At 40.2% G+C, this 144,179-nt stretch overlaps 12 protein-coding genes, 1 non-coding gene and 1 pseudogene across 13 annotated transcripts; 1 reads left to right on the forward strand and 13 right to left on the reverse strand.

The window, feature by feature from the left end:
• Window positions 1–11,003: 11,003 nt before the first annotated feature.
• On the reverse strand, window positions 11,004–17,100 carry LOC132422041 (protocadherin beta-15-like). Its single transcript, XM_060006877.1, has 2 exons — window positions 14,617–17,100; window positions 11,004–13,711 (listed from the first exon to the last, which is right to left on the reverse strand). Exons 1-2 carry the CDS (start codon window positions 16,873–16,875, stop codon window positions 13,676–13,678), a joined length of 2,295 nt encoding a protein of 764 aa, XP_059862860.1. The 5' UTR covers window positions 16,876–17,100; the 3' UTR covers window positions 11,004–13,675.
• A 2,086-nt stretch (window positions 17,101–19,186) lies between these two features.
• On the reverse strand, window positions 19,187–21,932 carry LOC132422043 (protocadherin beta-18-like). The gene has a single exon (XM_060006878.1). It carries the CDS (start codon window positions 21,930–21,932, stop codon window positions 19,542–19,544), a length of 2,391 nt encoding a protein of 796 aa, XP_059862861.1. The 3' UTR covers window positions 19,187–19,541.
• Window positions 21,933–28,357: 6,425 nt separating this feature from the next.
• On the reverse strand, window positions 28,358–31,296 carry LOC132422044 (protocadherin beta-14). Its single transcript, XM_060006879.1, has one exon. The coding sequence runs from the start codon at window positions 31,294–31,296 to the stop codon at window positions 28,897–28,899; it is 2,400 nt and encodes a 799-aa protein (XP_059862862.1). The 3' UTR covers window positions 28,358–28,896.
• Window positions 31,297–40,512: 9,216 nt separating this feature from the next.
• On the reverse strand, window positions 40,513–43,315 carry LOC132422045 (protocadherin beta-16). Its single transcript, XM_060006880.1, has one exon. The coding sequence runs from the start codon at window positions 43,170–43,172 to the stop codon at window positions 40,773–40,775; it is 2,400 nt and encodes a 799-aa protein (XP_059862863.1). The 5' UTR covers window positions 43,173–43,315; the 3' UTR covers window positions 40,513–40,772.
• Window positions 43,316–44,052: 737 nt separating this feature from the next.
• Window positions 44,053–49,545, reverse strand: LOC132423206 (protocadherin beta-8-like). The gene has a single exon (XM_060008679.1). The coding sequence runs from the start codon at window positions 49,543–49,545 to the stop codon at window positions 47,146–47,148; it is 2,400 nt and encodes a 799-aa protein (XP_059864662.1). The 3' UTR covers window positions 44,053–47,145.
• Window positions 49,546–52,727: 3,182 nt separating this feature from the next.
• Window positions 52,728–54,467, reverse strand: LOC132422396 (protocadherin beta-7-like; annotated as a pseudogene).
• A 4,081-nt stretch (window positions 54,468–58,548) lies between these two features.
• Window positions 58,549–58,621, reverse strand: TRNAW-CCA (transfer RNA tryptophan (anticodon CCA)). Its single transcript has one exon. It is a non-coding gene; the product is annotated as a tRNA-Trp (tRNA).
• An 11,141-nt stretch (window positions 58,622–69,762) lies between these two features.
• On the reverse strand, window positions 69,763–73,019 carry LOC138413859 (protocadherin beta-17-like). The gene has a single exon (XM_069540517.1). It carries the CDS (start codon window positions 73,017–73,019, stop codon window positions 70,626–70,628), a length of 2,394 nt encoding a protein of 797 aa, XP_069396618.1. The 3' UTR covers window positions 69,763–70,625.
• Window positions 73,020–75,605: 2,586 nt separating this feature from the next.
• LOC132423207 (protocadherin beta-6-like) lies at window positions 75,606–78,014 on the reverse strand. The gene has a single exon (XM_060008682.1). The coding sequence runs from the start codon at window positions 78,007–78,009 to the stop codon at window positions 75,616–75,618; it is 2,394 nt and encodes a 797-aa protein (XP_059864665.1). The 5' UTR covers window positions 78,010–78,014; the 3' UTR covers window positions 75,606–75,615.
• Window positions 78,015–89,428: 11,414 nt separating this feature from the next.
• LOC132422046 (protocadherin beta-5) lies at window positions 89,429–92,084 on the reverse strand. The gene has a single exon (XM_060006882.1). It carries the CDS (start codon window positions 92,082–92,084, stop codon window positions 89,694–89,696), a length of 2,391 nt encoding a protein of 796 aa, XP_059862865.1. The 3' UTR covers window positions 89,429–89,693.
• A 12,587-nt stretch (window positions 92,085–104,671) lies between these two features.
• On the reverse strand, window positions 104,672–107,107 carry LOC132422047 (protocadherin beta-4). The gene has a single exon (XM_060006883.1). It carries the CDS (start codon window positions 107,105–107,107, stop codon window positions 104,756–104,758), a length of 2,352 nt encoding a protein of 783 aa, XP_059862866.1. The 3' UTR covers window positions 104,672–104,755.
• A 9,325-nt stretch (window positions 107,108–116,432) lies between these two features.
• On the reverse strand, window positions 116,433–118,924 carry LOC132422048 (protocadherin beta-3-like). Its single transcript, XM_060006884.1, has one exon. It carries the CDS (start codon window positions 118,867–118,869, stop codon window positions 116,503–116,505), a length of 2,367 nt encoding a protein of 788 aa, XP_059862867.1. The 5' UTR covers window positions 118,870–118,924; the 3' UTR covers window positions 116,433–116,502.
• A 2,209-nt stretch (window positions 118,925–121,133) lies between these two features.
• On the reverse strand, window positions 121,134–125,009 carry LOC132422049 (protocadherin beta-2). Its single transcript, XM_060006885.1, has one exon. It carries the CDS (start codon window positions 125,007–125,009, stop codon window positions 122,616–122,618), a length of 2,394 nt encoding a protein of 797 aa, XP_059862868.1. The 3' UTR covers window positions 121,134–122,615.
• A 16,209-nt stretch (window positions 125,010–141,218) lies between these two features.
• LOC132423208 (transcription initiation factor TFIID subunit 7-like) lies at window positions 141,219–143,501 on the forward strand. Its single transcript, XM_060008683.1, has one exon. It carries the CDS (start codon window positions 141,924–141,926, stop codon window positions 142,971–142,973), a length of 1,050 nt encoding a protein of 349 aa, XP_059864666.1. The 5' UTR covers window positions 141,219–141,923; the 3' UTR covers window positions 142,974–143,501.
• Window positions 143,502–144,179: the final 678 nt, after the last annotated feature.

Here is a 144,179-nt window from a genome sequence, read left to right on the forward strand (position 1 = left end):
AGACCATGTGAAGAGAAGGGAGAAGATGGCATCCACATCCAAGGAAACAGAAATGGAGCAGATTCTCCCTCTCAGCCTTCACAAAGAACCCACCCTACTAACACCTTGATTTCAGACCTCTAGCCTCAAAAACTGTGAGACAATGAATTTCTATTATTTAAGCCACCCAGTTTGTGGTACTCTGTTATGGCAACCCTAGAAAACTAACACAAATGCAAATACATACCTCGGGCCATCTTTCTTTCCAAGAAAAGTGAACAGTCAGATGTACCACTCAAGGTTCTTTCCTATCAATGGAAGAGAGGCAAGATAGGTGAAGGGGATTAAATAGTACAAAGTACTAAATATAAGATAAATAAGATACAAAGATATAATGTACAGTAGAGGTAATTTAGCCAATACTTTATAATAACTTTATATGGAATATAATCTATAAAAATATTGAATCACTATGTTGTACTTCTGAAAGTAAAATGATATTGTAAGTCAACTATACTTCAATTAAAAAACAAAAAGCAAAAAACAAACCCATAAAGGTCTTTCCTAGCATGAGGAGTTCCTTTCTCTTCTGCCCTTCCGAGCCAGTCCTGTGGGATGTAATACATTACTAGTCTCCTTATGGTTTGTGTCAGAGTTCTGTGAGGAAATATTTTAAAATTAGGGCTCAAATTTTCCCTCTTTAGTGATCTGATCACAGGGAATGAGCTGATCATTCCCTTCTCTACTATCTATTCTAGGTTTCTTTTCACCTTCACTAGCATGTCTGCTGGTTTTGGTGGCTTATCTGGTGGTATAATACAGACGCTCATCCCCAATAGATATGAGCCCTTGTCATCAAGCCCTTTCAATATGGGATTGTTGCATATATCCAATTACCAATAAGGCCATAGATATAGGTTGAAAGAGAGGTGGTAATGCAGGAGCAGTAGGTGTATTGCCAGTATAAACCGTCCACTTATGAAACATATTTATGCTCTCCAGACCTGCTCACGTATGATCTTGTATTACTACTTCCACTTGAAGATGGAGTGCTGCTACACATGCTACAATTTTATGGTTTGATAAATCAGGTAAATTATAGACACCTCAGATCACATGTTCACTTTATGTCCCACAGTCAGGGGTTCAGTCTCTACCGTGGTCCAATAGCAAGCCAGGAGCTGTGTTACTGAGTTGGGATCTCTAAGAAGCAGACTCTGAGACTGAGTTAAAGTAGGGTATTTTCTAGGGAGTTCTTTGAGATTAACATTCATGGGGAGAGCTGACAGAGGCAGGATTCAGCAAAGAGAGAAGTGGGGAACTCTGAAGCTAAAATGTCCCTTTAGAGTTGTGCTGAGCTAGCTGAAATGGCTAGGTCTTTATATTTCCACATTGATCAGTCATTGGATGTGGGCTGCCTGAAAAGGGTGTGACAGCTGAAGGGTGCCTACTGATAACACTCCTGGCATTCCCAGAATCAAGACTTCCATGGAAAGGGAATTTGAGTGGTGCATGTCCATGTCCTTATAGTCCACCTTCTGTGCCTCTCAGATCCTTTTCTTCACACATATTCAGGGAGCAGCTCCTTCATGGTTCTGCTGGTCTTCTCTTCCTGGGGGAAACTTAGAAGAGAAAGTTTAATGGGATGACCTATATAGTCTCTACCACTGAAACTGGTTTCAGGGTTAGAACTGATAATCATTGTCTCCCTTCTCTACTATCCATTCTAGGTTTCTTTTCACCTTCACTAGCATGTCTGCTGGTCTTGGTGGTTTATCTGGTGGTATAATCCAGACGTTCATCCCCAAGAGATATTAGTCCTTGTCATCAAGCCCTTTCAATATGGCATTGTTGCATATATCCAATTACCAAAATAACTGGGCTAGTGTGTACCAGGAGGCACTCAAGTGGGTCAACTATGTGCCAAACATACTTTTCCTTGAACCCTGTGTGTCATAGCAGCCCTACTTCCTCCTGATGATCAGGGTCAGTTTCCCCTGTCAAGCTGGTGGCTCCTCTCTTGTCTGCTGGACACTGGTCATATGGAACCGAAAGGATTGAGGGTATAGCTTTAGCTTATAGTATAGCGGGAATCATGCAATATCCCCTGGTGGAAATGTTTCCCTTTAAGGACAAGGACTTCTAACTCTGCAGAGCCCAGAGTTTCAGAAAAGGGAAGCACAAATTCCCCAAGCAGGTCATTGAGAGCAATGTTAACTGAAGCCATTCCTGCCATATAAAGTAAAGGGCTTAGTGTTTGTCTCTATTGCTGGCATATTGGAAATTTGGATGTGGAAGCACCTAAATCAACCTTGGTAAGTGAGGTGCTTGAATAGCTTTTATCTTTGCCACTGTGGCCTCTTTGTTCATCTGCTCATCATGCCAGCAGTGGTCTGGCTGATGAAAGAGTCTGTCTGATGTCAAAAGGATCAATAATTTTGTCTATTCCAATGTTTAGTGACTCTTTCTTGGTGGAATGCCCTCTGGTGGCCATTAACTTATTAACATATACTTATTACATTAACTTATTAACATATACTTATCACATATAGGTCTTCACACTTTGTGTTTACTCCCATATATTCATCATGCTTCTAATCCATTACTCCTTGTACCCAATCTTCCAGCTTTCCAGGATCCCAAGATTTTATTCTCTAATACCTTTATTCAATGGGAAAAAAAGCAAAGCTCTTTGTAAGAATAGTTGGATACATGTCTGGATCAGCAGAATATAGAATAATTTTGTGACCTCTTGTTATTTCCAGAAAGCAAGGACACTTTCAAAATCATAGGTTGGGTCAAAAGTCCACAGCAGCCAGTTTGAGGAGTCTCCTGCTGGCCAAGTTGTGATAAGTTACTTGCAAAAATGGACCAAAAATGTATACTTGATTAAAACAAGTTAAGTCCATAGATGCCATGAATATGTAATGATACTAAAAAGAAAAAACTTGATTATTTCTTTTATTTAGTTTATTTATTGATCCTTTTGCCAATACTTCACTGTCTTGATTATTGCAACTATACAAGATGTCTTGAAAAAATATATATATATATATTTGCTTGTCACTTGCCAATTTCCACAAAACAGCCTACTTGGATTTTGATTGGAGTTCCATTTCTCTAGAGATCATTTTGGTAATTGTGAACATCTTAAAAGTTTTGAGTCTTCAATCCATGAACATGGCATATTTCTTCACTTGTTTAAATCTTCTCAATTTCTGTTTGCAATGTTTTATAAGTTTCAGTGTGAAAGTCTTGCACATCTTTAGTTAAACCTATTCCTAATGTATCTTTTTGATGCTATTGTAAATGGTAGCGTTAAACTTTTATTTTCCATTTGTTACTTGCAATTATATATAAACATAATTTATTTTTATATATTAGTCTTATATTCTGCAACCTTGCTAAATCTACTCATTAGTCCTAGTAGTTTTCTTGTAGGTTCTTTAGGATTTTCAACATATACAATTAGGTCATCTGTAAATAAAGACAAATATTTTAAATATCTGTGCCTTTTATTTATTTTCCTGGCTTTTTACATTGACTAGATTTTCCATTATAATATTGAACAGAAGGAGTGAGAACTTTCTGGCTTTGTCTCTAATATTATGGGGAAGCATTCAATATTTTACCAGTAAGTATGATATTAGATTTAGGATTTTAGTAGGTTTTTTTTTATACCACAATGAGGATGTTCCCATCCTCTAGTGTGTTGAAAGTTTTCACAAAATGCATTTTGAATTTTTCAAAGATTTTCTATGCATTTATTGAGATGATCATATATATGTTCTTTATTTTGTTAATATGGTGAATTACATTGATAGTTTTAATTTAACAATACTATGTTTATCATTTAGGAATTTCATTCCATTTTGACTAACATAAAATTCCCACAAATCAGCAAGGGGCTTATTTCTCTCCTGGGAGAGTCTAAAAATAGGCAACACAAGGACAGTATGGCCACTCAACAATTGCAATAGGGGAGCAAACTTACTCATTTGTTTGTTTTCTTTTGCTGCAACATGTTATGACTCAGGAAAAACAGAGTCACTGGAAGTATTAGGAGAACTATGTGCTCACTATAGAAATTAGACCTTTCAAAAGTGTGGAGAAGAGGTAATCAGAGGATTGGAGAAAGTCTCTAAACACAATATTCTGAAACAGTGGTATGAAGGGACAGTTTTGAGTTTTCAAGGAAATTCAAACAGCTGTGCACATCTATCCACCAAAGTAGGACCATGAAGGTTGAGCTCATGGAGATGTTTGTGGAAACTGCTACCTCTGAGGTGACTAAAGTGCTTGTGATTGGCTCAGGGTTGATGTTATTCTGCAAAGACAGTAGTCAGGAAGATAAGCTTGAAGTTTGGAACTTCTGAACAGTTCTGGATCTGTCTGTCAATCTGCTACTTCCACATCATTTTGAGATTAATGGCTTCTTCATTTTTGCATTTCAAATCTCATGTACCTTCCTCTTTTGTCTAATTCTAACCATACAGCAAGAGGATTCTAGACAATGTAATTCTAAGCTTCATATAACATAATCCAGCACAACCATCATTACCCCTAACTTTCACCCTCATGGTTCCAAGTTCTCTCTTTTCAACTTGAATTGTTGTGTCCAACTTAAAGGAGGAGCAAAGTACAAAAGGTTAAATTACTGAGTCTGACGAAACCATCTTTTTCTTTTTTTGAAACCATCTTTTTTTGATAATTTTGAACATTTTTTATGTATATCAACTACTTATTAACCAAAACAATTGTTATATACTACACTAGCCACAAAAATGCTGAAGATACACCTCTCAACAGTTAAGGTCAATAACCTGAAAATTTCTAAGTTTTCATGGTAAGGAAGAAGGGTAGAATAGCTACCAGGTAGGCAAATCCCAGTGTCTGCCACAGTAGGCCAGAAAGAAAATCCCAACAAGTACCAAAGTCAATATCCCGAGGACCACATGCATTGCATATAGTGGAAATTAATTAGAAACAATAACAAAGCTAATTTCAAATACACTTACTTGCATATTAAAAAATACACTTTACTTCAGTCTGAGATTTCACAATGGAAATGAGACAATATACATAGGTGAACCACAATGAAAATAATACATTTTGAAAGTTGTGTGAAATAGCTGAAAGAGTACTGGGAGCAAGTTATTGCCATAGAGGTTTATATTAGAAAATGAAAACTATAAAATATGAGCTACGGGATCACTTCAAAGATGAGAGACACACTGATAAAGCAATTCCGTATTTATAACATTTGAAACATTTCTCCTCTGTTATTGCTTTCGTTATGCCTAACAAAGAAGAGATGCATCTGAAGGTTTTCCCACATTGATTACATTCATTGGGTTTCTCTCCAATGTGAGTTTTCATATGTTTTTGGAGTATTAGGGAAAACTAAAGGATTTTCCACATTCTTCAAATTCCTATCTCCCAGTATGAGTTCTCACAAAGAATGAGAAAGACCTGAAGGTTTTCCCACATTCTTTACATTTATATGGTCTCTCTTCAGTGTGTGTTCTCATATATGCCCTAAAGTGTTAGGAATTATACTTTCCCACACTTATTACACTTATATGGTTTCTCTCTAATGTGAATTTTCACACAGTTTTGAAAGAATTAGATACAAGTTAAGATTGTCCTACACTTCAAATACTAATAGGATTTCTTTTCAGTGTGAGTTCTTACAAGTTTCCTAAGTGATGAGGAACAGCCAAAGGCATTCCTGCATTTCATATATTCACAGTGTTTCTCTCCAATTTGTGTTATCACATGGACAGTAAAATGTGAAGAATAAAAGAAGGACTTGTCACATTGTTTACAATTATAGGGCCTCTCTCCAATATTTGTACTCATGTGGTTACTAAAAGAGGAAGGGAACTGTGCATTCCTTACATGTGTAGAGCTCATATCTGGTGTTTTCTCATTTGTAGAGTAATCTTTGAAGAATAAGTGAAGGTTTTCCCACATTCCTTACATTCATAAGGCTTCTCTCCAATTCGAGTTCTTATGGGTACTTTAAGGGATGTAGAAGAAATAAAAACTTTCTCACATTCTTTTACATTCATTGGGTATATTTTCAATATGAGTTCTCACATTTGCAACTAAAGGATGAGGGACAATCGAAGATTTTTCCACATTTTTTACCTTCATAGAATTTTTCTCTAATGAGAGTTTTCACATTTTCTTAGAGATGAAAGAAATGGAACGCTTTTTCACATTATATAAATATGAAGCCTATCTCCACTGTGAATTCTTACATGTACAGCAATGCATGAAGAATGAACAGAAGCATTCCTACATTTTATATATTCACAGTATTCTTCTCCAGTGTGAATTTTCACATGAGTCCTAAGATACAAAGAATAGCTGAAGAGTTCTCTACATTTCTTACATTGTTAGGGTTGTGTCCAGTGTAGCTTAACAAGTGAATGATTAATGAAGGCTGTCACATAGCTAGTGAATTCACAGGATTTCTCTTCAGTATGAGTTCTCTTGTGCACATTTAAGTGCAAATTAAGAAACAGGCTGAAGGCTTTTCCATATTGATTACTCTCATTATAGTTCTCTCCAGTATGAAATACCTTCCACATAGTAGATTTTAACGTCTTTCTGAAATATTTTCCAATTCGATTTTATTCACAGAGATTCTCCACCATAAGAATTCTTAAATATCTCTCCTGTGTCTGAAACTGATCTGTGCCATGGCAAAAAGGATGATAATTACATAATAGGAAGCTTTTCACATTGTAGATGAAGTAGTATAATACTAAGTTAAGGTAGACCATGATAAGTAAAGGCTGTATATTCTTATTCGTAGAGGAAATACCTCCCAAAATGTTACAGGTAAAAAGTCAATTTAGGACATAAAATGGAATACCGAAAAATACAGAATTAAGCCAAAAGAAAACAGAAAACAAACAAAAAAAAGGAGTGAAAACAGAGAGTGTGAATTAAAAAATTCAATAGACAATTATATAAATAATTATATTAAACATAAATAGAATGCACTCTCCCATTACAAGGCAGAAATGATAACACTGGAGAAAAAAAAAAAGATCCAACTCTATGTAGTTTACCAAAGATGAACTTAAAATATAAAGACAGGATGAAAGCAAAAGGATGAAAACAGATATATTATACAAACCCCAAGCATAAGAAATATGGATGACTCTATTAATATCGGATTTAAAGTATCACTAGAAACTAAAAGGGATGTTTCATAGTGCTTAATGTCAATTCAACAAGAAGATAAAATAATCCTACTGATGTGCACATCTAACAACAGAGCTTCACAATACATGAGGTTTAAAAAAATGCTAGAACTGAAAGAAGAAACAGACAAATACACAGTTATAGTTGAAAAATTAATATTTTTCTCTCAGTAATTGATAGAACATGTAGGAAAATGTGGTAAGGATAAAGAATATTTAAACAACATTATCAAAGCAATTTGGCTTAATTGATATTTACAGAACACTACACACCACAACTGTAGAATACGCATTTCCTTCAAGTACACATGCAAAACTTATCAAGGTAACCCATATGTTAGCTAACAACAACAAAACAGCAAAACTCAATACATTTCAAAGGATTGAAATTGTACAGAGTAAGTTCTCAGACCAAAACAGAATTATTTTGGATATCAAAAATAATATCCCTGGATATTTGGAAATTAAGCAATGCTTCTAGTTAAGCAATAGATCAAAGAAGAAATCAACAGGGAAACTGTAAATAAAGTCAAACTTAATGGTAATAAAATCACAATGTATCAAAATTCATGAAATGCAGCTCAATTAATGCATAGAAAGAAATTTATAACTTTAAATTATATATTTATATATTTTAATCTGTATTAGAAAAGAGTCAACGATCTAAGCTTTCAGAGAAACTAGAAAAAGAATAGAAAACTAAACCTGAAGTAGGTATAAGAAAAGAAATAAAAACGTATGAGTGGAAATCAATGAACCAGAAAACAGAAAGTAATAGGAAAATAACAAAGACAAGGTTGGTTTAAAAAAAGAAAGATTAATAAAATTGATATACTCACTGCAATACTGATAAAGGCAAAAGGAGAGAAAACATGTTTACCAATAACTAGAAGGAAAGAGGGGTACCACTACAGATCCTAAATATATTGAAAAGATAATAAAGGAATATTATAAATAACTTCATGCCAGTGTATTAACATCTTGGGTAAAATGGACAAATTGTTTAAAAACACAAGTTACCAACTGACACAAGAGGAAATAGAAAACTGGAATTGCAGCATATCTATTTAATAAGTTCAATTTGCAATTCAAAATTTCCCCACAAAGAGAACAGTAGCCACACATGGCTTCTGGTAAATTCTATCAAATACATAAAGAAGAAATAATAAATATCTTACACAACCTCTTTCATAAAAGAGAGGTGGAATAAACAATTGTCAACTCATTTTATGAGACCAGTATAATCCTGAAACTAAACCTGACAAGGGGATAACATGAAGAAATATAGAGAGACAAATATCCCTCATGAACGTAGATGCAAAAACTCTCAACAATGAAGTGGCAAATGTTATCCCCCAATAGATAACATTTTTCACACTGCTGCATGCCACCTGGAAGAAAAACATATGAACAGTTTGCCTGATGAATCACAGCCATACAGGTACTCTTCCGTTCCCAGTCTGCAGGACTCCAGTTTGTCAGATCTCCTTGGATCTTTGTATTCTTCTACTGTTGCTGCTGCTAGCTCATATTCAGAACGGAGATGGACTTGATTCAGATCTCACCACTCAGATTTCAGCTGTGAGTACCAAAACTACTGCTATGATGGCCATTTGAACTGGCAAGATGGAAACTACCAAAAGGACCAGGACTAGGGTAAGGCAAGCGTCTCAGAAGCAAAATTAATGGGTCACCCAAAAACTTAGTAGTAAAGATAGATACTACTTAATGCAATATTCTAAAAAGTCAAACTTAATGAAATAATTCATGATGAACAAAATATTAATATTTTAAATAAAGACAGGATCCAACCCTACACTTGCAGAACTTGGCCTCACCCTAATTCCAGCCCTGACACATCCTGACATCAACTTTATTGTTTCCTGAGCCCACTGGGGAAAAAAGGACCAAGTCTGGTCTACACTTCCCTCCCCTGGGCTGCTCCTTCAAGGCCAAGAGGGCTACTAAGCTTCTAGATCCAATAATTCTGGCATTGTTAAATTTACAAAGAGAAACATCCTTCACTTTGCAAATATAATCTATTTTAGGATATGTTAGTAATGGCAATTTTATTTATTTTCATTTTATTTATTTTTATTTATTTATTTTTTTTGCGGTACGTGGGCCTCTCACTGTTGTGGCCTCTCCCTTTGCGGAGCACAGGCTCTGGACGTGCAGGCTCAGCAGTCATGGCTCACGGGCCCAGCCGCTCCGCGGCACGTGGGATCTTCCCGGACCGGGGCACAAACCCGTGTCCCCTGCATCGGCAGGTGGACTCTCTACCACTGCACCACCAGGGAAGCCCAGCAATTTTATTTTTTAATTTTTTAAATCACATTTCCTTTTTCCATGCAAATTTTTATTTTTTTAAATTTTATTATTTTTTTTGGCTGCGCTGGGTCTTCGTTGCTGCGCGTGGGCTTTCTATAGTTGTGGCGAGTGGGGGCTACTCTTCGTTGCAGTGTGTGGGCTTCTGATCGCGGTGGCTTCTCTCTTGTTGTGGAGCATGGGCTCCAGGCATGCAGGCTTCAGTAGTTGCAGCATACGGGCCCTAGAGCACAAGCTCAGTAGTTGCGGCATGCGAGCCCTGGAGCGCAGGCTCAGTAGTTGTGGCACATGGGCTTAGTTGCTCTGTGGCATGTGGGATCTTCCCGGATGAGGGATCGAACCAGTGTCCCCTGCATTGGCAGGTGGATTCTTAACCACTGCGCCACCAGGGAAGTCCCAGTAATGGCAATTTTATGACATACACTTATGCACTAAAGGGAAAAATATCTTTACAGTGTGGAAAAGCTATGGAAAAGCATTGTTAATCTGGTATATATCTCTGCATATATACCAGAGATGCACCTCTACCATCTGCTAAAGCTACTCCCCTAGACACACACATACACACACACTCAAATGTACACATATACAAACATACACAAATACACAAACACTCTGGGTGAAGCTAAGGAGTTCTAAAACTTCTTGAGGCAATTCCATCATGTAACATGATAGATTTTTATTGATTTTTCATGATTATGCTGATAACCTGGAAGGAATGCTCTTTTCAAGGTATTCCAGATCAGTCCAAGAAAGACATAAGTAGGAAGACTTTGGAGATGCCTTTAAATTCTACACTTTACCAATATTTGTAAAGTAAGACAGGAAAGGAGTAATGGCTCCTGACACACTGAGGCCTCAAAACACACATCTCTGTGTACTGAAAATGTTGTTAGGAATTTCTGATCCTTCCATCAGGCATATTCTACAAAACATGTAGACTGCTGATCTTCTTATGAAGATTTTCAGGACTCATATTTAGTCAATTTATTTTACTAAGTAAAATTTTTGGCTGTGCCACTTCCCTGCCAGAGAGGGAAACAAGTGTTCTAAACTTCCAGTCGTCTTGTAAGGACACCACTGATGCAGGTTAATAGTATAGCTGGCATTTATCAGGTCACTTTCTCATTCTATTTTCCAAAACTCAACTTTTTGGGTTGCTACCAACTAGGAAGATTCCTTTGAAAGTTCAATTATCTGTGTGTGTTTATATTAGTCAAATTGAGAAATGACTGAATAAAGATATAAAGTCAGCCATAGTAACTCAGAGTACTGTCCCTTGATAACACCTAAGGGAAGGTAAAACTATTTTTCTGACAAACATCTCATACATCTTAAACAGACAACATAGGACCTAGTCAGACAACTGTGTAAATCAACCTTACTCACGAGGAGGAGAGATGTGTCAGCTTGGAATGCATTTGTCTGTAATCAACAGAAAACCTGACTACAGTTGTTTAATCACATAGGGGTTTATTTATAAAGTGCAACATAAAGCCTGGGAGAAGGTAGCACAGAGGTGTTGCAGCAGCTTGACAATGTTGTAAGAAATTCAAGGGCTTTCCATCTTATCATACTTAGTATATAACCTTTGTTCTATGGTATTCATCTCATGGTTGCAAGTTGGCTGCTTCAACTCAAGGCTTACCCATGCCAGTTAAGAAAAAGGAAAATGGGCAAAGTCCTAAGGAACATGCCACCTCAGATTACCCCTTTCAAAAATATTTCCCTTAATCCCAATTCCCAATTATACTTTTACATCAGTAGCAATAACAAAGTTATATGACACTCCTACCTGCAAGAGATTATGGGAATATGAATATTTTGGACTAGAGTAGGGGAAGGAAAAGAAAAATGGGCTTAGAAATGGCTTTGTTGGTAGCCATTTGTATTCATGTCTTATAGCTGCTGTAACAAATTACCATAAACTTAGTGGCTTAACAACACAAAATTATCTTACCGTTCTGGAGGTCAGAAGTTAAACTGGGCTAAAGTTAAGGTAGAACTATATTCCTTTCTGGAGTCTTTAAGGGAGAATACATTTTCTTGCCTTTTCTAGCTTCTAGAGGCTGTCTGCATTCCCTCATTTTTGGCTCCCTTCTATCTTCAAACTCAGTAATGGCTGGTTCAGTCTTTTTCACAGAACATCACTCTGATACTGACTTTTCTGTTTCCCACTTCCACTTCTTATTAAAGGCTCTTGTGACTACACTGGACCCATTTGGATAACCTAGGGTAATCTCCTATAAGGTTAGCTGATTATCAACCTTAATTCTATCTGCAACTTTAATTCCCCTTTGCCACATAACATAAGATATTCACAGGTTCCAGAGATTAGGACATAGATACTTTGTGGGGCCATTATTCTCCCTACCACAGTCCACCCTCTTGTCCCCAAAGATTCACATCCATCCCACATAAAAAATATATTTAAGGTCCTCAAAGATCACATCTCATTATAGTATCATCTCAATGTGTATGCCTAGTACAAATATTGTACACCTGTGACATCACTGGCTTTCTCTCCAGAACACACTTTCCTAATTTTAGCATCTTTTACAATCTGAATAGGCTGAGAATTTCTCAAATCATCATATTCTGGTTCCTTTTTGCTTAACAGTCCTTCCCTCAATCTATTTCATTCTTCTCACATTTTACTATAAGCAGCAAGAAGAAACCACATTGTACTGTCAACCCATGCCTCCTCAGCCCAAATCTCCTCAGCTAAATATCCAATTTCATTGCTTACAAGTCCTTTTCCTCCCACATTTCCACTGCAGGACACAATTCAGCTAAGTTTTCAGCCACTATGTAGCAAGGATTCTATTTCCTCCAGTTTCCAATAACATTTTCCTCATTTCTTTCTGAGCCCTCATCAGCAGTGACTTTAAACTTTTTTTTTTAAATTATTTATTTATTTATTTTTGGCTGTGTTGGGTCTTTGTTGCTGTGCATGGGCTTTCTCTAGTTACGGCGAGCAGGGACTACACTTCGTTGCGGTGCACAGAGTGCGTGGGCTTCTTGCTGCGGTGGCTTCTCTTGTTGCAGAGCACGGGCTCTAGGCACCCAGGCTTCAGTAGTTGTGGCTCGAGGGCTCTAGAGCGCAGGCTCAGTAGTTGTGGCACACGGGCTTAGTTGCCCCGCGGCATGTGGGATCTTTCTGGACCAGGGCTCGAACCCCTGTCCGCTGCATTGGCAGGCTGAGTCTTAACCACTGTGCACCAGGGAACATCCATATTACTACCAAGTCTCCTAAGGTTTTGATTTAGGTAATCTATAAGGCAATATATGTTTTCTCCACCATACTCCTTACTTCCCTCTGAGTCTTCGCTAGCAGAGTTATTAACATCTGTATTTCAACTAACAGTCTGTCCAAAGCAATCTAGGCTTTTTCCAACACGTGCTTCAAAATTCTTCCAGCCTATGCCTGCCGCTCAATTCCAAAGCAATTTCCATATTTTTAGTTATTTGTTACAGCAGCACTCCACTTCCAGGTACCAACATCTGTATCAGTCAGGGTTCAACCAGAGAAACAGAACCAGCAGGAGATATATATTAAGAGATTTATTGCAAGGAAGTGACTTACTTGGTTGGGTGAGCTGGCTAGGCAAGTCCAAAATCTGTAGAGCAGGCAATTAGAAAGAGCAGGCTGGAAGTCTGGGGCATGAGAAGCTGCTGCCCACAGTCAGCCTTTCTTCATCTCAGGGAAGACTCAGCTCTGCTCTAAGGCCTTTCAACTGACTGAATCAGGCCCATCCAGATCATCTAGGATATTCTCCCTATTTTAAGACTAACTGATTAGCAACCTTAATTCCTCTGAACCTTAATTTCCTTTTGCAATACAACACAGAATATTCACAGGTTCCAGGGATTAGGATGTGGATGTCTTTAGGGGCCATTACTCTGCCAACCACACCATTCTATAGTATCCACTTATGAGGCTCCTGGAGATAGAGGAGTCCTGACAACAGAGCTGATTATTTCTTCAAATCATTCAACTCCCTCACCAACATATCCTTTACTAAGCTTTCTTTGGTTAAGTAATATTAATTCTACAATGCATTTTCTTTCAAATTCCCTATTAACCAGAACAATGTCGTCATCCAAAGGCAAGCAGATATTGGAATGCTGTGTCATCAAAAGCTCCTCTAGGCCCAGAATTTGGAGCTCACTTGAGAATTCATCTACAATAGCAAGGGACAATTGCAGGCAATGCATTACTTGGTCACGTCTAAAGAACTCCTTAAACATAGTCAACCTCGTATCAGTAAACTCTTTAACAGGATCACAACTTCAGTTAGATATAAGGAAGAACTTACAAGTATTTTCAACATTAATTTAGATGAGAAAGAATAGATGATAAATATATACTTGCATGAGATAACATATGCAATGTTTCAGAGTGAAAGTCCAATGATTACAAGTGTGATTTTTGAAATAAATAGCATGAAATTATACATGTTGCTGCCTATTGGTAAAACAAAAATCCAAACAGAGCTTGGAAGAAATTGGACATAAGTAAATATAAATTGATTCCACTCCAAACATAAGACGGGTTATAGACAAGTCTAACTGTGTAAATAATAAAAACTTAAAAAACTTCCAGTAATTAAAAAATGAAATATGATAAAAAGGGATCAGACATTTTTATGTAGTGTCATATAGTGAGAAATGTACTTTTAAACTTAGAATTATTTTTATTCTGAGAGGCTAACTTTCATATTATCATTTAGAAATAAATACTAAAAGTTTAATCAGAAATATGAAATTTCCTGATATAAAATTTTTACTAACAATAATTGTAAAAATAATTATAGGACAAACAGGCCAACAAAACAATGAGTAGTATTACTAAGAAAAAACAGAAAAGAAGACAGACAAGTAGCATTAAAGATTACTACTAGGTTAAAAAAGGGAAAGGTGTAGGAGACAAAACTAATGTTTGCATTGGGGAAGTTTTAGATACCTAACTATTCTGGAAGGTTGAACTTCTTTCTGACTTCCTCCCAAGGTCCGATTCCAGAATATTGGGGAAGACAGGCTTCAAGAATTTGAACTCATTACTCCCAGAGCCTCCCGTCAGACACACCTCGTACTGGTAGCTCTGGGACAGGGTCCCCGTGCCGCTGACGTCCACCAGGTGGCCCGGAAAGGGGCCCTCGGGCACCGAGCAGCGACTCACCGAGGCCGCCCCGCCCCTCCTGCACAGCCGCACCGCGACGAACACCAGCACCGAGAAGACGAAGAGCGACGACACCGACGCCAAGGCCACCACCAGGTAGACGGTGAGCGGGGCGGCCGGAGCCGCGTCCGCCGCTTCCGCTTCCGGGGCCGGCAGGTAGGGCTGCGAGAAGCCGTCCACCAGCAGCACGTGCAGCGTGACGCTGGCCGAGAGCGGCGGCTCGCCGTTGTCCTTGACCAGCACCAGCAGCCTGTGCTTGGCCGCGTCGCGCTCGCTCAGCAGCCGGGCTGTGCGCACCTCGCCGTTGTGCGCCCACACGCCGAACAGCCCGGGCTCCGTGGCCTTGAGCAGCTGGTACGACAGCCAGGCGTTCTGGCCCGAGTCGCCGTCCACCGCCACCACCTTGGTCACCAGGTAGCCCGCCTCGGCCGCCCTGGGCACCAGCTCGGTGCAGGGCGCCGAGGCGTTCTGCAGCGGGTACAGCACGAAGGGCGCGTTGTCGTTGTCGTCCGCCACGAGCACGCGCACCAGCGCCTGGCTGCTGAGCGCGGGCGAGCCGTGGTCGGCGGCGCCCACGCGGAACTCGAACGCCCGCAGGGCCTCGTAGTCCAGGGACCTCAGGGCGAACAGGTGGCCGTTGTCCGGGTTGATGGACACCAGGGAGGCCAGGGGCACGTGCGCGTCGAGGGGCGGCAGCAGCGAGTAGGTGACCTGGGCGTTGGCGCCCGCGTCTCTGTCTGTGGCGCGGACGCTGCCGATGTGCAGGGCGGGGCTGTTGTTCTCGCGGACGGACAGGGTGTAGGAGGTCTGGGTGAAGGCGGGGGCGTTGTCGTTGACGTCGGACACCAGCACGGTTATGTTGTGCTCGGTTTTCAGTCTCGGTGTCCCCATATCTGTGACGGTGATAGTGATATTATATTGGGCTTTACTCTCTCTGTCCAGCGCCCCATTTGTTACTAGGGTGTAGAAGTTCTCTGCAGATGGTTTCAGGAGGAAGGGGAGATCATCCTGGATGGAGCAAGTCATCCTTCCGTTGTCCCCTGAGTCTCGGTCTCGAATCCTAAACAGGGCCACTTCTGTCTCAGGGGAATTTTCAGGAATGGGGTTGGTAAGTGATGAAATAGTTAGTTCTGGGGAGTTATCATTAACATCCATCACCTCAATGGAGACAGAGCATTTTCCAGAAAGTCCCCCACCATCAGACGCATCTATATACAGCTCATATGAGGATATTGTCTCAAAATCTAGTTTTTTAATTAGTCGAACTTCTCCTGAAATGCTGTTTAGCTCAAAAGTTGTGCTTATCTCTTGAGAACTATAAAAAAGGGAATATGATATCTCTCCGTTTGTTCCAGTGTCCAAATCCCTAGCTGAGACCTTGACAACTAGGGTGCCTACAGGGCTGTTCTCTGGGACCTGCACCTGGTAGTGCGTCTGTGCAAACTCAGGGGCGTTGTCATTAACGTCCAAGACCAAGATTCGGACCTGGGCGGTGCCAGACCTGGGCGGAGAGCCGCCATCCAGCGCTGTGAGGGTTAATCTGAGCTCGGCCTGCTCTTCGCGATCCAGCTCTTTGTCCAGCACCAGCTCTGGGTATTTCCTGCCGTCCCCCCAGTTGCGGGTGGAAACATGGAAGTAAGAGTTGTGACTGATATTGTAGTTTTGGATGTTGTTGTTGCCCACGTCCAAATCCTCGGCTGTTTTCAGAGGAAACACGGTCCCAGGAGGGCTAGTCTCTAGGATTTTCAGCGTCATTTCTCTTTCAGGAAACTCAGGAGAATGATCGTTTATGTCTCTCACCAGTAGCTCAGCTCGAAATACTCCCAGTGGTTTTTTCAGTAACACTTGGAAATGCATTACACATGGATCTGTGGGGCCGCACATCTCTTCCCGGTCCAGTTTCTCACTTAATATCAACTCCCCAGTCTGTAGATCAAGCTGCAGCCAGGGTTCGTTGTCCTCGGAGACCACCCGGGCTTCTCGCGCAGCTAGCTCCTCCACTCCCAGCCCCAGGTCGTTAGCAAGATTGGCCACAAAGGAGCCGCTCTCAGTTTCCTCCATCACGAAATAGCGACGGGATTCCCAGCCTGCTAGAGCCACTCCCAGCAAGAGAAAGAGAATCAGGACTTGCCTTTGTTTAGGAAAGCGCTCCCCTCCGGCCTCCATCTTTACTCCCACAAACGCCTTTCCAGGAACAGGGGCCAGCTCTATCTTAGGTAGCAATGGGACTGAGACAGTGGTGAATCTCCCAGTGGGTAACCTGTACAGGAATGTCGGCGAGCAGCATTCCCTGGAGTTTTTGGTGCTGAGCTTTGCTTACAGGTTTTTCTCTTCCGCTGGAGATCTGAGGTAGAGTTCGTAGCATTTCCTGGGCTTTTTTTTTTTTTTTTTTTTTTTTTGACGTCTTAGCCTGCAGCGCCATCATGCGTTGTTTTCGAAAAGAATTGCTGCAATTGCATTCTCTTGGTATATAATAATCTAGATGGCTATTGGGAGTTTGAAAATGGTTTGGGGGAGATGATGTAATCAGAAAACCATGCAATTATAACTATTCATCCCTTCATTCAAAGGAGTGTGACTGATATCTGTGTACTGGGCTCTGAAATACATCAGTAAGCAATCCAGACATTGTCCCTATCTTCTAGAACCTGTCGTCTGGGTGGGGTATTCTGAGGAGAACTGATAAGTGAAAGAAGACTTAAAAGTGATCAGTCATCTTGTAAAAATAACAATATATACCTATGTGATTTCTTAAAGTTCTCTCAGCAAAAAGTTTGAATTCCTCTAGATTTCCTTTCAAATTCTACGCACCCTATGTGCCAGAATTGTGGTTTCCATTGGTTGAATCACATCAAGGAAAAAGACTATTAGTTCATTCCAATTTATAATACCCTTTCTATATAAGGTCAGAGATTTTATGATTTTATGAAACTTTCAAACTGTGGAAAAATGCATATGAGGGCACTTCCCATATCTCCTCCTGCTTTTTCTCCCTAGCATTGGTCACCATCTTATACAGCATATATGTACACATTTAATTGTTTCTTTTCTGTGTCACTCTTGAGTTTAAGAACTTTGTTTTGTTCACTTCTACATCCATCAACATCTACAATAGTTCCTGGCACCTAGTAGATACTCAACAAATATCTGTTAAATAGATCAATGAATAAATTAATTTTACAATTCTGATAGATGGATTCTCCTCCTAATGTAGAAGCCCCCTGTTTTGCTAACATCCTAGCTCATTGTATGAGCTAAATAAACAAGACAGCATGTTCTCAAGTGACTTTTTTTCTATGCTCCTTTGAATAGTAATTTGAAATAATTCAAAATGATCTAAAATGTTTTTTCACTGAATGACAAAATACCCTGGTTCCCCTAAGCAAAGGAATATATTTTTAAAAAGAAAGAACATAATAACAAGGCTATAATGAGCCTACAAATAAGGCATACATCTCTTAGACCACATTTTTACATTATCAGTGTTATTTTGCAGTAAAGCTATTATGACACTAATGATATTCAAACTCTTATATAATAGAATTTTCTAAGAATTTCTAATTTCTATTAAACACTCCAAAGACTGTACAGTTTGGATATATCCATCAATTCTTCTCAAAATTGTATATTCTAACAAACGCTTGTTCTTGTCCCTAACAGACTACTAATATTCCACAACCTTTTGATCCTAAATATTACATTAATATGAAAACCACAATTTTTAACATCTCAAATTAATAGTAAGGTCCAATCCATGCAAGCATATCTAAAAGTGCTTTTGATAAGAGAAAAAATCCACTTAGCTATCTTATTTAGAGGGAAATTTATCTAAAAATTTCATATTTACTTCCAAAAGCTCAAGAGAGAAAGTACATTTGGGAGCGACTGGAAAATCCACAATGAGGCATCTCCTTCCTTTTTGTCTCTAAGTAGATTGGCTTTCTGTGCTTCTTTCATGTATTTAGCCAATATGGTATCACTTTCTTGCTAAGTTTCTAACAGAGATACTATAACCAGTTTCTAAAGTCATTTTTTTAAGCATAGATAATGAGATTGGGTCAGTTTGGATCAGTAATGTCTACCACCTTGTCTTGTTGTTTGAAATCACAGAGGGAGATGGGTCATATAAAATAAACATGGCTGCAACAGTACATTTTTACTGAAGAGAGAAGTTTCCAGAAAAAGATGGGGTGGGCTAGACAGACACCACAAAAGGAATCTATTATTTAAATATCCTAAAATAACCTAATAATCTTTCAATACTACTCATATATTATACACTGCAGGTTGATAAAAAAAGAGAAAACACCTTTAAGTATAGGATAAATTGTAGTCTTTTCCATTTAATACTACTGTGAAACAAAAACATGCCGTTTTTTCAGATATTTCTCCATGTAAAAGTTTAAGACAAGGAGGCATAATATCAGATTAAACAGAAGATTTACTAATAATTCATTATATTTGTATCATGCTCATCTCCTAAGTAACCACAACATCAAAAATTTAGAAAAAGTTTCTGGACAACAGTCAGAGAATGGGTTTGGGGTCATCTTCTAATCAATGGTGCTTGATGATGAAAAGTTGAAAAACTAACAAATATTCCTGACTTTTCAGTAATGAAGTAAAATTGAAAGTTCTTTGTCTCCATCAAAATAGAAATAATAGAGTAAGTATGAGTATATTCTCAAATAAAATTTCTAATCTCCTTAACTAGCAAAATGAAATCAGAAAAAAAAATCAAGAAATTCTTTATGGCCCAAAAGGCTAATGGAAACGGTATATTTAGAGAAAACTAACTTTCATCCCGAATGCTCTGAAAAACCAAAAAATTCCTAACTGAATCCAAAACCATTTATAAAGTTTGAGTTTTCCTCTACATCATTTACAGACTCCTGGTGATTGGAGGCAACAGACTTCAGAAAGTTGAACTCGCTGGTCCCAGAGCCCCCCTTCAGACACACCTCGTACTGGTAGCTCTGGGACAGGGTCCCCATGCCGCTGACGTCTACCAGGTGGCCCGGAAAGGGGCCCTCGGGCACCGAGCAGCGACTCACCGAGGCCGCCCCGCCCCTCCTGCACAGCCGCACCGCGACGAACAGCAGCACCGAGAAGACGAAGAGCGACGACACCGACGCCAAGGCCACCACCAGGTAGACGGTGAGCGGGGCGGCCGGGGCCGCGTCCGCCGCTTCCGCTTCCGAGGCCGGCAGGTAGGGCTGCGAGAAGCCGTCCACCAGCAGCACGTGCAGCGTGACGCTGGCCGAGAGCGGCGGCTCGCCGTTGTCCTTGACCAGCACCACCAGCCTGTGCTTGGCCGCGTCGCGCTCGCTCAGCAGCCGGGCCGTGCGCACCTCGCCGTTGTGCGCCCACACGCCGAACAGCCCGGGCTCCGTGGCCTTGAGCAGCTGGTACGACAGCCAGGCGTTCTGGCCCGAGTCGCCGTCCACCGCCACCACCTTGGTCACCAGGTAACCCGCCTCGGCCGCCCTGGGCACCAGCTCGGTGCAGGGCGCCGAGGCGTTCTGCAGTGGGTACAGCACGAAGGGCGCGTTGTCGTTGTCGTCCGCCACGAGCACGCGCACCAGCGCCTGGCTGCTGAGCGCGGGCGAGCCGCGGTCGGCGGCGCCCACGCGGAACTCGAACGCCCGCAGGGCCTCGTAGTCCAGGGACTTCAAGGCGAACAGATGGCCGTTGTCCGGGTTGATGGACACCAGGGAGGCCAGGGGCACATGCGCGTCGAGGGGCGGCAGCAGCGAGTAGGTGACCTGGGCGTTGGCGCCCGCGTCTCTGTCTGTGGCGCGGACGCTGCCGATATGCAGGGCGCGGCTGTTGTTCTCGCGGACTGACAGGGTGTAGGAGGTCTGGTTGAAGGCGGGGGCGTTGTCGTTGACGTCGGACACCAGCACGGTTATGTTGTGGTCGGTTTTCAGCTTGGGGGTTCCCATGTCAGTGACGGTGATGGTGATGTTGTACTCCGCTCTTTTCTCTCTATCCAGAGGGCTCTCTGTTACCAGGGTGTAGAAATTTTTGAAGGTAGGCTTCAAGAGAAAGGGGAGATTGTCCTGAATTGAGCAAACCATCCTCCCGTTGTCCCCAGAGTCTTGGTCTCGTAAGCTAAAAACAGCGACTACCATGTCAGGCGACGAATTTTCCGGTATGGGGCTGCTAAGAGATGTTATGACTATTTCTGGTGGGTTGTCATTCACATCTACAACACTAACTAAAATTGCTGATTTTCCTGAAAGGCCCCCACCGTCAATGGCCTGAATATTTATTGTATAAGACTTAATTAACTCGAAATCCAGAAGTGCTTTTAAACGGACTTCGCCAGAAATGGGATGGATTTCAAATGTTTTCCGTATGTCTCTGGAGACGTGGGAAAATGAATAAGATAGTTCTCCATTTAGTCCTGCATCTAAATCTGTGGCAGACACCTTGACGACCAAGGAGTCCAGAGGGCTGTTTTCTGGTACCAAAACCTCATAGACAGACCTCTCAAACTCTGGGGCATTGTCATTGATATCTGAGACCAACACACGCACCAGTGCAGTTGCAGACCTGGGCGGAGACCCACCATCCAGGGCTGTTAGTGTTAATCTAAGTTCAGGCTCCTTTTCTCGATCCAGAGGTTGGTCCAGCAACAGCTCTGCGTATTTTCTACCCTCCTCACTGTCTTGCAGTTTAAGGTGGAAATGAGGATTGGGGCTTAATGTGTAGTTTTGAACAGCATTCTTTCCTACATCCAAGTCCTGAGCGCTATCCATTTGGAATGAGGTTCCTGGAGTAGTACTTTCTAAGATTTTCAGAAGTATATGTTTGTCTAGAAACGTGGGAGTGTGATCATTTATGTCTTTGACCCTAAGCTCAGCTCGAAAAAATTGCAAAGGATTTTCTAATAATATCTGGAAATTTAATATGCATGGCTCGGTGAGATCGCAAAGCGCCTCCCGGTCCAGTTTCTCATTTAAGATCAAGTTGCCAGTCTGCCGATCCAATTGCATGTATGGTTTATAGTCATCAAAGATGACTCTGGCCCCCCGCGCAGCCAGGTCTTCCACGCCCAAACCTATGTCTTTCACCACGTTGCCTATAAAAGAGCCGACCTCCATTTCCTCTGCCACAGAATAGCGCCAGGTCTCTGAACACACCAAAGACCCTCCCAGGAAAACAAAGAAAAGCAGCGCTTGCCTTATCTGCTGAGGGCTTCTTTCTCCCGGCTCCATGGCTCCCTGGCTCCCTAGCCGAACGTCTTTCCGCGGAAATATTTCAATTCAGTCTCAAACTGCTCCTCTCAGCTATTAGCCTGGACCATTGAGAATCTATAGACTTGCAATTCGGTGACGAGGGCGTTGTTGGCTCCCTAGCTTTCTCTTGAAAGCCTCTTTTTATCACCACTGCTTCTCTGGAGCTCTCAGTTCCAGTGGTTCACGGTAACCAGAGCATCTGATGGTACAAAAATTTCCCCATCTTATCCTGCAGCGCCACCACGCGACTCTGCGGAGTCTCAGGTTTTAAACAAAGCCAAATAAGTTTGAGACAAAATATTAGTTTATCTTGCGTGTTTGTTGATGACTCTGAATTATACTTTCTCCTATATTCCTATTTTCTTTTCTCAGTTTTGTTCTTGTGATGCTGTTACTATTCAGTCTTTAACACAATAAACCACAATCTCTAGAGCTGTGGTGGCTATAAAAAGCATATTTAAGATATAGTCCCAACCTCAAATAAGATATGCAATCTCTGTGAAGACAACACAACTAAACAACTAAAACAACTAAAAATAGTTAAGAGGACCTTTTTATGTAATTGACTTAGTGAGCAAGAGGTTCCCAGGAAAATTGGAAATGGGAACCAAAGATCTTAGTTTTCTTTAGATATCAGCAAATATGCTTTGAAAAGACAATAAAGATAATGTCATGTATTTAAAACTGAACTGGTATGTACAAATAATTGTTTTGGGGAGGCTGGACATTTCAGGCTGAGTAAATGGTACTGTTTATTTAGGGATACTCCATAAGTGTAGTCGAAAGTAAGTGCTCAACAGTAGTGAATAATGTAAGACATGTCCAGTTTCTGTCGACATTTTTAAAAAGTTGAACAAACTAGAACCCAGTTTAGTTGTGGAACTGAATTCTGTTTTGTAGACCCAGGACTTCCAGAGACATAATTCTAAGTATATTATCATCCATTCATTAATTTTTTCAGCAAATATTTATTGAGCATACACTTTGTGTTAGGGATAGAGTGGTAAACAGACAGACATAGTTTCTGTCCTGAAAGATGGAGGCAGAAAAGTGGTCACACATTTAAAATAGAGCATAATGAATGCCATGATAGCAAAAGTTCATGCTAATATAAGAGCATAGACGAGGGTCATCTAACCAGGATTTGAAGTAGAGGAAAGACTTTTCCGGAAAAAGTTAATTCTAATTTGATACATGAAAAACGAGTTTGAGTAATCCAAACAAAAATTGGGTGTGGGGTAAAATTTCCAGCAAACTAAAAACATGATTGTGCAAATCCAAAAATGAAAGAAGTATTTTGGAAGAACTGAAATAGGATCAGTATGGCTGAGCCATAGAGTAAGAGGAGAGAAATGGTGAGAGTTGAGATTGGAAAGATCAACAAGTATTTTGTAAGCCATGCCAGGTCATTTGGAATCCACATCAATAGAAATGTAAGATTATTAAAGTGTTTTTTTTGTTTTGTTTTGTTTTTTTTGTTTTTTGTTTTTTGTTTTTGCGGTACGCGGGCCTCTCACTGCTGTGGCCCCTCCCGCTGCAGAGCACAGGCTCCGGACGCGCAGGCTCAGCGGCCATGGCTCACGGGCCCAGCTGCTCCGCGGCATGTGGGATCTTCCCGGACGGGGGCACGAACCCGCGTCCTCAGCATTGGCAGGCGGACCTCCAACCCCTGCGCCACCAGGGAAGCCCTATTAAAGTGTTTTAAATAGAAAAGTGACATGACCGTGTTCTTGTCTTTCAAGAAGATCATCCTGTTTCAGAGTTGAAGATAAATCACAGAGGAGTTGAGACTAGAGGCAAGGGATGGATTAGAAGTTGTTCCATTAATACAGGTAAGAGATAATATTGCTGTCACCTAGAAATGCAGTTATAGAGTTGTATTAGAATGATAAAGATAAAATATACAGGATATGGTGATTAGACACAGAGTAGAATAGGAAGGAGTAAAAGTCAATGTACTTTTTTTCAGGCTTAGGGAACTGGGAGAGTGTTAGCGCTATTAACTGATAGAGTAAACACAGGAAGAGGAGAAAAGAGGAACATGTTTAGAGATGGAGAAGACGTTTAGTTTTGAGGAATAGAAAATTTTAATTTAAAACATGTTGAGATTGAGGTGTCCATAGAGTATCCATATAAATTGTTAACATAAATGATCTTACATTATATAAATTAAGTTGAGGAAAGAGGTTTGGGCTGCAGAGACAAATGTGGGATTTATTGGTATGAGTGATGATTGAAGCCCTTTGAGAAAGAATGTAAGTTGTAGATTGAGAGAAGTACGTTTGAATTTGTGATTTCAGAGGTGCAGCTCTAAAAGACTACCATCTTTAGAAATTGGCCATGGTCATATAGATCTACTAGACTAAGGTAAAATTAGATGTCACTAGGGATGAAGAAGGCTAGAAACAGAGTAGGTCAAACTCCTGGACTCAGAACTGTGGCAAGGGAGGGACAGAGTAAAACTATAAAGTTATATTTGAAAAATAGCTTTATACCACTTCTTTCCCATGATCTTAATTAATTTAAAACCAACTGACATCCAGTTGATTTGATTCTCTCATTTGATGACTCATATGCAGAGACTATTTAGGCAGGAAGGTTTACTGATTTCTTTCAGCACTTGGAAGGTATCTTTCTTTTAGTTTCCATTAATACTGTTGAGAAATTGTCAACATGGAACATAGCTTTCAGTCTGTCATGTGTTTAAAGATTAAGTGTCTTTTTCCTATGACTTTTCTTTAAAAAGAAAAGTCTTTTGAAATTTGTCTTGTCTTTCTGAAATTTCACAATGATGTTTCCAGGTATGGTTATCTTTCATTTATCCTGTTAGGTTTACTTGGGTCTATTGAATCTGTGCATTAAGGTTTTCATCAATTCTGGACAATTCCCAGCGATTATTCTTTCTCATCTCTCCTGAAATTCTGGTTAAATATATGTTAAACTTTTTTACTCTGTTCTGCATTTCTAACCACATCCTCCATATTTTCCACCTTATTAACCCTCTGAGCTATATGTGGGATAAGTTATAGTCTGACCTATCTTTTGCTCCACAAATTCTTTATTTCACTGCATCTAGTTTTCTATTAAACCTTTTATTCAGTTTAAAATTTTGATTATCATATTTTTCAGTTCTAGGAACTCTATTTGGTTCTTTCCTAATCTTTCACATTTTATTGTTTCTTGTTCCCTGTACATTTTCAGGTGTAACTTTTATTTCAGTTAAAGTTGTTAGCTTCTTATAGACTGTTTCTGATAATCAAAATATTTGAAGTGTTTGCAAGTTTATGTGTGTTTGCAAGTGTCATATGTTTTCTGCTGGCTCTCACTCATGGTGTCATGTTTCCTTGTGCGTGCAGTTATATTTATGTTCAAGTTAAGAACATAAAAATTATTTATATGAATAATTCTAGGATTAAGATGAATAAACCTTCTTTCATAGAAGGTCTGCATTTGGTTCTATCAGGATCTGGGAACGCTATTTGTCAGTGACCACCTTAAATCAAGTTCAACACTAAAACTCAAGTTCAAGGCTGAAATTGCAAACAAGGGCTCATCCATTTCCAGTTTAATACTACCATAAAGGTGTCGTTCTGAGGATTCCATATTTATTGAAGTGAGGGTCTTCTATCAGCTTCTCAGTTTGTCAGGCTTTGATTTCCTCCCCCATATACACCATCAAAATAGAGGTTCACATATCCCAGAATTCCAATTGTTCCCACGGAAAATAGTGGATTTGGGGCTGATTTTCTCTTTCTGAGTTACCTTTAAACATTAACTGTGACCTGACATATATTAGTGTTTTATTAGCTATTTTTTTCAGTGGAAGTGTTGGTGTACATAATGTATACCACCCTTATTAAAAAGGTAAATTCTCAAGGATATTGTTATGTCTTAAAATGACAAGCAAATTTTTAGCTTTCATGGAGTATGGGAAATTGATCTTATTGAGAGAATAGAGAAATAATGTGTTTTTTTTAAACCAACTTCATCTGATCAATACTAAATCAACTCTATAATGCTGCAATCAATTTAAACAATGTCTTATCATTGACATTGGTATAGCTCACACTTCTGTCTGCACTCCTATGTAGAAACACACATCTTCTTTCCTACATGTGTTCCTTCTTCTCTTCTTCCAATGTTTATATATTTGTATATTTCTATAAGTTTAAGATATTATGTATTATATGGATGTATATGGTATGTACAATAAATCTCAGGCTCTTTCATCCTTCTGAAACATTTGGAATTTATTCATGTGGTTGTCTGTACACCTAGTTCACTCCTTTTGATCACTGCATAATAATCCTTCACAAACATGTTCCACATTTTATTTATCAATTGCTTTACTGATGGATATGTAGATAGACTCCTATTCTTTGCTTTCCCAAGATGAACATTATCATGCACTTCATTTTGTAAAGCTGTGTAAGAATTTTCTGGCTTATATGCCCCAAAGTAGAATTGCTGGATCATAAAGTATGTACATACTAAATTTCATTAAATACTATTGAAACTCCTTCAAAATGGGGTGTATATGCAATTTCCTATGGTTCCACTTGATGGAAATTTGTCATCTTTACTAATGCTATGGGTATAAACTGCTGTTTTATCATGTGTATCAGCAACTAATGAGGTTGAGTATCACTTCATGTTCTTCTCAGACTTTCTGTTTTCCCCTCTTTTGAATTTCCTTTCCCTTTTGTCCTTTTAAAAATATTCTATTGGCTCTTCCGACTTTCTGACTTTTGCTATATGTAAGATTTATCTGAATAATCTAAATATTAATCCTTCTCAGTGAAAATGCTGCAAGTAGCTTCTCCCTGTCTGTCATCTGCTAGCTTGTCTGGGCTATCCTCTAGTTTTGAGGTAGTAATATTTGTCAATTTTTATCCTTATTGTTGGCACTTTTAAAACCTTGTTTAAGAAATCAAAATCAATAATAAGGTCATAAAGACATTTTTACTTAGACTTGTTACATTTTTTCCAATTAAATATTTCAAATTCACCTCTTAGATCCACATGAAGTTTATTTTTATATCACATGAGATAAGGATTTTGTTTCTTTATATAGTGAGCCAGTTTTCCCAATAACATTGCTAAGTAATCAGTCTCTTCCCCCCCACCCCAAGTGATTTTGACACCTCTTCAATCATCACCAAATTTTCTTATATAAAATATCTGACCTTGAATTCCATTCTATCTGGTAGTGTACAAGTTTGTTTCTGTATCATTCAAATAGGATATTTTGTTATCTACTCTTACTCTTAGCATAAGAAGCATAAGCTTTGCTTCTAATGACTCTGAGAGATAAAGAGGGCCCAAACATTCTTTTTCAGGATTGTACTGCTTAAATGTCTATTTAATAAAATCCTCACAACTAGTAAATATCTGTTGCAACACAAAATAAGACCAGTAAAAACTGCATGAAGCAAAGAAAAAAATTCCTAAAAAACTGGAATTTGTTTTACCCATTTCACAATGTCAAGCAAAATTGCATTTTACTACATCATCTAGTCTATAATATTTAATTTTATGAGAGAAATCACAGAAATGTATATGCACAGTAGCTCTATATCCACACTACATTCTAGTTACCAAAGTGTCCACTGAACTGTACACTTATAGATTGGAGACATTATAATTTGGAACACCATGAGACATCTATAAACCATTAATATAGACCCATTCCTTCTTTATGAACATCTGAGAGAGGCCACAAAGTATTAAGGATGTTTTTATATTTACTTCTTAAAATCAATAGAAAAGTGAACCTAATTTATTTCTCTACCAGTTTGAATTTTCATTTTAATTTCTTAAGAAGTTTTTACCTGTACTCTTCTGATGGAGGAGTATTTACTCAAGATGATACCATGAACGTATGAGTTACGTAATGAACAACATAAAATAATACAAATTTAAACCAGCAAATGTGGTATATTGAAAGAAAACAAAATAGCAACATAAAATCCCGGAACATTATAAGACTCTTCCCAAAACAGCATCAATGACAACAGTAAAAAAAAGGAAAATTACTTAAGAAATCAATAATTTTCAGTGTGGTCACTTTTATCTTGTCATAAAGTGAATTCTTGAAAAACACTATATAACAAAAAACAAACAAGTAAGATACCCTACTACTGAATACTGGAGAGGTGGCACTTTTACCCTTTGTGATGAAAATTTTCAAAGGGAATAGTGCAGTAAAATCCAATATACTTTCCACCCAGCTTCAACAGCACTTTTTTTTTAACATATTTATTGAGGTATAATTGCTTTACAATGGTGTGTTAGTTTCTGCTTTATAACAAAGTGAATCAGTTATACATATACATATGTTCCCATATCTCTTCCCTCTTGCGTCTCCCTCCCTCCCACCCTCCCCATCCCACCCCTCCAGGCGGTCACAAAGCACCGAGCTGATCTCCCTGTGCTATGCGGCTGCTTCTCACTAGCTATCTACCTTATGTTTGGTAGTGTATATATGTCCATGCCTCTCTCCCGCTTTGTCACAGCTCACCCTTCCCCTCCCCATATCCTCAAGTCCGTTCTCTACAACAGCATTTTTAATTTTTGCTGTATCTATGCTTTGATGAAATGTCTAGAAGTAAATTACATACATTGTGGCATTTGGTCTTAATACTTGAGTTTGCACCTCCAAATAATAACATCGTCTTGCATAACTATGCCATTATCAGAACAAAAAATTAGCAATAACTCCATTAATATGACATTTTGACCAAATATATGAAAAAGCAGAACACAGATTATTTTTCCATGTCATTATAGCCACAAATAAAGATTTTTAAAGCAACTGTGAGGAGAACATGAGGAATGATAATGCATGCAACTACCGTCCAACGTAAAATCTATTACAGATTGACAAAATAGATCCACAGTTTGCCAAGAATGACAAAATATTAGAAGTTTAAAGTAAATTATTTTATTGAATGTTGAATCCAACGCTATTCCTAAAGTTCTCATTTTCTCCTATATGCCTACCGGTGTCTTGGACTGGAAGATTAGGGATAATCGGCTTCAGAAATTTAAACTCATTCGTCCCAGTACCTCCCTTGAGACACACCTCGTACTGGTAGCTCTGGGACAGGGTCCCCGTGCCGCTGACGTCCACCAGGTGGCCCGGAAAGGGGCCCTCGGGCACCGAGCAGCGACCTACCGAGGCCGCCCCGCCCCTCCTGCACAGCCGCACCGCGACGAACAGCAGCACCGAGAAGACGAAGAGCGACGACACCGACGCCAAGGCCACCACCAGGTAGACGGTGAGAGGGGCGGCCGGGGCCGCGTCCGCCGCTTCCGCTTCGGATGCCGGCAGGTAGGGCTGCGAGAAGCCGTCCACCAGCAGCACGTGCAGCGTGACGCTGGCCGAGAGCGGCGGCTCGCCGTTGTCCTTGACCAGCACCAGCAGCCTGTGCTTGGCCGCGTCGCGCTCGCTCAGCAGCCGGGCCGTGCGCACCTCGCCGTTGTGCGCCCACACGCCGAACAGCCCGGGCTCCGTGGCCTTGAGCAGCTGGTACGACAGCCAGGCGTTCTGGCCCGAGTCGCCGTCCACCGCCACCACCTTGGTCACCAGGTAGCCCGCCTCGGCTGCCCTGGGCACCAGCTCAGTGCAGGGCGCCGAGGCGTTCTGCAGCGGGTACAGCACGAAGGGCGCGTTGTCGTTGTCGTCCGCCACGAGCACGCGCACCAGCGCCTGGCTGCTGAGCGCGGGCGAGCCGCGGTCGGCGGCTCCCACGCGGAACTCGAACGCCCGCAGGGCCTCGTAGTCCAGGGACCTCAGGGCGAACATGTGGCCGTTGTCTGGGTTGATGGACACCAGGGAGGCCAGGGGCACGTGCGCGTCGAGGGGCGGCAGCAGCGAGTAGGTGACCTGGGCGTTGGCGCCCGCGTCTCTGTCTGTGGCGCGGACGCTGCCGATGTGCAGGGCGGGGCTGTTGTTCTCGCGGACGGACAGGGTGTAGGAGGTCTGGGTGAAGGCGGGGGCGTTGTCGTTGACGTCGGACACCAGCACGGTTATGTTGTGCTCGGTTTTCAGCCTGGGGGTTCCCATATCTGTGACGGTGATGGTGATGTTGTACTCGGCTCTTTCCTCTCTGTCCAGTGCTTTTTCTGCAACTAGAGTGAAAAAGTTCTTGAAGGTCCGTTTCAGAAAAAATGGGAGGTCATCTTGAATAGAGCAAACGACCCTCCCATTTTCCCCAGCGTCTTGGTCTCGGACACTAAAAAGAGCCACAAGGGTCTCTGAGGCGTTCTCTGGAATTATCTTTGTAATTGATGACATGGTCACTTCTGGTGGATTGTCATTTATATCTATTACTTTAACCAGAAGAGTGCATTCTTCCGAAAGACCCCCACCATCTGTTGCCTGAATATTTATAATGTGTGACTGTATTGCTTCAAAGTCCAAGTGTGATCGCAAATGAACTTCCCCAGATAGTGGATTGATTTCAAATGTTTTACGAATATCTTCTGATGCATGAAAAAATGTGTAAGATATTTTCCCATAGTTTCCTGCATCCAAATCCTTAGCAGAGATGGTGATAATCCAAGAGCCAACAGGTGTGTCCTCCAGGACCTGCACCTCGTAGAGCCTCTGAGGAAACTCTGGGGCATTGTCATTGATGTCCAAGACCTTGATGAGGACCAAAGTTGTCCCAGACCTGGGCGGGGATCCACCATCCAGTGCTATGAGTGTTAATCTGAGCTCAGGCTCCTCCTCATGGTCCAACGCTCTGTGCAGGACTAGTTCAGGGTATATCTTTCCATCACCACTGTCTTGAATTTTAATGTGGAAATGAGAATTCGGGCTAACTGTGTAGTTTTGGAGACTGTTGCTTCCTACATCCAAATCTTGGGCACTCTCCATTAGGAATGTGGTTCCAATAATGGTACTCTCTGATATTTTAATAACTATTTCCTTGTCAAGAAATGTAGGGGAGTGATCATTTATATCTTTGATATGCAGCTCAGCCCGAAAAAACTGTAAAGGGTTTTCCAGTACCATCTGAAAATGCAGAACACAGGGCTCCGTGGAGTCACACAGCTCTTCCCGGTCCAGTTTCTCATTTACGAGCAAATCCCCGGTCAGCAAATCGAGGTGCAAATGCTTTTCATTATCATCACACACTACCCGCGCCTCCCGCGAAGAGAGCTCCTCCACCCCAAGCCCCAGATCCCTTGCCAGATTGGCCACAAAAGAGCCAATTTCTGTTTCCTCTGCCACAGAATAGCGCACAGACTCAGGACCTGCCTGAGACAATCCCAGTAAAACAAAGATAAACAGAACTTGCCTTTTCCGCAGAACGAGTGCCCCTCTGATCTCCATGGTTTCTTCAAGAAACCTCTTTTGTAGAAAAATTTAAGTTCAGCTCTAATTTTGCAAACTGAGGCTCTGATTCTTTTTTTAGTTGGAAACTTCTAGAGAGTATATAAACCTCCAGCAGGTCTGTAGGTGAAGCTCCTTAATATCTCTCTTTTCAGTGGGTTGGATGTTCTCTGTTCCCGTGAATAATGGAGCCCACAGTGTTGTAGAAGCACTCTTTTCATCTTATCCTGCAGCGCCACCATGTGTCTCTATGAATTTTTTCAGTAGAATTTTTTTTTTCTCTTTGAACAAGTAATTCATAAATTCATCTGGAGTATTTTAGAGCAAATCCCAGACATCACGTATTTTTACCTCTAAATACTTCACTAAGTATCTGTAATAGATAAGGACTTTAAAAATATATACTATACCACTATCACGATCTACAAATTTAGTACTGGTAGCTTAATATAATTTATATTCAATCTGTGTTTGTTTTTACACATTTTCCTCCAAAATATGTTTTACTGTTGGTTTGTTTGAATCAGTATTTAAACAAGGTTCATGAAGTGCACTGAATTATCACTGTTTTGAATGCCCGACAAGAGGAACCATTAAAATGTCTTGAACTGAAGAAATGATATTTTATTCAGGCCATTTATTGAGTAATTGCAAATATATCCTCCCCTACACTCTTGTAAACACTTATAGATTTCAGTCGATTATAGTTAGTAATGTCATTGCTTTTTTCACTTGTATATTTTTAAAAATACATATGTGCGTCTTTATGGAGCTCACAGTCTAGAAAATTTGTCAGGCAAGTAATTAAAATATGCCAGAATGTATGCACAGGTAAATAGTAATATATAAATACGAAGAACGGACATCTTATACCTAGGAGACAGCATTGCATAGTGGTTATGAACATGGATTCTGGAACCAAAATGTCTACATTAGAATCCTAGTTCTCCTACTCACTATCTTAAGTCTTGGGCAAGTTATGTACCTCTGCTTCCTTAACTGTAAAATAGGGGTAATAATAGTGTTTACCTCGTAGGATTATTATCATAGGAATCTAATGAGTTAAGTTTTACAAAGTGGCTAGTAAGTGCTTGTTAAGTGCCTGTTAAAATAAATAAAATCTAATCCATATTTTTGGACATCACTGAAACCTTTCCTAAGGTATTGAACTACAAGTTGTGATCTGGAGGAGCCATTCAGAAGTTTTTTTTGTTTGTTTGTTTGTTTGTTTGTTTGCGGTACGCCGGCCTCTCCCTGTTGTGGCCTCTCCGGTTGTGGAGCACAGGCTCCGGACGCCCAGGCTCAGCGGCCATGGCTCACGGGCCCAGCCGCTCCGCGGCACGTGGGATCCTCCCGGACCGGGGCACGAACCCGTGTCCCCTGCATCGGCAGGCAGACTCTCAACCACTGTGCCACCAGGGAAGCCCAGGAGAAGTGTTTTGAACGGATATTTTAAGGAAACTGGGAAGTTAAATATGCCTCAAGCTTTAAACCATGGAAGGGGGAGAATGTTAAAATGAGGTTGGGGGAAAGAAGCAGAGTAAGGACATAAACAATTATATGAGTTATAGCATGCATTTTAAAATTTATCCTAAAGGCACTTATAATACAATGTAGGATCTTAAACAGTTGATTAACATAATTATACCTGCAGTTTTGAAAAATCAAAATTGGCTGAAGTATGATAATCAGTTTCAGAGGGAATAACTGGAATCAGAGAGACCAGTTAGGAGGTGATAGTAGCCTGGATGAAGGTAATACTAGTGTCGATAAGGAGAAGTGGGGTGATTAGAAAGATATTTAGAAGATAAAAATATTTAAGACCCAGTGATTGATGGCTTGCATGGAGAGAAAAAGTGGAAAGACTCAAGGATAATGAACACCTCTCTGGGTTGGGTACTGATGGTTAGTGCGTCATTCACTAAGACAGGGAATGCTGGCAGAAAAAAAACAACAACCAAGATTGAAATAGAAAAAGATAAAGTTAGTTTGGGACATGTTGATATTGAGGTAAGTGCCTGTGGAGTGTGTGTGTGTGTGTGTGTGTGTGTGTGTGTGTGTGTGTACATATATAACTGAAACACAGAAAACAAATCTGGGCTGGAGATATGGACTTTGAGATTCATCAGCATGTACAGGCATACCCCAGAGATATTTTGGGTTCCATTCCAGACCACTGCAATAAAGCGAGTATCTCAATAAAGTGAATCACAAATTTTTTGGTTTCCCAGTGCATATAAAAGTTATGTTTACACTATACTGTAATCTATTAAGTGTGCAATAGCATTATGTGTAAAAATAAAATGTACATACCTTAACTTAAAATACTTTATTGCTAAAAAATGTTAACTATCATCTGAGACTTCAGCAAGTCGTAATGTTTTTGCTGATGGAAGGTCTTGCCTTGATGTTGATGGCTGCTGACTGATCAGGATGATGGTTGCTGAAGGTTGGAGTAGCTGTGGCAATTTCTTAAAATAAGGCAACAATGAAGTTTGCTGCATCGATGGAGCCTTCCTTTCATGAACAGTGTCTCTGTAGCACGTAATGCTGTTTGATAGCATTTTACCCACAGTAGAACTTCTTTCAAAATTGGAGTCAATCCTCTCAAACTCTGCCGCTACTTTATCAACTAAGTTTATGTAATATTCTAAATCCTTTGTTGTCATTTCAGTAATCTTCACAGCATTTTCCCCAGGAGTAGATTTCATCTCAAGAAACCACTTTCTTTGCTCATCCATAAGAAGCAACTCCTCATCCATGAGAAAGTTTTACCATGAGATTGCAGCAGTTCAATCACATCTTCAGGCTCCACTTCTAATTCTAGTTCTCTTGCTATTTCCACCACAACTGAAGTTACTTCCTCCACTGAAGTCTTGAACCCCTCAAAGTCACGAGGGTTGAAATCAATTTCTTCCAAACTCTTTAATATTGATATTTTGATCTCTTCCCATGAATCATGAATTTCTAATGGCATCCAGAATGGTGAATCTGTTCCAAAAGGTTTTCAGTTTCCTTTGCCCAGATCCATTAGAGAAATCACTATCTTTGGCAGCCAAAGCCTTATGATATTTATTTCTTAAATAGTAAGACTTGAAAGTCAAAATGATTCCTTGATCCATGGGCTGCAGAACGGATGTTGTGTTAGCAGGCATGAAAACAACATTAATCTGGTTGTACATCTCCATCAGAGCTCTTGGGTGACCAGATGCATTGTCGATGAGCAGTAATATTTTGAAAGGAATCTTTTTCTGAGCACTAGATCTCAACAGTGGGCTTAAAATACTCAGTAAACTATGTTGTAAACAAGTGTGCTGTTACCCAGGCTTTGTTGTTCAGTTTAAAGAGCACAGGCGGAGTAGCTTTAGCATAATTCTTAAGGGCCCTAGGATTTTCGTAATGGTCAATAAGCATTGGCTTCAACTTAAAGTCACCAGCGGCATTAGCCCCTAACAAAAGAGTCAGGCTGTCCTTTGAAACTTTGAAGCAAGGCGCCTACTTCTACTCTCTAGCTATGAAAGCCCTATATGGCATCTTCTTCCATATTAAGACTATTTCATTGACATAGAAAATCTGTGATATAGTGTAGCCAACTTCATGAATTATCTTAACTAGATCTTCCTGATAACTTGCTGCAGCTTCTACATCAGAACCTGCTTCACCTTGCATTTTCTCATCCTAGAGACAGCTTCTTTCCTTAAACCTCATGAACCAGCCTCTGCTAGCTTCAAATTTTTCTTCTACTTCTTCCTCACTTCTCTCAGCCTTCATAGAATTGAAGAGAGTTGGGGCCTTGTTCTGTATTAAGCTTTGTCTTAAAGCAATGTTGTATCTGGTTTGATGTTCTATCCAGGTCACTAAAACTTTCTCCATATCAGTAATAGGCTGTTTCACTTTATCATTCATGTGTTCTCTGGAGTAGCACTCTTAATTTCCTTCAAGAACTTGTCCTTTGCATTCACACTTGGCTGTTTGGTGCAGGAGGCCTAGCTTTCAGCTTGTCTTGGCTTTCAGCATGCCTTTTCCACTAAGTTTAATCATTTCTGTCTTTTGATTTAAGGTGAGAAACATGTGACTCTTCCTTTCACTTGAACACTTAAGGCAAATTGTAGGATTATTAACTGGCCTATTTTCTTTAAAAAATTTTTTTTAATTAATTTATTTTATTTTTGGCTGAGTTGGGTCTTCATTGCTGCGCGAGGGCTTTCTCTAGTTGCGGCGAGCGGGGGCTACTCTTCGTTGAGGAACGCGGGCTTCTCAGGCTTCTCGTTGCGGTGGCTTCTCTTGTTGTGGAGCAGGGCTCTAGGCACGTGGGTTTCAGTAGTTGTGGCTCGCGGGCTCTATTGCGCAGGCTTAGTAGTTGTGGCACACAGGCTTAGTTGCTCTGTGGCATGTGGGATCCTCCCAGACCAGGGATCAAACCCGTGTCCCCTGCATTGGCAGGTGGATTCTTAACCACTGCGCCACCAGGGAAGTCCCTTAACTGGCCTATTTTCAATATTGTTGTGTCTCAGGGAATAGGGAGGCCCAAGGAGAGGGAAAAAGATGGGGAACATCTAGTTGGTAGAGCAGTCAGAACACACATTTATCTATTAAGTTCACTGTCTTATATGGGTATAGTTCATGGTGCCCCCCCAAACAATTACAATAGTAACATCAAAGATCACTGATCACAGATCACCATTATATTTGTTTTATTATAACAAATATAATAAAATGAAAAGTTTCAAATATTGTGAGAATTCCCAAAATGTGACACAGAGACGTAAAGTGAGCAAATGCTTTGGAAAAATGGTGTCGATAGATATGCTCATTGCAGGGCTTTGAATTTGTAAAAACTTTCAATTTGTAAAAACACACAATATCTGCAAAATGCAATAAAGTGCAATAAAATGAGGTATGCCTGTGTATGGTGTTTGAAACCATGAGATCTCTACGAGAACCAAGCAAAAGTGTGTCAAATAAGAATAGAAGAGGCTTAGCACAGAACTCTGAGAAACATCTTCATTTAAAGGAGAGGTAAGGAAGCATTTTTTTTTTTTTTTTTTTTTGCGGTACGTGGGCCTCTCACTGTTGTGGCCTCTCCCGTTGAGGAGCACAGGCTCCGGACGCGCAGGCTCAGCGGCCATGGCCCACGGGCCCAGGTGCTCCGTGGCATGTGGGATCTTCCTGGACCAGGGCACGAACCTGTGTCCCCTGCATCGGCAGGCGGACTCTCAACCACTGCGCCATGAGGGAAGCCCAGGAAGCATTTTTTTAAAAAAGACAAGGAAGATGCAGAGTTCAGAATCATCGAACTAAAAGCAAATAGCATTTCAAGGAGATGAGGAGGATCAACAGTAGCAAATCCTTCAGAAAACTCAAGAAAAATAAGTATTAAAATGGTCCATTGGATTTAAGAAGATGGTCATTGTGGAGGAGTCTGATAGATGTCTGCCAAAATCTGTTCTCCTTTTCTATATAGTAATAGAACTGTACCCAGGCACATGGTGACTCAGCCTTCCTTGTAGTTAGGTGTGGCTAATTAAGTTCTCACAGATTGTGAACAGAATTTTTATTTGCTACCTCTGGGTCTGGAATGGAAGACATCTGATTGTGTCTCTTCCCTCCTAGCCAGCTAGAACCCAGATGTGGCAGTGACCCAGCTACAAGTCATGTAGATTATACACTGAAACAGGGAATGTAAGAGGAATTACTTGGAACAAATTTTGGTTCCAGAAGTACCATGAGGAGCAAAGCTGCCCTATCTACCCAATCCTTTACATTGTGGCTGGTACAAGAAAGAGATACATACTTTTACAAGCCACTGTGTAGTTGTGCTGCTCTATTTCAGTAGTGTAACCTTACCTAACTTATACACAAATCTTTGATGAGCTTTACAATAGCAGTTTTCAGTAGAGTGGTTGTGATAAAAATTAGATTTCACTGGGATGAAAAGTGAGAGGGATAAGGAAATAAAAATGTCAATCCTTTTGAGAAATTTAGCTGCAAAAGAAAGAAGTAGATTGGTATCTGGAGGAGAATTTAGACTCAGGAGGGTTTTTTAAGCCTAAAGAAATGTTTTTAAATGCTAATTTGCAGTATTGAGTAAAGAGGCAGAAAATTAAGATACACAAGAAAGGATGTAATCAATGTGAAGCCCCTAGAAAGTGGTCAAAATAGGATCCAGGGATCCTATATATGAAGGGATTGGACTTAGGTGGAAGGGACCTCAGCAGAGGAAATTTTCCAAGTACATATGCTATCAAGAGTATAGGTTTGGGGACAGGAAATTGAGATAATTCCGATTTGATGGATTCTGTTTTCTCTTTAAGGTATTAAGCAAGTTCGTCTGCTAAAAGGGGTGTGTAAGTAGTAGGGTGAGTAGTTTAAAGTAAGATAAGTAGGTTTGAAGTAGTTGTTATGGAGAATAAAAGAGAAAGCTGATTAGGAAAATACAAAAAGATTTCTTGATCTTGAAAGCCCAATTAAGTTTGGGTGTGACAAACTTAGTGGCAATAGTATTGATAATTTTCTAAGTTTGTCTTATAGAGTGCAGCATCCCGGATGTAAGAGAAAAGAGATAACTATATTCATCTCATGTGGAGTTTCATCAGGTGGTGAAGGAAATCCTAGAGTGAAAGCAAGTTGAACAAGAGAATTGAGAATATGAGCATGAAGTGATTGGGAGTGCTAAACAGGGAGTCAGCTGGATGGGAAGGAAATTAAAACAGGAGGGGGTTGATAGGTGGTAGTAGCATCATGGAATGGAGGTCATGACAAGGTCAAAGACAAGATGTGATAGGAGTAGCAAGATGAGAGGGCTAAAGGCATAGAAGGTTGTGTTCTCAGAGGGAGAGATCTGAAACCATATTTCATAGAAAGAACAGTTCTGGGTAGTGAAAAAGTACAGCATGTAGCCAAGGCACTAATGACAACTGGAACAGAGGACTGAGAGGCCATGTTAGATTAATCAGTGGATGCAGGAATGCAGTAGTAGGATAGGGACTTGAAGTAGAAAGGAAATGAGGAAAACAATGTGTTTGTAAGTGAAAATGTCCTTATGTCCTTTCTTTCCCATACTCTTGGCAAATTCCAACCTAAAGTGTTATTTTGTTCTTATTGGTAAGGGTTTTCAAGAAAATCATTTCTGGGAGGCTGAGCAGTCTCTTGCATCTCCATTTTGTAAGTGACCTCTTCCCATTGGACAACTTATAGTCCTTTAATATAAAATTGGCTGATACAGTTGGATTCCTATGCACTGGTTTATATTTAACTATAAATAAGGTATCTGAAGCATAAGAGCAAAACCTATTTTTAGCAATACATTGTAAGATAACTGGTTGGTTTACTTATATCTGGGCATCTGAGCTCCTGAAGGCCTGGCCTCTCTCCATTAGAGTCAGGAAACACATAGTTCTTTCCAGAAATAGGCAAGTCCTCCTGTTCAGATAGCTGGAAAAACTCTAAGCAAGAGGACAAGTACCTCGTCCTTTTCTCTGCTGTTGTGCCTGTTAGATTTTCTGCCTGAGCTGTTTAAACTGCTCTTTCCCCCTCCCCCATTATAGATGAGAGAGACCAAGCTTACTGGGGAAACAAGCTGCTAGAACACTCCCACCTTGGTTGTTGACAGCTATAACTGTATATCTCTTTAAGCTAGTAGTCCTCCATCTTTTCCCCACTAAGAACAGTAAACACAGGAGGTAACCTTAATACTTAATTTTGATTAATTAATATGAGTTTTTGTTCTCTATGTAAGGAAGCTTTCATTTAGGGAAGAAGAACTTACTCCAAGTTCCACTTCTGAAAATAGAAAATTAGAATTTAGTTAGCCTGCATGGAGAGACTTTTGTTCCCTCCATTTTTCTTGAATTCAAAGAGTAATTAATCAGTCCACACAGTTCAAAAGAACTGGTGGTGAAATTTTAGCATTCAAGGGCTGTAAACATTAGATTATTTTGGATATGTTAGAGCAAGAGGTTTGACTTCCAGGCATTATTAACTGACTAATACCCAGCCCCTCTATAATGATAAGATTAGAATATCTTCAAGAGGCAGTGCGTGGCATTGACTCCAGTCTGTGGTCCCACCTCAGGCATAAAAGCAATCATTTTACTCACCCTCATGCACCTCCTCTTTCTCATGCCTACTCTTTCTCTCACACACACACTTCCTTTCCTTCTATACCCTTACTCATTTTGCTCATCTACATTTTCCTTCCACAACACACAAACTTTAGACTTTTTGATGAAATTCATTGGAAAGATCCTCCCCCAACAATGAAGGCTTTCTCTTCTGTAATATAGTCAGGTTACTAAAGGCAAGAGTGGTTGGTTGGTGCTTGTACAGCATGAAACAAAACTTCCTCCTACAATGACTTGAAAAAAGTTCGAAAATTAGAATGTTAAAGGACTATCTTTTCATACTTTTCAGTACTCTACAAATATCTGAGAAAAGTGGTTTTGAAACTTTGGATTGCTACCCATTAGTAGGTCATGAAATCAATTTAGTGGATCATGACCACATTTGAAAATTAAACAGAATGGAATAATACAGGCAATTTCAGATTGTATCACAAAAAAGCTAAGCACTGTTCACAAAACATTTCTTTCATATAAAATATGTATGTTATATAATATATACAATATAATTTTTCAGTTGCCTGTGATTTTTTAAAGTTTGAAAATTAGTGCCCAGTGTATATATATTAAATTCTGGGATAACACAGGAGGCAAAAAATTATACACATTAGCAAACAAGTCCACTCTACAATAAACAAATGATTACTTGGGAGCCTGTATTCAACTAGGTTGCATCATACCTTTGTAACATTAATGAGACATCTGGAAAATTATAACTTCATATTCCAGTATTCTGTGGGCGGCCACAATATTAATGTGTCTTCAGAATAACCCTCCAGGATGAGTAAAGAAGAGACACTAAGAAAATTGCCTTCTGCCCCATTCTAACAAGGTGTTTATGATTGTATCATAGGACATGATTTTTCAGGTATATTTTCAGCAGTAATAAACATTTTAAAATGTTAAGTAAAACAGTGGTGAATTTAAAGAAAGAATGACATTTCTGAATAGCAACCATTATTCAACCACAAGAAAAACCGCAAGAAAGAAAGAAAATGAAGAAATACTTGAACCCTTGTAATACTTTGAAAGTGGTCTGCTTTATTTTATCATAAGCATAATTGTGAATGAAAGTTCAACTGGAGAGAGGGCCATGAGCAAAAACTGATTTGGTGTTATTATTTAAGGAGGCAAATTAATTACAAATTAAGACCTCCTTGGTTAGAGAATAAATTGCTATCTAACTACAACCACAGGTAAAGATAAACATTCACTTAAAAGTAAAGGTGGGTAGAACATGCGAAAATATAAAAGTAACATCAGTACAACTTCAAACACACACATTTTGGGGGAAATAATGTTGGTATGGAAGTGCCACAAAACAACATACCTATGAGATATAAAAGTTATTTATGGTCACTGAATATTGAACCCAAAGCTATTGTAGAAGGTACGATTTTCTTCTATTTCCTTCCCAGGGCATTGGGGCGGGAGGTTGGGGAGAATCGGCTTCAAGAATTTGAACTCATTACTCTCAGAGCCTCCCGTCAGACACACCTCGTACTGGTAGCTCTGGGACAGGGTCCCCGTGCCGCTGACGTCCACCAGGTGGCCCGGAAAGTGGCTCTCGGGCACCGAGCAGCGACCCACCGAGGCCGCCCCGCCCCTCCTGCACAGCCGCACCGCGACGAACACCAGAACCGAGAAGACGAAGAGCGACGACACCGACGCCAAGGCCACCACCAGGTAGACGGTGAGCGGGGCGGCCGGGGCCGCGTCCGCCGCTTCCGCTTCAGGGGCCGGCAGGTAGGGCTGCGAGAAGCCGTCCACCAGCAGCACGTGCAGCGTGACGCTGGCCGAGAGCGGCGGTTCGCCGTTGTCCTTGACCAGCACCACCAGCCTGTGCTTGGCCGCGTCGCGCTCGCTCAGCAGCCGGGCCGTGCGCACCTCGCCGTTGTGCGCCCACACGCCAAACAGCCCGGGCTCCGTGGCCTTGAGCAGCTGGTACGACAGCCAGGCGTTCTGGCCCGAGTCGCCGTCCACTGCCACCACCTTGGTCACCAGGTAACCCGCCTCGGCCGCCCTGGGCACCAGCTCAGTGCAGGGCGCCGAGGCGTTCTGCAGCGGGTACAGCACGAAGGGCGCGTTGTCGTTGTCGTCCACCACGAGCACGCGCACCAGCGCCTGGCTGCTGAGCGCGGGCGAGCCGCGGTCGGCGGCGCCCACGCGGAACTCGAACGCCCGCAGGGCCTCGTAGTCCAGGGACCTCAGGGCGAACAGGTGGCCGTTGTCCGGGTTGATGGACACCAGGGAGGCCAGGGGCACGTGCGCGTCGAGGGGCGGCAGCAGCGAGTAGGTGACCTGGGCGTTGGCGCCCGCGTCTCTGTCTGTGGCGCGGACGCTGCCGATGTGCAGGGCGGGGCTGTTGTTCTCGAGGACGGACAGGGTGTAGGAGGTCTGGGTGAAGGCGGGGGCGTTGTCGTTGACGTCGGACACCAGCACGGTTATGTTGTGCTCGGTTTTCAGCCTGGGGGTTCCCATATCTGTGACGGTGATGGTGATGTTGTACTCGGCTCTTTCTTCTCTATCTAGTGTTTTCTGGGTTACTAAGGTGTAAAAGTTCTTGACTGAAGGTTTTAGAAGAAAAGGAAGGTCATCCTGGATGGAGGAAATAGTTTTCCCATTGTCCCCAGAGTCAGGATCTGAAACACTGAAAACAGCAACTACAATGTCAGGGGAGTTCTCTGGGATGGGAGTGGTGAGTGCAGACACTGTCACTTCTGGAGGATTGTCATTCACATCCACTACTTGCAGGAGAAGAGTGCATTTTCCTGAAAGACCTCCTCCATCAGTGGCCTTGATGTCCACTTCATAAGACAGAACTGTTTCAAAATCAACTTTTTTTCTCAGTCGAATTTCTCCTGTCATAGGATTTACCTCCAAAGTTTTACTAATATCTTCTGAAGGCTGAAAGAATGCGTATGATATTTTCCCATAGACTCCACTGTCTACATCGCTGGCAGAGACAGTGACAACCAGGGAGCCTACGGGGCTGTCTTCGGGAATATGCACCTTGTAGAGGGACTGCTCAAACTCAGGGGCGTTATCGTTAGTGTCCACCACTTCAATGCGCACCCGGGCGGTTCCATACCGAGGCGGAGAGCCGCCATCCAGCGCTGTCAGGGTTAATGAGATTTCAGGCTCCTCCTCCCGATCCAGCTCTTTGTCCAACACCAGCTCAGGGTATTTTCTGCCATCGCTGCGATTTTGGGTTAGAACCCGGAAATGGGAGTTGGGGCTGATTTTGTAGTTCTGAACATTGTTGCTGCCTACATCCAAGTCCAGAGCATTACTCAGAGGGAATGAAATTCCTATAGGACTGTTTTCCGGTATTTTTAGAAACATTTCTCTTTCAGTGAACACGGGGGAATGGTCATTTATGTCTTTCACTCTCAGTTCTGCCTGAAATATCTCTAACGGTTTTTCCATTAATACTTGGAAATGTAGTATGCAAGGCTCACTCGGACCGCATAGCTTCTCTCGATCTAGTTTGTCATTTATGAGCAAATCCCCAGTCTGAACCTTGAGCTGCAAATGCTCTTTGTTCCACTGGGAAATGATCCGGGCACCGCGGGTGGACATCTCTGTCAACCCCAGCCCCAGGTCTTTTCCTACATTTGCCACAAAGGAGCCTCTTTCTGTTTCTTCCACTACTGAATAGGGCCCCAACTCTGCGCTCGCCCCATACATGCTCAGCAAAACAAAGAAAACTAGGACTTGCCTTTTTCTCGGATTGTGCATCCATCCAATCTCCATTGCTCTTTCCTGAAAACTGAGTTCACAGGAGCTTCATATATGCCCAGGATCCTGGTAGTCCGGTCCTGCAGTATAGCAGGTCAGAACTATGTCTCTAAATACAGTTTTAAAGAGGTTTCACGCACATTGTGCTCTGACTGAGAAAGCTGTTCTTCAGCTTCCAGGCAGTGTGAAACTGGCTGGATCCTGGAGCTACGTCTGCAATTCTGTTTCTCACCACCTTAACCTGCAGCGCCACCATGCGTTCTTACTATGTCTTATCTTTTCTGGTTTAACGTTGGATGCAAAATTCTCCTAAATGTAACACATAGGCTGTGTCAACCGTGTTCTGTAATATGAAACACTTAGTTCTATTTTCTTGTGGTTTTTATGAGTTCAGAGAGAGCTGTGTTGTTACACAGGAAGAGTACTAAGAGCAAACTTTCATTATGTTGACTGTTTAAAGCTGTTCAGGGTGAATAATTAAATAAAATAATTTAATTAACATTTAAGCTGAGAAGAATATAAATTTAGAAGAAAAATATTTCTGAAATAGTATGGGAACAGTTTCACAAGTACATTATTTTCATGGTACATGTTATAGAATTACAGATGAGTGGACACTGCAAAATTGCAATCAGTGATGGTTCTAAAGAGAGTATTTTATCAACGCCTTATTAAAGAGTAGATTACTTCCTCTTCTTTCCAACACCTAAGCCTGAGGACATGTGTTTTTGAAACTTTCAAATTATTGGAAAGTTATTTCCCAAAAAGGCAGTCTAAGGGTTAGGCCTGACATGTTTTGGGATTTTTTTTTATCATGACAAGAATAATTTCTGTTTTATTCCTTTTAAAAGACAGGTTTAATGAGATGTAATTCACATACCATACAATTCACTCGTTTAAAGTCTACAATTCAGTGACTTTTAGTATATTCACAGAGTAGTGCATCCATCACCACAGTCAATTTTAGAACATTTTCATCATCTAAAAAAACCCCAAAATACTCTTTAGTTCAGATTTTCCATTTTTAAAATTTAAATTGAATTCCAGTAAAGATTCATAATGTTTTTATAAATCCAGTGTTTTTGTTAACAATCTGTAGAACAATTTTTGATAAATACCTTGTCTGGGGTTAAAGCATTCAATCAATGGGGTCTAAACTTCTGTTATAAAGGTCTTTGTATGCCTTCCTTTGGCCACAGGTCGTCCTGCTAGACCAGATAATTTTCTTCCAAGCTACCTGCGGTAGGCAGAATAATGGCCACCCACCGAAAGATGTTCATGCCCTAATTCCCCAAATCTGTAAATATGTTATCTTACATGGCAAAAGAGAATTCACAGATATAAGTGAATTGAGGACCTTGTCAGGGGTAGGTTATCCTGGATTATCTGGGAGGGACAGAACCTTTCCTGGCTATGGTCAAAGGGGTGATTACACCCCTCTGTGATTACAGAAGAAGTGGACTAAGAGAAACAATGTTGCTGCCTTTGAAGATGGATGAAAGGGGCCATGAGTCAAGTACTGTAGGCAGCATCTAGAAGCTGGAGAAGAGAAAGAAATAGATTCTCCTCTAGAGCCACCAGAAGAGAACGCACCCCTGGTGACATCTTGAATTTAACCCAGTCATACCCATATCAGACATCAGATCTACAGAACTATATAGTAGTACATTTTTATTGTTTTAAGCAACCAAGTTTGTGATAATTTTTAATAGTAGAAATAGAAAATGAATACGTAAGCATGAAATTTCATGCACCCAGCATCTGAGTCAACAAAAATTCATCACTCTACAAAATTGGATTATCACAGCAAATGCTGAAGAATGTCTGATTCGGCTCTTGTGAGCCATCCTTTCAGAATAAAGTCATTTATGACCCTCTAAATCTTTTTTCAGCATAATTTTTAAGAGGCGTTGTCAAAGACATATGGTTAGTTTTAATAGAAAAATAACTGGAGCCTATCATCTTTATTTCTATTTAATTTCCAGAATCTCTAAATTATTTAGTGATAAAAATTCCTCCACATCATTGCCTATACTTTTCTGAAATTAGTTATTTCATTTAGAGCTAATACTAGAATAGCAACTGCTTTCAAAGAAATAGTGCGCTATAATGAATACAGTATATTTAATTTGAATAAGGGACTTACAGAATGTATATAATAAACTTCCAAAAAAAAGAGAAAATATATATTAGGACTGACAGAAAAAGACTGAAGGAATAGTACAAAAAAACTCCAGAAATACAACCATAGGGTAATTCTACTCCCTGTTTAGGGCCTTCATTTCTGCAATTATGAATGTGATATGTTGAGAAGGTACAGGAAGGTAATCAGGCTGATAAGATCATGATGAAGGTCAATTGTGGTACCTGACCCAGCTTACTTAGGTCAGTGCTTCTGTAAGAACTTTGGGTTTCTTGGTCCAGAGCAGTGTGATCTCTGGTATAGAACAATCAAGCTACAGACTAAAAGTTACATTTCTATATAGGAGTTCAATTCATGCAATAGAAGGATTTCACTTCCTTGGTTAGGAAGACAATGCCACCAGTTAATGCCGCTGTGATAGCGTACTGGTTAAGAACTGGAACATTCCATTCAAGTAGACTTAGAATATATTTCAAATTTTTCCTTTTATTACTTCAGAATTGTGAACAAGTAAAAGAGGAAATAACATGCCAACTTCCTTAGGGTTTGGCAGAGGATTAAAAAGATAATGAATGTAAAGCACTCTGTACTCTTAAGTAAATTAGAAATCAAGGAAAACTTGACAAAGATCAATTAGAGCAAACTACACACTTAAGATCTGTCCATTTTACCGTATTATATAACATTTTAACAAAAAGTCTTACTGTGAAAGCATTAGGATTGGATTCCACTGGAGGTAGCACAAACTAAAATGATGGTGGCTTAAATGAGATAGAAGTTCCTTTATTTCTTATGTAAAAAAAGCTCAGAAGTGAGCAATCCAGGGATGACATGGTAACTGTGATTATCAGGGGTCCTTATCAATCAGTTTATTCTATACTGACTGTCTTGGTCCATTATTTCCATCCTTAGTGTTGCTTTATGGCTCAATATGACTGATTGTGTTCCAACCAAGACTCCCACATTCCAAGCAGCAAGAAGCAGGTAGAGAAGGACAAAAAGGGACCCTTTCCTAGATGAGTCACCTCCCTATTAATGGCCTTCTTGGAAGTCTCTAACAACATTTACATATACATGTAGTCAAATGTCCCTAGCTGCCAAGGAGCCTGGGAAAACGTTCTTTTGACTAAGCACACTAATGCTCTAAATGAAATTTGGAGTGTGTTACCAAAGAAGAAAAGATGAATGGAGATTGGACAGCTACTGCATTTTCTGTCACAGTATGACCAATGTTTCTCAAGTGGGAAAAGCCAATTTCCTGCTATGCCCTTTCGTCACACTGGATAAACACAGTGTAGCTTTTTCTCCCCTTTTACACCAGGGAAACTAAATGGAAAGCAATTACAATAACTATATTAAAACTAACACTGGTATATTAATGAATATACAATTAATAAGAGAAAATAAGAATAAAGTGCTATGAGAGCAGAATAAAGTAAGAGCTAAATTCTCACTGTACCAGTTTTCTCTCCTTCCTGATTGGGCATGCTTCAGTGTGTTAGTACAGTACTGCTCTTATGTACTTAATGGTTTAAAAACTAATAAGAAAAACTCAAGGAAATATAACTGATTATACAGAATTAATTTCCCACTGTTTTTTTTCATAACACATTTCTAAGCTATGCCAGAAAGAACCTGTACATTTATTGACTTCAACAGTGTTTTGAGAGGCAAGATTTAGGACCATTAATCTTCTTACAGTAATGATGAAAAGATAGCTTTCTTTAAAACAAAATTTGCAAGCAAGTTGAGTGTAGTTTAAAAGTTCATGATAGGTTGCCAGAAAAACCATCACCTTGAAGTATCATCAATTTAAAATATATGGAACGTGAAACACAATTGCTGTCACTGAATACTGAAACCAAAATCTTTCCTAAAGTTGGGGGTTTCTTCTATATCTGGGCCAGGGGAATGGCCCTGAAAATTGGTCACAATTGGCTTCAGAAACTTGAACTCGCTGGTCCCAGAGCCCCCCTTCAGACACACCTCGTACTGGTAGCTCTGGGACAGGGTCCCCGTGCCGCTGACGTCCACCAGGTGGCCCGGAAAGTGGCCCTCGGGCACCGAGCAGCGACCCACCGAGGCCGCCCCGCCCCTCCTGCACAGCCGCACCGCGACGAACACCAGAACCGAGAAGACGAAGAGCGACGACACCGACGCCAAGGCCACCACCAGGTAGACGGTGAGAGGGGCGGCCGGGGCCGCGTCCGCCGCTTCCGCTTCCGGGGCCGGCAGGTAGGGCTGCGAGAAGCCGTCCACCAGCAGCACGTGCAGCGTGACGCTGGCCGAGAGCGGCGGCTCGCCGTTGTCCTTGACCAGCACCAGCAGCCTGTGCTTGGCCGCGTCGCGCTCGCTCAGCAGCCGAGCCGTGCGCACCTCGCCGTTGTGCGCCCACACGCCGAACAGCCCGGGCTCCGTGGCCTTGAGCAGCTGGTACGACAGCCAGGCGTTCTGGCCCGAGTCGCCGTCCACCGCCACCACCTTAGTCACCAGGTAGCCCGCCTCGGCCGCCCTGGGCACCAGCTCGGTGCAGGGCGCCGAGGCGTTCTGCAGCGGGTACAGCACGAAGGGCGCGTTGTCGTTGTCGTCCACCACGAGCACGCGCACCAGCGCCTGGCTGCTGAGCGCGGGCGAGCCGCGGTCGGCGGCGCCCACGCGGAACTCGAACGCCCGCAGGGCCTCGTAGTCCAGGGACCTCAGGGCGAACAGGTGGCCGTTGTCCGGGTTGATGGACACCAGGGAGGCCAGGGGCACGTGCGCGTCGAGGGGCGGCAGCAGCGAGTAGGTGACCTGGGCGTTGGCGCCCGCGTCTCTGTCTGTGGCGCGGACGCTGCCGATGTGCAGGGCGGGGCTGTTGTTCTCGCGGACGGACAGGGTGTAGGAGGTCTGGGTGAAGGCGGGGGCGTTGTCGTTGACGTCGGACACCAGCACGGTTATGTTGTGCTCGGTTTTCAGCCTGGGGGTCCCCAAGTCCGTGACGGTGATGGTGACGTTGTATTCTGCTCTGGTCTCTCTGTCTAGCGGTCTCTCTGTTACTAGGGTATAAAAGTTTTCCATGGAAGATTTAAGGAAAAACGGTAGATCGTCCTGAATGTAGCAACTTATTTTCCCATTCTCTTCAGAATCAAGATCTGAAACACTGAAAACTGCAACCACAGTCTCAGGAGAGTTCTCGGGGATCTGTCTGGTAAGTGCAGACATGGTGACTTCTGGAGCATTGTCGTTCACATCCATGACTTGAGTCAGAACGGTACATTTCCCAGAAAGACTTCCAGTATCTCTGGCCTCGATATTGACCTCATAAGACTGAGTTGTTTCGAAATCAAGTTGTTTTTTAAGTCGAATTTCTCCTGTCATGGCGTTGATCTCAAAGGTTTTGCTAATCTCTTCTGAAGCCTGGAAAAGTGAATAGGAAATCTCTCTATTGACTCCTATGTCTATATCCGTAGCAGAGACTTTGACAATCAGGTAGCCTATGGGACTGTCCTCGGGGATCTGCACCCTATAGAAAGGCGGCTCAAATTCAGGGGCATTATCGTTGATGTCCACGACTTCGATGGAGACCTGAGCGGTGCCAAACCGGGGTGGAGAACCGCCATCCTGAGCAGTGAGGGTTAACCTGAGCTCAGGTTCCTCCTCCCGATCCAGCACTTTGTCCAGCACAAGTTCCGGATATTTCCTGCCATCGCTGCGTTTGCGGGTGAGGACCCGGAAATAGGAGTTGGGACTGATGGTATAGTTTTCAATATTGTTTCGGCCTACATCCATGTCCTGAGCGTTCTTCAGAGGAAACTTAGTCCCAGGAGGACTGCTCTCTGATATTTTTATCAACATATCTCTGTCCATGAACACCGGAGCATGGTCATTTATGTCTATTACCTGTAGCTCAGCTTGAAAAAACTCTAAGGGATTCTCTAGCAACACCTGGAAACGCAGCATACAGGGCTCTGTCTGACCACACAGCTCTTCGCGGTCCAGTTTCTCATTTAGCAGTAAATCCCCAGTCTCCTGATCGAGCTGCAGATACAGTTTGTTTCCTTTGGAAATGACCCTAGCTCCCCGCCTGGAAAGTTCCCCCTGCCCCAGACCCAGGTCTTTTGCTAAATTGGTTACCAAAGAGCTCCCTTCAGTTTCCTCCACCACAGAATAACGCCTAAATTCAGAGCCCGCCTGAGCTAAGCCCAAGAAGAAAAAGAAGAAAAAGACTTGCCTTTGTCTGCAAATGAGCTTCCTGCCAACCTCCATTGTTCTTGCTCGGTATAGCCTCTGGCGAGGGTGGTTCCGCTGAGCTGTAAAGGCCTCAGTACGTTTCTGAGACTGTAGTTATTCCACAAGGTACTTCAGAAATATTCCAGTAAGTAGTCCTTTACAGAGGACCCAGTCCTCCTTCTGTGGCATCCAAGCTTCTCATGGGCTTCCAGGCTCTGCTGTTGAGTTTTGCCTGTTAATGGAGACGCAGCTGCGGTTCCGGTTTGTACCTTATCGTGCAGCGCCACCACGCGTCCTCAGAGAATCTTACATTTTCTGGGTTGAAAATGGATGCAATGTTCCCAGCTCTTTTTGTTGTGCTTTTTTAAATTTTGGCTGAGCCGCGTGGCTTGCGGGATCTCAGTTCCCCGACCAGGGACTGAAGCCGGGACCACCAGGGAGCTCCCCAATGTTCCCAACTCTTGCCAGTACGTATCACCGAGCTATGTAAGGCTAGAATACTATTTTTACTATCTCTGAACCTTAAGGTTGAGGCAGTTGTCTGAGGGCCATACAGGAGAAATGATATTAGTAGAGACTACTTTCAATAATGCTAATTGCGTTTGTAGCAAAAAGAAAATATTTATGTAACAGTTTGCCTGAGAAGAAAGACTATATGCAGAAATTTAAATATATATATATAATAACATAGAAAACTTGCAGAATTATATACTTTTATTGCCATGAACTATGGGAATAATTAGTAGCTGTGAACCTTGGACATGTTATTTAACCTCTGCCTCAGTTTTCTCATCTGTCTAAGGTGGAGATATTAATGGTACTTACTACATAGGGCTGCTGTGAGTTCCTCACCTTACAGATGGGGAAACTGAGGCAGAAAGAGATTAACCACACACACACACACACACCAGGCATGTAATGTGATGCCATCAGGTAGCTCAGTTTGCATTAATCCATTGTCATGACTAAAAAAATCCCCAAGATTCACGTGGTAGAATAATTCATGAGCAGCATTATTTCAGAATGAAGTTATCATATCAAACGATGAAACCGGAAAGGCTGGAGAATCTTTCTAATACATGTATAATCTGTGATGGTAGTGATGATTCTGTATCTCAGAAGGGTGTCCTCTTCTCTTTTTACAGTGTCAATTTTTAAAAACCTTTTATTTTGAAAAATTTCAAACCCCATAATGAAGGAGAATAGTACGATGAACCCCCAGGTACTCAAAACTAGCTAGAACAATTATCAATATTTTGCTACAATTGTTTACCCTGTCTCCCCAACATTTTCACATCCCAAACTAAATTTTTACCCATAAAACTTCATTATAAATCTCTAACTTTTAATGTCTTAAAAAACCCACTACAATGCCCTTACCACACCTAAGAAATTAAGTTAATATTGTTTAATATCCCATCTATATTCAGATTTTTCCAATTATTTCAAAGTCGTTATGATAGTTTGAATCAAGATTAAACAAGATCCACTATCCATTGCATTTGGTTGGTATGTCTTAATTTCTCTCATTGTGCAAGATTCCCTCCTCCCCTTTTCCATGCCATTGATTTCCTTGAAAAACTAAATAATTTTATCCTGACTCTATGGAAACAACTTAAGATTTTAATGCTGTGAGGTTCTTTTTTTCTTGTCGTTAGACTATATCCCATTAGTAATGCACAGTAATATTACTATTTTAAGAGTTATCAGCACTAGCTTATGATATATTCAGAATACAGCTCTGCAAAAATGATCTGGATAACTGTTAAAGAAAAAGCAGTTACAGATTATTATAACAAACAAAGCTTCTCCTTAACTCTTCAGAATCTTTAAGTAATTCAATGATAATTTGTTTCTCTTTAATATTGCATATTTAAAAGTATTCTTTTTCTTATACTTTTCCGATTCAGCACTGAAGTATATTGAATAGAAACTTTAAAAAATAAACTTTCAAATTAAAGGAGAAAAACGTGTTAAAAAGGTAGGGACTACTGTAGGAAAATTACTGCAATGTGAGGAAAATAAACAAATGAAGCGATCAAAATTATGTAATATTTCTATTCATGGTCATTAATCTTTTCTATGAAATGAAAGTCGCATATTCAGATAACAAGGAGAAAGCACAGATTGATCCTTCATTTTTTTGTACTTGAGATTTGGATAGATCAGAGCTTTAAAAATAATAGTTGAGGGCTTCCCTGGTGGCGTAGTGGTTGAGAGTCCGCCTGCCAATGCAGGGGACATGGGTTCGTGCCCCGGTCCGGGAAGATCCCACATGCCGCGGAGCGGCTGGGCCCGTGAGCCATGGCCACTGAGCCTGCGCGTTCGCAGCCTGTGCTCCGCAACGGGAGAGGCCACAACAGTGAGAGGCCCGCATACCGCAAAAAAAAAATAATAATAATAGTTGAATAATTGATCCAGAAAAACTGGATTATTAGTTTATAAGAAAATAAAACCACAAATACATATCTTATTCTTTGCAAATACACGAAACACTGAACAGGAATATGAGTATGAAAAAAAGATTTCTCCTTAATTAGGGAGAAACTTGCCAGGTGATATCTAACAAGAGAAAACAGTATAGCATCACAGCAAGGCCCCAGAATCAGAAGATTTAGGAGAGATGCTTAGCTCTGCCATTAATTAATTGGTGACCTTAGTGAACTCACTGAACGTCTATGAACATCTATTTGCTCATTTCTAAAATACCTCCCATCATAGAATTACTTCTAAAATTAAAAGTGGTAAAATAGTGTATGATGCATAGTAAGTGCTTTTTTTAAAAGTTAGGGTAGGTATACTTGTAGAGCACTCTAATCAACTTACAAAATAAAACTAGCAATAATATTTGAAGACAGTGAATTCCAATTTAAAAACATCTCAAATAAGATGTGTCATGTACTAGACTGCACACAAAGCATAATTGAGACAAAAGGTGACAGTAAACAATCCACGCTTTTTGGAGTGTTCTTAGGGCTGAAGCTGAATCCTTTTCTGTCAAGAAATTTATTCTATGACCCTAAGAATACTTGCAATAATGTGAAAGCACTCCTCTACAGGTAAATCGAGATAAATTTCTTAATAGGAATATATTTACAGATATAATACCGGCATTTATTTTTCATTCTTTATCAGAAACCGAAATCATTCTGATATGAGGAATATTCTTCCACTTTTCCTGCCTATGCTCTGGGATGTAAGATTGGTGATAATCGGCTTCAGGAACTTGAACTCGCCCTGGGCACCAGCTCGGTGCAGGGCGCCGAGGCGTTCTGCAGCGGGTACAGCACGAAGGGCGCGTTGTCGTTGTCGGCCGCCACGAGCACGCGCACCAGCGCCTGGCTGCTGAGCGCGGGCGAGCCGCGGTCGGCGGCGCCCACGCGGAACTCGAACGCCCGCAGGGCCTCGTAGTCCAGGGACCTCAGGGCGAACAGGTGGCCGTTGTCCGGGTTGATGGACACCAGGGAGGCCAGGGGCACGTGCGCGTCGAGGGGCGGCAGCAGCGAGTAGGTGACCTGGGCGTTGGCGCCCGCGTCTCTGTGGCGCGCACGCTGCCGATGTGCAGGGCGGGGCTGTTGTTTTCGAGGACGGACAGGGTGTAGGAAGTCTGGGTGAAGGCGGGGGCGTTGTCGTTGACATTGGACACCAGCATGGTTATGTTGTGCTCGGTTTTCAGCCTGGGGGTTCCCATGACAGTGACAGTGATGGTGATGTTGTACTCGGCTCTTTTCTCTCTGTCCAGAGAGCTATCGGTTACCAGGGTGTAGTAATTCTCTACAGGTGGCTTCAGGACGAAGGGGAGATTGTCTTGGATGGAGCACACCATCTTTGCATTGTTTCCTGAATCTCTGTCTCGAATCCTAAAAACAGCTATGACTGTCTCAGGTGAGTTTTCTTTAATTGCTGTAGTAAGTGATGACATGAGTAGTTATGGTGGATTGTCATTTATATCTGTTACCTGAACCACCATCGTACGTTTTCCAGAAAGTCCTCTGCCATCTTTGGCCTGAATAGTTAATGTATAAATTTGCATTGCCTCATAGTTCAATTTAGCTTTAAATGAAGATTGCCAGATGTTGGATTGATTTGAAACGTTTTGAGAATTCTTTCAGTAGCATAAAAAATGCATAAACTATTTCCCCGTTACTTCCGATATCTAAATCTCTAGCTGACATGGTGACAACCAGAGAGACAACAAGGCTATCCTCAGGCACCTGCACCTTGTAGAGAGACTGTACAAATTCATGGGCGTTGTCATTGATGTCCAAAACGAGGATGCATACCAGGGCAGTTCCAGAGCTGGGTGGAGAGCCACCATCCTAGGCGGTGAGGAGTAGACTGAGCTCAGGCACCTCTTCTTGATCCAGCAGTCTATCCAGCACCAATTCAGGATAGATAATCCCCTCCCCACTATCATGGACATTAATGTGGAAATAGGCATTGGGGCTGATGGTGTAGTTTCTCAGGTTGTTTGTTCCAACATCTGAATCCTGTGCACTTTCTAGGAGAAATGCTGCCCCTGGAGTGGTAACTTCTAATATTTTCAAGGATATCTCTCTATCTAGAAATACTGAAGAATGATCATTGATGTCTCTGACCCATAATTCAGCACAGAAAATCTGAAGAGGTTTTTCCAGTAACAACTGGAAAGGCAGCACACAAGGCTCTGTGGGGCCACACAGGTCCTGTCAGTCTAATTTCTCATTTAGAAATAAATCACCAGTAAACGGATCGAGTAGTAAAAATCCTGTATTCTGGTCTGAAATGATTCTAGGTCCCCGGGCTAAGGATTCCCCCAACCCAGGGTCATTTGCTAGGTTGGCCAGAAAGGTGCCTTTTTCAGCTTCCTCTTCCACAAAATACAGTAGTGGTTCCCCACCAGCCCAAGACACTTGCAGAAATACACAAAGAAATAGTACTTGCCTTTGCTGCACAGCACGCTCCACTCTGGCCTCCATTCTTTGTTTAACCAGTCTTCAAAAAACACTTTTTCTCGGCCTCGAGCAATTCAGAAATGGCATCAGCTGAATCCTTAGAAATGAGCTGGATCATAGCAATGCTTGTGGGGAGGGATCCCCACTTTCTCCCAACACCTATTACCACGGCTTCCTTTCCTTGTGTTTTCTAGTCTGGTCAGCTTTCCTCTTAACACTGGAATCTGCAACATTCTTTATGCGAATATTTTGTTCTCTTTTTAACCTGCAGCGCCACCTTGCGTTTTGTGGATGTTACTCCCAATTTCAGGAATAGAACAAAAAGATGGCGGATTAAAGGAGCTGGAGTAGGATTTTTTTTTTCCCCTTAGTGTCTTTGCTATTTCATTTCATATTTTCCCTCAACTGGCCACAGTAATCCTAGTTTGTAAATGCTTACATCGTATCCGTCTCTGTGAGTCTACATTCGCAGAAAAATAAATCAGTCTTTTTCCTTAATTTAGGTGCACAAAATTAAACTCTGGCTTCCCACCAGCAGTTAGTCCTAAGAAAACCTTTTCCTGTTTTTAAGATTGATAGTAAAAAATATATAAGAAAATGAAGTCTCCATCAAAAAGTCAACATATATTGGTTGAGAGCCTTTTGTTTGTAAACTGCTTACCAATAATGCTGTACACCCTTCAGAGTAACTGGCCTTTTTTCAGTTTCTTGTGAATTAAATAATCCTTCCAGTTTCAAGGTCTTCACTCTTCACCCGCAATATTTTTTGGAACATTTTCTACCCCCCATCCTCCACCCTTCACCTGATTTAAGTACTATGTATATGTTAGTGTTCACATGACTGGCATTTCCAAGAGTATGCAATGAATACTCTTAAAATTAATAGTAGCAAGTAGGTGTCATTCTTGCCTTTGTGGAAGCGCTCCTAGTATTTCATCTTTAACTATGATGGCTGATCTCAGTTTGGGGTAAATGCTCTATTTTTTGTATCAAAAAAGTTTTCTTATTTTTCTTTATTCTTTAATATTTTAGAGTAATTTTTGACATCTGTTGAAATTTATTCTTTAGCTTTTTAATTCTTGGGTTCTTGATATAAATGACATTTAACCATTACATATTATTGTTTTAATGTATAGATGGAATTGATAAGCCAGCATAGTTTTAGGATTTTTCTGGCCCTTGCTGCTCTGTGTGTATACATGAATGTGTGTGTTTAGCTTCTGTGGTTTTGGTATTAAACTATCCTGGCCTTGTAGTATGGATTAGGAAGCTTTCTATCTATTTCTATGTAACAGAATAGTTTTTATAATTATCATCTGTTTCTACATGCTTTATTGCAACTTGCCTTTTAAATGGGTTGGGTTTGGGTGGTAAATCTATGATTATCTTTTCCATTTTACTTTTGGTTATTAATCTGTTTGGGTTTTGTTTCTTTTTAAAGTAATTTGTAGTTTATTTTTAAAAACCATTTATTTTATCTGGATTTGCAAACATTTTGGTATTATGTTTTCGATTTACAAACATTTTGGTATTATGTTTTCAATGCATTATTTATCTCTAGTTATAATTCTATTCTTATTAGTAATATTTAGTACTTTATCTCGTTTTTATTCTTTTTTTTTGTTTTTGGCAGTATAGGACATTTAAAAAATTTTATTATTATTTGGCTGCACTGGGTCTTAGTTGTGGCACACGGTATCTTTAGCTGTGGCATGCGGGATCTAGTTCCCTGACCAGGGATCGAACCTGGGCCCCCTGCATCGGGATCGTGAAGTCTTAACCACTGGACCACCAGGGAAGTCCCCTCCTTTTTATCCTTGAGGAGACTTGCAAGATCTCTATTATACTGATCTTTTAAAATACACTTTTTTCAAATAATCTTTGACCTTGATTCAAAATCAAATAGCACTAAAAGGTTTATAAGAAAATACAGTAGTTTTCTGCACTTTCCCTCCTCATTTTCCTAGTTCCCTTACCAATAGGAGACTTTTTTTTTTTTGAGGTAACATTGGTTTATAACCTTATTTAAGTTCCACGTGTACATTACATTTTGACTTCTGTATACACTATGATGTGTTCACCACCAAAAGTTTAGTTTTCAACTACACAGTTGACCCCCTTTACACATTTCATCCTACCCCTACACCTCTTCTCTGGCGGCCACTACTCTGTTCTCTATATTTTTTTGTAATTAAAAAAATTTTTTTTTTGCCACGCCACGTGGCATGTGGGATCTTAGTTCCCCGACCAGGGATCAAACCCACACCCCCTGCATTGGAAGGGCAGAGTCTGAACCATTGGACTGCCAGGGAAGTCCCACTTACTCTGTTCTCTATATCTATATGTTTGTTTTTGTTTGGTTTGGTTTGTTAGTTTATTTTGGTTTTTTATATTTCACATATGAGTGAAATCATACAGTATTTGTCTTTCTCCTTCTGACTTATTTCACTTAGGATAATATCTTCAGGGTCCATCCATGTTGTAGCAGATGGCAAGATTTCATCTTTTTTGTGCTGAGTAGTATTCCATTGTATGCGTGTGTGTCACATCTTCTTTATCCATTTATCTGTCAATGGGCACTTAGGTTGTTTCCATATCTTTGCTATTTTGAATAATGCTGCAATGAACATGGGGTGAATATATCTTTTTAAATTAGTGTTTTCATTTTCTTTAGGTAAATATCCAGAAGTGGAATAGTTGCATCATATGGTAGTTCTATTCTTAGTTTTTTGAGGAATCTCCATACTGTTTTCCATAGTGGCTGCACAAATTACATTCCCACCAACAGTATATGAGGATTCCCTTTTCTCCATATCCTCTCCAACATTTGTTATTTCTTGCCTTTTTGATAATAGCCATTCTATTGGGTGTGAGATGATATCTCACTGTGGTTTTGATTTGCATTTCCTTAAAATTAGGGATGGTTGAATATCTTTTGATGCGGCTGTTGGCCATCTCTTTGTCTTCTTTGGAAAAATCTCTGTTCAGATCCTCTGTTCATTTTTAAATCAGGTTGTTTTGTTTTTGTTGAGTTATATGAGTCTTTATATATTTTGGATATTAACCCCTTATTGGATATATGATTTGCAAATATCTTCTCCCATTCTTTAGGTTGTCCTTTTGTTTTGTTGATGGTTTCCTTTGCTGTGCAGAAGCTTTTTAGTTTGATGTAGTCCCATTTGTTTATTTTCATTTTTGTTTCCCTTGTCTGAAGAGACATATCCGGGAACAAATTAAGACCAATATCAAAGAGCATACTGCCTATGTTTTCTCCTGGGAGTTTTATGGTTTCGGGTTTTACATTCAAGTCTTTAATCCATTTTGAGTTGATATTTATGTATGGTGTAAGATAGTGGTCTAGTTTCATTATTTTGCATTTGGCTGTCCAGTTTTATCCCATGTCCCCTGCATTGGCAGGCAGATTCTTAACTACTGCATCAGCAGGGAAGTCCCACTTTTTTTTTCTTGAAGTTAATGATTGCCTTGCCTTTTCATTTGCTTGGTTTTCTTTAGATATGTGTCACCTATTCTTCTCACACTTCCAATTCCTCTCAATACAATTTTCCACATGGTCATTCCCATGTCTCCTGAGATATCAGTTCTCCTTAAAATTGAGTGGTTGCTCCCTACATCTGCTGCATAGGTCTCATCCTGGAACTTTCCTTTGCTGTCATTCTTGGAATTCCCTTTGCCTTTTATTCTGATTGGGTTTCCTATCTCAAGGATTTTATTCTTCCTCTTTTTTGGTTTATTCTATAGCTTTAAGAGATCACATCCTCCGAGAGTTTCATCTGATTGAAGATATGTCAGGGGACTTGCTGATGATATCCTTTGAAATGCCTGTCTCTTGAGTCATACAGCTCCAAACTGGACTAGTTGTTCACTGTACTGGAGACAAGTGTCATCCTGGGATCATCCTTCAACATCATGTGGAGATTCATTTTACTTGTTCTGCTTTGGTTTTTGTTTGTTTGTTTTGTTTTGTTTTAATATTTATTTATTTGGCTGCACCGTGTCTTAGTTGTGGCATGTAGGATCTTCATTGCGGCATGTGGGATCTTTAGTTGCAGCATGCGGGCTCTTAGTTGTGGCATGTGGGATCTAGTTCCCTGACCAGGGATCGAACCTGGGCTCCCTGCACTGGGAGCATGGAGTCTTAACCACTGGACCACCAGGGAAGTCCCTCACTTGTTCTGCTTTGGACCATCTCTTTTCGCTTTCTTCTTACTTCCTCTCTCCTAGATTACTCTCACATTTTGATAGATATCTTCTAGTAGTTTCCAGAGAACAGTGTATGAGAGGTAAATTTTATTGTGACCTTGAGTGTATTAAATTATCTTTATTTTACTCTCAAACTTGATTGTAAGTTTGACTAATTATAGAGTTTTAGGTTGGAAATAATTTTTCTTCAGAATTTTAAAATATTTTGTCCATGAGCTCTAAACCAACGTGTTTGTTAAGAAGTCTAAGGTGAATTTTATTTTATATCTTCTTTTTGAGACCTGTATTTTTAGTTCTTCTTGTAGTATGTTGTCATTGTCCCAAACATTTGAAAATTAAACACTGATGTGTCTTTGAGTTTATTTTCATCCATTGTACAGGACAATTGGTAAGCAGTTTCATCTAGGAAACTAATTTCCTCCTGCTCTTAGAAATTTTCTATTTTCTCCAATTTACCCTATTTTTTTTTTTGCTTTGCTTTGTTTTTATTTCTTTTTTTTCCATTGAGAAAAGGGTTTTAATAAAGTTTTTTATCAATTATATAACTATTTGGAAAAAGATAAAATTAAGATCTATTCCTTACACCATACTGCTTTGTTTTTATTTCTATATTTCTTCTTAGAAACTTTCTTTAGGAGTCTCATTCAGGTGTCTGTTCTTGATTTAGTTTGGGAGACTAAAGAGCTCAGTAATAGTTTTGAGCGTGTTATCAGGGCTTGTCCATTCTGATTATTACTCTAATGTGAACTGGGAGCTCTTGTTGTTGGAGAAACCTCAGTGTCAGTGTGATTAGGTCTTTTCACTTCGACTGGTCAGATTCCCCAACTCTTTATAAAAATCTCCTACCCAGGAGAAAAAGGTATAGATTGAAAAGGTAAAGGATTGAATGGCGGAAGTGGAGTGTAGGCCTGCATTATTCAGGATAGGTTAGGTTATGCTTCAGTACTAAACAGTTACTCCAAATCTTAGTGATTTAACACAATGAAGGTTGATTTCTTTCTCGCACTACATGTCCCATACAGTTCAGCATGGGACCCTCCTCATAGCTGTCAGTGAGGGATCCAGGCTTCTGGAGACTCCCGTCTCCACAAAGGCTTTCATGATCACTATAGTGGGCAAAGTAAATGTGTTAAACCATGCACTGTCTCCAAAAGCTCCAGCCCAGAAATAATATATTTCACTTCTCCCATTTTAATGGTGAAATGAAATTACATAGCCACGTGTATTTTTTTTTTTTTTTTTTTTTGCGGTACGCGGGCCTCTCACTGTTGTGGCCTCTTCCTTTGTGGAGCACAGGCTCCGCACGCGCAGGCCCAGTGGCCATGGCTCACGGGCCCAGCCGCTCCACAGCATGAGTCACATGTATTTTAAAGAGGAAATAGAATTGAAATTCTACCATGTGTCTGAGGGGAGGAAAACTGAAATATTTGTAATTGGTCCCAGTGACTAAAATAGCATTTTAACAATCAACATTCACTGTTTAGATGGTCACCTATTTCCACTACGCATATTACCCCTGCCCTCAGTTTTGACTGTGGACCCTCTAATATGATGACTCTCTTTTCCTTCAGTCATCAGAAAACAAAACTCCAGACTTACGCTAGGGATGGGAAAGTAGGTTACTCCATGACTGGAGTCAGGGAAAGTGATTTGACCATTAGAGATTTAACTGATTCTCAGGCAATTTTAACACAATTCTCCTTATTTGGCACCCTGTCATCATTTCCAGAGTGTCTAGGGCTGATAGTTCTGATATCCAATACTTCTGAAAATCCTGCAGTCTAACCATGATTGGTTCTCAGCTTTTCCTACTTCAGGATGGGTGGTTGGTTTATCAGTTCTACTAAGTTATCCATCTGCTTTCCAGCTACTAAGATTTTTATCTGCTGTCTTATACCTTATTCTCTCCATACTTATAGATTTATATTTTTGAAAATATCTCTTCACTTTTGTGTTAGTGCATTTTTAGAGAGAGCCAAATTAAAGGCACATGTCCAATCCACCAATTTATCTCAAAACACCCTTGAATTTTTCAGAGAAATAGACTTGTGTTTAATTGGTCAAATCTATGTGATTTTTATTCTATTTAAGTAATTTATGCTTTTATATTTAAAAATTCCATTTCTTTTATTTTCTTTATTTTTAAAATTGTTTTTCTTGAATCCTGAGTTGTTTGCTTAGCCTATTTGTTCTAATAAATCTTGATTTCTAAGAAATGCATGTAAGTCTCACTATTTTCTCTATTCATTCTTTGGTTCTTACCTTAAATATCACTTATTTAAAAAGCTTACTATATCAGCTAGAATTATGTTCTATATAATTTTAGCCTGAAATAATAGAAAAACCCTAACAACAACTGCTTATACAAAATAGAATTTTATTTTTCTCTCATAAAATAAGGCTAGTGGCTGAAATGCACTGCATGATATCTGGGACCCAGTCCCATTCCATTTTGTTGCTTTACCATCTTCAGGACATGACCTTTACCTCACAGTCCAAGACAGCTGCCTAATATCCAGCTATTACATTGCCATTCAGACCAGCAAATAGGAGAAAGGGAAAGCTGTGCCTTCCTTTTTAAAAGGCTGCTTCTAAGAAGTATTCCATGGCACTTGTGCTCATGTCTCACCAGCCATAACTTAGTTATAAGACCATACCCAGCCACAACAGAAGTTGGAAAGTATAATCTATAGCCCACATATCCACATGGGCAGCTAAAAATGAGAAGTCTGTTAATAATAAATAATGAGAGAACATATATTTGGGTGAAATTAGTAGTCTATGCCATACCCACTCAGATCACAGCTGTAGCCCCCACTACCCACTAGGAGGAGATAGGATCAAATAAATTGCCTGATTGGATTGGTTTTTAGAGGAGCATATGATTGTATTTCTCCATATTGGTGGTGTGTTTTATTTATTTATTTTAAAAATTTATTTATTTATTTTAAAAATTTATTTATTTTATTTATTTATTTTTGGCTGTGTTGGGTCTTCGTTGCTGTGCGCGGGCTTTCTCTAGTTGCAGTGAGTGGGGACTACTCTTTGTTGCGGTGTGTGGGCTTCTCATCCTGGTGGCTTCTCTTGTTGCAGAGCACAGGCTCTAGGCATGCAGGCTTCAGTAGTTGCGGCACACAGGCTCAGTAGTTGTGGCTTATGGGCTTAGTTGCTCCACGGCATGTGGGATCTTCCCGGACCAGGGCTCAAACCCGTGTCCCCTGCATTGGCAGGCAGAGTCTCAAGCACTGCACTACCAGGGAAGTCCTGGTGGTGTGTTTTGCAGTCAAAAAATTCTTGTTCCACTGAAAGTTTAGCCCTCAAAGCAATTAAGTACTAAATTCAATTTCTGGGACAAGATCCTTTGAACCAGTGATGCTTCCCTAGTGTGCTATTGGCACCTGTCATCCATTCCTACTTCTTTTTATTAACTTTAAAAAATTTTAGGGTCTGCAAAGCTTAAAACTCCATTTTACAGACTCCTTTGAATTATTATTCTGGATGTAAATTAGATTTTACCAGTGAGATGCCTTCACATGAGCCTTTGAAGACAGGCAAAGGTCATCTTCACGTTGTCATTGCTGCTGACCAGCAGGTCAGAAAGATGTGAGTGCTTGCAGCCAAGTCAGCATTTCTGTGTCTAGCCATCAGTTTCATGGGGAACTGGAGGCCATTGCGGCAGCCAGACTCTATGTTCCACTGTGTAGTCACCAATTTTGGAGGTGGGAGAGGAGAGGCCGTTGTGGGAGTAGCAGTTTGGGTAGTAGCAGCAGCAGCAGCTTCCTAATTTCTCGATGGCAACAATGGTAGTATGCCTTCAAAACCAGTAGTTCAGTGTTGATTCTTGCTTCTGCTTGTCCAGTTCTTCTGATTTTGTAAGCAACTAATTCCCTCTATAAAATTTCTTTTTTTTCCTTTAGTTAGATGTACGTAGAATGGTTTCTGTTTTTTTGTTTTTGTCTTGAACTCTGAATAATTCAGTTTTATACCTTCACTTGAATTATAAGGAATAGGAGCTTCTCAATTAGAGTTTGTAAAGGAAAAGATGTAAAATATAAACTCATTAAGCAGTTAAGGCACTATTCTCTTAAGCTAACATGTCTTGGTTTAAGAATAGGGAAGAATGAAAAATTATGGGTGCACTCCTGAGAGACTAAGGATGAAAATTTTAATAAATTTAATGTGTATATTTTTACAAAACAGAGCATGGTCTAAAAGTGAGCCATAAACACTTTCTTTCGCCCCTCACAGGCAACATGGTAGATAAAAATCACTTTTAAAATTTAATTATCTGTGGATAAATAAGAAAAGGGCTCAACATCACATACATTTTAAAAGATGATAACTGGCTCACATTGTTTTTTTCTTTTTGGCCACACCACTCAGCATGTGGGATCTCAGTTCCCCCCGGCCAGGGATGGAACCCGTGCCCCCTCCAGTGGAAAGATGGGGTCTTAACCGCTGGACCACCAGGGAAGTCCTTGGCTCACATATCCTAAATGATACATAATTAGGTGAATGAAGCAAGTATCAAATAGTGTAAATAGTATATAAGCATTTTATAAATAAAATATTTTGTTAGTTTTTTAAAAATAAATTAATTTTTTTTATTTTTGGCTGTGTTGGGTCTTCGTTGCTGGGTGCGGGCTTTCTCTATTTGCGGTGAGCGGGGGCTATTCTTCATTGCGGTGCACGGGCTTCTCATTGTCATGGCTTCTCTTGTTGCAGAGCATGGGCTCTAGGTGTGCAGGCTTCAGTAGTTGTGGCACGTGGGCTCAGTAGTTGTGGCTTGCAGGCTCTAGAGCTCAGGCTCAGTAGTTGTGGCGCACAGGCTTAGTTGCCCCGTGGCATGTGGGATCTTCCCGGGCCAGGGCTTGAACCTGTGTCCCTTGCATTGGCAGGCGGATTCTTAACCACTGTGCCACCAGGGAAGCCCTTGTTATAGTTTTTAAGTTTATAAAGCCAGACAATAAAATAACAGATTGAAATTTATTCATTAATTTATTCAATACTCATTCATCCATAATTACTTCAGTATGTATTTTTCTAAACACAGTAGAAAAACAGCTCTCTCCATGAGGAGCTTATAATTTAATAGGGAAGGGAGATCATTGATTTGACTGGGCAGAATACCCAATGAATGGAACATTATATTCAATGGATTCAAAGAAAAAATAGCCTAATATGTCATTGAAATTATGGCAAAATTGAATCTTCAAATTGAAAAGACATTAGGCAGAGCCTTTTATTTCTGAAACTGATGAAAATTCAGATGAACCTCATGTGGAAAACAATAAAAAGTGATGGACAGGACAAGACTTTTTAAAAATCACTTTAGGGAATTCCCTGGTGGTCCAATGGTTAGGACGCTGCACTTCCACTGCCAGGGGCCTGGGTTGGATCCCTGGTTGGGGAACTAAGATCCAGAAAGCCCCATGGTCCAGCCAAAAAATGAAATAAAATAAAATAAAATAAATCACCTTAAAATATTAAAGAGGTGAAAATAGCCTAATTTTTTTTTTTTTTTTTTTTTTTTTTTTGCGGTACGCGGGCCTCTCACTGTTGTGGCCTCTCCCATTGTGGAGCACAGGCTCCACATGCACAGGCTCAGCGGCCATGGCTCACGGGCCCAGCCGCTCCGCGGCATGTGGGATCTTCCCGGACCGGGGCACGAAGCCGTGTCCCCTGCATCGGCAGGCGGACTCTCAACTACTGCACCATCAGGGAAGCCCAATAGCCTAATTTTTGATGGAAGCCTGTAATAGAAGGGTAAACAGTATATCAAAACAACAAAACTTCTAATTCTTTCAGGGCATGTGAAAACATTTTCCCTTGGGCTTTGATTAGAAGCGATGTGAGATCAAAGAAATACAAATCAAGTCTCAGGGCCAGCCAGAGGTGCAGCATATTATATGAAGATCCTGCCCATTTTAAGGGACCCCACAGGGCTACATCCACAATATAAACACAGTGTAAACACCAAAAAAATCTAAACCTGCTCCCTCCCCTCAACTCCAGGGAATTATATAGAAGGCTCCCTGGTGTTAAGTAGAGCAGAAGAAAGAGAAGAGAAAACATGCGGGGGAAATTGTAGCTACAGAGTGGGCCTCATGTGTGTTTGTATTTTGAATCTGCATAGGTTGACTTGCAAGAAACCTTAAGCTATAACTTGGTTTGTGATGGTCCCCTATTTATAGTGTTTCTATCCTGGCTAAAACAAATGAAAACCACTTTTGAAAGATGGAACATGCAACCAAGGCTTTGAGGACACCCTACAAATAAATTTTCAGGTGCAGTCAACCATATAATTCACACGAACAAACAGACAACATAAATGAGAAGAATAAGAAACAATACAGCAGAAATAGACCCATACAAACTTCAGATGTGGGAACTATCAGAGTTAAAAACCATTTATACTTACCATATATAAGTAAATAAGTGACATACTTGAAGCTGCACAGAACAGATTGAAAGGGTACACCGAGCTCCAGGGAAGATAATACAGAAGTATCAAAATTAAGACATAACCTGATAAAGATAATGAATTTCAAGGGTAGAAAGCAAGTCATCTACAGATGAAGAAAATAGCCTCAGACTTCTGCTTATCAACATTTAATACCAGAACACAATGGAAATGTCTTCAGGGTTCTGAGGGAAAGATATTATGGCTCAATAATGTTATACCTAGCCGAGATGTTCAAGTACAAAGATAATAATGCAGCAAACAGGGAAGAATTTATAAAACATTGCATTAGCATTCATGAGTGCTTATTTTGAAAAAAACTACTTAAGGATAAAATTCAGTCAATTTATAGATGAACTGAGAAACTGATGAAAGGGTTAATGTAATATTTGGTATCAACAAATCTCTGAAGAAAGTTGACTGAAGAATTTTATACCCAGCTAAATAACACTTCTCAAGCATGTGATAATTCAAGAAATACAGCACCTATAAACTCTTCTCTAAAGGATTACACCTAATGAAATCCAGTAAACCAAGAGATGATGCACTATAAATAATTCAGTTTTGGGGAAGCTGGGATAAAATAACTGAGAGTAAGGATGGCATTATCATTTCCAGTTTGAGCATACCAGTTTATATCAATTCCCCCCTGAAACTTCATTTAAACAATAGAGAGCAAAGGTTTAACATAAATGAACCTATGAAGACAAAAAAATAGAAGAGTAAACAGCAGGGGAGAAAAGTCACTAAAATTTTTGGAAGATGCAAAGTATACAAACAATTGGTTATGGACAGATTTTACTTTTTTCTGTTGTCAAATGAGAGTAGAAAGTAGGGGTGCAGGTGGGTAGGATTAATAAGAAAATCAAATCCAGCCAAAGTAATGATTCATATTGAGAGTCCAAGGAGAGGTTGAAAACAACAGTGGCTGAAAATCTGTACAAGGACTACATGTATCTGAGAATTCCTTCCCCAGTCACTGAAGCAAGGTGCCCTCCCTTTTCTCTTAGTGGCAGGAAATGGGAGGTACACTATTTGTAGATGTTATATAGACAGGGCTGGACTGAGGGACACTAGCACAACTGAGAGTAGGGCTGAGACCTTATTGAGAAGAGTATTAAAGAAATTCTACATACTGATTAAGACCCCATTTCCAACCAACGAGCTCTCAGAGCGCTGAGTGCCTTCCTTATAATACCTTCCACCACTACTCCCATTCTTACTGAATTCTTCTCTGGAAAACAACATAGGTCCAAGAGAAGAGATTTACAGATATTAACTTTTGGTCCCCAAGCAAAATGTTTTTTCCTATTTAATTATCCTAAGGTGAGATCCACCACTCAACTAGTCCCACCCAAACATGCAGTGCCTAATCAGCTTTTTATTGTCTCATGGAAAAAGAACAAAAACAAAAAACAGACAGCCAAGCAGCATAATACATAAAAAGGAAAGTCTCTAACATGAGAGTGGAGAACAAAGACAGAGAGGATAAAAGTAATACTAAAGAAAAATGAAATGCTAGGATTAGAAGGAAAATTTTAAAAACCTTAAAATTAATATCTTCAGAAGTATAAGAAAAGACCAAGCCTCTGTGATACAATAAAAGGCTGCCATTGATTGATAAAGACCTAAGTATAAGGGCTAAAACTATAAAACCCTTAGAAGAAAACATAGGTGTAAATCTTCATGATTTTGGATTAGGCAGTGATGTTTTAGATATGACACCAAAAGCATAATAAGCAACCAAAGGAAAAAATAAATAAATTGGGTTTCATTAAAATAAAAAAATCTTTTGTGCTTCAAAGGATACTATCAATAAATTTAAAAGACAAACCACAGAATAGGAGAAAATATTTGTAAATCATATGTCTAATAAGGGTCTAGTATCCAGAATAAAGAACTACTCCAACTCAACAATAAAAAGACCAAAATCCTATTTTTAAATGTGCAAAGCATTTGAGTGGATATTTCTCCAAAGAAGGTATTCAGATGGTCAATAAGCAAATGAAAAGATGCTCAACATCATTTGCCATCTGGGAAATGCAAACCAAACCACAATGAGATACTACTTCACACCATCTAGGATAGCTATAATCAAAAAGTAAATAACAAGTGTTGGTGAGGAGAAACTGGAACCCTCCTACACTGTCAATGGGAATGTTAAATGGTACAGTTACTTTGGAAAACAGTTTGACATTTCTTAAGAAGTTAAACAGAGTAACTGTATTTATGACCTAGCAATTCTAATTCTGGGTATATGCCCAAGAGGATCAAAAACATACATCCACATAAAAACTTGTACATGAATGTTCACAGCAGCATTATTCATAATAGTGAAAAAGTGGAAACAAACCCAAACGTCCATCAGCTGATAAAATGTGGTACATCAATACCACATTAATATTATTTGGCCATAAAAAGGAATGAAGTATTGATATGTGCCATGACATGGATGAACCTTGGAAACATGCTAAGTGAATGAAGACAGACCCAAAAGGCTACATGTTGTATGATTCCATTTATATAAAATGTCCAGAACAGACAAATCCATAGAGACATAAAGTTGATAAGTGGTTGCTGAAGGCTAGAGGGAGGAGAGAAGGGAAAGTAACCAACCACTAATGGGAACCAGGTTTCTTTTCAGGGTGATGAAAATGTTCTGGAATTAGACAGCAGTAATGATTGTACAACTGTTTGAATATGCTAAAAACCACTGAACAGCTTTAAAATGTGACTGTTAGGGTATGTAAATCACATCTCAATTTAAAAATTAAAAGCTCAAAAGCTATAGAAAGAACCTTCAGAGAACAAGAGAGCTTTTTGAGAGGAAAACTATACTAGCAAAAGCTTAAAACTCAATCAGAAGTGTTAAAAAATAGGTTGAGAAAATCTATTAGAATCCAGGGAAATAAAGACAAAAATAGTAAATAGAGAAATGTTAAGAAAAATTAAATATCAACCAAGGAGGTCACTATACAACTAACAAGAGTTACAGAATAAGAAAACAAAGAACACTGAATAGAGGAAATCATTTTTTAAATTACACACACACACACACACACACAAATCCCAAATCCTGTCTTAGTCTAAAGAACACATTACACAAGATTGACAAATCTCATTGGGTATTTATCACAATAAACGACAAAATTCTTACACTATGACACATAATTAAGAAATTCTACAACAATGGAGATAATATATGACCTAATTTCATCTTGAGCGAGGTTTCTCAGCTACAACACTATTGGCATTTGGGGCCATATACTTCTTTGTGGGCAGGGGGCTGTCCAGTGCATTGTAGAATGTTTAGCAGCATCCCTGGCCTCTACCCACCAGATGCCACTAGCACCATCTCCTCCACTTGTGACAATCAAAAACGTTTCCACACATTACCAGATGTTGCTGGGTGGCAAATTTGCCCCCAGTTGAGAACCAGGGATCTAGGAAAAAAATAGGTCTCAGAAAAAATGGGTAATCAGAATGTTGAATATCTCAACATTGGAGATTAGAAGACAATGAAGCAATGCCTTCAAAATACTAGTAGCAAATAATTCCTCACCTATAATTCCACATCCAACAAAATCAACAAATCAACATTTGATTTTATAGCATCCAAAATTTTCAGATGTTCAAGTTCTGAATAAATTTGTCACCAAATATTTTTCAGGAATTTAGGGGGGTAAACCAATAAAGAGGAAGACATAATAAATGCAGAAAATGAAATCAAACACATGAGAGAGAGAAAAGAAATTTCCAGGATGAAGGGTATAGCAAACCCCAAACTGCCATTTGTGGAGTAGGTCTAGAGAGAAAATAGTGTACAATTGAGCAGGAGTCTGGGTGGCTCCACAATAGCTCCAAGAAAAAATAATGGAACTGAGAGGTTTTCTTTATGGGCTTAATAATACAATGAGGAGCTTTAGACTTTAGAAAGTATGGGGATAACTTTAAAATATGTACATAGAAAAATTTACACCTATGTTTTCTTCTAAGGGTTTTAAAGTAAAGTGGAAAATGAGGCAATTATTAACTTAAGAGTAAAGAAATAGAAACAAAATCTTAGAGCAATATGAGGTTTGGGTCTAAGTGATATTTACATAGTCATAATTATTTAAACACTATTTAAACAGAATAATGATACAGGTATGAGAGAGGATGGGGTAGAAGAAATGTGCAAGTTTGTGTGTGTGCCCTTTGGAAGTAAATGGATAATATCTAAAACTTAAATTTGAGAAAAAGCATTTTGTAAACATATTATTTAGAAATATGGAGGCAAATATAATGGGGGAAAAAAACAAAAGGTTCAAAAGTTGTTACCTCTGGACAGACTTGAATAAGCTTGAAAAAAGTAGCGTTATTTGACGACTTAAATATTTGAAACATAAAATGTCTAAACAATTATGAAGATTATCCTTTTAAAACACATTGTAAGTGTTATAAACATTGTTAAGGTAACTACATATAACAAAAGTATAAAGTAAGGTGAGGAGAGGAGGAAGTGATTATTGCTAATATCTTAATATGCACCATACTCCTGTTTGTTAACCTTATAGGGAATATTTACTTAAGCTTAACCAAGTTCTGTAGTTTCATATTATTTTTATTGTATTTCAGTAAAATCTGATGGTTTTAATTATAAAGAAGCAGTTTCTTACAGATTCGTTTTATAAAATTATTTCCATCCAGCTAGTAACTTATAAGCATCATAGAAATATTTTAGAATGATGATGACATTGATAATTATTCATGAGTGGGAGAATCATGGTGTTAATTCACTTTCTCTTTTGGTCTTATTGAATATGTTTGAATCATGTGACTACATATTATTTTAAAAGAATGAAAATCATTATTTGCATACTAAAAACCATTTATTATGAAAAAGAAATCATAACTCTACCAACATTTTTTCTATTTAACTGGGATTAAGTCCTTTTAAATTATGGCAGACGGTCTAAATAATATCAATTTTGTAAAAGAGAATACTCAGAAAACATCCAGATAAAATATTAGTTCATTTGAGGAAAGACAATAGTGTTTTCAAAACAACACTACAGAAATCCAGCGATATTCGAGGTCACAAAATTTTTTGCATAGGTGAAAATTATTTTTAAACCTAAAAGCCATCATTTACAATAGCCTGACATGCTATGATAATCGTAAGACATAATTCTCTTAGTCATAACGAGATATCAACGAACAAGCTCAAATATCAGGAATCTGAAAACATTTGTGACTTCCGAAAATCTGACCACCAAAAAACTGAGACCATTTCACCATTTAATGTCTCATCTCACATGCAAAATGTGAAGGGCTTAAAAAAAAAAAAGACAGCAACAATAAAAAACACCTAGAGATTCTGAATGTAAAATACTTCAAACTATAAATATGACAAAACTTACGAATGAGTGAATATGTAAGCTCTATGTGAATGAAAGGGTTGGAAATTAATACATTAGTGAATATGATCATTTATCACGTCTTGTCAAGTGAGATTCTTAATTGAACCCCAAATGGTTTCTAAAGTTCGAGTTTTCCTCGGTGTCCGTACCAACCCCTTCACCCATGATGTTGGGGACAAGAGGTTTCAGACACTTGAACTCCCTGGTCCCGGAGCCTCCCGTCAGACACACCTCGTACTGGTAGCTCTGGGACAGGGTCCCCGTGCCGCTGACGCCCAGTAGGTGGTCCGGAAAGGGGCCCTCGGGCACCGAGCAGCGACCCACCGAGGCCGCCCCGCCCCTCCTGCACAGCCACACCGCGACGAACACCAGCACCGAAAAGAGGAAGAGCGACGACACCGACGCCAAGGCCACCACCAGGTAGACGGTGAGCGGAGCGGCCGGGGCCGCGTCCGCCGCTTCCGCTTCCGGGGCCGGCAGGTAGGGCTGCGAGAAGCCGTCCACCAGCAGCACGTGCAGCGTGACGCTGGCCGAGAGCGGCGGCTCGCCGTTGTCCTTGACCAGCACCAGCAGCCTGTGCTTGGCCGCGTCGCGCTCGCTCAGCAGCCGGGCCGTGCGCACCTCGCCGTTGTGCGCCCACACGCCGAACAGCCCGGGCTCCGTGGCCTTGAGCAGCTGGTACGACAGCCAGGCGTTCTGGCCCGAGTCGCCGTCCACCGCCACCACCTTGGTCACCAGGTAACCCGCCTCGGCCGCCCTGGGCACCAGCTCGGTGCAGGGCGCCGAGGCGTTCTGCAGCGGGTACAGCACGAAGGGCGCGTTGTCGTTGTCGTCCGCTACGAGCACGCGCACCAGCGCTTGGCTGCTGAGCGCGGGCGAACCGCGGTCGGCGGCGCCCACGCGGAACTCGAACGCCCGCAGGGCCTCGTAGTCCAGGGACCTCAGGGCGAACAGGTGGCCGTTGTCCGGGTTGATGGACACCAGGGAGGCCAGGGGCACGTGCGCGTCGAGGGGCGGCAGCAGCGAGTAGGTGACCTGGGCGTTGGCGCCCGCGTCTCTGTCTGTGGCGCGGACGCTGCCGATGTGCAGGGCGGGGCTGTTGTTCTCGCGGACGGACAGGGTGTAGGAGGTCTGGGTGAAGGCGGGGGCGTTGTCGTTGACGTCGGACACCAGCACGGTTATGTTGTGCTCGGTTTTCAGCCTGGGGGTTCCCATGTCAGTGACGGTGATGGTGATGTTGTACTCGGCTCTGCTCTCTCTGTCCAGCGCTCCTTCTGTTACCAAGGTGTAGAAATTTTCTACAGAAATTTTCAGAAGGAATGGGAGATGGTCTTGGATGTAACACATCATTTTGCCATTGTCCCCGGCGTCTGGATCTGAAATTCCGAAAATAGCGACCACAGTGTCAGGGGTGTTTTCTGGGATATCATTCATGAGTAATGACATGGTCAATTCAGGGGCGTTGTCGTTTACATCCGTCACTTCTATGGCTACAGTGCATTTTCCTGAAAGACCCCCACCGTCTGAGGCCTCAATTTCCATACGGTAAGATCGAATTTCCTCAAAATCCAACATTTTTTTTAATCGAATATCCCCCGTTACTGTGTTGATTTCAAAGGCCTGAATGACTTGATTTGATGATTGGAAAAATGAGTAGGAGAGCTCTCCGTGGGTCCCAGCATCCAAATCTCTGGCAGAGACAGTGATGACAAGGGAGCCTATAGGGCTGTTCTCTGGGACCTGCACCTCGTAGAGCTGCTGAGCAAATTCAGGGGCGTTGTCATTTATGTCCAGGACCATGATGAGAACCTGGGAAGTCCCAGTCTTTGGCGGTGACCCACCATCCAGCGCCGTGAGGGTTAACCTGAGCTCTGGCTGCTCCTCACGGTCCAGCTCTTTGGCCAGCACCAGCTCCGGGTATTTCCTGCCGTCGCTGCGATTTCGAGTGAAAAGGTGGAAATGGAAGTTGGTGCTAATTGTGTAGTTCTGAACTGTGTTACTGCCCACATCTAAATCTTGAGCTATTTTCAAAGGAAATGCGGTTCCTGTATGGCTACTTTCTGAGATTTTCAGTAGGATTTCATTTTCCAGGAACTCAGGGGCATGGTCATTTACGTCTTGGAGCTGTAATTCACCTTGAATAAACTGCACCGGGTTTTTCAGTAACACCTGGAAATGCAGTATACATGGATCCATGTCACCGCACAACTCTTCCCGGTCCAGTTTTTCTTTTAGGAGCAAATTCCCACTCTTGTGCTCGACCTGCAAATGCTGTTTATTCCCTTTGGAAAGAATCCGGGCGCCCCGCGAAGCCAGCTCTCCTAAGCCCAACCCCAGATCTTTTGCTAGGTTGGCCACAAATGAGCCGCTGTGTCTCTCTTCTAGAACGGAATACTTAATGACCGCACCACCCACCTCCCACAATAGTAATAGAATAATAATGGCAGTCACTTCCCTTTTTTGCGTTGCTTTGAGTAGCGGCGTCTCCATGGTTCCTCCGGGTCTAAAAGATGCAGTATTTAATCACAAAATAATTGTTTTGCAGCCAACTCTGCTATCTTGGTTCAGTAATCTTGAGTTAGCTCTTAACGTTGACAGGGGGATAGCTGCCTCTCTGAAATCTTCTTTACCCATCAGTGTGAATGTTTCCTTTGTGAGCTGCCAGAAACGGATCGGTTTTTATGGAGTCTGGGAGCATGCAGCGACAGTTTTTCACTCTCTTAACCTGCAGCGCCACCAAGCGTTCTGCTTCACAACTTCAGGTAGTCTTTATTTCAAAGAGTAACGTAATAATAGCTAAACTGCATTGAACACCTTTTGGGTCATAGAGTGTTATAAACTCCTTTCCCCCTCACCTGTGATGCAGTTTTGTTCAAGTATCTAACAACAGTTGTGAGAGCAAAGTAATACCTATTTATCTATATATTCATCTTCTCTATAAAGGTACAAGTTCAGTAGACAAAACTGGGCTCAAGATAATTTTATTTATTTATTTAATAAGTATTTCTCTGTGCAGGAATTTTTCTAGCTTCTCAGGATAAAGCGGTAAATTAAACACAAAAATTCTTGCTCTCAGGAGCTTACATTCTATTACAAAAATACGAATTTGTTCTATCGTGTTAGAAGTTATAAAATTTTAAATCCAGTTTCTACTCCCAGTCAAATTGCAGTGTGCCTGTAACTTCTGAAAAATGTGATTTCTTTTCAGTCTCTGTATACATAACCTTGGGGAATTTTTTTTCCTTCATAAACTCATTGTGTGCATAGCTCACTAAAGTTGAGAAGAAATGCCCATTTGTTTTATTGGAAATCAGTAAGTTCTGAATTCAGGCAATGTCTTTCTGCAAACATGAAGAAGGCAATAAAGCCAATGAAGTCAAACATATACTTTCTAGGGAAGGGTTTTGACCTGTCAGCATTGGACAGGGCCCATCCCAGTGTATACCCTCTGGAACTGTGCAGATGGGGTTACTGAAAAAATCCACTGCAACAAGTAAAGCCATGTGGTTGGAGTAAGAAGCAGTTCCCCCAAAGAAGAATGAAGGAGGAGAGGGGAAATATCTGGTAATACAAAACAGTAAGGGTTCCCTACACTCATTGAATTGATCAGTAATCATCCCTGACAAAAGAGCCATGATAGTTCATTTATTTGGACACAGAACACAGCTAAATATAATTTAGTTAAGCCCAGTTCCATTTTAATTAAGGATAAAAAGAAAATATTCACTCAATTGTCACTGCCAGACTTTGATGGGACCTTGTAAAGAGGGATATTTCATAAAATACTACAAATATAACCAACAAAAATAAAATCAAATATGGGTTAAACTGTGAAAGTAAATGATTTTGTGGTTAATAAAGATAAATGGTGCATACACAGGGCTGGAAGGGAAAATCTGACATAAGCTAGTAACCTGCTGCTCATAACTTACTTAGGGCTTGGCAGGTATCACACATATAGAAGGAGGAGGAGTTTGAAAAGTATAATTTGGATTTTACCAAAAATACCTCTGAACTTGCAAACTGTTAGACAAAGACAAGGAGATAAAATGTACTCTCAAGCACTTTATATTCTGTAATAGAGATTAGGGTGAACAAGGATGTTTTCTGTTTAGAAGGAAAGTTAAAACAGTGATATTTAATAATTTCACTTATTGGCAAGGATACTATATTGTAAAGAGAATATTAGTATTACTAATTCCTTGAAAGTTATTTTTTTAAATTCACTATTGGTATGTTAATAACATTTAGCAAATATTTATTAAGCATTTATAATTGGCTTGGTGTTGTTTTAAAAGGGCCAGCATATTCTTATATGAAGCTCACAAACTAATTTAATGTGTTGATAATTTTGTTAAGTCTATATTCATAGAAAATATGTATTGGCTATTGTGGTATACTGAAATACACATAAATATGAATGGCTATTTTAGCATTTAGTCATCTTTAGCGTTTATCTTTAGTTTTCCACACTTTAGTTACCCTAAACTTATACTGGGAATACAAAACAGTAAGTGTTCCCTACACTTATTGAATTGATTGGTAATCATCCCTGACAAAAGAGCCATGATAGTTCACTTACTTGGACACAGAACACAGCTAAATATAATTTAGTTAAGCCCAGTTCCATTTTAAATAATATCAAATACATTCAATAATATCACATTAAAATTTTAAATATTTGATTAAATAATATTAAATACATTAAAACTTTTCCCTACATAGCAGTAGTGATGACAGTTGTCACCACTACTTAGAAATACAATCTTAAGGACTTTGGAATATAATTTTTGTAAAAAGGATAGATTATTCAATTAAAAATTGTTTAAATAATGCAAATAAAAATTTACTTTTGTTCAAATTTTCAAATATACTTGAGTGAGAGTAATTTTTAAAAACTACTAACGATAATATAGGGAAAATACTGTGCATACCCAGTACCTGATTTTTTAAAATTTCACCCTAAGGAACAGTAATAAAATAATCAGGAAAACGGACCGTCAGTATTATGCATTAGTAACATGTAGGTTTAACTTAAAAGAGATTTCTAACTTATTAAGTAGGGTTTAATAGAATAATCTGATACTTAACTGAACAGGAAACTATTCCGAACGGTGGGGTTTTCCTCCATTTCCCTCCTAGTGCCCTGGGGAGGGAAGTTAGGGTGAATAGGTTTCAGAAACTTGAACTCGCTGGTCCCAGGGCCTCCCGTCAGACACACCTCGTACTGGTAGCTCTGGGACAGGGTCCCCGTGCCGCTGACGTCCACCAGGTGGCCCGGAAAGTGGCCCTCGGGCACCGAGCAGCGACCCACCGAGGCCGCCCCGCCCCTCCTGCACAGCCGCACTGCGACGAACACCAGCACCGAAAAGAGGAAGAGCGACGACACCGACGCCAAGGCCACCACCAGGTAGACGGTGAGCGGGGCGGCCGGGGCCGCGTCCGCCGCTTCCGCTTCAGGGGCCGGCAGGTAGGGCTGCGAGAAGCCGTCCACCAGCAGCACGTGCAGCGTGACGCTGGCCGAGAGCGGCGGCTCGCCGTTGTCCTTGACCAGCACCAGCAGCCTGTGCTTGGCCGCGTCGCGCTCGCTCAGCAGCCGGGCCGTGCGCACCTCGCCGTTGTGCGCCCACACGCCGAACAGCCCGGGCTCCGTGGCCTTGAGCAGCTGGTACGACAGCCAGGCGTTCTGGCCCGAGTCGCCGTCCACCGCCACCACCTTGGTCACCAGGTAATCCGCCTCGGCCGCCCTGGGCACCAGCTCGGTGCAGGGCGCCGAGGCGTTCTGCAGCGGGTACAGCACGAAGGGCGCGTTGTCGTTGTCGTCCGCTACGAGCACGCGCACCAGCGCTTGGCTGCTGAGCGCGGGCGAACCGCGGTCGGCGGCGCCCACGCGGAACTCGAACGCCCGCAGGGCCTCGTAGTCCAGGGACCTCAGGGCGAACAGGTGGCCGTTGTCCGGGTTGATGGACACCAGGGAGGCCAGGGGCACGTGCGCGTCGAGGGGCGGCAGCAGCGAGTAGGTGACCTGGGCGTTGGCGCCCGCGTCTCTGTCTGTGGCGCGGACGCTGCCGATGTGCAGGGCGGGGCTGTTGTTCTCGCGGACGGACAGGGTGTAGGAGGTCTGGGTGAAGGCGGGGGCGTTGTCGTTGACGTCGGACACCAGCACGGTTATGTTGTGCTCGGTTTTCAGCCTGGGGGTTCCCATGTCAGTGACGGTGATGGTGATGTTGTACTCGGCTCTGCTCTCTCTGTCCAGCGCTCCTTCTGTTACCAAGGTGTAGAAATTTTCAACGGATGTTCTTAGAAGAAAGGGGAGATTGTCATCTATAGAACAAGTAACCTGTTGGTTATGTCCAGAATCTGCATCCGATACGCTGAAAACTGCCACTATGATCTCAGGCAGGTTTTCAGGGATGGGGTTGGTAAGTGACGACATAGTCAGTTCGGGAGCATTGTCATTCACGTCCAGGACCTTGATGACTAAACTGCATTTTCCTGATAGTCCCCCACCATCTGTGGCCTCAACATCCACCTGATATGATTGAAATTCCTCAAAATCCAATGTCTTTCTCAGTCGAATTTCTCCCGTATTTGCGTTTATTTCGAAGGGTTGGTTAACATCATCGACTTGAAATAGGGCATAAGATACCTGCCCAAAGGATCCTGCGTCTAAATCTCTCGCTGAGACGGTGAGAACCAGAGAGCCCACGGAGCTATTTTCAGGGACTTGGGCCTCATAGAATTCCTGAGCAAACTCGGGGGCGTTGTCATTGCTGTCCAAGACCACGATCTGAATTTTTGTGGTCCCAGACCGGGGCGGAGACCCGCCATCCAGCGCTGTGAGGATTAGCCTGAGCTCGGGCTGCTCCTCACGGTCCAACGCCTTGTCCAGTACCAGCTCTGGGGACTTCCTGCCGTCCTTGCGGTTCCGAGTGAGAACGTGGAAGTGAGGATTGGAGCTGATTTTGTAGCTCTGAAGGCTGTTGCTACCAGCGTCTAAATCCTGTGCCATTTTCAAAGGAAATACCTTTCCTGGCATAGTAATTTCTGATATTTTTAGTAGCATTTCTCTAGCGGGGAACTCTGGGGCGTGGTCATTTATATCTCTAATTAGCAAGGCAGCCTGAAAAAACTGCAAGGGATTTTCCAGTAACACTTGGAAGGGTAGCACACAGGGCTCAGTAGAGCCGCAAAGCTCCTCCCGGTCCAGTTTTTCATTTAGCAGCAAATCATAGGTCTCTGGATCAAACTGCAAATACTGCCTATTCCCTTTAAAAACAACTCGGGCGGCCCGGGCAGCGAGCTCTCCCATTGTGAGTCCCAGGTCCTTTGTCAGGTTGGCCACAAATGTGCCACTTTCTGTCTCCTCCAGTATAGAGTACTGAATCGATTCTGAACCTGCCTCCCACAAAAGAATCAATATAATAAAGATCACCACTTGCCTTTTCTTATGATGTACTTTTGTTTGCACCATCTCCATTGTTATGTCTGGTTCCAGAGGAAAAATCCTTTTCCAATCCCAATCACCACGTCCGCCGTTGACCCTCCAAAATGTCTGCTATAAAATTTCAAATTCGTTCTTATAATTTTCTGGTGGCGTCCACTCCCCGAACACTTCTATCTTAGCTTTAGCTGTGTGTTCTGTATTTTTTTCTTGGGTTTCTCCGTGAAATGGAGTCCACTGAATGCAGAGCTTTTATCCACTCTCTTAGCCTGCACTGCCACCATGCGTTCAAATTAATAACTTCGTGGGGTGCTGCAGGTCAACACCACATCCAAAATCTGAGCATTAAAAGGTTTTTTTAAAAGTCAGTGTTTCTCAAACTGTAGTGTGTGAAACACATGCATAAAGACTTACCTGGGAGTCTCGGGGTGTTTTTTCAAAGTCAATTCCTGAGCTCCCCTCTAGAACTTGAATCAAATTCTCTGGCAGTACTAACAGAAATTTGCACTTCAGTCTTACTTCTTAAGTGATTCTGATGCGAACTAACACATTTAAGAATCATTCCCTCAGGTAATGTAAACTTCCTATAACCAACTTTTATTCATTGGCAGTGCAGTTTATCTCTGAGGAGCAGTGTAATTTCTGAATCCAAGTATACTATTTAATTGTCCCATCAACAAACTATACAAAATGTAAAAGTTGGTTAGCAAGACCAATCTTAAAATACACAATCATTCTCTAAATTATATGGCTAATAATATGATATGAACAACATACTTACTTTGTTTTGTGGGCACACCTGCACAGTACAGGGAACAATTAGGCTATTAGGAAAATTGAGGCCAAGAAATACTTATGATAGAAGTATCTAATCAAATTAAAGTATTTAAAAGAGGGACTAGGAGCAATCAGGTATCTGTCATAAGTAAGCATTTTAGGATTCCCTTCATTTTTGTATGGGTAGAAATGGTCATGATTTTATTAGTGGTCTTCATTTTATTGTAACTTTTGGGTTAAATTTCCCTGCTATATTAAGTAATTAATCAAGGTCCAAATATATTGCCCTGTTGTAAGAGTATATGCAATGCAGAAAACAAACATTCAAGAATCACCTCTACCAGTCTCTCACAACAAGGATGACACTAGGTCCTATAAATATAGACCAAATAAGGTAGTGTGAAAGGTGAATTATATTTGAGTGGATACCTTGGAATTCAATGATGGTTCATCATGGCTATATTCATTCACAGCTCACCAATTTCTGCTCAGATAAATTGGAAAATGTATCTCTAAACTTCCTGAGAATACATTAAATGGGTCAGTGCATATCTGAGTACACAAAATACACCAAACATAATTCATTTAAGAATGATTTCATATTTATTGAGAGGTGAAATCAATCGAGTTCAAGCAAAATTCACTTCAGGTAAGGAGTGAATATGGAGGATTAAAAATGATATTTTTCAAAATACTTCAACTCTAGCTAAAATAAATAAAGGTAAATAAATCTAAACTCTGAACAGATGAAGTCATTTTGTAGTTGAAAAGCACCTCTATCTACCCAGAAGGATAAAATTAAGATCATTTTGTTTCACTTGATAAATGTTACTGAGAACAGACTTCCTTGAGGATCTGAATAACAAAATACACTGATGAAGTAAAACCAACAATCATAAACATCTTAGATGGGTTTAGTTTCTTCTCTGAAACAAAATTATTTCTAGCTCAATCCTAAATGCTTCCTCCTTTCAGTGGGCAGTCTGAGTTCTGATTCCAACTTAATGGCATCGCTGGCATCCACAGTGTCCTTTATTCACTCTCTTTGCCTGCAGGCATCCTCAAATACAGCTTATTAAAATATTTTTTCATTTTAAAGCAAATCTTAATTATTAGTACAGTATGTGTAAAAAATCAAGTTAGATCATTGAAGTGTCTGTGAGAGCATTACCTGTTATGATAGAGAGAAAGAAGATAGTATCTTTTTGTTATCTTCTTTGGTTTCCTCTTTTTTTTTAAATTTATTTATTTTTGGCTGCGTTGGATCTTCGTTGCTGCACGCGGGCTTTCTCTAGTTGTGGCAAGCGGGGGCTACTCTTCATTGCCGTGCGTGAGCTTCTCATTGCGGTGGCTTCTCTTGTTGCAGAGCACGGGCTCTAGGCGCGGGGGCTTCAGTAGTTGTGGCTCGTGGGCTCTAGAGCGCAGGTTCAATAATTGTGGTGCACAGGCTTAGTTGCTCTGAGGCATGTGGGATCTTCCTGGACCAGGGCTCGAATCCATGTGCCCTGCATTGGCAGGTGGATTCTTAACCACTGCGCCACCAGGGAAGCCCCTCTTTTTTAAAAAAAAACTTTTTTTTTTTTGGCTACATTGGGTCTTTGTTGCTGTGCACGGGCTTTCTCTAGTTGTCGCGAGCAGGAGCTACTCTTCATTGCGGTGCACCAGCTTCTCATTGCAGTGGCTTCTCTTGTTGCAGAGCACGGGCTCTCAGGCCTGCGGGCTTCAGTAGTTGTGGCACGAGGGCTCAGTAGTTGTGGCTCACGGGCTCTAGAGTGAAAGCTCAGTATCTGTGGCGCACAGGCTTAGTTGCTCTGTGGCATGTGGGATCTTCCCAGGCCAGGGCTCGAATCCATGTCCCCTGCATTGGCAGGCGGATTCTTAACCACTGCACCACCAGGGAAGCCCCAAGAAGATAGTATCTTAATGTAACCCCAAAAGATATCAGTTGGGTATGTGAAGAAACTGCCTTTTTGGAAAGTGGATTACATTAGATTCCAACAGGAAAATGCTTCTCAGTTGCTTTGATTTGATCGGCTAGAGTTGAATTGACTTTGCTTTTACAAACGTCTCACAAGGAATAATTCATTTCAAGTCTTTATTATGGAAAAAGTTCAACATATACAAAGTAAACAGCATAAACTTGCATGTACACATCACCCAGCTTCACAACATTCTGTCTTGTTTCATCTGTACTTTTTCCTCCACTTTATGCCTCCCACTCAGTGTTTTTTTTTTTGTATAGTTATTTTCTTTTTTTAACATCTTTATTGGAGTATAATTGCTTTACAATGGTGTGTTAGTTTCTGCTTTATAACAAAGTGGATCACCTATACATATACATATATCCCCATATCTCTTCCCTCTTGCATCTCCCTCCCTCCCAGCCTCCCTATCCCACCCCTTTAGGTGGTCACAAAGCACCGAGCTGATCTCCCTGTGCTATGCGGCTGCTTCCCACTAGCTATCTATTTTACATTTGGTAGTGTATATATGTCCATGCCACTCTCTCACTTTGTCCCAGCTTACCCTTCCCCCTCCCCGTATCCTCAAGTCCATTCTCTAGTAGGTCTGTGTCTTTATTCCCATCTTGCCTCTAGGTTCTTCATGACCATTTTTTTTTGTTTTTTAGATTCCGTATATATGTGTTAGCATACGGTATTTGTTTTTCTCTTTCTGACTTACTTCACTCTGTATGACAGACTCTAGGTCCATTCACCTCACTACAAATCTCAATTTCGTTTCTTTTTATGGCTGAGTAATATTCCATTGTATATATGTGCCATATCTTCTTTATCCATTCATCTGTCAATGGACACTTAGGTTGCTTCCATGTCCTGGCTATTGTAAATAGAGCTGCAATGAACACTGTGGTACATGACTCTTTTTGAATTATGGTTTTCTCAGGGTCTATGCCCAGTAGTGGGATTGCTGGGTCGTAGGGTAGTTATATTTTTAGTTTTTTAAGGAACCTCCATACTGTTCTCCATACTGGCTGTACCAATTCACATTCCCACCAGCAGTGCAAGAATGTTCCCTTTTCTCCACCCCCTCTCCAGCATTTATTGTTTGTAGATTTTTTGATGATGGCCATTCTGACCGGTGTGAGATGATATCTCATTGTAGTTTTGATTTGCATTTCTCTAATGATTAATGATGTTGAGCATTCTTTCATGTGTTTGTTGGCAATCTGCATATCTTCTTTGGAGAAATGTCTGTTTAGGTCTTCTGCCCAATTTCGGATTAGGCTTTTTGTTTTTTTCATATTGAGCTGCATGAGCTGCTTGTAAATTTTGGAGATTAATCCTTTGTCAGTTGCTTCATTTGCAAATATTTTCTCCCATTCTGAGGGTTGTCTTTTCATCTTGTTTATGGTTTTCTTTGCTGTGCAAAAGATTTTAACTTTCATTAGGTCCCATTTGTTTATTTTTGTTTTTATTTCCATTTCTCTAGGAGGTGGGTCAAAAAGTATGTTATAGAGTGTTCTGCCTATATTTTCCTCTAAGAGTTTTTTTTTTTTTTTTTTTTTTTTTGTGGTACGCGGGCCTCTCACTGTTGTGGCCTCTCCCGTTGCCAGACGCGCAGGCTCAGCGGCCATGGCTCACGGGCCTAGTCTTTCCGCGGCATGTGGGATCTTCCCGGACCGAGGCACGAACCCGTGTCTCCTGCATCGGCAGGTGGACTCTCAACCACTGTGCCACCAGGGAAGCCCCCTCTAAGAGTTTTGTAGTGTCTGGCCTTACATTTAGGTCTTCAATCTATTTTGAGTTTATTTTTGTGTATGGTGTTAGGGAGTGTTCTAATTTCATTCTTTTACATGTAGCTGTCCAGTTTCCCCAGCACCACTTATTGAAGAGGCTGTCTTTTCTCCACTGTATATTCTTGCCTCCTTTATCAAAGATAAGGTGACCATATGTGCATGGGTTTATCTCTGGGTTTTCTATCCTGTTCCATTGATCTATATTTCTGTTTTTGTGCCAGTACTGTATAGTTCTTTTCTTAAGATAATGTTTACACAAATTGAAATGCACCAATCTTTTTTTTTTTTTTTTTTGAAATGCACCAATCTTAACTGTATCATTTTTAACAAATGGATCCATCAGTGTTAAAGATAATGAACGTTTCCATGATTCACTGGGAACTGTCTTAATTATATTTTCCAGGTTAATTTTAATAATTATGTGGCAAAATATTGGTCTCCTCTGGACACAACACAGAAAGGTAAACAATGTAAAAAATCACCGTGTCCCATGCTCTTTCTTGCTTATGTATGCTAATTTGAAGTGACCATTTCAAGATTAATTTAGTTGTATTATTACCAGTGAGTTGAAATAGTACTTTAACTGATGAAACATTGTAAAGTGTGTTAAACTTAATTTTATTTAGTTAACTTATAACTGTTGCATAGCTGATCAAGCTGATTTCCATTTATATGCCACATGTGTTTGTTTTCCTTTCATTCCATTATAACATTTAAAAAATCTTCAAGTTATTAAAAATGAAAGATAAAGACTAAACTTCAAGGATGGATTGAACCTCTTGGAAATCTTTCTAAATTTAGTTATGTGCAAGGAAAAACACAATTATTCAGGGAAAAGACAGAAATGATATATAAGCCAATAACTTATGAAAACCTTTCAACTGATGTGATATATGCCTCAGAAAAGTTTTAAAATATAAACAGTTTGATGCTAAACACATTTGAAATCTGAAATGGTTGGGGAAGATCATTCACTTCAATATATTTGAAAATTTTCCCTTGAGACTTTGTGTTTGACCATGGATTAGTTAGAAGTGTGTTGTTTAGTTTCCAAGTGTTTGAAGATTTTCCTGTTATTTTTCTGTTGATTTTTAGTTTGATTCCATTGTGGTTGGAGAACCCATGCTGTATGATTTCAATTTTTAAAAATTGGTTGAAGTTTATATTATGGACTTGTTTAAATGGTCTGTCTTGTATATGTTCTCTGAGCATTTGAAAAGGATGTGTATTCTGGAGTTCTTGGGTGGGTGTTCTATAAATATGTTGGTTGATGGTATTGAGTTTTCTGTACTCTCGCTGATTTTCTGCCTAGTTGTTCTGTCAGTTGAGATAGGGTTGAGAGAGGGTGTTTAAGTCTCCAACTTTAATTGTGGATCTATTTCTCCTTTCAGTTCTATCAGGTTTTGCTTCACATATTTTTCAACTCTGTTGTTTGGTGTGTACATATTTAGGCTTTCTATGTCTTCTTTTATCATTATATAATGTCCTACTATATCTCCAATGTCATTTTCTTTGCATAATATATTTTTCTATTTATTTTCAATTTGCCTGTATCATTATATATATTTTCTAATTAATTAATTAATTAATTTTTGGCTGCATTGGGTCTTCATTGCTGCGCATGGGTTTTCTCTAGTTGCGGCAAGTGGGGGCTACTCTTTGTTGTGGTGTGTGGGCTTCTCACTGCAGTGGCTTCTCTTGTTGCAGAGCATGGGCTCTAGGTGAGCAGGCTTCAGTAGTTGTGGCTCATGGGCTCTAGAGCGCAGGTTCAATAGTTGTGGTTCACGGGCTTAGTTGCTCCACAGCCTGTGGGATCTTCCCAGACCAGGGCTCGACGCTGTGTCCCCTGCACTGGCAGGAGGATTCTTAACCACTGTGCCACCAGGGAAGCCCCTGTATCATTATATTTGAAGTGAAGTTTCCTATAGACAGCATATGGTTGGTCATTTTTAAAAACCCATTCTGCCCATCTCTGTTTTAATTGGTGTGTTCAGACCACTTACATTTAATATAATTACTGATACGTTGAAGCTTAAGTCTGCCATTTTATTTTTTATTTGTCTATCTTTTCTTTCTCCATTTTCTTTTTCCTGTCTTCTTGTGGGTTATTAGAATGTTTTTTAGAATTCTACTTTGATTTCTCTATAGTGGGTTTTAGTGTATCACTTTGTATAGCTTTTATAGTGGTTGGCCCACACATAACTTATCACAGTTTACTGGTTGTCATTTTACCAGTTCAAGAGAAGGGTTGAAAACCTTCCTCCCTTTACTCTCCCCCATTTATATTGTCTTAAATATTTCCTCTACATACATTTTGAACTATATCAGACAGTATTATAATTTTGGATTCAACCGTGAAACATAATTTAGAAAACTAAATTCTAAAAAGGAAAAGGAAAGTCTATTGTGATTACCCATATTTTTGTTTACTGTGTTCTTCCTTCTGTCCTGATGTTCCAAGATTCCTTTTTTTATTGATTCCTTTCTGTTTGGAGAACTCCCTTTAGCCTTTTTTTTTTAATTTTTTTTTTTAGGGTAGGCCTACTGGCAACCAATTTCTTCCAGGAGGATATTTTCACTGGACATAGAATTCTGGGTTAATTTTTCTTTTCTTTCACCACTTGGAAAATACACCATTTTCTTCTGACATCCATGGTTTCTGATGAGAAATCTACTCTCATTCAGATAGTTATTGCCCTATGGGTAATGTGTCATTTCTTTCTTGCTGCTTTTAAGATCTTTTCCTTCTTTTTAGTTTTCAGAAATTTGACTGTGTCTTTTGGTATAAATTTTTTGTTTGTTTGTTTATCTTGCTTTGGATTTGTTTGACTTCTTGAATCTCTGGGTCTCTATCTTTTGCCACATTTGGAAAGTCTTCTCCTCTCCTTCTGGAATTCCAGTGACACAAATATTAGATCTCTTGGTATTGTCCAACAGGTCCCTGAGCCTCTGTTAATTTTTACACTCTGTTTTCTCTCTTTTGCTCAAATTGGGTACATAATTGCTATTGTTCTATCTTCTAGTTCCCTGACTCTTTGTCTTCCTGTTGTTGAGCTCATCTACTGTTTTTCATTTCAATGATTGTATTTTTAATTTGTAAAAATTCCATTGGTATTCCTTTATATTTCTTTATTTCCTTGCTGCCACTTTACATTTCTTTTCTGAGAATATTTTTTCTTTTGTTTCAAGCATGTTTATAATTGCTCATTGAGGCACTTTTCGGTCCACTTAAAAATCATTCTCAGGTATTTCCAACATCTCTTTCATCTTGGTGTTGGCATCTTTTAATAGTCTATTTTACTCACTTCGATATCTTTCTAGTTGTTGTTATGACCCAGGTAGTACCTTCCTAGATGTGCCTGTACCCAAAAGGAACTCTTGCTCAAGTGCATGAGGAGATGTATTCAAGAATGCTTATAGCGGTATTATTATGGTAACAAAACTCTTGGAGCAACCCAAAAGTCAATCAACATTAAAATGAATTTAAAGGTGAAGGTGTATTTATATAGTGGAATACTGTAGAGTGATGTAAATGAATGAACTGCATTAACATGGATGAATTCAATACCATAATGATTGAAAAAAGCAAGCCCACAGATGATCCATACTACATGAATCCATTTATATAAATTTCAAAGACAGACAAAAATCAAACAATGTATTATTTAGCTATATATGTATATCTGATATAATTACAAAGAATAACAAGTAATTAATTAAAAATTCAGGATAGTGGTTGATTATAATGAGGGTGGAAGATGTTATCATGGAGGCACACAGAGATTTCCAAGGTCTTGGTATTGTTCTAATTCTTAAGCTGGGTGATGAACATTTTATTATTTTCATTTTAAACTGCACATATACATTGTATACACTTTTTGGAATGTTTAATAGATTTCAAAATAGAAAAAAATAAAAACAAAAAAGTAATGTCTTTAGGGTCAGGCTGCCTGGACTCAAATCCTGATTCCACCACTTACTAGCTAGGTAGCCTTGGGCAAGTTACTTTAATTCTGTATGTCCAGTTTGTTCATCTCTAAAATTGGCATACCAATTGTACCATTATTTTGAGGATTAAATGAGATATGTGTAAAGAATTTAGAAAACAGTAAGATGCATAGAAATCGTATAATAGTAATAATAATAATACATTGTATGTAACATATAATTTTAATAATTATTAGTTTCCCTCCAAACCTTCCTTCAAAAACATTAAGGCTCATTTCTAAAGAAATAAAAGAAAATTTTTTGGAGAACACTAGGATATTTATTCCTGACACTTGCCGGGCCACCTCCTGAAAAGAGTTCTTTGCCCATTCATCACAATGCCCCTTAAAGTAAAGTCTGATATTTTATAAACCTGGCTCTGCACTACCTCACATGGAGCACCATGTCAAAATTTCCACTCAGGACAGAAACTTGGGTGCAGACCACCTTATCACACAAAAGCAGAGAAGACTTGGGACTTCCCTGGTAGTCCAGTGGTTAACACTTCACCTTCCAATGCAGGGGATGCAGGTTTGATCCCTGGTCAGGGAGCTAAGAACCCACATGCCTCACAGCCGAGAAACCAAAACATAAAACAGAAGCAATACTGTAACAAATTCAATAAAGAACTTAAAAATGGTCCACATCAAAACAAATCTTGAATAAAAACAAAGCAGAGAAGAGAAAACAGCAATTGCTACACACCAGCTACTCAGTTTCTTTTTCTTACATATGAACAGATAATCTATCACCAGACATATGAAAACCACAAATGACACAGAAACACAAAAAGAGAAATGCAACCTCCAGGAAACAGATCATTCAGGAAATAAAGTGAACTTTGAAAATCCCAAGTGCTACTATGGAAAAGACACAATCAGATAATAAGAAAACTCTTCGGGATTTAAATATGCCACTAAAATTAAAAATTCAAAAAAAAAATTCAATAAAAATACTCAAAATAAAATGAGGGACTAACTCTAAGTTAGGATATAGAGGAAAAACCAAAGATGTAAAAGAGAAATATAAGAAAGATAGAGAAACAATTTAACATGTTTAATATCCAACAAGTACAAGTCTCAGACAAACATAACAAGCTAAAGTTAGGAATACAATTATTAAGGAAATAATACTAGAGATGAAAAAATCCCAGATATGAAAAGGCACGAATCGTTAGAATGTATAAAACATTGAATGACATAAGTAACATGTAAGACATTTATGAAGTGGAAGTGAAAACTAAATGCATTTTCAGATATGCAGAGACAGAGAAACTTTATTTTTGTGCACTCTCTCTTAAGAAGCCACTAGAGGATATACTGTAGCAAAGAGAAGGAATTAAAAAAAAAAAAGAAGAAGGAAAGAAGGAGACTTTCTTGAACCCTACCGCAATCACCTAACATAAGCCCAAATCCTCTAACTCCTTTGTAGGGCACTGTTACTTAGTTGACCCATGGTTCCCCATGGTGTGCAGTCTCCCTCATTATAAGTCAGTAAACCCACCTTTACTGACTATAATGTTCTGATATAATGTGTTCCTGGTGATCTTTACCTGCAGGGCATTCATAATTTATATGGTCATTAGAAGTAAAATTTTAACATTGCTTTTCAGGTTTTAAAACATCTATAGACAAACAAGGAATTCTTAGCTACAGTTGTAGAATGGGTCATTAACCCTAACTATATAAAAGTAAAAGCGCATTTTTGAGAGGTTTGAAAGTATAAGGGAAAAACAAGTAACAGGAAAAATAAGAATTCTATTAGTTTCTTTCATCCAAGAAAATCAAAAGAAACTATTGTTAGTGGAACAATAAATGGAGCTTTCAGTTTGAGCAGAGAAGTAACAGAAAATAGTGAGACAGCTATATGTGAAGGATGTATGAGAGAAATTTTAAGTACCAGATACCAAACAACAATAGCATGAAATTAATTGTTTAAAGTTTACGAAAAAGTTACAAATATATTCTTTAGTGATAAGAAAGTGTTTAAAAAGTTAGAAAATGAAGGTTTAAAAGTGCTTTCCAAAGGGATAAAATGAAAAACAGATAATACCAGGTGTTGGCAGGAATGCTGAGGAACTGGTATATCCAGACACTGCTGAAAGCAATGTAAACTGGGACAACCACTTTGGAAAACGCTTTGGAAATATCTACTAAAAGTGGACATGCACTTAACTAAATGAGTAGTAATTCCACCCTTAGGTATATACCCAACAGAAATGCATATACATGTTTGTTGAAGGACATGTAAGAGAATGTTTATAGCAGCATTATTCAAACAGCCAAACGTTGCACCAACCCCAATATCCACATACAGTAAGATGGGTTATAAATTGTGACATATTCATACAGTGGAATTCTATACAGCAACAAGAATGAAGAACTAAAATTAAAAGCAGTATCACGGATAAATGTCATAAACATGTTGTTGAGAAGCCAGATGCAAAACAGTTCACACTCTACTATTCCATTTATATAAATTCAAAACAGGCAAAACTGAACTATAGTATTGGAAGTTGAGATATTTGTTATACTTGAGCTGGTAGTGATTTTAAGGGGTAATTTGTGTGGCACCTGGGATGCTAATAATGTTTCGTTTCTTCAAGATGCTGATACCAAGTATGTTCACTTTCTGAAAATACAGTGAGCTGTGTTAAGGATTTTTCACTTTTCTGTATGTATGTTATAATTGAAATAAAATATTCATTTAAAGAATTATTTGCCAGTAGGATGAGAGCTAGGAAAGAAGTGTAAATAGAAGTGTTGGTTTTCATCATGCTTTCTCACGTATTATATTTGTTATATGAATGTATTCCTTTGCAAACAAAATGAATATTTAAACATTTTAAATTTTTGCTATTTAGCATCAAATAACTTAGAGCGTGATGAAACAGAATGAATATAGAGAAAACAATATTTTATTAAGACAGTTCATTGCAACAAGTACCAACGGAAGGAGCAAAAATTTCAGGAAAATCAACAGCATGCAAGGATTTGGAATGGCACACTATAAATAAATGCAATGACAACAGAATTTAGTTTTCAAAAATTGGACAAGGGAAATTTAACTGGACTAATTCATTACAAAAAGGAAATCAAGGCTATATCGGAAGATGGAATTTTTCTCCATGACGCCCTCAAATTCGGTATCTGGGGAAATTAGAGATAAATGACAAATACCTTGCATCATGATGAGATCCCTAACTGAATCCAGAGCTATTCCTGAAGTTGGCGTTTTCCTCTATTTCTTCACCAGCGCCCTGGGTCGGGAGGTTGGGGAGAATCGGCTTCAAGAATTTAAACTCATTTAACCCGGAGCCTCCCGTCAGACACACCTCGTACTGGTAGCTCTGGGACAGGGTCCCCGTGCCGCTGACGTCCACCAGGTGGCCCGGAAAGTGGCCCTCGGGCACCGAGCAGCGACCCACCGAGGCCGCCCTGCCCCTCCAACACAGCCGCACCGCGACGAACACCAGCACCGAGAAGACGAAGAACGACGACACCGACGCCAAGGCGACCACTAAGTAGACGGTGAGCGGGGCGGCCGGGGCCGCGTCCGCCGCTTCCGCTTCAGGGGCCGGCAGGTAGGGCTGCGAGAAGCCGTCCACCAGCAGCACGTGCAGCGTGACGCTGGCCGAGAGCGGCGGCTCGCCGTTGTCCTTGACCAGCACCAGCAGCCTGTGCTTGGCCGCGTCGCGCTCGCTCAGCAGCCGGGCCGTGCGCACCTCGCCGTTGTGCGCCCACACGCCGAAGAGGCCGGGCTCCGTGGCCTTGAGCAGCTGGTACGACAGCCAGGCGTTCTGGCCCGAGTCGCCGTCCACCGCCACCACCTTGGTCACCAGGTAACCCGCCTCGGCCGCCCTGGGCACCAGCTCAGTGCAGGGCGCCGAGGCGTTCTGCAGCGGGTACAGCACGAAGGGCGCGTTGTCGTTGTCGTCCACCACGAGCACGCGCACCAGCGCCTGGCTGCTGAGCGCGGGCGAGCCGCGGTCGGCGGCGCCCACGCGGAACTCGAACGCCCGCAGGGCCTCGTAGTCCAGGGACCTCAGGGCGAACAGGTGGCCGTTGTCCGGGTTGATGGACACCAGGGAGGTCAGGGGCACGTGCGCGTCGAGGGGCGGCAGCAGCGAGTAGGTGACCTGGGCGTTGGCGCCCGCGTCTCTGTCTGTGGCGCGGACGCTGCCGATGTGCAGGGCGGGGCTGTTGTTCTCGCGGACGGACAGGGTGTAGGAGGTCTGGGTGAAGGCGGGGGCGTTGTCGTTGACGTCGGACACCAGCACGGTTATGTTGTGCTGGGTTTTCAGTCTCGGTGTCCCCATATCTGTGACGGTGATGGTGACGTTGTATTCCGCTCTGCTCTCTCTGTCCAGTGGCCTCTCTGTCACTAGGGTGTAAAAGTTTTTGAATGTGGGTTTCAAAAGAAAGGGGAGATCATTCTGGATGGAGCAAACCATCCTACCGTTGTCCCCGGAATCTGGATCAGAAACACTGAAAACGGCCACCACAGTCTCTGGGGAGTTTTCTGGGGTAGAGCTGGTGAGCGTCGACATGGTCAGTTCGGGGACGTTGTCGTTCACATCCACCACCTCTATAACTACAGTGCATTTTCCTGAAAGGCCCCCGCCATCTGTGGCTGCAATCTCCACGTTATAATATCGAGTTGCCTCGAAATCCAATGCCCTTTTCAGACGAATTTCTCCTGTTATTTCGTCTATTACAAATGGTTGAGTAGCTTCATCACCTTGGAATAGAGCGTAGGCTACATTCCCATTCGTTCCTTCATCTAAATCTCGGGCGGAGACAGCGACAACTAAGGAGTTTAGGGGGCTGTTCTCCGGAATCTGTACCTCATAGACCGACTGTAAAAACTCAGGGGCGTTGTCATTGATGTCCACGACTTCAATGCGGACTGCAGTGGTCCCGGACCTGGGCGGAGCCCCACTATCCAGCGCCGTGAGGGTTAAAATGAGCTCAGGCCCTTCCTCCCGATCCAGCGGTTTGTCCAGCACCAGCTCTGGGTATTTTCTGCCATCTCCGCGATTATGAGTGACAACATGAAAATGGGAGTTGGGGCTGATTGTGTAATTCTGAATAGTGTTGCTACCTATGTCAGAGTCCTGAGCTATTTTCAAAGGAAACACAGTCCCTGTCTGGACGTTTTCTGGGATTTTTAGGAGCATTTCCCTCTCGAGGAACTCTGGGGAATGGTCATTTATATCTGTGAGCTGCAGATCAGCTTGAAAAAACTGCACCGGGTTTTCCAGTAATAGTTGGAAATGCAGTATGCAGGGATCTGTCGCCCCACACAGCACCTCCCGGTCTAGTTTTTCATATAGAAGCAAATTCCCGGTCGTTACATCCAGCTGCAAGAGCTGTTTATTTCCTTTGTAATGGATTCGCGCGCCCCGAGTGGCCAGTTCCCCCACCCTGAGCCCCAGGTCTTTTGCCAGGGTGGCCACAAAAGACCCACTTTCAGTTTCTTCTGGCATGGAATACCTAACTGCTTCAGAGCCAGCCTCCCACAAAAGCAATAATATAGCAAGAAAGATAACTTGCCTTTTCTGTAGCGTTTTTGCTGGTGCAGTCTCCATTGTTCAGACCCGGTTCAAGAACTTGCAGTTTCTTCAATTCCGTATGCAATCAACCCAGATGATTTGGTTAAATAAACTCGAATTAGATCTTTCTGACTGACCTGCAGTAGAACGATGCCCTTCTCTGGAGATCTCTGCCTCTAGATCTTATGTAAAATGCTTCCTTCTTTTAGAAAGCATTCAGAGTTCTGATTCCCAGCTTAATGGCTTCCCGGGTATCCACAGAGCCATTCATTCCTACTCCTAGCCTGCAGCACCACCAGGCGTCCTTATTTACTATTGCATATAGTATTTGCCGTCTCTTTCCAAGTTAGAAAGTCACAGAAGTGTTCCCAGTTGTATCTCCACTTCTCAGTTATTGTAAGTTCTAAATAAACATGTGCTAAGTTAACTTCCAGCGAAAGAATACTATTCAGAACAAACTAAAACACTAGTATTCCTCATAAAATATCTTTTGAGTACTTGAAGAAACTTTCATTTGTGTGATTCTTATTTGATTATATTCACGAAATAAGCAATAATGGATGTTTACAAAAGTTTACGCTATTAAAGTTATTTTTATTTTAAAATATTACATATTAGAAAAGGGCATAAATCATGAGTGTACAACTCAAAAAATTTTCAGGAAGTAAACACACTCATAAGCAAAACCTAAATTAAAATTAAAATGTTACAAAAACCCTAGAAGCCCCCTCCTCTCATTGCCCCCTCCCCCCAAAGGTAAGCACTCTCCTGATTTCTATTATCATAGAGCATTTGAACTTTTATACAAATGGAGTTATAGAAATATAACTATGATTTCTATGATAATAGAAATATAGATATAACATAGAAATATATATAGAGAGATATATATAGAGATATATATAGAGATATATATATAGATATAACATAGAAATAGATATAACTATGATTTCTATGATAATAGAAATCTCCTGATTTCTATTATCATAGAGCATTTGAACTTTTATACAAATGGAGTTATAGAGTGTTATGTTTGTCTTCTTTCACTCAACATTACCTTTGTAAAATTCATCTGTTACATATTGTTCTAATTTATTTTATTCTCATTGCTTTATGGTATTCTATTGTATGACTATACCACCATTTGTTTTTTTATTCTCCAGTTGATGGACACTGGGGTTTTTCAGTTTGGGACTATTTTGAGTAGTGCTGCTATGAACACTCTTGTATATGTCTTTTGGTGTCTATGTGTGCATTTATATTTACTATATTCCTAGGAGTTAGACTGTTGTGCCTTAAGATGTGCACATATATATATCTTTAATAGATATTGCAAAACAGTTTTCAACTGTGTTTTTACCAAAACCAGCAGAGTGAGAGTTCCAGTTGCTCCATATGCTTGTCAACATTTGATAATATCTTTTAATTTTAACCTTTCTGATGAGTGTGTAATGATGTCATATTGTAATTTTAATTAGCATTTCCCTGATGATTAATTAAATTGAGCACATTTTCCACGTTTATTTTTATTAGTGTATATTCTTGTGAAGTACATAAGTTTTTTGTCTATTTTTCTATTTAGGGTATTTGTCTTTTTTTCTTATTAATCTTTAGAAGTTCCTTATATATTCTGGGTATAAGTACTTTTTTAGAAGTATGTATTGCAAATATTCTCTCCCATTCTATGGCATGCATTTTAACTCTCTTGTGGTATCTTTGAAGAACAAAACTTCTTAACTTTTACTCTAATTTTTCAATATTTTTTATTTATGGTTAGAACTTTTTGTGTTTTAAATCTTTGCATACACTAAAGTGAAGAAAATATTGTTGTATGGTGCTTTTGAAAAATTAATTACTTTACTTTTCACATTTAGAGCTATAATCCTCCTGAAATTATTTTTTCATGTTAATGAGGTTAGGGTCAAATTTTTTTTTTTCATATAAATATCCAAATGACTGCACCATCTATTGAAAAGAAGTTCCATTCCCAATTGTTTCTGACGTGCCATTTTTTTCATAAATCAGGGGTCCATACTTCTGTTCAAGAGCCTTTTTTTCCCATTTTTCTCTTTGTTTATCCCACAATACAATATTATCTTAATTACTGTACTTCATAATAGGTTTTAGTATCTGATTGCTAAGTCCTCCAGTTTTATTCTTTTTCTTTAAGACTGCTTTGGTTATTATTGTCCCTTTGTATTTCCATATAAACTTTACCTTTCTCTTTTTTTAAAGATTTTTTTTTGATGTGGACTATTTTTTTTAAGTCTTTATTGAATTTGTTACAGTATTACTTCTGATTCATGTTTTGGATTTTTGGCCACAAGGCATGTGGGATCTTAGCTCCCCGATCAGGGACTGAACCCACATCCCCTGCATTGGAAGGCGAAGTCTTAACCACTGGATGACCAGGGAAGTCCCCATATAAACTTTAGATTCAGCTTGTCAGCTTCCACAAAGAAATCTGAAGTTTTGTTTAGGATTTTATTGCATCTGTAGGTTGAGAAGAACTGACATATTCCCAATATTGAGTCTTCCAACTATTGAACATTATATATTCCTCTGTTTATTCAGATATTTAACTTTTCTCAATAATATTTTATATTTTTCAGTGTAGAAGTCTTATGCATATTGTTATGTTTGTTTCTAGATATTTGATGTTTCTGAAACTATTGTAAATGATGCTTGAAATTTTTAATTTTCTGGGTTTTGTTGCTGTATAGAAATACAATTATTATTTGCATGTAGACCTTATATCCAGTGGCATTACTTACTTCATTTATTAATCCTAATAGTCTACAGATTCTTTATGACTTTTAATGTATACAATCATGTCATTTTTAAAAAAGACTTATTTCTTCTCTTCCAATCATTGTGTCTTTTATTTTTTCTTTGCTTTATTCCACTGGTTAGAACCTATAGTAAAACACTGAAGTGAAATAGTAAAGGCAAGCATTCTTGTCTCATTATTGATCCCTGAGGGAAAGTTTTAAATAATTTACCATTAAGGATAATGTTTACTGTAGGTTTTAAAATACTTTCTGAAAGTTCCCTTCTGTTTTCAGTTTGCTAACAATTTTACCATGAGTGTGTGCTCACTAGTGACTTTTTTCTGTATCCATTGACGTAATCATATGATGTTACTCCTTTACCTATTAATGTAATGTAGTATATTGATTGGATTTGCATTCCTAAAATAACACAGTTTTCTCATAATTTATTATTTCTATTTTATATATTTCTGAATTTTATTTACTGATATTTTGTTTAGAATGTTTCCATCTGTGTTTGTAAAAGACATTGGTCTCTAGTTGTCCTTCCTTATGATGTCCTATTCAGGTTTGGATGTCATAATCCATTGAAGTCATGCTGGTACCCAGATAATCTGGGAAATATTTCCTGTTTATCTGTCTTCTAAAAGATTTTGTATAAATTGGTGTTAGTTGTTCCATGAGTATTTAGAAGAATTCACTAGTGTGAACTGAAGTGGCAAGGTTTTTAATCACAAGTTTAATTTACTTAAGATATGACTAATCAGATTTCTTCTTGTTTCAGTATATTGTGTTTTTAAAAGATGTTTTCCATTTTACATAAATTACCAAATTTATTGGCATACAGTTGTTCATAACATCCTCTTTTATTTTTTAATGTCTGTAGGATTGGTAGTGGTGTTCCTTTTTCATTCCTGATATTTATGATCGATGTTTTCTTTCTTTTTAACATTAGTCTTATGAAGAGTTTTTTTTTTTTTTGTCGCGGGGGGAGTTACGCGGGCCTCTCACCGTTGTGGCCTCTCCCATTGCGGAGCACAGGCTCCGAACGCGCAGGCTCAGCGGCCATGGCTCACGGGCCCAGCCGCTCCGCGGCATGTGGGATCTTCCCAGACCGGGGCACGAACCGGCGTCCCCTGCATTGGCAGGCGGACTCTCAACCACTGCACCACCAGGGAAGCCCCTTATGAAGAGTTTTTAATAAGAGTTATTAATTATTACATGGAACCAACTTTAAGTTTTGTTAATCTTCTTGGTTGTATATTTGTCAGCTTTGTATTTATTTATGTTTATATATATATGTATTATTTTCTTCCTTCTACATTGGTATTTGATTTGTTCTTTTTCTAGCTTCTTCAGATGAAAGCTTAGATTATTGATTTTTAACCTTTCTTTTCTAACCTGTGCATTTAAAATTTTAAAATTTCCCTGTAAAATCTGTTTTGATATATCAGATCTTAACTTTTACCCAGTTCAAAATATATGTAAATTTCTTCTGTGATTTCTTCTTTGACTGATGGATTATATTATTTAATTTTGAAGCATTTGGGTATTTCTTTTAAATTTTTATTTCTGCCTTAATTTCATTGTCAGAGAGCATATTGAGTGATTTCAATTCTTTAAAAAAAATTAGAGACTTGCCTTATGACCCAGAATATGGATAATTTTGATATATGCATGTGCATATAAAAAGAATGTGTACTCTCCAGTGTACTATGTATGTCAGTTTATTCAGATATAATTATTGTGTTGTTCAGATTTTTAATATTAGGTGTGTCTTCTTATTCTATCAGGGGTTGAGAGAGTTGTAATACATCCTCTTCCTATGACTGGATTTATCTATTTCTTATTTATGTTCTTTCAGTTTAACTTTCTATATTTTGTAATTATGGGGATATATTCAGTCTTAGAATTGACATACTTCTGGTATATTTACCTCCTTATCATTATGAAATATCTCTCTTTATCTCTAGTAATGCATCTTTCCTTAAAGTCTCCTTTGTCTTATGTGAGTATATCTATACTTGGTTTATTTTGGTTAGTGTTTGTGTCATGTATCTTTTTCTATTTTTAAATTTTCAAACTTTCTGTCATAACACACACACAGAGACACACACAGTTATGTGACAGCATATAGTTGAATTTTTCTTAAACCTAATCGGACAATATTGGTTGTTTAATTGGATTATTTAATCCAATTGCAATTAATGTAATATTTGATATCTATCCACTTATATATACCATCTAAATTTTTGCTATTTGTCCCTAAAGTTTTTTCTTCTTTTTGATTATTTAGATATTTATTTTTTTCCTTCGATTAATTTTAAAATTATTCTCCTTGTGATTATCTTAGAGATTACAACATCCATCTTTGATCTACAAGAGTCTAATACAAATTATTTAATTTTACTACTCCCATGATAATGCTTAGAACCTTAAAATTCCTTAACTCTGTTTATAGCACCTGCCTTTTACATTATTACTGTCATGAATTAAAATTTTATGTATATTTTAAATCCTTTAAGAAACTATTATTTTTGCCTTTAATAATCAATAGCAATTTATAGTTACCCTTATTCTTGTTCTTCATTTCTTCCTGCAAATCTGTGATTCCTTCAGGACTGTTTTCCTTCTGCCTAATGAATTCCACAAAAAGTATTTCTTTTAGTGCAGATGCGACTGTGATTAATTCTTGCAGTTTTTGTTTGTTTGAAAGCTTCATTTTTGAAAGATATATTTTCTGGTGATAGAATTCTAGTCTGGTAGTTATTTTTTTTTCAGGACTCTGAAGACATCATTCCTTTGTCTTTTGGCTGCTTGATAGTCAGCTCTCCATTTTATTGTTGTTCCTTTCAAAGCAATATGTCATCTTCATGTGATTGCTTTTAAGATTTTCTCTTTGACTTTAGTCTTTAGCAGCCTTCCTGTGATATTCCTAGCTGTGCTTTGTTTTTCATTTAACATCTTCATTGGCGTATAATTGCTTTACAATGTTATGTTAGTTTCTGCTGTATAACAAAGTGAATCAGCTATATGTATACATATATCCCCATATCCCCTCCCTCTTGCATTTCCCTCCCACTCTCCCTATCCCACCCTCTAGGTGGTCACAAAGCACTGAGCTGATCTCCCTGTGCTTTGCAGCTGCTTCCCACTAACTGTTTTACATTTGGTAGTGTATATATGTCAATACTACTCTCTAGCTTCGTCCCAGCTTACCCTTACTCCTCCCCGTGTCCTTAAGTCCATTCTGTACATCTGTGTCTTTATTCCTGTCCTGCCCCTACGTTCATCAGAGCCTTTTTTTTTCCTCTTAGATTCCATATATATGTGTTAGCATACGGTATTTGTTTTTCTCTTTCTGACTTACTTCACTCTGTATGACAGACTCTAGGTCCATCCACCTCACTACAAATAACTCAATTTCGTTTCTTTTTATGGCTGAGTAATATTCCATTCTATATATGTGCCACATCTTCTTTATCCATTCATCTGTTGACGGACACTTAGGTAGCTTCCATGTCCTGGCTATTGTAAATACTGCGGCAATGAACATTGTGGTACATGACTCTTTTTTTAAAATAAATTTATTTATGTATTTATTTATTTTTGGCTGTGTTGGATCTTCTTTGCTGCACACGGGCTTTCTTAAGTTGTGGCGAGCAGGGGCTACTCTTCACTGCGGCGCACAGGCTTCTCACTGCAGTGGCCTCTGTTGTCGCAGAGCATGGGCTCTAGCTGCGCGGGCATCAGTAGTTGTGGCACGCAGGCTTCAGCAGTTGTGGCACATGGGCTCAGCCGCTCCGGGGCATGTGGGATCTTCCTGGACCAGGGCTTGAACCTGTGACCCCTGCATTGGCAGGCAGATTCTTAATCACTGTGCCACCAGGGAAACCCATGACTCTTTTTGAATTATGGTTTTCTCAGGGTGTATGTCCAGTAGTGGGATTGCTGGGTCATATGGTAGTTCTATTTTTAAGGAACCTCCATACCGTTCTCCACAGTGGCTGTATCAATTTACATTCTCACCAACAGTGCAAGAGGGTTCCCTTTTATCCACACCCTCTCCAGCATTTATTGTTTGTAGATTTTTTGATGATGGCTATTCTGACTGGTGTGAGGTGATACCTCATTGTAGTTTTGATTTGCATTTCTCTAATGATTAGTGATTTGAGCATCTTTTCATGTGTATGTTGGCAATCTGTATATCTTCTTTGGAGAAATGTCTGTTTAGGTCTTCTGCCCAATTTTGGATTGGGTTGTTTGTTTTTTTCATATTGAGCTGCATGAGCTTCTTGTATATTTTAGAGATAAATCCTTTGTGAGTTGCTTCCTTGGCAAATATTTTCTCCTATTCTGAGGGTTGTCTTTTCATCTTGTTTATGTTTTCCTTTGCTGTGCAAAAGTTTTTAAGTTTCATTAGGTCCCATTTGTTTATTTTTGTTTTTATTTCCATTTCTCTAGGAGGTGAGTCAAAAAGGATCTTGCTATGATTTATGTCATAGAGTGCTCTGCCTATGTTTTGCTCTAAGAGTTTGATAGTGTCTGGCCTTACATTTAGGTCTTTAATCCATTTTGAGTTTATTTTTCTGTATGGTGTTAGGGAGTGTTCTAATTTCAGACTTTTACATGTAGCTGTCCAGTTTTCCCAGCATCACTTACTGAAGAGGCTGTCTTTTCTCCATTGTATATTCTTGCCTCCTTTATCAAAAATAAGGTGACCATATTTGTGTGGGTTTATCTCTGGGCTTTCTGTCCTGTTCCATTGATCTATAATTCTGTTTTTGTGCCAGTACCATGCTGTCTTGATTACTGTAGCTTTGTAGTATAATCTGAAGTCTGGTAGCCTGATTCCTCCAGCTCCATTTTTCTTTCTCAGGATTGCTTTGGCTATTCGGTGTCTTTTGTGTTTCCATGCAAATTGTGAAATTTTTGGTTCTAGTTCTGTGAAAAATGCCAGTGGTAGTCTGATAGGGATTGCATTGAATCTGTAGATTGCTTTGGGTAGTATAGTCATTTTCACAATGTTGATTCTTCCAATCCAAGAACATGGTATATCTCTCCACCTGTTTGTATCATCTTTAATTTCTTTCATCAGTGTCTTATATTTTTCTGCATATAGGTCTTTTGTCTCCTTAGGTAGGTTTATTCCTAGGTATTTTATTCTTTTCGTTGCAACGGTAAATGGAAGGAAACAATAGCAAATATCAGTAAAACTAAAAGCTGGTTCTTTGTGAAAATAAACAAACTTTATAAACCATTAGCCAGACTCATCAAGAAAAAAAGGGAGAAGACTCAAATCAACAGAATTAGAAATGAAAAAGGAGAAGTAACAACTGACACTGCAGAAATACAAAGGATCGTGAGAGATTACTACAAGCAACTATATGCCAATAAAATGGACAACCTGGAAGAAATGGACAAATTCTTAGAAAAGCACAACCCTCTGAGACTAAACCAGGAAGAAATAGAAAATATAAACAGACCAATCACAACCACTGAAATTGAGACTGTGATTAAAAATCTTCCAACAAACAAAAGCCCAGGACCAGATGGATTCACAGGCGAATTTTATCAAACACTTAGAGAAGAGCTAACACCTATCCTTCTCAAACTCTTCCAAAATATAGCAGAGGGAGGAACACTCCCAAACTCATTCTACGAGGCCACTATCATCCTGATACCAAAACCAGACAAAGATGTCACAAAAAAAAGAAAACTACTTGCCAATATCACTGATGAACATAGGTGCAAAAATCCTCAATAAAATACTAGCAAACAGAATCCAGCAGCACATTAAAAGGATCATATACTATGATCAAGTGGGTTTATTCCAGGAATGCAAGGATTCTTCAATATATGCAAATCAATCAATGTGATACACCATATTAACAAATTGAAGGATGAAAACCATATGATCATCTCAAAGATAGAGAAAAAGCTTTCAACAAAATTCAACACCCATTTATGATAAAAACTCTCCAGAAAGTAGGCATAGAGGGAACTTATTTCAACATAATAAAGGTCATATATGACAAACCCACAACCAACATCGTTCTCAATGGTGAAAAACTGAAACCATTTCCTCTAAGATCAGGAACAAGACAAGGTTGCCCACTCTCACCACTATTACTCAACATAGTTTTGGAAGTTTTAGACACAGCAATCGGAGAAGAAAAGAATAAAAGGAATCCAAATCAGAAAAGAAGAAGTAAAACTGTCACTGTTTGCAGATGACATGATACTATACATAGAGAATCCTAAAGATGCTACCAGAAAACTACTAGAGCTAATGAATGAATTTGGTAAAGTAGCAGGATACAAAATTAATGCACAGAAATCTCTTGCATTCCTATACACTAATGATGAAAATCTGAAAGAGAAATTAAGGAAACACTCCCATCTACCATTGTTTTTTATTCTCCTAATTGGGTTTCATTGAGCATCTTGAGCGGTACATTTTGTTCACCATTTTTGGAAAATTCTTGGTCATTATTTCTTTAAACATTGCTTATTCCCCATTCCTAGTCCTTCTAGGATTACAATCATATGTGTGTTGGAGTTTTTCATTATGTTCCACATGTCACTAAATATTCTTGTCTGTATTTTTAATCATTTCATTCCTCAGTGTTTCTATTTGGATATTTAATATTGGCCTGTCTTGCATTCACTAATCCTATAATCCTTTACAACTACTATGCCATTACACAATCTAATATTTTAAAATTTCAGTTATATTCTTCAGTCCCAAAATTAATTTCCATTTTATTCCATTCTCTTGTGAAATTCTCTTCTACCTATTTTCTGTATTCCTTATTTTAACATATCAGTCATACTTATTTTAACATCACTGTCAGTAAATTCTAGTATGTATTTTATCTGTAGGTCTTCTGTATTGTCTATTTTTCCTCTAGGTTTTATTCATGTCAACCAGCCTTTTTGTATGTGTGCCTCATAATTTTTTATTGAATGCTGAAGATAAATGTAAAAAGCTGTCCAGGATCCAGATGATATTATTTTCTTCCAGAAAGAGTTCACCTTTTCCTCTGTTAGCTTGATAGAGTCATGTCTAATCAAAGTGCCTTAATTCAAACAAGCACTGTGCTTAGTCAAGGTTCTTTGCAGTCCTGAAAAGCACCTGACCCTTCAGAATTTTCAGTTCAGAACTCAGTGTATTCTCCACAGCCTTTCCCATGGCAGATCACAAACTCTAATTTTTATGCATTAAGACTATTAAAACTTCACTCTGCTTTTCTGAAATTTTCCTTCAAGTTTTTAGTCTTCTTCCCTGGAATGTCCCAGAATTTGACAAGCATCATGAGGGGGAAAACTGGCCTTGAGCTTGAATCTTCCAGTTTGCCAAAGGCTATTGAAGTTACGCCATCCCTGGCAGAAGCCTTTTGTCTGTTCTTTGAGTTTGCAGATTTCCTTAGGGCAAATTGACTGTAGGAGTCAGTTCAGAACTCCAAGGATTTTCCTTTTCAGGAATCTTAGCCCCTTCAGTTCTTTTTATATCATCTGCTCTCTGTTGCTTGAAACTGGTAATTTCTGAATTTAAAACAGGTTTTATTGTTGTTTTCTGCTGTTAGATAATCCATCTAACCGGGAAACAGAATTCCACCAAATATGTGCATAACTTATAATTTAAGACTATTTAAAATCTATATTTTGTAATTTCTGGTAGTAAGAAATAGAGGGTCTTAAAGTGATGTGGGTTATATTGCCTTCAGTAGAATTTCTGTGCCTAAAACAGCATGTGTTAAACTCACTATATGCTATGCCTAAAAACAACAAAGGAATTGTAAAAAATGCACATATAATAGAAGCACTTGAGAAACTATGATTGAAATGGGTATTATTATCCATATATTTGGCCTCCATTCTCTATTTTTGTTTTGCAAAAGTAGAACTGGCCTGTTTTTCTTAAGGTATTCATTTTGTGGAAGTTATTTGGATTATATCTACTATTAAATTATAATCATTGAATTTTAAAATGTTGATCTGTTCTACACCAAAGACTGGTGGTGATCCCCAGCTAGTAAGGCATGATCCATCCTTTATAAATACACACAGTAATTTATAAAGTAATACACAAAGTAATTCATAAATTTACTCATATAAATTCATAAATGTGGTTCTGAGTGTTTGGCCAGTCTCATTTGGGTGATTATATAAATTGGACTTTCCTGGCATAAACAAAAACATGAACTTAGATGTTCATAATGTTGAAATATATTGCTGAAAACTTTAATCACATTTCTTTTCATCATACATAAAAACTATTTCATTTAAATATCTAACAGTAAATGGAGAAGTTAAAGTAAGTGGAGAAGTTAAAGTTGACTACCGTATTTATGTCATATATTTGTTTGTGTTTAATTTTGTTCTCATTTTTATCACTTTCTAGTTTCAAGTATTAGATTGGATGAAGGCTAATAGCTATGTTTCAATAATGACTTAAACAGTAATTTTCCTTTTTTATTTCATTATATCCTTAGAAAAAATGTAATTCAGAGAAAGCTGCAAGTAATTAAATTCCAGGAGGATGACACAATATCTAAAAATAAATACTTAGGTTATAAAGCAGGCTCACATTGTGCCAGAAGTTCAATAACTGGTCTTATAGTTACATCCATATAAATTTAGTTGGAAACCACATAATCGTCTTGCTTGGCTTAATGAACACAACATGAAACAATTATAATTCAGATAAGTTTATCTTAATTTCTATTTCTATTCTTGTTGTCTGAAAAGAAAAAACAATGCTTGTTTCTTATTACTAAAAGTTAGCATAATTGAAAAAGTAAATTTATGCAAAATACCCAAACGCTACATTGAAGGACAAAACAAGGTGACTTGGAGATCAAAAATAAATCATTATTTTGTTCATAAAAGCTGCCCATGTTTGCAGAGTAACTTAAAATGAGCAATCAGACTAGAACATAATAACCAAAACTGAGAAGAAATTCTGACTCTTGAAACATGCAGGGAAGCTGCAGGAAAACCAAGAAAAACACATACGTTAAACTACATTTGAACTTCTGTTAATAGGGCAAAAGGAAGGACAAGAAAGTATATGCCCTCTACCTCTTGAGACCTTTTAAAGGATTTAGGGTTTACTTAAGATTCTAAGATTTTAAGTATTTTACCAAGCAGTGACTTAGTTTTATTTTAGTGAAGTGATACCAAGTTATATAAGATTTTCTCTTTAATTGTTATTTATAAATGAGAATAATTTTTATTATAATATCAGTGAGTATTTATGGAGCAATTACAATGTGCTACGTAAGTAGCAAACAAGATAATCTCTAGCATATACGGTGCTCACAATGGGATATGGTCACAACTGTAGTGTATCAATAATTTAATAAAGTGCATGTTTAGGTACAATTTGGGAGAAACAAGTATGCTAATTTATATGTTCATGGCTATTCAGGGGGGCATAGCCTGGTAGAATAGTGAACAAGAAAGGTCTTAGGTAGCTACAAAGAATTTCAAACATTCTGGCCTCGCAAATATAAAGCTATGTGGTAAAGACAAGTACCAAAAATATATAGAAATGTAAGATTACACAGAAGCTTTAAAATGTTTCCCTGAAAAGACATTAACCAAGAAGTTCCTTTAAAAAAAATTTCTTCTTACACTACTTGAGTAATTTATAGTTATGGAAAGATTAATCACCAAGAGAAGGTCAAATATGAAGAAATACATAATATCAAGTGTAACTAAAAATGCTAAATCCAATCAATATTAATAAAAGGAAGGTTTAGCACAGAGACATGCATAATTTGCAATAGAGATATACATATTTCTACAACAATACAATCTCAAGAGAAAGTAATGCAATGTGAGTCAGGTTTAACAAAATTGAGAGGCTCACTTGACCAAATACGACACTTAACCGAACAAAATTATTCCTGCAGTTGGGGCTTTCTTTTAATTTTCTCTCTCTCTGTTCTGAACCAAGAGTTTGGGAAATACTGGCTTCAGGAATTTGAACTCACCAGTTTCATGGTCTCCCGTCAGACACACCTCGTACTGGTAGCTCTGGGACAGGGTCCCCGTGCCGCTGACGTCCACCAGGTGGCCCGGAAAGGGGCCCTCGGGCACCGAGCAGCGACCCACCGAGGCCGCCCCTCCCCTCCTGCACAGCCGTACCGCGACGAACACCAGCACCGAGAAGAGGAAGAGCGACGACACCGACGCCAAGGCGACCACCAGGTAGACGGTGAGCGGAGCGGCCGGGGCCGCGTCCGCCGCTTCCGCTTCAGGGACCGGCAGGTAGGGCTGCGAGAAGCCGTCCACCAGCAGCACGTGCAGCGTGACGCTGGCCGAGAGCGGCGGCTCGCCGTTGTCCTTGACCAGCACCACCAGCCTGTGCTTGGCCGCGTCGCGCTCGCTCAGCAGCCGGGCCGTGCGCACCTCGCCGTTGTGCGCCCACACGCCGAAGAGGCCGGGCTCCGTGGCCTTGAGCAGCTGGTACGACAGCCAGGCGTTCTGGCCCGAGTCGCCGTCCACCGCCACCACCTTGGTCACCAGGTAGCCCGCCTCGGCCGCCCTGGGCACCAGCTCGGTGCAGGGCGCCGAGGCGTTCTGCAGCGGGTACAGCACGAAGGGCGCGTTGTCGTTGTCGTCCACCACGAGCACGCGCACCAGCGCCTGGCTGCTGAGCGCGGGCGAGCCGCGGTCGGCGGCGCCCACGCGGAACTCGAACGCCCGCAGGGCCTCGTAGTCCAGGGACCTCAGGGCGAACAGGTGGCCGTTGTCCGGGTTGATGGACACCAGGGAGGCCAGGGGCACGTGCGCGTCGAGGGGCGGCAGCAGCGAGTAGGTGACCTGGGCGTTGGCGCCCGCGTCTCTGTCTGTGGCGCGGACGCTGCCGATGTGCAGGCCGGGACTGTTGTTCTCGCGGACGGACAGGATGTAGGAGGTCTGGGTGAAGGCGGGGGCGTTGTCGTTGACGTCGGACACCAGCACGGTTATGTTGTGCTGGGTTTTCAGTCTCGGTGTCCCCATATCTGTGACGGTGATGGTGATGTTGTACTCGGCTCTGCTCTCTCTGTCCAGAGGGCTCTCTGTTACCAGGGTGTAGAAATTCTTTAAAGTCGGTTTTAGAATGAATGGCAGATTACCTGGAATAGAGCAAACCATCCTTCCATTGTCTCCGGAGTCTCTATCTCGAATTCGGAAGATGGAGACTACAGTCTCAGGAGCATTTTCTGGGATGGAGCAGGTGAGTGAAGGTATGGTAAATTCAGGGGCGTTGTCATTCACATCTACCACCTCTATGGCTACAGTGCCTTTTCCGGAAAGGCCTCCTCCATCTGTAGCCTCAATTTCCACGTGGTAAGATTTAATTTGTTCAAAATCCAATTTCTTTGTCAGTCGGATTTCTCCTGTGACTTCATTTATTGAGAAAGTTTGTTTAATTTCCTCTGATGCTTGGAATAAACTGTAGGAAACAGTCCCGAAGTTTCCAGCATCTACATCCCTAGCTAAAACAGTAAGTATTGGGGAGTCTAGGGGGATGTTTTCCAGAACCTGCACCTCATATGGAGTGTGCACAAACTCAGGAGCATTGTCATTGACATCCATGATCAGGATTCGTAACATGCTGGTGCCAGACCTAGGTGGAGACCCGCCATCCAGCGCCATGAGGGTTAAGCTGAACTCAGGCTGCTCCTCTCGATCCAGTGCTTTGTCCTGCACCAAATCTGGATATTTATTGCCCTCACTATGATTTCGAGTGACAACGTGAAAATGAGAATTGGGGCTGATAGTGTATTTTTGAAGACCATTGCTGCCCACATCCAAATCCTGAGCTAATTTCAACGGAAAAACAGTCCCTGGCTGGCTGTTTTCCGGTATTTTCAGGAGCATTTCCCTATTCGGGAATACTGGGGAGTGGTCATTTATGTCCTGGATTAATAGTTCCCCTTCAAAAAATCGCACCGGAGTTTCCAGGAACACTTGGAAATGCAGCACACAGGGTTCAGCGGGGCCACATATATCTTCCCGGTCTAGTTTCTCCCTCAAAAGCAAATCTCCAGTCTGGCGATCTAGCAGCAAGCGCTGCTTGTCATCGTCACACACCACCTGGGCCGACCGGGCGGCCAGCTCCCCAATTCCCAGGCCCAGGTCCTTGGTCAAATGGGCTATAAAGGAGACGCTCTCTGTTTCTTCCAGCACAGAATAACGAATAGGCGCAGGGTGAGCCTGAGATAAGAGTACTATCAAAATAAATGTCATCACTTGCCTGTTTTGTTGAATTCTCTCTAGCGTCTCCATGTTGGAGCCAGAGTGCTTACATCCAATCCCTTCAGCAACCACAAAAAGACCCGAGGTATTAAATTCTGACTTCTTGCTTGGTAGAATCTTCACAAAATTGCTTTTAATCTTAAAGTCGTTTAGTATATCGCTACCCAAACTCGTTGGTAACCCAGCACGGCTGGCAAAGCTGCTTCTGTGTGGTGTTGATTCCGTCTGGCAACAAAGGAACACGGGAGCTTTTTAGGGCTCCTTATTCACAGTCTTAGCCGGCAGCGCCACCCTGCGTCCTTATTGAGAAACTAATACTGTAGTCTCAAGTCAGCCTATTTTGGAAGTGTCCAAATGTAAGCCCTTTAAAAAAGTGTATAGAACTTTTTTTTTTTTTTTTTTTTTTTGCGGTACGCGGGCCTCTCATCGCATACCACCACGGAGCACAGGCTCCGGACGCGCAGGACCAGTGGCCATGGCCCACGGGCCCAGCCGCCCCGCGGCATGCGGGATCCTCCCGGACCGGGGCAAGAACCCGCGCCCCCTGCATCAGCAGGCGGACCCCCAACCACTGCGCCAAGAGGGAAGCCCTAGAACTTTAAAAAGTTTTGTTATTCCATTAAATGGCTTAAGGTATAGGTTATTCCATTACATCGCATGAGCTAGAATAATTGTGAGCACAAAGCAAGGGGCTATCTTCCTCTCCCCATACCCTTACAAGTGGAACTTAAAGAACTCCATTTCCCCTTTGTCATAATCTAACCAGGGGAGATAAACTCTTATAAAATTATAATTAATAATAGTTTTATCTGTTTATTTCCAAGTATGTGAGAAATTTATGATGATGCAAAAAGTTTGTGTAAGGTGTTCTGTACCACTTGGTCTCAGGTTCTATTTTTTTACACTGGTGTGCAAACAGTAATACAGTTGAATAAAGAGGCATCTTGCTTTGTTATAAGTCCTTTTACAGTGTGAACCCACATTAAAATATTAAGGAGGTGAAATAGTATTAGAATCAGATTCTTAGATCCAGAGAGGAAATGAAAGGATTTTTACAGATAAAGAAACAGAAGCTCAGAGAGTGATAGGACTTGATTATTCTACTTGACTATCATCAGGATAATATCAAGACAAAATTGAGTGAAAACCATAGAATTTTATTAAGGTAAAGCCTTTAAGTTTAAGCTGATTTAGCTAGATATCTGTATTTAATAATGAGTTTGCTTCTTACCACATTGATCCTTTGTAGCCCAGATATCACATTCCTTGACTAGCCAATTTGCGGGAAGACAAGAAGCAGTGATTTAAAACATTTTAATGTGTGAGCAAAGGGTACCTCAAGCTTTGCCTACTTATATATGGTGAAGAGGAGAGACTTGTTTATAAAATGGATTTCAGTGCAGCATGCAGCTATTGTGATTTCCCTGATATAGTAAGTTAACTGAGACACAGTTAATCAGTTTACTGGTTACAATTAGTATATTGAATGGAGTACCACTTACCTTGGTACATATGGGATTTCTCCTCCTTAAATATCTTATAATTTAATTACTTAATTAACTTCATAAATTATGATTCACATTTAATGAATTATTTTAAAATCATGTCAGTAATCTTAGATTCTGATAATGATAGAAAATATTAGGAAAAATTATTATTATTATTATTTACCTTTTTTTGGCTATGCTGCGCACATGCGCGGTCTTAATTCCACAACCAGAGATCGAACCCGTGTCCCCTGCAGTGGAAGCGTGGAGCCTTAACTGGTGGTCCGCCAGGGAAGTCCCAGGAAACATTATTTTTGAAAGAAGCCTGGACTATAGTAGTCATTCAGTAAATATCATTTGGATAAATTAATTAACCCACTCTAATGATCATATTTCTAGCTATATTAGAAGATTACTGTGAGATCATGCATTCAGCCATGAACATGTCTGACACTGAATACAGAATTCTGAGAGATGAGAGTATAATACACGCTAAGCACTGTTCAAATAAATTTACTTTTATTCTAGCTCTGTTAGTTCCTGTTGTAAGAGATCTAGTAATAGCAATAATAGTAATATTAATATGCTGTAGGATTTTCTTTCATGCTTAAGGCAAATCAGAGAAATATATATCAACATTAAGTGAAATGATAAAAAATAATAAACATACTGAAAAGAAAAAAAGAAAGAATATTATTTTAGATATAAATGGAAAGCAATTTTCCTGAATGAAACAAAAAATTGTTTCATACTGTATTAACTGAGCTCTAGTTAAAGTTAAAGAGTTCAGGACAAAATTCAAACTAGATTTTGTTTACTTATTCCTATATGCTGACATAGTAATAGTGTTGCAGATTAGCTCTTTTCGATCCCTTTTGTCAATCCAAAACAAATGAAATCTAGGTAATATTAACATATATGTGTCACTATATGCCAGATAGTACTCTAAGCATTTTACATACACTAACTCATTTTATCCCTCAAACAACCCTATGAGGTGGGCACTCTTATTAGGCACATTTTATAGACAAAGACATTGAGGAATAGAAAGTTTAAATAATCTGCCCATAGTCACGCACCATGTGAAAATGGCAAAGGTAGGATTCAAACTGTTACAGAATGGCTCCAGAATCCATTCTTTGATCTAACTAAGTGGAATTAGAGAGGTGAACAACATTTTAGGTAATTTAGATCCAAACTTCAGCCTTGCCTTGGGTACACAGATATCATGGGTGAAATATATTTCTATTCAAATTTTCAATTAATATAAGAATCTTTTAAATAGTTTGTCTCCCGTTAGAGATAGGTACCAGCAAAAAGAGGTGCTTACAAAATTTAGAAATTGAAAGGAAAACTAAGAGTCTTTTGTTGAGATCGTTAATTAGGTTTAAAAAAAAAAAACTAAGAGTGACATGAATAATGAATTCCCTGTAGCCTTAAATATATATATATATATAAATATCTATGTATAGATCTTTTGAAATGTTATCAGTGTGTAAAGTTAAAATCAAGAAAGGTGGCCTAAGATGATAGTTTAACATTGCATCATGGATTATTTTGCCAAACTGCCAAACTTATCAGAAAAAAAACTATTATATCTGCATGGAAGAGGCAATAATGATAAAGAGAATGACTACCTGCAAAACCATTCCATTCCAGTCAGGAAAGCTGCATTATCCATTCTGAAGGATTCATACAACAACTTACACAATTGGTTGCCAGACCTGAAGCACAATATTTAAAACATTTCTTCCATTTTGAATACACAAAGAGAGATAGAATAGTTAGAGGGATACTCTGGTAATTAAATATCAGTTCTAATTCCTCCTTGGTAAAATACAGGCAAGAACTTTAAATATCATTGAGGGAAAGATAAAAATCATTTTAAAGGAATTTGAATACAAGAAGTCCTGAAGTTCAAATGCTAAACACATACTTTGAAGTTTTGAGTAGTCTCACTTGTTTAAAAAAAAAGAGAGAGAATGTTTTTTTAAACTTCATGATGACTTGAGGGCTGTTTTGCTCTTAACTTGGAAGGGGAAAGTACAGAGAGATATTAAGCAATAATTGTTGAAAGGAGAGATGAATTGGTGAAATATGTATTAGATTTTAAATAGTATTTTTAGTTACTAAAATCACACTTCAAATAGTATTATTTCAAAATATTAAGCAGCATTGATAACTGGTAATTATAAATGGTTTGTAGATTTTACTAGAAATTCTTATAAAAGGAATTATCTTTTGGAATTTTCTACTAAATAGATAAATTAGATTCATCAGCTGGCCATTCAAATGAAATAACCGTAAAGGAAACAATACTTGTCACTGGTAAAAGCAAACTAAAATTTAATATATTTTAACCTTTTAATATCTTATAGCTAAACTGAAGCTATGTTTTTAAACAATCACACTAATTGAAATGCAAATTTAGAAAGGAGATATTTGAATAATTAGTGTTTGGCCTTAGAAATTTGTGATGAAATCCAATATAATTTCTAATAATTCCTTGTATTACATACTATATTAAAAATAGGGGCTTCCCTGGTGGCGCACTGGTTGAGAGTCCGCCTGTCGATGCAGGGGACGCGGGTTCGTGCCCCGGTCCGGGAAGATCCCACATGCCGCAGAGCGGCTGGGCCGGTGAGCCATGGCCGCTGAGCCTGCACGTCCGGAGCCTGTGCTCCGCAACGGGAGAGGCCACAACAGTGAGAAGCCCGCGTACCGCAAAAAAAAAAAAAAAAAAATAGTATTTGTATGTTTAATTTTTCAAGATTGTTTTGGCTACTTGCATTTCCAAGTGAATTTTACCTTCAATTTGCTAATTTCTGCAAACAAAACAAAACAAAACAAAACCAAGCCTGCTGGTATTTTGATAGGGATTCAGTTGAATCTGTGAACCAACGTTAAATCTTCCAACACATGAACAATTTTCCATTTACTTAGGTTTTCTTTCATTTCTTTCACTGATGTTTTATAGTTTTTGGCATACAAGTCTTGCACTTATTAAATTTATTCCTAAGTATTGTATTATTATTATTATTTTGCGGTACGTGGGCCTCTCACTGTTGTGGCCTCTCCCGCTGAGGAGCACAGGCTCCGGACGCGCAGGCTCAGCGGCCATGGCTCACGGGCCCAGCCGCTCCGCGGCATGTGGGATCTTCCCGGACCGGGGCACGAACCCTCATCCGCTGCATCGGCAGGTGGACTCTCAACCACTGCGCCACCAGGGAAGCCCAGCTGTGGGTTTTCATAGTTGCGTTTTATCAAGTTGAGGATATTCCCTATAATTCTTAGTGTTTTTATTGTGAAAAGGTGTATTTTGTACAATGCTTTTCCTGCATTTATTGAAATGGTTGTATGGTTTTCCTTTTCTGTTAATACATTGCATTGATTGATTTTCATATGTTAAATCAACCTGTATTTCTGGGACAAATCCCACTTGGTCATGTTGTATAATCCTTTTCACACGTTGCTGGAGTCAGTTTGCTAATATTTTGTTGAGGATTTTTTATACCTATATTCACAAGAGATATTGGTATTTAATTTCCTTTCCTTGTGTTATCTTTGGTTGTGGCAGCAGGGTAATACTGGCCTCATAAAATGAATTGGGAAGTGGTCCCTGCTCCCTTTTTTTTAAAACAAGTTTGTGAAATATTGGTGTTAATTCTTTTTTAAAAAAAAAATTTATTTATTTATTTGGCTGCACCTGGTCTTAGTTGCAGCACTCGAGATCTTCGTTGCCACATGCAGGATCTTCATTGCAGCATGCAGTATCTTTAGTTGCGGCATGCGGGATGTTTAGTTGTGGCACGTGGGATCTTTAGTTGAGGCATGCGGGATCTAGTTCCCTGACCAGGGATCAAACCTGGGCCCCCTGTATTGGGAGCATGGAGTCTTAGCCACTGGACCACCAAAGAAGTCCTTGGTGTTAATTTTTTAACTGTTCAGTACAATTCACCAGTGAAGCCATCTAGTCCTGGCTTTTCCTTGTGGAAAGTTTTCTGACTACTGATTAAGTCTTGTTGAAACATTCAGGATGAAGAAATCCATTTCCCCAGAGATAAATATAATGGGAAAAAAAACCCTCAAAAGACAATACTTAGAGAAGACAATTTTAATTTTTGATAAACTTCTAATTTTTCTAAAAGTTCAGTTTCTCATCAAAGTCTTTCCTCATGGACAGCCCATATTAGTTGGACACTATTGACTTCAAAAATCTGAACCCATGGGCTTCCCTGGTGGCGCAGTGGTTGAGAGTCCGCCTGCCGATACAGGGGACACGGGTTTGTGCCCCGGTCAAAGTTGAGCAAAGCTTGAGCTAAGCTTCTTAATTAAGGCTTGGATTTGTAGAGCCTGAGGCTGTAACCACTTTGAGACTCCTTCCTCCCTTTGCAAGACTACCAAAACCAGTAATGGTATGAGGGAAACCTCCAATAGAACATGAGTTCTCAATAAAATATCACCAACTAACAAGACTAACAGTGTGAAAAACAGACTCAACAAATAAAAGATGTATACAGAAGAAACAGAGATTGGAACAATATGGAAAGAACTTAAAAGTAAAAGATATTTAATTTCCTCCAACAAAAAAGAAGGAAATGGCAATTGTTTAAAAAAAAAAAAGAACAAATTGTTGTGAAAATCTGCCAAATGGAAATTTTTGGGGAAAAAAGCCCACCAAAAACTATAGTTAATTTTAAAAAATTCAGTATATTGGGTGAATCTCAGGTTTGGACCTAGCAAATATCAGAACATCAAGAATAAAGAAAACATCTTAGAGAAAAGAAGTTTACAGATAAAAGAATGAGAACTAGACTGATAGACTGTTCATCAACAGTCTTCAATACCAAAAGAGGGAGAAGGAAAATTAGTTTACATTTTATTTTTTTATATAAATTTATTTTTTTTTTGCTGTGTTGGGTCTTCGTTGCTGTGCACGGGCTTTTGCTAGTTGCGGCGAGCGGGGTCTACTCTTCGTTGCGGTGCGGGGGCTTCTCATTGAAGTGGCTTCTCTTGTTGCAGAGCATGGGCTCTAGGCGCGTGGACTTCAGTAGCTGTGGCTTGTGGGCTCTAGAGCGCAGGCTCAGTAGTTGTGGTTCACGAGCTTAGTTGCTCCGCAGCATGTGGGATCTTCTCAGACTAGGGCTCGAACCCGTGTCCCCTGCATTGGCAGGCGGATTCTTAACTGCTGCACCAACAGGGAAGTCCCTAGTTTACATTTTAAAATCTATGACCAACCAACCTATTGGCTAAGAACATGAGGATTAGACGTACAAATAACTGAATTATGCCTAATAGGTTGCCAGCTTTAAAACATGTAACAATCTACTCTAAGAAGCAAAATATAGTAGTGGAATATATGTTTAAAAACTGTAATTTTTTAAAGTCCCCATTTGCAAGGAAGCCATATTCAAGGATTAAGGAAGATTTATTAAAAGTGTGGTAAGTTAGTTCACTAGTTTTAATGAGTGATATTTGAATATAGTTTAGTCTTTTAACAACTCTACATAAAAGTTTAAAGTTCATTTTCATCTCTTTGCCTTTCAGTATTAAAAACTAGATTAGAATATTAGTAAGAGATCAATCTGGAAATAATTCACAGTAATGAATTTGTCCATCCTTTAAAAGAAAAACTACTGGGAAATTATTATGAATGTAGAAAGTCATCATTTTTACCTAGTGCTGGACTTTCGGTTGGGGGAATTCCAAAAAGTGGCAAAGATACTTAGTACTATACATATAGTGCCCTCGCTGTCATGTACTTAATAAAATATCCAGGTAAAGAAGTTTCTGAAAGTTGTCTTCAAATAAAAGGGTAAAAGGTTTCCAATAGCCAAGAAATAAAAGCAACTTTGAACCAAGAGTAAGGTATAATGTTTTCCTATCTTCAAATTTAGTCCATATGATCTTTTCTGGCTTTACTAAACTCTGATCACTTCTCAACAATATGTGAATTCAGTGCATCTATCAACTGAGATATTATTAAGTATCTGTCTTCTTATGTCTGGGTCTAAATAACTCCCCGGTTATATAGTGCCTCCAATTTGAGTCCAAAATCATATACCATATTGGCCAAAAAAGAACTGGCCTCCATATTTTCTGTAGTTGAAAACTTCCCTGGTTCTCACATGAGCTGGAACTAAGCCAGCCAAATACAGAGAAGTCTTGATCAGAATTCTTTGCCTTTTCTCTGATCTTCATGAAAATTCAGCTAAGTATGAAAAGAAGAAAAAAACATCTGACCAAAGATTCAGATTCAATATCTCTATAAAGTACTTAATGAGTGAAAGGAAATACTGTCTTTCCCCTGATTACTAAGGATTCATGTATTTGACTCTCATACATAAAATAACACCATTTTAATTTGATTATAACTTTATGTGTGATTGAAGACATGTCAGTATTAAATTTTTTTGTTTTTTTACAGTCATTAGGAGTTTTAAATTTTTAAGCTGTAATTGACATGTAACACTATATTGGCTTCAGGTGTGACAATGATTTGATATTTGTGCATATTGCAAATGATGACATAAGTCTAGTTAACATCTAGTTAACAACATTCTTTTTCTCTTTTGAGAATTTTCAAAATCTTTGAGAAACTTCAGTTCTCTTTCTTCTAGTCATGAGTATTCAATTTCTGGAAAGTTCTATGCCTCTGGATGAGAAAATGCCTATGAGGAGAAATTTTATTTTGTCCTAATCAGATTTTTAAATTGGGGACTAAATATTTTGTACTTTAAAATAAGGTTTTTTTCTATTTCATTCAAATTAGACATAAAAATTGATGTTTGGTTGCTTCAAGAGTTTATTCTTAGTTGCAGTTAATTTAGACTTTCACAGTGATATCGCTCTCTCCCCTTTAGAACTTCCCATTCTTCTAATCTTCTTTTAATTACTCTATAGGAGGTAGACTGCTGATGTGGTTGGGCAGTGTTTATCCCAGAAGGACCATACATAATCCTAAGTCATGTCAGGCTGAGATCTGAAGGAGGGAACTAAGAGAGGAAACAAAGAACATATTTCCTTCATATATCACCATATAAATGCCAAGTAGATATTAATTCTTTTAAAGTAGGATTGGATGGGACACCACTTTTGCTATAAAGCATTTAGAGAACATATATACATGTACTTTCTTGAAATTTTTTAAAAATGGCCCTCAGGTTGATAATACTTACATCTCAGAAATTAAAAAACAAATTGTCATTCCACCAGATGCTTATTAAGTAATCTTTTCATGCCAAACGAAAAAGCACGATCAGTTGTTCAAAATGCCTATGTTTAATTTTTTTTCTCAGTCATCCATCATAAATACACTTTAGGCAAATCTAAGAGTAATCTGACCTATTAACCTACATTTTTTGTCCATTTTTAGCCAATATAAGCATATACAGTGTTGAAATATTAATTGCAAATGTCAAAACAGAAAATGAATTATATGTGTAAGTTTTATTTGAGTACTAAGCCCCTACAGAATGATACACCTTAAAATGGTACATATTAAAACATTTTTAGTTATCCACTTCATTAACCACAGACAAAGCTGCTTTAGGAGTATTATAAAGAATATTACCTGACTATATTCAATAGGGTAAATTATAATATTGGTGGTTCAGAACTCTCTCTACATTGCTTTGGATAGAGAATTTGAAATGACTACCTTAAATAAACCTATTTGAAATCATCATTAAAAGATAATGCATTTATTTTTATTCAGCTATTAGAAAAACAAAGAGGCATTAATACTGGATTGAAAAGGTAGGAAGCAGATGAAAAAAGAACATGCAGGGTTAACTAGACAGAAAGTAAAATCAAGATATAAACAAAATACTATATCAACTCAAGAGCCTTGACTTAAAAGAAAGCATTTGTAGCCAGACAACTTTCTGATTCTTCTGTTAATGAAACCTACGCTATTCTTGCAATTGCCTTTTTGCACTAGTCCTGCCCAGTGTCTTGAACCAGACCACTAGGGAGAATCGGCTTCAAGAAGTTAAACTCATTTAACCTGGAGCCTCCCGTCAGACACACCTCGTACTGGTAGCTCTGGGACAGGGTCCCTGTGCCGCTGACGTCCACCAGGTGACCCGGAAAGTGGCCCTCGGGCACCGAGCAGCGACTCACCGAGGCCGCCCCGCCCCTCCTGCACAGCCGCACCGCGACGAACACCAGCACCGAGAAGACGAAGAGCGACGACACCGACGCCAAGGCGACCACCAGATAGACGGTGAGCGGGGCGGCCGGAACCGCGTCCGCCGCTTCCGCTTCAGGGGCCGGCAGGTAGGGCTGCGAGAAGCCGTCCACCAGCAGCACGTGCAGCGTGACGCTGGCCGAGAGCAGCGGCTCGCCGTTGTCCTTGACCAGCACCACCAGCCTGTGCTTGGCCGCGTCGCGCTCGCTCAGCAGCCGGGCCGTGCGCACCTCGCCGTTGTGCGCCCACACGCCGAAGAGGCCGGGCTCCGTGGCCTTGAGCAGCTGGTACGACAGCCAGGCGTTCTGGCCCGAGTCGCCGTCCACCGCCACCACCTTGGTCACCACGTAACCCGCCTCGGCCGCCCTGGGCACCAGCTCGGTGCAGGGCGCCGAGGCGTTCTGCAGCGGGTACAGCACGAAGGGCGCGTTGTCGTTGTCGTCCACCACGAGCACGCGCACCAGCGCCTGGCTGCTGAGCGCGGGCGAGCCGCGGTCGGCGGCGACCACGCGGAACTCGAACGCCCGCAGGGCCTCGTAGTTCAGGGACCTCAGGGCGAACAGGTGGCCGTTGTCCGGGTTGATGGACACCAGGGAGGCCAGGGGCACGTGCGCGTCGAGGGGCGGCAGCAGCGAGTAGGTGACCTGGGCGTTGGCGCCCGCGTCTCTGTCTGTGGCGCGGACGCTGCCGATGTGGAGGGCAGGGCTGTTGTTCTCGCGGACGGACAGGGTGTAGGAGTTCTGGGTGAAGGCGGGGGCGTTGTCGTTGACGTCGGACACCAGCACGGTTATGTTGTGCTCGGTTTTCAGCCTGGGGATTCCCATATCTGTGACTGTGATGGTGATGTTGTACTCAGCTCTAATCTCTCTGTCCAGCTCTCCTTCTGACAATAGGGTATAAAAATTCTCTGCAGATGGTTTCAGGATGAAGGGGAGATCGTTCTCGATGGAACACACCATTTTCCCATTGTCTCCAGAGTCTAGGTCGGAAACACTGAAAACAGCCACCACAGTCTCTGGCGAGTTCTCTGGGATAGGGCTGGTAATTGAGGACAAGGTCAGTTTTGGTGGGTTGTCGTTCACATCAACCACCTGAACTATCACTGTTGATTTTCCTGAAAGGCCTCCACCATCCTTGGCTTCTATGTCCACTTCGTAAGTATGGATCGCCTCAAAATTCAAATATTTGATTAGTCGGATATCACTAGTAATTGGATTTAGTTGAAAAGTTTTTCTAATTTCTTCAGAAACATGAAAAAATGCATATGATATTGTCCCCAGATTTCCTGTATCTAAGTCAGAAGCTGAAACAGTGACAATAAGAGCGTTAACAGGGCTGTTCTCTAGAACTTGAACCTCATAGAGGGACTGTGTAAATTCTGGGGTGTTGTCGTTTATGTCTAAGACCAGGATGTGCACCTGGACGGTCCCAGACCTCCGTGGAGTCCCGCCATCCAGCGCAGTGAGCATTAACCTAAGCTCTGGCTGCTCCTCACGATCCAGTGCTTTGTCTAGTACTAGTTCTGGGTACTTCCTTCCATCCCTACGACTGCGTGTGAGAACGTGGAAATGGGAATTAGGAGTGATCGTGTAGTTTTGGAGACTGTTTCTTCCCACATCCAAGTCTTCAGCATTTCCCAAAGGAATTATTGTTCCTGGGGGCGTGTTTTCTGGGATTTTCAGCTGCATTTCATTTTCAGAGAATGCCGGAGAATGGTCATTTACGTCTATCACCTGGAGCTCATTTGTAATAAACTGCAAGGGATTTTGCAGGAATATCTGAAACTGCAGTATGCATGGCTCTGCGGAGCCGCATAGCTCCTCCCGGTCCAATTTCTCATGCAGGAGCAAATCACCGGTCTGATGGTTGAGCTGAAAATACTGTCTGTTCCCTTTAGACACAACTTGGGCCCCTCTCGCGGCCAGTTTCCCTACACTCAGCCCCAGATCCTTTGCTAGATTGGAGATGAAAAACCCCCTCTCTTTTTCCTCAGCCACAGAGTAGCGTCTCGACTGGGACCCAGCCAGAGACCCACCCAGAAAAACAAAGAGAAACAGGACTTGCCTTTGTCTAAGAAAGCGCTCCCCTCCGGCCTCCATTGCATTTTCTGCCATGTTCTTCCGAGAAATATTGTCAAGCTAGCCTCCAACAGCACTGGGAAACGCAGTCTTTTGCCTCCTAACCTTTGAAGAAAACCTAGCGAATACTCCTTACCAGAGTCTTAGATTTGCTTGCTTAAAAATCTGCTCCGACTCACAACCCCTAGTTTACTGCACTGAATCGTTGTGTTACAGACTATATACACAGTGCCTGCGGTTTATTTCTCCTTCTTAGTCAACAGCGCCACCGTGCGTTCGCTCACAGTTTCACAATCTTGGAGAAGGTGATGTTTGCTGGGCTTTTTGTTTTGATTTTTTTAATCGCTTATTCCCTTTTATCAAACCGAGTTGATGCTACTGTAGGAATTCCTTCTGTTATATGGTTCAAATAAACACAATCTAGGGAGAAGAAATGCGCTCTTATCTAAAAGAAGTGACTGTCCCTGGTAGAGTCCCATTTCCATGATTTTGCGGAAGTGGGCACCTGCTAGAACTACTCACCCCACCTCCTGTAATTATTACAGAAAAAGTTTTACAAGATTTTGCTCTAAGTGATGAAGCTTCGCTTTCCTACTTGTGTTTTTCTTTATTTTCCAAATTTTGTAAAATGCACACGAGTTGCATTTATAGTCAGAAAAATGCTACGAAAAGACAACCTCAAGCAAGGTGATAAAAAATTATAATAGATCATGTCAGGGGATATATCCAGAGACCACAAATGCCTAATTCCTTCCACATTTTCGCACTCACTCAAGGAACACAGAGCTTTCTCCTCTTCCTATTTCATAGTAATTCTATGATTACTGGTTTCATCTGTATTAACTCTTTAATCTGCATAACTGTATTTCACCTGTGGAAACCGATATTTATTGCGTTTGTAGAAGTTAGATGTATTGTGGTAATAAGACACACTATGTCTATATATCTTATAGAGTTTCCCATCTAATGGGGTGAACAGAATTTAAACAGATGTTTAAACAGTACTATACAGGAAATGTATAATGAGTGCACTGGAAGTATACAATATGGAGACCTAACTCAATGGGGGCATTCAGAAAGTTTCCCAAAGATGTCCCATTTAATCTGGAATATGAAGGATGAGAAGAAGTTTGCCAGGCTAAAACTAAAATGGGAGGATTCCATATATAAGGAATGCAAAGGCCCGGGGACAGTAAAGCATAGCTGTTCTAGATAATGAAGGTAGGATAGTGTACCCAAAGTTTAGTGTCTCAAGAGTAAGTGGGGGGCTTCCCTGGTGGCGCAGTGGTTAAGAATCCACCTACCAATGCAGGAGACACGGGTTCGAGCCCTGGTCCAGAAGATCCCACATGGCGAGGACTAAATTAGCCCACACGCCCTAGAGCCCGTGCTCTGCAACAAGAGAAGCCACCACAATGAGAAGCCCGTGCACCACAACGAAGAGCAGCTCCAGCTCGTGGCAACTAGAGAAAGCTGGTGCGCAGCAACGAAGACTCAGCGCAGCCAAAAATAAATAAATAGACATTTAAAAAAAAAAGAAACATAAATATCACCTAATAAATAAAAAAGAGTAAGTGGGAAGACAAGGCTGGACAGGGAGGCAGGGGCCAAATAATAGGTGGCTGGATTTTATTCTAAGAGTGAAAGGAAGCTACTGCAAGGTTTTGGGCAGAGCAACGAAACAGCACAAATATCATGTGTTCAATATAGCTTCTTCACAATTATAAGTAATGTTATATGAAGGACCATTTATTAAATTTACTCTTAATATTAGTGATACTAAAAATAACAGGGCTTCCCTGGTGGCGCAGTGGTTAAGAGTCCGCCTGCTGATGCAGGGGACGCGGGTTCGTGCCCCAGTCTGGGAAGATCCCACATGCCGCGGAGCGGCTGGGCCCGTGAGCCATGGCCGCTGAGCCTGCGCGTCCAGAGCCTGTGCTCCACAACGGGAGAGGCCACAACTGTGAGAGGCCCGCGTACCGAAAAAACAAAAACAAAAACAAAAAAAAAACAAAATTACACTTCTTATCCTTATGTTATCTTATTTGGACATAACTGCAAGCTATTTAAATAGCTGTTATCATTTCTGGGGGTACAGAAATTATATGACTTATCCAAGATCCAACAGGTAATAATTTGATACCAAGATACTTCTCTATATGAATGCTAAACTCAAAATGAGACCTTTAAATTTTATATTATAATTTTAATAGTATGTTCAAATAAACATAAAATAATATAAAAATTTAAAGATAGTCTGAAGAACATTAAAAATTAAAATTCCATTTTAATGTGTGGATCAGTAATTGAACTGCAAGAAATAAATAAGAATAAAGAAAGTTAAATGAATCACTTAAGGAATTATGGAAGGAAAATATACATCATAAAATTGAAAACACAATTTCCCCATGTGGATTCCTTAAGCTAGTTGGCAGGAGAGGAGATTAAAATTAAGCAGAAAAAGAAAAAGGAAAACTATCTTGAAGGAAAGAGACACCAAGCACTAATAACTGCATAATGTTTGAATAACAGTGAAGTTCTGTTAATAACCAAAAATTAAATCAGAGAGCATTGAATTCCAGCAAAATTTGTCCTGTGAGTATTTTAATGTATTTGAGTGTCAGTATTTCACAGATGAAATAAAGACATTTCTTTCCTTCAATCAGTCATTTAAAATTTTTATGAAGAACCTAGTCTTGCAGTCATTGTGCTAATCATGCAGTAAATGGAGAGCTACTGAGAAACGTAACTCAAGCACTAAAAAGGAAACCAAAAAGCACTGAAAAGTCTAGGAAACTGAAAGGGGGAAAATGGAAGTAGTCAGTGAAAAAAAAATAGAATGAGCAAACCAAGATAAATATTTTTTCCATGGGCTTATTTCCAATTGAATCATAAATGCTCCAGATATTATTTTAAAATGCAATGCCAAATTACATATGAAGTTTCTAAAATTTGGTCATAGACAAAAACATGTACTCTCTCAGATCTTTTGGATTTTAATGAAGTACTCAAAGAACAGATGGTTTTAAATAATTAAAACAGATTTTTAAATGGTGGGATTGAAACAATCAGAGGTTTTAAAATTTTTAATAAAAAGCATGAATAATTAGCATGTCTGAAAATGACTGGACATTGCTATTTATTTAACTACAGTTTAGAATATTGGTAGTTGATTTATTGAAGACTTTTAATGTGGATGATTTGTAGAATCCAACAGTCAAGGTTTTCACAATCTCTAAAGAATCATACTTATCAGGTATGAACATTTTAAGGAAGTATATATTTAGAAAAGCGTGAGAGGGTGCTTTGTGATTCATGAATGTACCTATGATAATGGTTTTAGCCAATGTGAGTTCACAGGAAGAAAGTTTAAACTAGCCTAAGAGAATACTCTATACAAACACAAATATTCTGGGTAGGAAAAAAGAGTAACCCTATGTACTTATTGCAAACTTTCAAAAATGTAGGAATGCAAAAATTACCTAGGGACTGTGGAAGGTGAATTTTGAAAAAAAGTGCTCTAAAAATTAAAGACTTCAGAAAATACAAAATATACTTTCACACATTAAACCGAATTAAGTTACAGTGATATTAACAGTAAGAAAGAAAATTTGCATTCATTATACCACAGAGCAGCACATCTAGAAACACCAGTAACATGCGCTGAATTGGAATAAGATGGTTACATTTCAAATACAAAGAAAACAACTCCAATGGGCAAGGCAGTAAAAAAGGACTCTGCACAATTTGACTGAGACGGCATCATAGACCCTTATTAAAATTTAACTGAATTCAAAACTATTCCTGAAACTGGGGTTTGCCTCACTAACCCTCTCCTCATCTTGAGTAAGGAAGTTTGGGATAACCGGCTTGAGGAACTTGAAAGTCCCAGAGCCTCCCGTCAGACACACCTCGTACTGGTAGCTCTGGGACAGGGTCCCCGTGCCGCTGACGTCCACCAGGTGGCCCGGAAAGGGGCCCTCGGGCACCGAGCAGCGACCCACCGAGGTCGCCCCGCCCCTCCTGCACAGCCGCACCACGACGAACACCAGCACCGAGAAGACGAAGAGCGACGACACCGACGCCAAGGCGACCACCAGATAGACGGTGAGAGGGGCGGCCGGGGCCGCGTCCGCCGCTTCCGCTTCAGGGGCCGGCAGGTAGGGCTGCGAGAAGCCGTCCACCAGCAGCACGTGCAGCGTGACGCTGGCCGAGAGCGGCGGCTCGCCGTTGTCCTTGACCAGCACCAGCAGCCTGTGCTTGGCCGCGTCGCGCTCGCTCAGCAGCCGGGCCGTGCGCACCTCGCCGTTGTGCGCCCACACGCCGAACAGCCCGGGCTCCGTGGCCTTGAGCAGCTGGTACGACAGCCAGGCGTTCTGGCCCGAGTCGCCGTCCACCGCCACCACCTTGGTCACCAGGTAGCCCGCCTCGGCCGCCCTGGGCACCAGCTCGGTGCAGGGCGCCGAGGCGTTCTGCAGCGGGTACAGCACGAAGGGCGCGTTGTCGTTGTCGTCCACCACGAGCACGCGCACCAGCGCCTGGCTGCTGAGCGCGGGCGAGCCGTGGTCGGCGGCGCCCACGCGGAACTCGAACGCCCGCAGGGCCTCGTAGTCCAGGGACCTCAGGGCGAACAGGTGGCCGTTGTCCGGGTTGATGGACACCAGGGAGGCCAGGGGCACGTGCGCGTCGAGGGGCGGCAGCAGCGAGTAGGTGACCTGGGCGTTGGCGCCCGCGTCTCTGTCTGTGGCGCGGACGCTGCCGATGTGCAGGGCGGGGCTGTTGTTCTCGCGGACGGACAGGGTGTAGGAGTTCTGGGTGAAGGCGGGGGCGTTGTCGTTGACGTCGGACACCAGCACGGTTATGTTGTGCTGGGTTTTCAGTCTCGGTGTCCCCATATCTGTGACGGTGATGGTGATGTTATATTCGGATCTTGTTTCTCGGTCCAGGGCTGTGTTTGTGACTAAACTGTAAAAATTTTCAACAGAGGGTTTAAGAATGAAGGGAAGATCATCTTGGATGGAGCAAACCATCCTTCCATTGTCTCCAGAGTCAGGATCTGAAACGCTGAATACAGCAATTACAGTCTCCTGCAAGCTTTCTGGGATCTCAGTGATAAGCGTTGACATGGTCAGTTCCGGCGGGTTGTCATTCAAATCCATCACTTGGACAAACACCACACAACTGCCAGAAAGGCCCCCACCATCTGTCGCCTGAATATTTAATGTATAAGTCTGAATAGATTCAAAATCCAGTTCCTGTGTTAAAAGGAGTTCTCCCGATTTTGCATTTATTCCAAATGTTTTCCGAATATCCTCAGATGCCTGGGAAAGTACGTAAGATATTTCTCCATAGGTTCCAATATCTAAATCTCTGGCAGAGACAATGGCAACCTGGGATCCAATGGGGCTGTTTTCTAGGACATGCGCCTCATAGTGCAGCTTTACAAACTCGGGGGCATTATCATTGATGTCTAAGACTTCAATGCGGATTAGGGCGGTCCCAGACCTGGGTGGAATCCCGCCATCCAGCGCTGTGACGGTTAATCTGATCTCAGGCTGTTCCTCTCTATCCAGTGCTTTGTCCAGCACCAGCTGTGGTAATATTGTGCCGTCGGAACTGTCTTGTAATTTAAGATGGAAGTGGGAATTGGGGCTGACTGTGTAACTTTGGAGACTGTTGCTTCCTACATCTAAGTCCTGGGCACGCTCTATTAGGAAAGTAGTTCCAGGAGTGATACTTTCTGAAATTTTCAATATTATTTCTTTGTCTAGGAAAACTGGAGAATGATCATTTATGTCCCTAATCCGTAGCTCAGCCTGGAAAAACTTCAAGGGATTTTCCAGTAACATCTGGAAAGGTAGTACACAGGGCTCGGTAGGGCCACATAGCTCCTCCCGGTCCAGTTTCTCATTTAACAACAAATCCCCGGTCTGCCTATCAAAATGCAAACGCACTTTTTTCCCTTTGGAAACGACCCGGGGGGCCCGAGCAGCTAGATCATCTACCTCCAACCCCAAGTCTTTCAACAGATTGGCCACAAAGGAGCCACTGTCCATTTCCTCAGCCACTGAATAACGCCTAGGCTCAGAGCCAGCCTGAGCTATGCCCAGCCAAACAAAGAATATCAAGACTTGCCTTTGTTTCAGAAAGCATTTCTTCCTCTCTCCTGCCTCCATCGCTCTCTCGTCTCCCAGCAAACTTGACCCAGCTCGGATTCACGTTGTCGCTGATCTATCTCCCAGTATCACTCAGACACTGGGATAAGTGGAGATGCCTATGGCCCTGATTTCCCGGAGCAACTGCCTTAGAAAGCCTCCTTTTCCTGCTTGCTTCTTTAGCAGAGCATCTAGCTAGAGGAACGCAGACTGGTAGCTGTCTTCCTTCTACTTCTAATGCTGCAGCGCCACCCTGCGTCCTTTCCGAGTGTTTCTTTTTACCAAAACATTAAGGAAATCCCAATCCTTTCTTTCAGACTGATGGCAATCTAAATGGAATATTTTCAAGTAGTGTCTCTCAATGTACCGAAGTAACAATAATTCCATATTAACTAAAATCCAGTCCCTAATAACTTTTTAAAATTATCCTTCCATTATCCTCCCCCAGTTTTCTTCAACTTAAATAAGAATTCATATTCACTCTTGAATTCCTTTTATAAATGCACTTATTTTCTTAACCACTTGACATAAGGAATGTCTTAGAAAATTTGTTTTTTTTTTTTTTTTGCAGTACGTGGGCCTCTCACTGTTGTGGCCTCTCTCTTCCCGGACCGGGGCACGAACCCGTGTCCCCCGCATCAGCAGGCGGACTCTCAACCACTGCGCCACCAGGAAAGCCCAGAAAATTTGTTTTTAAACCAAGTTTCATGATTGTATTGGTGTTACATCTGTTGTATTGGTGTTACATCTGTTTATTCTAGAACAGTCCCCTGTATTTTATTGATATTGAATTTTTTGAAGTGTCCAGATCAGTTTTCTTATAGGTAAACAAAAGATAAAAATAGCTAAGGCATTGGTACTTGTGACTGTAAATTAACAATTAGCTATGCTTCAGAAGAAAAGAAAACACTACTGAAGATAGAGCAATAAAACAACAACTATAGCATTATTCAGAAAGGGGGTGTTTCCTCTGCTTTTTACCCAGAGCCCAAAAAGCAAGAATGCCAACGGTCATAGCTGTCTCCACATACTATCTTGTTTTTAGCTTCAAAGAACCTAATTTAATTGGAGATAAGGTGATGTTAAAGAGATGGATCTCCCGTCTCTCTGTCTTGCATTAGGTTGGCAGGATATCGGGATTTTTTTTTTTTTTTACATTCAATGGAAAGAAAATTCTGGAAGGAAGGACCAAGGCATTTTCTTTTTATTCCAGAGTTCTGAGATAATCCTTAAAGAGGTGAAGTCTTCTTCTGGAAATACTTGTAGGATGAGCAGGTAAGTGTCAACATCACCAATTTTATGGAATTGTCATCCAACATCTTTTACATGAAGAAAGGTATTTCTGAAACTATGTCCTATGTAAATTGCCTGAATGTTTGCCATGTAGCCATGAAGTTGCCTGGTAATTTTCTTGCAGTGGATGTTTATAATGCACAGATATGAGTGGTATTTAAAATGTGTGTTGAGTACGCACCAGAGATTGGAGAATTCAGTGAGACTGGAAAATTCAGTGAGCCTGGAGAATTCTGTGAACAGCTCCTTAATATACTGAGAATAAATCTTGAGCAGGCTTTGACAACCACGTTGCTGAGGAGCATGCATCTCAAAGGTTGTCACTGATTGTCACGATCTGGACCTTAGGAGGTCTGAGACTAGTGTTGATACCTACCATTTTCTTCTGTGAGAGTTAAACTTACCATAGGTTGTTCTTCATCCAGTGATTTTCCCCCAAGAATGGGCGAATTACTCACCCCACTATTGCATCGCATATTATTGTGAAATTAAACTCCCTGTGTGGTTTCCAATGGTGGAAAATCAGCCAAATCTCATGCACCATCCCCATGCACATTCTGAAACATTCACAACAATTTTTCAAAGGGGCAACATCTCAGATTCATAGATTTTTCTCAGAAAACAAAAAAGTTTACAGGTAATACTTGGAAATGTATAGTTTCTATAGGTCTGGCTTCCTATTCGGGAGGAAAGGCTCTTCTGTGGGTGGATCTAAACTATTCTTTGATCTCTTAATAGTTTAGATCCACCCACAGAAGAGCCTTTACTCACGAATCTTTGGTCAGTTTGGAAACCACCTTGCTCAGGTCTGTCTGCCCGCCGCTACGCAGACACTCCCCTTTCCGCTGCGAGGCCAAATCTCCAGGAACCGGCTATAAAAAGCAGCCTTCCTTTTCCTGGGCTGCTTACGCTACGCCCAGGAAGTAAAGGAAAACTCACCACTTGCCTTTTCTGCTAGATTTTCTCTCAGTTTCCAGCATAGCCTCTTTGACTGCGTTGTCTTTAATGAAAGAAGCCTTCGGAAGTCTTCCAGTAGGGATAACATCAACATATATCTAGCTCCCATTTGTTTGAAGAAAGGTCTAAAATCTCAGCTTGCTGCCGACGTTTTCCAAGGCGCGTCAACCCCAAGCCCCTCAGTTTTGTCTTTTGTAAAATGGAGTCTGTGGCAAGCGCCTGGCTCCACTTCCATTTTTAGCCTGCAGCGCCGCCAGGCGTCTAAACTGAAAACCTGGTTTGTACAGCGCTTTCCCTCAGAAACTGTCAAAAAACAACAACAACAACAAAAACAAAAGTGTTCGTGTCACGTGGTCTAGTGGCACAATTCTTACCTCCTGATAGTATAAATTACTTCTCCGACTTTGGGTTTAGCTAATTACAATTTTTAATTAGTATACGGCTTTATTATCATCCAGCTGTACAATTTCTTTTGAGAGTAATTTGAATTTGATTTCTTCCATTTAGACAGCCCAGTCGTTTGGCTGTACATTCACTGAGTTTTTAAATTCATCGGCAGGTGTTTATTACACACAGATTAATTTCAGGCACTGTGAAAGGCATTAGGGATATAAAATGGAATAAAGCCTGGTACTTACACCCCAAGAGGTTACAGCCTAGAAGTAAAGTAAAGCGATAATTACTGTAGTGAGTCATAAGTGCTAAGACACTGATTTGCACAGGCACTCTGAAGTACTCAAAAGGAATATTTAAGCAAGAACAGAAATGGGGTATCAGGAAAGATTCTCAGAGGAGGTGAGGTTCGATGTAAGTTGAATTTTATGGTACCAACTTAAAAAGAAGCCCATTGAAATAGTTTTCTACTGCAGATAATGTAGATAAAGTATTTCTGATTTTACAGGAAAGAAGATTTACTCAAATGATGGGAACATCATGGCTTATTTGGGATACAGTCTTTTACTCAGTCAACATCACAGAGTTCTGTATGACGTGTTGTGGGGTGACAACTAACTAAAAGACTAGGGCTGGGCCCTTGTTTCCTATTTCAATTTGCTCATCTACCTAATACTCAACTTAAAGGAGAGTCCTAAGCATGAGTATGTGCGTGTGTGAGTGGCTTCTTCTGTTAACAATATCTTTAGGAGATATTTTTGAGTGGTGATTAAGAGCACAGACTTTTATGTCAGGAAATATTCAAGTACTGGCTGTGCTACATCGTATATGTTAAGTTAGGAAAATTCTTTACTCTCTCCAGACTTCAGTTTCCTCATCTGAAGGGAAAAAAAAAAAAAAACAACGGATGTAAGGACGGTACCTACTTCATGAATTTGTAAGAACTAAGTGAAACAATGCTTATGAAATAGTCAGCCTAGTTCTTGGAACATCATAGTGTTTCATAAGTGCTAGCTATTTTAAGTGGTGATACAGTGAAAACAGGGAACTTACCTACATAGTTCGGTTTACTCCTACCAACAAATGTAAGTCTAAATGACTCCCTTGTGTATGTTGGTGGGAATGTAAATTGGTGCAGCCACTATGGAAAAGAGTATGGAGGTTCCTCAAAAAAAGAACTATCATATGATCCAGCAATTCCACTTATGGGTATATATCTGAAGGAAATGAAATCACTATCTCGAAGAAATATTTGCACCCCTATGTTCATTGTAGCATTATTCACAATAGCCAAGACATGGAAAAAACCTAAGTGTCCATCCATGGATGAATAAAGAAAATGTGGTGTGTATATATACATGGTAATTATGTCAGAAAAAGGATATGTTAACTGACCTTACTGTGGTAAACATCTTGCAGCAGAAAGGGGAATATTAGAGTAGTGGCAAGAGGACAGACCCAAGCAGGGTGGTTTACAAAGAAACCAAAGAATATCTTAGATCCACCCACAGAAGAGCCTTTGGTTCCAAAGGGAAGGCAGATGTATAGAAGCGCTACATTTCCAAGTATTACTTGTAGACTTCCTTTCTGTATTCTGAGAAAAATCTATGAATCTGAGATGTTCTCCCTTTGAAAAATTCTTCTAGAGTACCAGAATGTACATGAGGAAGTGCATGAGATTTGCGTGAATATTCCATCATTGGAAACTACACAGTCAGTTCAATTTCCGTTTTGTTGTTGTTGTAATTATGGTGACAATATTGAGCTCTCCTCTCATAGCAACTTTCTATTATTGAAGTATAGTTCATTTACACTATCATGTTAGTTTCAGGTGTACAGCAAAGTGATATAGATATATATACATACATATATATATTCTTTTTCAGATTCATTTTCATTATAGGTTATTACAAGATATTGAATATAGCTCCCTGTGCTATATAGTAAATCCTTGTTGTTTATCTGTTTTATATATAATATTGTATATCTGTTCATCCAAACTCCTATTTTATCTCCTCCCCCTTCCCCTTGAGTAACCATAATTTTGTTTTCTGTCTGTGAGTCTTTCTAATTTGTAAACAAATTTATTTGTATTATTTCTTATATTCCATATATAAGCGATACCAGATAATATTTGTCTTTCTTGGTCTGACTGACTTCACTTTCTATGATAATCTCTAAGTGCATCCATGTTGCTGCAAATGGCATTATTTCATTCTTTTACACGGCTGAGTAACATTCTTTTTGTATATGTACACCACATCTTTATCCATTCATCTGTTGATGGACATTTCCATTGTTTCCATGTTTTGGCGATTGTGAGTAGTGCTGCTATGAACGTAGGGGTGCGTGTATCTCTTTGAATTATAGTTTTGTCTGGATTATGGCCAGGAGTGGGATTGCTGGATCATATGGTACTCTGTTTGTAGTTTTTATAGGAATCTCCATGCTGTTCTCCATAGTGGCTGCACCAATTTACATTCCTATGAACAGTGTAGGAGGGTTGCCTTTTCTCCACACTGTCTCCAGCATTTATTTGTAGACTTTTATTTTTAACATCTTTATTGGGGTATAATTGCTTTACAATGGTGTCTTAGTTTCTGCTATATAACAAAGTGAATCAGTTATACATATACATATGTTCGCATATCTCTTCCCTCTTGCGTCTCCCTCTCTCCCACCCTCCCTACCCCACCCCTTTTAAAGATGGCCATTCTGACCGGTGTGAGGAGGTACCTTATTATAGTTTTGATTTGCATTTCTCTAATAATTAGCGATGTTGAGCATCTTTTCATGTGTCTGTTGGGCATCTGGATGTCTTCTTTGGAGAAATGTCTATTTGGGTCTTCTGCCCATTTTTTGATTGGGTTCTTTGTTTTTTGTTTGTATGTTTGTTTTTTGGTATTAAGTTGTATGAGCTGTTTGGATATTTTAGAAATTAAGCCCTTGTTGGTCACATCATTTGTAAATATTTTCTCCCATGCTGTAGGTTGTCTTCTTGTTTTGTTTACGGTTTCCTTTGCTCTGCAAAAGCTAATAAGGTGGATTAGGTCCCATTTGTTTAATTTTGCTTCTATTTCTTTTGCCTTGGGAGACTAATCTAAGAAAATATTGCTATAATTTATATCAGAGAATCATTTACCTATGTTCTCTTTTAGGAATTTTATGGTGTCATGTCTTATATTTAAGTCTTTAAGCCATTTTGAGTTTATTTTTTGTATGGTGGGAGGGAGTACTCTAACTTCATTAATTTACATGTGGCTGTCCAGAGTTCCCAACACCAGCTGAGAAGAGACTGTCTTTTCTCCACTGTATATTCTTCTCTCCTTTGTCAAAGATTAATCGACTGTCAGTGTGTGGATTTATTTCCGGGATGCTTATCCTTTCCCATTGATCTGTATGTCTGTTTTTGTGTCTATATCACACTGTGGTTTTTTTTAATAACATTTAAAAAATTTTGGATTGCACATGGGCAAGGGCGAGGGATCTGCTGTGTGTGTGTGTGTGTGTGTGTGTGTGTGTGTGTGTGTGTTTTCCACTCATTGTTTTCAGAGCTTGGGACTGCTAAGGTCTTTTCTTTTGTTAAGACCGTGCTGTGCGGCATAGGGGATCTTAGTTCCCCGTCCAGGGATCGAACCTATGTCCCCTATATTGGGAGCACAGAATCTTAAACAATGAATTGCAAGGGAAGTTCCCACACTGTGTTTTTTGTAATTTATTTTATTGAAGCATAGTTGAGTTATGATGTTGTGATGATTTCTGTTGTAGAGGAGAGTGATTCAGTTGTACATACATACAGATACTTTTACATATTCATGTCAATTACTGTTTATCATAGGATATTGTGTATAGTTAAATATGCTTTACAGTAGTACCTCGTTCTTGATCCATTCTTTATATAATAGTTTGCATCTGCTAATCCCAAACTCCCAATCCATATCTCTCCTTCTTGGCAACCACAGGTCTGTTATCTATGACTCTGAGTCTGTTTCTGTTTGCAGATGAGTTCGTTTTTGTCATATTTCAGATTCCACATGTAAGTGATACCATATGGTATTCGTCTTTCTCTTTACAACTTCCTTCACTTAGTTTTGGGAAGTGGTAGTGGGAAGATATTTTCCATACCATGTCATGGAAAGAACAGAATGAACTTTTTGGCCAACCCAATGTGATAATCTCTTGGTCCGTCCGTGTTGCTGCAAATGGCATTATTTCAGCTTCTTTTATGGCTGAGTAGTACTCCATTATATATGTATATATATACCATATCGTCTTGATCCCTTCATCTCTTGACTGACATTTAGGTTGATCCCGTGTCTTGGCTATCGTGGGTAGTGCTCCTGTGAACCTAGGGGTGCATCTATCTCTTTGAATGATAGTTTTGTCTGGATGTATGCCTAGGAGTGGAATTGCAGGATCATATGGTAATTCTAGCTGTACTTTTTTGAGGAACCTGCCTACTGTTTTTTATAGTGGCTGCAACAATTTATATTCCGCCACACACTGTAAGAGGGTTACCTTTTCTCCACACCCTCTCCAATATTTGTTATTTGTAGACTTTTTAATGATGGCCATTCTGACCCGAGTGAGGTGGTACCTCAGTGTACTTTTGATTTGCATTTCTCTACTAATCAGTGATGTTGAGCATCTTTTCATGTGTCTATTGGCCATCTGGATGTCTTCTTTGGAGAAATGTCTGTTTGGCTCTTCTGTGCATTTTTGACTGGGATGTTCATTTTTCTTTTATACATTTGTTTGTATGAGCTGTTTGTATATTTTAGCAGTTAAGCCCTTGTCGGTCACATGCTTTGCACATCTTTTCTCCCATTCCGAAGGTGATCTTTTTCTTTTGTTGATGCTCTCCTTCGCTATGCAAAAGCATATAAGGATGATTAGGTCCCATTTGTTTATATTTGCTTTCATTTCTTTTGCACTGGGAGACCGATCTAAGAAAATATTGCTACAATGTATGTCACAGAATGTTTTGCCTATGTTCTAGGAGTTTTATGGTGTCCGGTCTTACATTTAACTCTTTAAGGCATTTTGAGTTTATTTTTGTATATAGTGGGAGGGAGTGTCTACCTTCATTGATTTTCATGTATCTGTTCTCATTCCCAGTACGACTTGCTGAAGAGCCTGTGTTTTCCGCATTGTATATACTTGCCTCCTTCAAGGAAGATTAATCGTCCATTGGTCTGTGAATTTCGTGCCGGGCTCCTTCATCTGTTACAGTGATGTATGTATCTGTTTTTTGCCTATACCACATTATGTTTCTTTCGATTTATTTTATTGAAGTACAGTTCATTTACAGTGCTTTCTGCTGTACAGCAGAGTGATTCAGTTTTACATATATATATATATATATATATACTTTCCACATTCTTTTTTAGTACAGTTTATCAGAGGATATCGAATGTAGTTCCCTGTGCTGTACAATAGGACCTTGTTGTTTATTTATTCTCTATAGAATAGTTTGCATCTGCTAATCCCAAACTTGCCATACATCCCTCTCCCAGTTCCTCTCCTGCTTGGCCACCACAGGTCTGTTTTCTATGTCTTTGAGTCTGTTTCTCTTATGTAGGTAAGTTCGTTTGTGTCCTATTTCTGATTCCCTGTATAAGTAATATCACATGGTATTTGTCTTTCTCTTTTTGACTTCCTGCATGTAATATGATAATCTCTAGGTCCTTCCAGGTTGCTGCAAATGGCATTATTGCATTATTTTTTACGGCTGAGTAGAACTCCCTTGTAAACATGTACCACATCTTCTCTTTTTTTCCAATTTTATTTTACTTTATTATTATTATTGTACATCTTTATTGGAGTATAATTGCTTTACAATGGTGTGTTAGTTTCTACTTTATAACAAAGTGAATCAGTTATACATATACGTATGTTCTCATATCTCTTGCGTCTCCCTCCTTCCCATCCTCCCTATCCCACGCCTCTAGGTGGTCACAGAGCACTGAGCTGATCTCCCCGTGCTATGCGGCTGCCTCCCACTAGCTATCTATTTTACGTTTGGTAGTGTATATATGTCCATGCCACTCTCTCACTTTGTCACAGCTTACCCTTCCCCCGCTCCATACCCTCAAGTCCATTCTCTAGTAGGTCTGTGTCTTTATTCCTGTCTTAACCCTAGGTTCTTCATTATATTTTTTTTTCTTAAATTCCATATATATGTTTAGCATTCGGTATTTGTCTTTCTCTTTCTGACTTACTTCACTCTGTATGACGAAATCTAGGTCCATCCGCTCGTTACAAATACTTCAATTTCGTTTCTTTTTATGGCTGAGCAATATTCCATTGTATATATGTGCCACATTTTCTTGAACCATTCATCTGTCGATCGACACTCAGGTTATTCCAATATCTTGGCTTGTGAATAGTGCTGCTGTGAACATAGGGGTGCATGTATCTCTTTGAATGATAGTCTTTTCTGGATATATGCCGAGGACTAGGATTGCTGGATCATAATGTAACTCTTTTTGAACTTCTTGGAGGACACTGCTTACTGTTTCCTCTAGTTGCTACACCCATTTTCATTCCCACCAATAGTGTAGGAGGGTTTCCTTTTGTCATACCCTCTCCAGCATTTCTTCCTTGTAGGGTTTTTAGTGATGGCCATTTTGACTGGTGTGAGGTGATACCACTTTGTAGTTTTGATTTGCGTTTCTCTAAGAATCAGCAATGCTGAGCATTTTTCATGTGTCCATTGGCCAGGTGGATGTCTTCTTTGAATAAATCTCTAAGTCTTCTGCCCATTTTTGGATTGGTTGTTTAGTTTGCTTGTTGGTTTGTATTGAGTTGTATGTGCTGTTTGTATATTTTAGAATTTAAACCCATTTTGGTCGCATCGTTGAAAACATTTTCTTTCATTCTGTAGGTTTTTTGTTTTGTTTTGTTGATGCTTTCCTTTGCTGTGGAGGAGCTTCTAAGGTTGATTAGTCCCGTTTGCTTATTTTTGCTTTTAATTCTTTTTTGTTGGCCAGCTGATCTAAAAAAGCATTGCTAGGATTTTTGTCAGAGGATGTTTTGCCTATGATTTCTTCTAGGTGTTTTATGGTGTCATGTCTTTATATTTAAGTCTTTAAGCCATTTTGAGTTTATTTTTGGGTACGGTGGGAGGGAGTGTTCTAACTTCATTGATTTACATGTGGCTGTTTATCTTTCCCTATACCACTGGCTGAAGAGACTGTCTTTTCTTCATTGTCCATACTTGCTCCTTCATCACAGATTAATTCACTGTCGGTATGTGGATTTCTTTCTGGGTTCCTTATTGGGGTCCATTAATCTATATGTCTGTTTTTGTGCCAATACCACACCGTGGTGTTTTTTTTTCAATTTATTTTAATGAAGTATATTTGATATACAATGTGTTAATTTTCTGCTCTGCAGCACAGTATTTAGAATTAGTATATAAAGATTCTCTTTCATATTCCTTTCTGTTACAGTGTATCACAGGATGTTGCTTATAGTTGCCTGTGGTATACAGAAGGACCCACTTGTTTGTCCACTCTCCATGTAATAGTATATATCTGCTAATCCCAAACTCCCAATCCATCCCTTCCCTACCCTTCTGCCCCTTGGCAACCACTGGTCTGTTCTTTATGTCTCTGAGCCTGTGCAGATGAGTTCCTTTTTGTCATATTTCAGATTCCACATGTAAGTGATACCATATGGTATTTGTCTTTCTCTTTCCGACTTCCTTCATTCCTTAGTTTTGGGAAGTGGTAGTGGGAAGATATTTTCCGTACCATGTCACGGAAACACTAGAGTGAACTTTTTGGCCAAGCCAATGTGATACTCTCTTGGTCCATCCGTGTTGCTGCAAATGGCATTATTTCAGCTTTTTTTTATGGCTGAGTACTACTCCATTATATATGTATATATATACCATATCGTCTTGATCCCTTCATCTCTTGACTGACATTTAGGTTGATCCCATGTCTTGGCTAGCGTGGGTAGTGCTCCTGTGAACCTAGGGGTGCATGTATCTCTTTGAATGGTGGTTTTGTCTGGATGTATGAACAGGAGTGGAATTGCAGGATCATATGGTAATTCTAGCTGTACTTTTTTGAGGAACCTGCCTACTGTTTTTTATAGTGGCTGCAACAATTTTTATTCCCCCCCACAGTGTAAGAGGGTTACCTTTTCTCCACACCCTCTCCAGCATTTGTTATTTGTAGACTTTTTAAAGATGGCCATCTGACCGCTGTGAGGTGGTACCTCAATGTACTTTTGATTTGCATTTCTCTACTAATCAGTGATGTTGAGCATCTTTTCATGTGTCTATAGGCCGTGCAGCACGATAAGTCTTCGTTTCTGCGTTCGGAGGCTGCCGCGGAGCCATTACTCTCTGTTGTAATGCATTAAGGATTTTAGCACACACTGCTTTTTATTTTTAATTCTCTGCTTCTATTTTTATGCTTGCCTCTCCACTTCTCTTTGCCATGTGGAGTCAAACCTGAACCACGTCGATAAGAGCCTTGCAGTATATCCAAGGGTTTTTCCTCCAGGTTGATTATGGTCTGTTAGTGTGAAGAACTAGGCAGGAAGTCTCCTGGGTTTCAGGACTTTCACTCCTTGAGAGAAGGTCTAAAGGCTTGGTTGAGCTTAAACATTTTTGGCAAGAATACTTCATTGGTGAATCTGTGTGCTTTATATTCTCTCACATGTGCTGTTTTGTTTTATTTTTATACGGTTGGCCCTCAAGTTCACAGAATTGGATTATGATAAACTGTCATCATTAGTCCATACCTGACCTGAATTGTTTATTTACTTACCTATCCAGTATCATTTAGCTGTATATCTATATATGTAGTTATCTATCGAAATAGTAATAAGAATTTGTGAACACAGCACCTCCCCACAAATGCCAGGACCTTGGTAGTAATATACATCTGATCGTACAAATGGTCCCTCCTACCACTCCCTGGACCCAGCAGATCAAGGTAATTATCATCCTGAATTCTATGTGCATCATTCTTTGCTCCTCTGAATTTTTTTTTGTATTATATGTTACTCCCACATATATATTTTTCTAGTTATTTTAAATTTTATAGTAAGGGTAAAATACTGTATGTGATACTTTGGTACATTTTTTTCTCTAATATTTATTTTTAAAATCCAATCATCTTGTGTTCCTGTAATTCATTTATTTAGATTACTGTAAAACATTCCATTCTGTGAGTATGCCGTAGCTTATTCATTCAGTTGATAGGCATATGGATTGTTTCCTGATTTTTGCTCCTGTTGCCCACTGTCAATATAAACATTCTTATATATACCTCCTGATGCAAATGTGCAAGAATTTCTTTTGGGTATATAACTAGGAATAGAAATTCTGGAACTCGCAAGTATTTATCTGGGAGTAATCGTTATATTTAGTAGCTAATATTCAACTATTTTGCAAAGTAGTTGTACTGATTTTTACATGCACTTACAGTATATAGGCCTGAATCTCTTGTATCCACATGCTTTCTAACACTTGGCATTGTCAGGCTTTTAAATTTCTGTCAAACAAAAAAATCTATCTGATCTTGGTTTTGATCTATATTTCTCTAATTACAGCAAAAGAACATTTCTTTGTGCATCTATTGGTTATATGTTTCTTCTGTGAAATGTTTGTTCATATCTTTTACCATTTTTCTATTGTTATTTTTATTTATATTGGTTTGTAGGAGTTCTTTATATATCCTTGATATTAATTCTTTGTCAGTGTGTATATGTGAGTATCCTCTCCTGGTTTGTACCTTTTCACATCTTTAAGATGTCTATTGATAAATGAAGTTTCTTGATTTTATTACAACTGTATTAATCTTTTATTCTATGGTCAGTGTCTTTTTAAAGAAATTATTTCTAGCCCAAGGGTCTAAAATCCATTAACCTGTATTTTCCACTAAGAGCTTGAACGTTGTTTTGGGTTTTGTTTTTGACATTTGAGTCTTAGAACCATTTGAATTAAGACCCAATTTAATCTTTTTCTCTTTGAATAACCACTTTTAACTGAACATTTCATCTTTTCGCATTGATCTGTGTTATGGACTGAATATTTGTGCCCCACCCGCTACCCTAGTTCATATATTGAAGCCCTAGCCCCCACTGTGATGGTGTTAGGACGAGGGGCCTTTGGGCACTAATTAGGTTTAGATAAAGTCATGAGGGTGGAGCCTATGATGGGATTAGTGTCTTTATAAGAAGAGGAAGAAATATCATAGCTGCTTCTTTACACCATGTATACGTACATGGTGTATGTATATGTATATGGTGTATGTATACGTACATGGTGTATGTATATGTACATGGTGAGGAGGCTGCAGCCTGCAAGCCAGGAAGAAGACCATCATTAAGAAACCAGCTGCTACATAGAGAATGGACTTGAGGACACGGGGAAGGGGAAGCTGGGACGTAGTGAGAGAGTGGCATGGACATATATACACTACCAAATGTAAAATAGATAGCTAGTGGGAAGCAGCCGCATAGCACAGGGAGGTCAGCTCGGCGCTTTGTGTCCACCTAGATGGGTGGGATAGGGAGGGTGGGAGGGAGGAAGACGCAAGAGGGAAGAGATATGGGGATATATGTATATGCGTAGCTGATTCACTTTGTTATAAAGCAGAAACTAACACACCATTGTAAAGCAATTATACTCCAATAAAGGTGTTAAAAAAATTAAACAAAATTAAAAATTCAGTTCCCTGGGATTTGCCTGGCAGTGTAGTGGTTAAGAATCTGCCTGCCAATGCAGGGGACACGGGTTCGAGTCCTGGTCCGAGAAGATCCCACATGCCGCGGACCAACTAAGCCCGTGAGCCACAACTACTGAGCCTGCGTGCTGCAACTACTGAAGCCCGCGCTCCTAGAGCCCGTGCTCTGCAACAAGAGAAGCCACCGCAATGAGAACGTCACGCAATGCAACGAAGAGTAGCCCCCGCTCGCTCCAACTAGAGAAAGCCGGCGCGCAGCAACAGAGACCCAATGCAGCCAAAAATAAAATAAATAAATAAAATTCAGTTCCCCAGTCAAAACAACAAGAACAACAACTGCATTTATCAATAAACATTAAGGTAATGGTGATGTGGCAGTGCCCTTAGCTTTAAGATCAGTGCAACTACCCCTCAAAAAATAGCATTCAGAAAATGTATTAAACTCAAAAACAGAAAATATGTTTCAGGATTGAAGGAGATAGATACTTTAGGGGACAGTTCAGTTGATCTTTTTAATTAACTCTGACAACCTTCCATTTCAGGGTTTAATAACTAAACTACACCATAATTTTGGCAAATCTGAATTGTCCAGAATTTATCTCAAGTTATTTTCTGTGACAAAGATATTTGAGCATCATAAAAGTCATAGGCAATTAAAATCCAAAGCAATATTTGGATTATTTTCATGTATAAGCATGGCCTCACATTTTATAGGGTTAAATAAAGCATTATGCAAAGGCTAGCATGCTAAACTCATATCTATGAAGTAAGTAAAATCAGGTACAATTAAGGGACAAGCACATTGGAAAAACTTCTTCAAAAAGAGGAAATAGATCATCCTGGAGATTACATATACATCAGCTAACGTTCTTCATTACATTACAGAACAAAGAACTAAAGTACAGTTATGTAGAAGAGCATAATTTTCCTTCAAACTTAACATAAAAAACCAGACTGGTACCAAACCATTTAAATTCCACCCCATGACACACGGTAGCACAGTCTAGGAAACAAAAGGGGTCACATTCACACACGCTATTTGCAAACTTCTGGCCTCATAACAATTGGCACGGTCCGTGACTGGAGAGGAAATGTATATATAAAGTGGCTCTATCTCATTTTAAGGCGACACAGAATGTATTTTCTGACAAATTATTATAGGATTTAGATTGTATTTATGTTCTTTGTGGATGGATCAATTGTTTCATTCAATTAGCAAATATTTTTTATCTCCCACGTTTTGATACTAGGCACTGGGACCGGATGAACATGATATTAGACTCCTGATTATCATGGAGCTTCCAGTCTTAGGTGAGGGAAACAATAAGTACATAAAGAAATAAAGTGAATTTTCTAAATGTTAATCACATTTTAAGTGAATTCTCTAAAACTTAGATGCAGGTGTTGATATATTAGAGAATAGAAATTGAAATTTTAGTGACCTCGATAGTCTACCAAATTGATCCTATTAATAAATAAATGGAAATGAAGAGGAATAAGTGGAAACTGTTACACAGTTAGACTGAAGTACTATAAATACATGTTGAAGAATACTTGACCACCTAAAGAAGAGGCAAGCAGAAAAGTTATCCAAACAGTAGAGGTGGATTTTTTAAAATTCCAAACTAATTTAAAAATTACTGGCAAATGAGTAGAAGGAAGTAATACTTCCATTATATTCTACTTTAATCAGACTATTCGTCTTTCAGCCAACTGTCCTAAATGAACGTGGGCCTCCAGAAGAACACGACCTTCTCTGTTTACATTTATATCTACGTCAAACACATTAAAAAGAGGAATCACAGCCATAAAAAGGAACGAAATTGGGTCATCTATAGAGACGTGGGTGGATCTAGAGACTCAGAGTGAAGTCAGAAAGAGAAAAACAAATATCGTATATTAACGCATATACGTGGAACCTAGAAAAATGGTACAGATGAACCGGTTTGCAGGGCAGAAATTGAGACACAGATGCAGACAACAAACGTATGGACACCAAGTGGGGGAAGTGGCAGGGGAGGGGAGGGCGGGGATGAACTGGGAGATTGGGATTGACATGTATACACTAATATGTATAAAATGGATGACTAATAAGAACTTGCTGTATAAAAAAATAAACTAAAATAAAAAAAGAGGAATCATCCTTGTGCCCTCACGGGGTCTTCAAAACAGAAACAGACCGAGTCACGGGCCCCCTACAGCCATCTTCATAATCAACAAACACAGACTAAGAATTATAGTGGGCTGCACGTCCTCACTCCACTGACTTGGGTACTTTAAAATCCACGGTGTGGTTAGTTACGAGTTTTTTTTATCGGCTCCAGATTGAATATAGCTTGTGGAGATGCCGAGATATTTCCAGAAACAAAAACCACTTTCGCACGGACGCCTAGGAGGTACCCGGCCCCACAGAGATCCGGTAAAAGCCCTGATTTAGCGGAGGCGGACGGGACAATCTATGTCCTTTTTATAACCGTTTTCTCTAAATTCTTGTAAACCTACAGCTTTTTTTTTTTTTTTTTTTTTTTTTTCGGTAATCGGGCCTGTCACTGTTGTGGCTTCTCCCGTTAGGGAGCACAGGCTCCAGACGCGCAGGCCCAGCGGCCGTGGCACGCGGGATTCTCGCGGACCGGGGCACGAACCCGCGACTCCTGCATCAGCAAGCGGACGCCCAACCGCTGCGCCAGCAGGGAAGCGCTAAACCAATCGCTCTTTACGAAACATAATCTTCATCCCGTTAAGGCCAAATTCTCGCGAGACGACAAGACACGCCGGAGCGCGTATTCGGGCGTTGCGACTGCGCGCGCTGGGGCAGCCCGCACTTCCGCCCGAGGCGTGTTGCGACTCACAGCAGCTTCCCGTCCCGTGTGGTGACGTAGCTGTCTTTCCTTGGCTAGGTCGGCCGTTAACGGACGGAGGTCCGCTGAGCTGCGGAGTTGCAGAATCTGGCGTTTGGAGCTGCGGTTGTTGGCGAGATTTCGCGTTGCCCGTCCACAGCCATTTCACCGATAATCAGCGGATCGCTTTGCCAAGTGCCGGGAAGAACGAAGGAATTCGGAAGGAGACGCTCAGCTCCCGGCCACCTTGCTCTGAGTGGCTTCCTTTTCCGCTCGCGGCTGTCCGGAGAAACTGGACTTATAATCGTCACTGGATTGTAAGTACCTGAGGCGAAGAGAGCTCACTACGCCCCGCTTTTTGCGTATCTTTGTTCCGGGAGAGTTTGTGGATTGGGAGTATCTGCTGAGCCTTATTTTCTGTGCCGAACATCATTCCGTAGGAGCCGCCATTTGCTTTCCCTGCGTTGTCCTGCAGCGGCATCTGGAGGTTGGAACTTGGCATTGCAGCTGACAGATTTAAATGGACCTGAGTAAGGCAATGCGTCAGTAACGACTGGTATTGTTACAGCATATTTAGAAAGACTTGGGGCTTAATTCAGAATAGACGCTTAGTTGCTCTTCTATCCAGAACTGTTTGTAATTAAAGACTTCAATTTATAAAGAACTGGTCTTTCTGTTGAAATAGCTGAAATTTTTCAGTGCAACAAGTGGTTATTAGAGAAAAAGTGAGTCACAAAGAAATAAAGATGAGTAAGAGCAAAGATGATGCTCCTCACGAACTAGAGAGCCAGTTTATCTTACGCCTACCTCTGGAGTATGCCTCTACCGTGAGGCGGGCGGTACAGTCTGGTCATGTCAACCTGAAGGACAGACTGACAATTGAGTTACACCCTGATGGGCGTCATGGAATTGTCAGCGTGGACCAGGTCCCATTGGCGTCAAAATTGGTAGATCTGCCATGTGTTATGGAAAGTTTGAAAACCATTGATAAAAAAACCTTTTACAAGACAGCTGATGTCTCTCAGATGCTTGTCGCTACAGTTGACGGTGATCTCTATCCTCCTGTTGAGGAACCAGTTGCCACTGCTGATCCCAAAGCAAGCAAGAAAAAGGATAAGGACAAAGAGAAAAAGTTTGTATGGAACCATGGAATTACTCTGCCTCTAAAAAATGTCAGAAAGAGAAGGTTCCGTAAGACAGCAAAGAAGAAGTATATTGAGTCTCCAGATGTGGAAAAAGAAGTAAAGCGGTTGCTGAGCACAGATGCTGAAGCTGTCAGTACCCGTTGGGAAATAATTGCTGAAGATGAAACAAAAGAAGCAGAAAACCAAGGCCTTGATATCTCTTCCCCAGGCATGTCTGGCCACACGCAGGGCCGTGACTCATTAGAACATGATGAGCTTCGGGAGATATTCAATGACCTTAGCAGCAGCAGTGAAGATGAAGATGAGACACAGCATCAAGATGAAGAAGACATAAACATCATTGACACTGAGGAAGATCTGGAAAGGCAGCTACAGGACAAGCTAAATGAGTCAGATGAACACCAGCAAGAAGACGAGGGAACTAATCAGCTGGTTATGGGAATTCAGAAACAGATTGATAACATGAAAGGCAAGCTCCAAGAGACCCAGGACAGGGCAAAGCGACAGGAGGATCTCATCCTGAAAGTGGAAAACCTGGCTCTCAAGAACAGATTTCAGGCTGTGCTGGATGAACTGAAACAAAAGGAAGACCGAGAAAAGGAGCAGCTCAGCGCTTTGCAAGAAGAGCTAGAATCACTCCTAGAGAAGTGAGGAGACTTTTGATACTTAATTTCATTCCTGACCGTGGTCAGCCTTGAAAGAAAAACTTTGTTTTCATCACCTGGACTAGAGAGTAAAACTTTGTAGTAGTTCCCAATTTCCTCCACTGCCTTCTATTGGATTTGTCTTGTAGACAAATATAACTGTGAATTTCTATCTCATTTGTCTTTTGGAACCACTTTGGTGGGTGTTTGTCCTGTAGTAAGTAAGAATGTATAGACAGATAAATGTAGGGAAGTTGTAGGATTAGTGGAGTGAACAGTTCAGTTTAGTAATTAACCACAGCTTCACTGCAGGACTTTGCTGCTGTTTCTCCGTTTACCAGAAGCTGCCATTGCTACTCTGTGATGCCATCTGAGATAAATTAGTAGAGTCTAGTTTGGTGGCAGTGAAGTTTGTTTACATATGTTTTCCCATGCTGTAGCTATTGTCCCAGTTATTCAAAGCAGTTTTCCACGTTTTGCATTGCAAATCATTTCATAAAGTTGTTTTCACAATAAATAAAAGCAAGTAATTTTCACCTTATAATGTGTCTTGGTCTTTTAGGGGTAGTGGGTATCAGATCCTCTTCTGAAGTGGCTTCTTTATGGGGTTTAAGGGACTGACCAATTGGATTCTGTTTTGTAGGAAAAGAAGCAGTTGTGTTAGAATTTAAGAAAAAGAGGAACAGCAGAGGCAAAGAAATGGGGAAATGTCATCTTTGCATTATGTTTCCAATCCACCTGCTCCATTTGGAGGTCAGGAGATAAAGAACGTTCCTAAACGATCCTAAATTCTTTTCTTTCAGCCTGATCTCACCACATTCTCTCACTATTTTCAATCCTGAGCTTATTTACATTTTTTTCAAGGAGTTTAATTACTACTCTTTCTCTTTAATAGTCTATTGGGATAAATACTATTACGCATCTATCGTACCAAAGTCTAAGTTACCTGTTGCTCATGTCCTCACTAGGCTGTAAATTCACTGAGATTACGTACTTTGCCTTGTTAGTCACTGTAAACTTACTAAAGAAGAGTAGAGATTAAAATCACAAGGTCAGGAGATGTGGTGCCTGTGTTTGTATCCTATTTCAGTGACCTAGTTGAGATTGATCTTGGGCAAGTAAATTAATCTGTTGGTTTCAGTTTCCTCATCTCTAAAATGGAGGTGATAATATTACCTACCTGGGGGCCCTTGAGTTGTTGGCTATTGAGTTG

This window comes from Delphinus delphis, chromosome 3 (genome assembly GCF_949987515.2).
Source record: "Delphinus delphis chromosome 3, mDelDel1.2, whole genome shotgun sequence".
Lineage (NCBI taxonomy): Eukaryota > Metazoa > Chordata > Mammalia > Artiodactyla > Delphinidae > Delphinus > Delphinus delphis.

Excerpts from the sequence above, each read along its gene's own strand:
- LOC132423206 (XM_060008679.1), bottom strand. The coding sequence starts at position 49,545 with ATGGAGGTTGGCAGGAAGCTCATTTGCAGACAAAGGCAAGTCTTTTTC.
- LOC132422041 (XM_060006877.1), bottom strand. The coding sequence starts at position 16,875 with ATGGAGGCCGGAGGGGAGCGCTTTCCTAAACAAAGGCAAGTCCTGATT. Across the intron at positions 13,712-14,616 it reads CCCAGAGCTACCAGTACGAG|ATGAATTCTCAAGTGAGCTC; the intron begins GTGTGTCTGACG and ends TTGCTATTGTAG.
- LOC132422049 (XM_060006885.1), bottom strand. The coding sequence starts at position 125,009 with ATGGAGGCAGGAGAGAGGAAGAAATGCTTTCTGAAACAAAGGCAAGTC.
- LOC132422048 (XM_060006884.1), bottom strand. The coding sequence starts at position 118,869 with ATGGCAGAAAATGCAATGGAGGCCGGAGGGGAGCGCTTTCTTAGACAA.
- LOC132422047 (XM_060006883.1), bottom strand. The coding sequence starts at position 107,107 with ATGGAGACGCTAGAGAGAATTCAACAAAACAGGCAAGTGATGACATTT.
- LOC132422045 (XM_060006880.1), bottom strand. The coding sequence starts at position 43,172 with ATGGAGATTGGATGGATGCACAATCCGAGAAAAAGGCAAGTCCTAGTT.
- LOC132422046 (XM_060006882.1), bottom strand. The coding sequence starts at position 92,084 with ATGGAGACTGCACCAGCAAAAACGCTACAGAAAAGGCAAGTTATCTTT.
- LOC132422043 (XM_060006878.1), bottom strand. The coding sequence starts at position 21,932 with ATGGAGCCGGGAGAAAGAAGCCCTCAGCAGATAAGGCAAGCGCTGCTT.
- LOC132422044 (XM_060006879.1), bottom strand. The coding sequence starts at position 31,296 with ATGGAGATCAGAGGGGCACTCGTTCTGCGGAAAAGGCAAGTTCTGTTT.
- LOC132423207 (XM_060008682.1), bottom strand. The coding sequence starts at position 78,009 with ATGGAGATGGTGCAAACAAAAGTACATCATAAGAAAAGGCAAGTGGTG.
- LOC138413859 (XM_069540517.1), bottom strand. The coding sequence starts at position 73,019 with ATGGAGACGCCGCTACTCAAAGCAACGCAAAAAAGGGAAGTGACTGCC.
- LOC132423208 (XM_060008683.1), top strand. The coding sequence starts at position 141,924 with ATGAGTAAGAGCAAAGATGATGCTCCTCACGAACTAGAGAGCCAGTTT.